The sequence below is a fragment of the Camelus dromedarius genome, chromosome 8 (assembly GCF_036321535.1).
Source record: "Camelus dromedarius isolate mCamDro1 chromosome 8, mCamDro1.pat, whole genome shotgun sequence".
NCBI classification, from domain to species: Eukaryota; Metazoa; Chordata; class Mammalia; order Artiodactyla; family Camelidae; genus Camelus; species Camelus dromedarius.
This window is the reverse complement of record NC_087443.1, coordinates 6,100,195-6,219,823: the sequence shown is the minus strand read 5'-3', so window position 1 is coordinate 6,219,823 and position 119,629 is coordinate 6,100,195. Positions and strand designations below refer to the sequence as shown.

The following is a 119,629-nucleotide window of genomic DNA, read 5'->3' as shown; positions in this document are numbered from 1 at the left end:
CCTCTGCCTGATGCACGGAGAGACCCAGTCGGGGAGAGAGGGTTGCTTTGTGGGGAAAGAGAGCAAGATAGCAAATTGGTCCAGGAGGTGGCAGGCAGCGCTGGCTTTGCTTGGAGGAGAGGGCACAGGGTGATCTTGAATCACGTTTTAAATCAGAGAATTGCGGAGTCCCGGAGTTGGAAAGGAGCTTGGTGAAGTCACAGTAGTCTGTGTTATGGGGACAGCTTTCTCACAGCCTGTCTCGTTTTGATTTAGAGCAGGGTCGGCACACTTTCCCTGTAAAGAACCAGATAGTAAGTCTTTCTGGCTTTGTGGGTCCTTTGATCTGTGCTGCAACTCCTCAGCTTTTGGATGGCGGAGCAAAAGCATCCACGATGCTACGTGAAGGAAAGAGCGTGGCCATGTGCGGGGCAGACTCCTCTTACAAAAGCAGGAGGGCGGGACCCCGTGCAGCCGGAGCTGGTGGCTCACCGGGGACGTCCCGCCTCCTCCAGGGCACGATGCCTCTGTCTCTGTTACTCCTGGCAGCTGGCCTTGGGAAACATTTGCAAAAACAGACATATTAATAAAAATTCCTTGCCCTTTCAAATCCTACATTAAGGTCTCACGTTTGAGAAGAAATGACGTTCGGTGGAGGCACTTTAATAGAAATATAACCACTGTGTGAAGCCTCTGATCTTCTAGGCATGTTCCCATGGTTTCTGTGCGATTCGCTCACTGGTCTAAGTTGGAGTTTGGAGTCAAGGGGGCTGGAGTTAATGGTGGAGTTAAAAGCCTCCGACGTGAGTCTTTATATGACCCCCAGTTCCCAGGGATGTTCACTTGGCTCCACACACTTTCTGTCCAGCGGACCCTGCATAGGCAGGGATGTAGAGACACTGGAGTTAAAGATACCTGGGCTGGACTCCCCGATGTGCCTGGGGTGGCCTTGGGCAGGGCCCCTCTGCCCCTGGTTCTGTGGTGCATCAGGACAATGGGGTGACCTTGAGGGCTGCAGTGGGATGCTGGAAACAAAGCAGCTGGAGGGGTCCACGTGCAGGGTCAGGAGCTGTAGCTGCCTCCTTCCCTCTCCGGTCTGCCCCCTGGCCTCCCGCCTCCCAGACCCCAGCTCTCAGGACCCCTCTTCTGAGCCTCTTTCACGGCCTCTAGTAAAGGCTTCCTGTATTTCTTGGACCACACACGTGAGGATTCGGGAATGATTCTCTACCAGAGATGGCGGCGCTGCCGGCGTCCTGTCTGACAGCTCTATTTCCCAGTGATTAAGGAGGACAGCCACAGGGACAGGTGCGACGACACCAGGGCCATCCATCTCTGGTGACACCTTGGTCAGGGAAGTGATCGCCAGCCCGGATTTCTCAGAATTTCCCCTTCAAACACCCCTGAGGCTGGGGGAAAGAACCTTGAAGTGGAATTCAACAAAATCTCAATGTCATGAAGGGTTTATGTGATGCTGGACTGTCTCCAGGCTCCAGGGATGTATGCGCTTATGCTGTGCCCGTTACAAACACCTCTCCAGGCAGGGGCCCTGTGCTGCCGTGTGGTCTCCCTGTGGATTTGATAAACCAGTCTTTTTATTTAAAGCCCTATTTTAGTTACTAGGTAATCAGAGACTGCATTATCATTTGTGACCAGAGCAGAAATGCCTGCGAGCGGGAAATACACTGAAAGGGTCTAGCTATCCCCTAGCTTCCTGGAGGTCACCCTGCACCCGTGTTCTCCAGGCCATCGTCCCAGCTCTGGGGACCAGGTGCCCCATCTTCCTCTCTCAGGCTCCCGGTCCGTCTGCCATAGGATCCCGGTGCAGTACGTTCCTGCAGCAAGGAACACCCTGCCCTCTTCCATTACTGGCTCTCCTGGCCACCCACCTCCCACCCGACCTCTGTGTACCAGTGAGTGGCACTCACGGCCTGGGCAGAGAGACTCTGCCCACCTAGGGGGAGAAATGTCAGCTTCTGCAGTAAGTGTGGGGCGGGTGTCCCACAATTCGCACCCTGCATCCGTGTGTACAGAAATGCAATTCCGTCTTTTCTAGTCCCTGCTTCCTCGTGGCCCGAAGCCAAAAAACCTGCACGGAGCACACAGCTATCCTGGCCCTCTGCAGGTGTTCGGTCCAATGCAGTAAGTTTCGGTCAGTTTCTCCATCACTCTCAAGGCCAAAGCCAAGTCGTCTCAGGGTCAGCACTGTCTGCAGGGTGTCTGCCACCTCCGCTCTCCCCCCGGTGGCACGTGGGCCTGTGGTCGGCCTGCCCTCCTGCGCAGCTGCCGACCTCCCCGGGTGCCCACGTCTGCTGGCCTGCGGGGGACGGGCCCCCTCCCTGGCCCCAGAGGGCTCTCACTCCCAGATGGGAATGAACTTGACGTTGTGGCTGTTGTCCCCCGGCAGTCTGCTTTATGGTGTACTCTCCGGTTACTCCTCCAAGCTTTGATCTTGATTTTAACAAATGTCATTTTGTGGGTTCTCAGAAAAATCCTTTGCTCTTGCTTGACGGCCCAGCTTTGCAAAGCCTCGCTGTAAACCTGAGAGTCTTGCCTGAAACTCAGAGGGGAGCAATGATGTCGTGGTCCCAGGTGGGCTCTGCCTCCCCTCCTGTGCCCCACTCCCCAGTCTGTGCTGGCACAGGAGGTTCAGTTGTGGTCCTGAGTGTCACTGCGTGTCCTCGAAGGTGAGAGCTAGGGCTCCCCCTCCCACCTCCCAAGCTCATCTCAGCAAACCTGGGGTCTGTCCTTCTCTGAAACACCCGTGTCCCCCACTGGGCTGTCCCCTCGTCCCCTCCAGACGCCCAGCTTCCCCTTGGTGGGAATGAGCCTCAGAAAGGCATCGCATCCTGGGGTGAGAGGTCATCTTCAGACACTCACCCAGACCACCCCCCTCACGCCCTCTGCCCAGTCTTGGGGCCTCAGTTGACGCAGAGGGATTCCAGCTTGGAGACACAAAGACTAGTCTCTCCAGTGAACTCTAGACCACTGTCCCTGAGGCCCAGGCTGACACCTGGTGAAACTGCCCTTGGACCTCTGAGAAGGAGCTCCACTCTTTAAAAATCCAGTGTTCCAAAAGGACGAAAGTTCCCTGGTTCCTTGTCCTGGCCCTCCAGCCCACTCTCCCTGCTGTTTGATCTCAGGGGCTGTAGGCAGCCACGATGTCCAGCAATTAGGGCGACCTGAACCCTGACGCGGCAGAGTGGGAGTTTACTCTGCATGCTTTAGGATGCAAAAGTTCTAATTTTTATTATTTTTTAATTGTATATTTTTGCTCCTCTTGCTCTGGAGCCCTCCGTCTAGTACTAAAAAGTTCAATTTAAATTTTGCTGTACGACACACTCTTTCATTTTCAAATCCTCTCTCTCTGAAAATCAGCAGTCACTGGGAAGTTTACCCGCCCTGTAAGGTCCATTTCTCCCACTCATGGCCTTCCTTTCTCTTGTTTCCAACAGCGGCAGAACAGGAGGAATCCTATGTACCCAGGGCATCGGCGGGACCTCCGGCCCTCTGGGGAAGGGCCACGGCTGTGTAAACTGTGCCTCAGTTTCTTTCTGGGGACCATTGCTGCTCCCCTCAGCTCAGCTGGAGTCCAGCATCTTCCCCTGATGAGGAGCCCCTCCGACACTCAGTGAGCCTCAGCCACCCTCTCCTCGCCAGTGAAAGCTGCTGTGTTTGGACCGCCTGGCGTCCGTCTTCTCAACTAGAGACTTTCCCCATGTCACAAGCCCCACTTCCCAGGGCTGGAAGCTGATCTCGTCCCCAGCTTTTCCCGGCAGCTCAGCCTCCGTGACTCTGCTCATCAGATGCTCGCGACCAGGAGAAGCAGGAGGGAAGGAACTCAGCGTGCGCATCGCGTGTGCAGAGCGGCGGGTGGAGACATCTGGCCCCTCTGGGCTGGGTGGCGAGCTTCTGGCGTGAGCTCAGCATGTCGACTGAGGAGCAAGGTCTTTGCTGGATGCAGTGACAACTCCATGTCGCTAAAGCAGCCTCCTGATGGGGTCGAGTACCCTGTCTGGCTATGCTCTTTCTGAGCCTGAGTCTCTGGCTCCCTTTGGAACTGTCAGCTCCCTAATATCCCTAAATAAATGGTTTTTCTGCTTAAACTAGCAAGTGTCATTTGCCTTTGGAAGCAGTCTGTGTGCCTGCCCCAGAAGGGCCAAGCTCCAAAGATCCTCCTTCACCTGGGGTTCTTTCCGCCCCGTCTGCAGACTCTAAGGACATCTGTTCAGTGAGAATCCTGCAGGGGAGAGTCTCTGGTTGTCAGTCACCACCCTACAGGTTAAGGTGGACCAAGGGTAGTTAACTAGCAACCCTGATGTTGCTTTGCTTGTGGTCGCCATTCACTTTCCTGGGGAAAAAAGTCCACACTTTCCACCAGATTCTTCAATGAGCTTGTTTCCCCTTGAATTAAAAACCATTTATCTCTAGCACCATGGATGGACCTAGAGATGATCATACTGAGTGAAGTAAGTCAGACAGAAAAAGACAAATATCATATGACATCCCCTATATGTGAAATCTGAAAAAATGACATAATGAACTTATTTACAAAACGGAAAGAGACTCACAGACATAGAAAAAAAAAAAAAAACTATGGTTACCAGGGGGGCAAAGGGGGAGGGATAAATTGGGAGTTCGGGATTAGCCGATACACACTACTGTATATAAAACAGATAAACCACAAGGTCCTACTGTGGAGCACAGGCAACTGTATTCAATATCTTGTAATGGCCTATAATGAAAAAGGATGTGTATGTGTATAACTGAACCACTATGCTGTACACCTGGAACTAACACAACATTGCAAATCAACTGTACGTTGGTAAAAAAAAATTCTCTCCAATGTGGGTTCCAGTTCTTACGTTTTTGTAATTTTTGAGATTCCATAACACAAAACGATAATCATAATTTAAAAAGATACTTTCTCCTCACATGCAGCCTATGATCAACAATATTAGTGATCGGGCATCTGTCACGTTTAATCACAGGGAACATGGACGACGTCATCGGTGCACACAAGCAGGGGTACAGTGACAAGAGGTGACTAATGTGAATGACGGCTGACAAATCATGTTCTTTGCTGCTGGAGGGCAAAGATCATGAAGCAGAAGGGCATGTAATTAAAAAAACTTTCATTATAGAGATAGACATAGATGATAGATTTCATGACAGAGATACTCCGAGCACACCTTGCTTGGGTTTATTAAAATAATTGATTTAATTAAAATCTCATTGGAGCTATCTCCTGCATCCACGGGTGCTTATTTGGTTATGTGACATAGATCTTATTTAATTCTCATCTTTTTTTGCAGTGAAGGTTTATGTGGAGCATTTGCTCATGTGTCTTCTCTTCTGTCACTTTCCATTTCCTCTTCTTGACACGCCATTGTCCGGTTCTCATAACTGATGTATCGCCCCGACTCTGGGAAGGCGGTGCCAGGCAGCAGACACGCTATGTTCGTGAGGATGAATGGCTCAGGAAAAGAACTATTTTTCTCCCTTGAGCTAATGGCTTTCATAAAATCTTATAGCAATCTTTATGGTCCAACTTTCAAAAGGAATTTATTAGCTTAGTTTCCTTTGAAAAGATCGTGTATAAAGTCACTGACTGTCAATCACAGCCATGAGGACATAAAGTAACATAATAATCGCTTATTTTTGATAGGGCTTTTCTACGTCGGAGCGCTGCGGCGTGAACTTCTCCAGCAACGAGCTCAGTTACTAGTTTATAAACGTTAATAATTTATAGATATAATCTCCTGTTTAATTTAGGTGATTTAAAAATGCACGAGCTGGGAGGGGTGTAAAACGGTATAGCCACTTTGGAAGCCAGTCTGGTAATTCCTCAAATGATTAAACAATGCTGATGAAAAATTAATCAGTAGATCTAAGAAAGAAATGGAAAAATTTATTTGAGCCAAACTGAGGCTAATAGCTTAGGAACAGCATCTCAGAACTGTTCCACCTTTAGGAGACCAGGTACAGTTATGTAAGTTTTTTAAAATAGAAGGTTGTACATTAAATAATGCATTATTGACAGTTTACACAGTGCAGATCTAAGCATCATTGTGGCCGCTTACAAGATCAAGGAGAAATGTTATCTTCTAAGGAGCTGTCTTGTTGGCGCTGGGAGAATGCAGCTGTTTGTGGCTGAGCGGATGTTCCTGATGATGGGGGCGGTTTGGTCCACACCTAGCGCAGACATAGCATGCGTGATCCAGGGAGAAAGGGCGCCAAAGGGCAGAGAAGAAATTTTTTTTACTTCATTTTTTGGGGGGAAGTAATTAGGTCTATTTATTATTTTTTTTAATTTAATGGTGGTACTGGGGACTGAACCCATGACCTCGTGCATGCTAAGCATGTGACACCCTACCACTGAGCTCTACCTTCCCCAATAAGAATTTTGCTATGTTTAAATTTTTCTTGTCTTGCCATAAAAGGTGAATTTTATTTCACAACAGTTACTGTATTCCATTCCTAAGCATATTCCCAAAAGAAATGAAAACACATGTCCACACAAAAACTTGTCCCTGAATGTGTACAGCGGCATTATTCACAGTAGGCTTCCACCAGAAGGTGGAAACAGCCCAAGTGTCTATCAGCTGATGGATCCATAAAAAAATGGGGCATATCCACACAGTGCAGCATTAGTCACAAAGAGGAATGAAATACATGCTATAATTTGAACAAACCATGGAAACATTAGGCTGACCAGAAGAGGCTGGTCACAGAAGTCCATGCGTCACATGCTAGAGGCTGAAATGCTTATGTGCCTCCCAAATTTGTAAGTCAAAACCTAACTTCCAATCTGCTGGTATCTGGAGGTGGGGCCTGTGGGAGGTAATCAGGCCCTGAGGACAGGGCCCTCATGAGTGGGGTCAGTGCCCTTAATAAAAGAGGCTCATGAAAGCTCCCCGGTCCCTTCACCATGTGGGGACACAGTGAAAAGATGGCCGTCTCTACGGACCAAGAAACAGGTCTTCACCCAACACCAGATCTGCTGGCACTTTGATCTTAGATGACCGAGCTTCCAGTACTGTAAGAAATAAATGTTTGCATAGTATTTAATATTGGGAGCTTAGTAAAAATAAAACATCGCAACTGACCTGTTTCATTTCATTGGACAATATTATGTAATCTTTCATATTGTTCATTTTCCTTTGGCAGCCAGGAACCAAAAGCCAATGGATAGAATGATTAATGGCAAGAATTATTTTATCTTGGCTATAGTACAATTACTATATTTGTTTTCCTAAAATTTAGATTTTTAATTATCCAAGCTGTATATGTACAAAATGTCCTTTTAATTAAAAAAAATATAGACAAAAGTAAAGATTCTCCTTAAAGCTTACGCTAATCCCAGGTGGCAACCAAAGTTCTCTCTTTAGTTACTGTTCTAGAATTTACCTCTTGGTGCATTTGTACCACTTTATTTTCTGAAATATGAGATCAAGTATTTTAAAAGCCAGTAAATGTTTCCAAATTGCCTTCAGGGAGAGTCCAACAATTTATACAGTAACATCCATCCATTCATTAATCCATTAAAAGATATAAATTAAAAAAAAAGAAAGAAATGTTTGTTGTTTAAGCCATGCAGCCTGGCAGTTTTGTCTCAGTAGCCCAGACAGACTAAGATATTATATGACTCCATTCATAGGAGAGTCCAGAATAGGAAAATTCATAGAGACAGAAAGTAAACTGGTGGTGGCTTAGGGCTGGGGGAGCGTGGGAGTGGGGTGTGGGGGCGGAGTGACAGCTAAAGGATGTGGGTTTTCTTTCTTTTTTAGTTTAATTTAATTTTTTTACTTTTTCCTTTCCAATTTTTAAAATTTTGTTTTTTATTGAAGTGTAGTTGATTTATAATGTTAGTTTCAGGTGTGCAGAAAAGCGATTGAGTTATACATACACGTACATACATACTTTTTTCAGATTCTTTTCTATTATATGTTATTACAAGGAATTGAATATAATTCCCTGTGCTCTACAGTAGTTCTTTGCTGTTTATCTATTTTATATATAGTAATGTGTTTCTGTTAATCCCAAACGCCTAAATGAGGTTTCTTTCTGATGCAATAAAAATGTACTAAAATTGATTAAGCACATGTGAATGTACTAAGTAAATATCATTAATTGCACGCTTGAAATTGGTGAATCTACGGTATGTGAATTACCTCATAAAGCTGTTTATTAAAAAAAAATGTGTGTGATCTGTGCTTCATTTTGCTTCTGACAGTGGTTCGCAAAATTGTCGTGCTGCAAATGTGACTTCAGTTTTAATAATAACAACAATAATAATATTAATAAGAAAGGATCTCCACACACGCCTCTTAGCTGTCAGCTACACACGCTGTTCTGTGCAGGTGACCTGTGGATGCCAGGGTCTCCTTCAGGTTACATAGACCAGTTGGGGGAAGGAGGCAGAACGGCATTTGCTAAGAGGAACTGAGGGCCTGGAAAATGGACTGGCAGGCTAAGAGCCCGGCGTGGAAAGGAGCAGGAACACGGGGTGGCCCAAGAGCAGGGAACAGGAATGTTCTGGCAGCCGGACTGCGAGGGGGCCCAGGGCGTGCTGCTCTGACGTGTGGATTATTTTGAGCTGAAAACAGTCAAGGCCCAAAAGACTCAGGAAGCACCTTTGAACTTCCCCCTTCACCACCTAAAAATTCAAGACAGGAGCCTGTCCCGGGAAGGAGCCCCACCATAGACAGCTCTGGTGAAGTCTTAGGAGTGGTGGGCAGGGAGGAGCCCAGCAAGGTCTTTTGACCAAAGTCCTCTCTGTGTCCCGCTGTCTCTGGCTGGCCCAGCAAATGTGTGTCCACCAAACATTAACCCTTGTTATCTTCGGTGGGTTGCCTCACTTCCCCTTGAAACCTCAGACCACCCCTTCCCTCCCCCACAACTTCCCTGAGTCCACAGTAACATTTACACCTCACCTGGCCTGGCTGCCTTTGGAATTCATCCTACTTATGTGGATTCCCTCATGTGCACGTGATATATTCGATTTTCTCCTGTTAATCTGCCCTGTGTCGTTTTAATTGCCAGACAAAAGAGGATGAATTCCTCTCCCTCGTAGTCAGAGGTGAAACGAAAGGGGGCCAGCTGTCCCCAGCATCTGCGCCTCTCTCCTTGGGACTCCAACCCCCTGTGGGCTGGCCCTCTGCCCCAGGAGGGCAGGGCTTCCAACTAACAGCCCTCCTAGACTCTACTTAAGAACCACAGGGGTCCAGGTGCCAAAAAGAGACAGAGACCCCCCCTCCCCAACTTCAGGAAATATATTCTCTAGGAAACTTTCAATCGTGTCCAGGTCAAACCTTGTGAGCCATCAGGAAACGGAGCTTCCAGACTTTGCACTTTGAACCCAAATTGCTGCTCCAAGAATTGCATTAGGTAGGATAGCAGCACATGGCTATTTAGTAAAAAAATTAAAAACCCAAAAAACAAACAAACAAAAAACCTGGGGTGGAAAAACCATCTAATTAAACCCTGAACACCTGAGTAACATTTATTCCTTGTTCCATCTTCATTTGTATCTGAGAACCATGTTCATGTCCCAGGTGTTTGGAGAATCCTGAGAAAACAAAAATGTTTGAAATAATTGTTCTGATCCAGACCAAAGGGACAAGTCGTCGATCAAAAAAACCTTGATCCAAAGAAAAGCTTTGTACTAAACATTCACATGTGAAGAAATGGACCTGTTTCACAAGCTTGGAAACTGAAAACTATTTTAGGAGTTGAGAATTACTAAACTACCTGTATTTTCTCAACTGTACCAAGACGTTTAAGACACATAGACTCTTTGGAATTAGTATATTAGTATCATCTTCCTGAGTCCTTAAAATTTATTTTTGAGTAGGGTGAGCACAGCTCAGTGGTGGAGTGTGTGCTTAGGATGCACAAGGTCCTGGGTTCAATCCCCAGTCCCTCCATCAAAAAGAAAAATTAAATACATCAATAAACCGAATTACCTCCCCTCAGCACCCCACAACCCCAAATTTTATTTTCTATTGGGGGAGTAGAGATTTATAATATTATATACATTTCCTGTGTACAACATTGTATTTCTACTTTGGTACCCACTATAGCGTGCTCATCACCAAAAATCAGTGTTCATCCATCACCACACAGCAGATCCCCTTTATCCATTTTACCTTCCCCCTGCCCTGCCCCTTCCCCTCCGATAACCACGACTGTGTTCTCTGTATTCACTTCCTTGTTTTTGGTTGGTTTGGCTTGTTCATCGTTTTTGTTGGTTTGTTTTTTATATTCCACACATGAGTGAAATCCTACAGTGTCTGTCTTTCTCCTTCTGACTTACTCAGCTTAGCACAATACCCTCAAGGTCCATCCATGTTCTTGCAAATGGCCAGATTTCATCCTTTTTATGCACCTGAGAAGTATTCCATTATGTATATATCTTACACTTTCTTTATCCATTTATCCATCGATGGGCACTGAGGTTGTAAATAATACCACGGTGAACATAGGAGTGTGTGTATCTTTTCCAATGAGTGTTTTCACAGTCTTTGGATAAATCCCCAGAAGAGAAATGGCTGGATTATATGGTAGTTTCATTCTTAATTTTTTGAGGAATCTCCATATTGTTTTTCATAGTAGCTGCACCAATTTACATTCCCACCAAGAGTGCTTCTTTTCACTACATCCTCACCTATGCTTGTTATTTCTTGCATTTTTCTTTTATTGAAGTGCAGTCATTTACAATGTGCCAGTCTCTGGTGTACAGGACAATGTCCCAGGCAGTTTCTTGCATTTTTGATAATAGCCATTCTAGCAGACATGAGGTGATCTCTCACTGTGGTTTTGATTTGCATTTCCTAATAATCAATGATGTTGAACATTTTTTTCATGTGCCCATTGACCATCTGCATGTCTTCTTTGGAAAAATGTCCATTCAGCTCCTCTGCCCAGGCTTTAATGAAGTTGTTTGTTTGCTTTATTGTTGAGTTGTATGAGTTCTTTATATATTTTGGATATTAACCTCTTATCAAATATATGACTTGCAAATATCTTCTCCCTTTTGATAGGCTGTCATTTCATTTTGTTGATGGTTTCCTTTGTTGTGCAGAAGTTTTTCAGTTTAATGCAGTCCCGTTTGCTTATCTTTGTTTTTGTTTCCCGTGTCTGAAGAGACATATACAAAAAGACATTGCTAAGACCAATGTCAAAGAATATACTGCCTATGTTTTCTTCTAGAAGTTTTATAGTTTCAAGACTTACACTCAAGTCTTTAATCCATTTTAAGTTGATTTTTGTGTTTAGTGTGAGATAGTTGTTTAGTTTTATTTATTTTTTTTTGCATTTGGCTGTCCAGTTTTCCCAACACAATTTGTTGAATAGACTATCCTTTCCCCTTTGTATGCTCTTCACTCTTCTGTCATAAATCAATTGTCCATATATGCGTGGGTTTATTTCTGGGCACTTTATTCTGTTCCATTGATCAATGTGTCTACTTTTCTGCCAGTACCATGCTGTTTTGATTACTATAGCTTTGTGGTATAATTTGAAATGAGGAAGTGTGGTATCTCAAACTTTGTCCTTTTTTTCTTAGGATTGCTTTCTCAGTTCTGGGTCTTTTGTGGCTCCATATACTCTTTAGGATTTTTTGTTTTATTTCTTTGAAAAATATCCTAGAGATTTTGATAGGGATTACATTGAATCTGTAGATTGCTTTAGGGAACATGGACATTATAACCATGCTAATTCTTCTAATCTATGATTATGGAATATCTTTCCATTTCTTTGTGTCTTCAGTTTCTTTCAACAGTGTCTTGTAGCTTGCAGTGTAGAGATCTTTCACCTCCTTGCTTAAATTTATTCCTGGGTGTTTTATTCTTGTTGTGATTGCAAACAGGATTGTTTTCTTAATGTCTCTTTCAACAGAAAGCTCATTGTTAGTGTGTAGAAATGCAACAGATTCTTGTGTGTTGAGTTTATACCCCAAAACTTCACCAAATTCATTTATTACTTCCAATAGTTTTTCTTTGTGGAATCTTTGCATCCCTGGGTGAAACCCTACTTGATCATAGCGTGCGATCCTTTTAATGTATTGTTGAATTCAGTTTGCTAATACTTCGTTGAAGATTTTTGCATCCAGTTCATCAGGAATATTGGCCTGTAATTTTACTTTTGTGTGGTGTCCTTGTCTGGATTTTCGTATTAAGGTAACGCTAGCCTTGTAAAATGAGTTTGGTGGAGTTCTCTCTTCTTTCATTTTTTGGAAGACTTCAAGAAGGATTGGTATTAATTCTTCTTTGAAGTTTGGTAGAATTTACCTGGGAAACCATCCAGTGCTGTGCTTTTGTTTTTTGGGAGGTTTCTGATGACTGACTCAATGTCTTACTAGTAATGGGCCTCGTCAGATTGTCTATTTCATCATGATCCAGTCTTGGAAGATTGTATGATTCTAAGAATTTGTCCATTTCTTCTAGGTTGTCCAATTTGTTTGTGTATAGCTGTTCATAATGTTCTCTTATAATTCTTTCTATTTCTGTGGTGTATGTTATTTCTCGTCTTTCATTTCTGATTCTAATCTTTCTTTATAATAAAGCGACAAGAACTTATTTTGATATAGAGATGCAATTTTCTGATTTCATCTGTCTATTTATCGCCTTCCTGAAAGTTTTATGTACTTTGGCCTTTTCATTTCAGGGAGAAAAGTTCCTTTCAATGTTTCTTGTCAGGCATCTCTGGTGTCAATGAATTCCCCCAAGCTTTTGTTTGTCTGGGAAAGTCTTTATTTCTTTTTAATATAATAATAATAATAATAACAATAACAACAACAACAACTTTGCTGGATAGAATATTCTTGGCTAACACTTTTCATCTCTCAGTATTTTGAGAATGTCCTTCTATTCCATCCTGGCCTATAAAATTTCTGCTGAGAAATCTGCTGACAGCCTAGTGGGGTTTCTTTTGCAGGGTTCCATCCTTTTTTCCCTGGCTGACTTTAAAATCCTTTGTCATTAACTTCTTACAATTTTAATATAGTGTGTCTTGGAGGAGGTCTTTTTGTGTTGAGGGTGTTAGGCGTTCCCTTAGCTTCATGAGCTTGTATATCCACTTCCTTTCCAGGTTTGTGATGTTTTCAGCTATTATTTCTTTAAATAATCTCTCTGCTCCCTTGTCCCTCTCCCCTCCTTCTGGGATATTCATTCCTCTTTCGCCCTTCCTAAAAGCTCTCATAGAATTCCTAATTCTTAAAAATGTCTTATTTCTTTTTTCTCTTCTGCTTGCATCATTTCTAGATTTCTATCTTTTAGCTAGCCACAACTCTCTTCCATATAGTCTGCACTATTTCCAGTGCTTTCTAAAGCATTCTCCACCGTGTTTACTGAGTTCTTCAGCTCCAAAGTTTCCATCTAGTTCTTTTTAGAGTTTCATGCTGTTTGGGAAAGCATTCCTTCTGTTCGTTAATTTTATTCCTGAGTCCACAGAACTGCCTTTCTGAATTTTTTCGTAGCTCATTGAGTTTCTTCGTGACAGCTAATTTGAATTTTCTATCGGTCAGATGACAATTTTGCATGACTTAAAGTTTGGCTTCTGGAGAATTGTCGTTTTCTTTTTGTGGTAAAATGATACTGTGGTTCTTCATGGTGCTTGGTGAGTTGTTCCTCTGCTGGTTCTTTTAAGTAGCAAACGCCTTTCTACTTGATTTTAATGATTCAATGTATTTAGCACTAGAAGCCTTTCTCTAGTTTTCCAGTAGGTGGCGCCATAGCACAAGTTTTTCGTTTCTCTTGTCTGGGCTGCCCCTAGCTGTGTTTGAGAGCGGGCACTTTCCAACTCCATCACCTCTGTTGGAGGTGTTGCCAGTGCCTTGTTACTGCTGCTTGAGCCTCCAGGGTCATTGGTGCCCTGCTGCTGCCAGTATCACTGGCATTACTGCCCGGGGCACTGAGATGGTGCGCTTCTCTGCTGAGTCTGGGACCTTCTGAGTCACAGGCTTGGCCAGTGCTGGGGGTGGGGTTGGGGTGGGCAAGGGGGGTTTTGAGGAGCCAGGGTTGCACAGGCATCTCTGCTGGGTCCTGTGTTGTCAGGTTCACAGGCTCCATCGCTGGGAGGCCAAAGTTGCATCACTGCCTCCCCTGCTGCTGGCAGCTTCTCTCGGGTTGCGGGCTCAGCCACCGCTGCTAGAAAACTGGGATTGCGAGCACCGCCCCCGCCATCCCCTGATGCCACGCCCTCTGTGTGCCAGTCCGCCCACCTTCAGATGTACAGATGTGTGGGACTCTCTGGCATTCTGGTGTGTGGGGCGGAGGCACCTTCGTTGAGCTGTGGATGGTTTACTAGTCATAGATTGAAGGGGAGAGACAAAGGGAGCATCTCACTCCGCCATGAGGCTGACATCCCCCTTTGCGTTTTGACACTCTTTTCCACATATTACGTTTCCCCTAAGTGTAGGTGAAGCATTTTTCTTTTCAATAGTAAAGTCAGGATCCTGGGAAAAAATTAAAAGCACACTCAGTGAGGCAACTGAGACGAATTTAATCATTCATTGAGTAAGATGTGGGCAGGAAAAAGCAATAGAGGAAGCAGTTCCCTGGCTTGGAGCAGCAGGATACATTTAGAACCTCCACATCTGAAGCTGCGAGGGAGGGGAGCCGGGCCAGAGCAGGGCGTAGGTAGAGAAGAGGGTGCATTCACCCTGAGGGAATCCTACAGGAAGGAGGGACTGCAGAGCTGGGGGGTGGGATAAATAAGATAATAACCTGCTAAGATTCCCCACTGGCAAGAACCAACTGGAAACCTGGGGCAAGGGAGGACTGTGTCTCCATCCTTGTAAATCAGCCTCCAAAGACAGAGCAGGCTGGACGAGCCTAGCAAGTCACTGAGAGGGACAACCACGTCAGCCGGCCCTGGACCCCGCTGCGGAACGGGCTGCAAGCCTCTGAAGTGGGGCTGGGCGTAGGGCGAGGACAAGGGGAACAGGAGTGACGCTGTCACTTTGTGTGACTTCTGTCCTAAGTCTTTTAAAACGACCATGAATTAATTTTAAAATGAAAAGGTAAAAATATTAAAATGACTTACAAATTATTTCATTTGACATAACCAATGACACCTGGGGTCTGTGACACCAGGTTGCCCGTGTGCTCCGCGGAGAGGAGGAGGAAGGAGACCCAGCGCCGGGGGCCCCCCGCGGTCCGCATCCGGAGGCCCCAGCCCCTCCCGCAGGGGCACGGGAGCCTTTCCTGAGGTCTTCGTCTCTCGTCTCTCGTTTCAGGAGGTGGCAGTGCGCCTCAGCAGGCACGCCGATTATTTTGAGCTGAAAACAGTCAAGGCCCAAAAGACTCAGGGAAGACCTTTGAACTTCCCCCTTTTACTGCATAAAAGAATTCAAGACAGGAGGTCTGTTCCAGGAAGGAGCCCTCAGACACCATAGACAGCTCTAGTGAAGGCGTGGTGGGCAGGGAGGAGCCCAGCAAGGTCTTTTGACCAAAGTCCTCTCTGTGTCCCACTGTCTCTGGCTGGCCCAGCAAACGTGTGTCCACCAAACATTAACCCTTGTTATCTTCTGTGGGTTGCCTCACTTCCCCTTAAAACCTCAGACCCCTCCCTCCCTCCCCTGAGTCCACAGTAACATATACACCTCACCTGGCCTGGCTGCCTTTGGAATTCATCCTACTTATGTGGATTCCCTCGTACGCATGTAATGTATTTTTTCCCCCTGTTAACCTGCCCCATATTACTTTAATTGCCACACAAAAGACGTAGGAGGGGAAAAGGGAGGGGATTTCCTCTCCCCCACACTGATGTAGTCAGAAGGCTTCCCTGGCTGACAGAAGTCTGGCTGAGAAACTCCGTTCTCTGGGTGGAATACTGCTTCCTCCTAAGACAGCTGCAGGTGAAGGGGTCCTGGGACACCTGACAAAGGCCAGCAGCGGGGGAGACTTCCTACCATGCCAGCCTCCCAGCATCTCTGTGGGGTCTGGTGGAGTGAATGCAATGAGAATCTCCTTTTTTTCTCCCTCTCACAATTTAGATTAGCAGGAGAAAACGTGTACGGAGCTATGTCCTTGGCTCAGTGACCCTTGATTTGAAATTTGGTAGAGGGCTCTTGGTTGGTTGATCCTTGCCCCATCAGAGTGGTCGCTGTCTTTCTTTGTCTCTGTTGTGTCATTTGTCAGAACAAGACATTCCGTGGGGTAGGATGCATGTGTAAGCACTATAAACCTGTTGCCCTGGCCGACCCCATTGACTGGTGGGTTTGCGGGTCTCAGCAGACTGGTGCCTGTGTAGACAGACGTTGCTGTGGGACATCATAAGCAGGCAAGTTGGGGGGTCCCTGGAGAATGAGAACCAGGCCTGGCTTTCTTAACATAAGAGAGGCCATTTGGCCAATGCCATGCTGGTCTAAGCCTGACCTCCATGCTTGACCTTGAATAGGTCTCAGTAATAATGACCTTGAGGGAAAAATGGGACGCAGGAACAGAGAAAAGGCAGTCAAACAGCAGTGCAGCGATAAGGCAGAGTCCTAGCTCCTCCTCAAGGGACATACATAACAGTCCGTCTTTGAGTTCTGCAGGAACTAAGGCCCCCACCCAGGTGGAGAACAAAAAGATAATGCTGACCCTCCTGACTGCAGTCAACTAAAGCTTGCACTCCGTCAGCCTTTGCCCCAATTCTATGCTGACTTCTCCGCTCCAGCCCTTCATGAATACGCTGTTCCTCAGTTTAAACTTCCCCACCTTTGATGTTTGGGGAGGCACTGCTTTGGGAGAGGTCCCCAGCGCTGTCTTCACTCGGTGAGAGTAAGAAATCCTTTCTTCTCCCGATCTTCGGCTTGGTTGTGTCTTTTGGCTCAACATCCACCAAGTGGCAAACCTTGTAACATTCTGGAAATCAGTCACCCCATTGGTGGCTGTAAGTCAAACATTTCACAGACAGTAGGACCCTTAGCACCTCAGTAAGCACCCAAGAAGGGTAAGTTGGTCATGGAAAAAACGGTTAGACTGACACTAGGTCACCCGCCAGCCTCGAGAAAGTTTCCATGCAACGAGTTAACCTGTAAAATATCACACGATACCTGACCCCCAGGCACGTCCCTCTTAGGCACTGGTGTGGCTCCGAGAAACCCAAGGCCTAGCAAAAGTTGTTAAAACTGGATGACGGTTTTGTTTTGTTTTGTTTTCCTGTCTTTTTCTATGTCCCAAAGAACTTGGCTTGTTGGCCAGTGAGTAAGCTCTCTGGTCTCTGCCATCCAGAAGGTGTGTTTACTGGGCTACGTCTAGTGGCCAGACTGGGGTTCTGAGACACAAAGCCACAAACAACACCCCCTTTCTGCAGGCAAGCCAGCTCTCAGAAATTGTCATAAGGGGTCCCAGTCCGTAAGGGGCCTTTGCTGTTTCAACCTTCATTGCTTGTCAGTGCTGGAAATGTCCCATTCCAGGAGCACCTGCCCAGTGCCATAAATTTGTGGGTTTGTAACTGGAGGTGCCCTACATTTTTGTGGAACACCAGAGCACAATTTTCACTATGCTGTTAGTGAGTAGAGACACCCCCAAATTGGAAAGCTCCCCCCAAAGAGTGGGTCCTTGCCGCCGGCTGTGAAAACATTTTCAGCAGAGGCAGAGGGATAATAAGAAAAAGCTGCTTCATTTCTCAAAAGAGGAAAAGGAAAGAAAGGTGTTCAAGCCAGGAAACAGTTCTCAAACGAGGAGCCATTGGCCAAGATGGCTGGTGGAGACAGCCCCCGCTGTCCAGCCACGTGGACTTTGATGGGAGGCTTCTGCCATCATGTCCTCCTTCCAGGTGTGCTGGAGCCAACTGCCTTTTCCCCCCATCCTTGTACAGGCTTTTGTGGTTGTTGTCATGGCGACTGTCAACTGTAATGGCACTGGTGGGCATGTCATTTAGCAGCTAATGCATCACAGTGAGCGTATAATGAGGCTCAAGGTCCAGTGGAAGTCAAATCCTCCGCCATCTTGGGCTCAGCTGGTTCTAACCAGTTCTTGTTTCTTCTCTTTGCAGCTGCCTCCTGAGGCTTGGATAAGAGTAATTGGTTTCTGGTTGAGGGAGGGGCAGGGGTATAATCCTGGGGGCAACAGCCTTGGTAACAAAAGGGAAAGTTGCTTTTAATCAGAATGCTGGCAATCTGGTGGACCCAGTGTCCCCCCCAAAAAGCTGCCTCCAAAGGTTCTGCTCAGCCATAAACAAGAGTCAGGGGTTGAGGGGCCTTAGTCCCTGCAAGGGAAATTAAAGATATTGTTATCTATGTCCCTTAAGGAGGAACCAGGACCGTACCCCAAGGCTGCACTACTGTTTCTTGTTCCTTCCTTCCCTGATTAGAAACTATTTGAATCTGCCCTTTGGAACTCAGGAAAGGTCAAGGAGGCTGAATGAAGCCTATTTCCTACAAACAAGAAATGGGGGGCAGAGGAAGGATTTGTACCAGGGGGGGCCCCACAGGGTACTGCTTGGTATCAATACCATACTTACCACCTATGCAATGAAGATCTTTACCTTTTTTAGAATATTCCTGGGAATAAACCTTCGGATCACGGGGGCTGCATCATCTGAGCCCACACCATGGACACCTCTTGCATCCATGGTAAAGATTGATTCTAAGCCTGGAAAGTTGCCTCTGGGTCTTTTCCATAAATAGACTTATTGGATAGAGTCGCTATTGGAACAAAAATACTGATGGAGATCCTACTCATCAATGGCCAGAAGATGAATCTTTTGAATTAGAAAAAAAGGTCTCTATTGGAAACAAATTTTAGAGAGCTCTCGTTCTGAGCGGCTGCCATATTGGTATTTATGGAAGGATCAAATTGCAAAGAAAACCCAAAGAAGTGTAAGATCTAGACTCAGGGAATCCTTAATAAAATCAAAGGACAAGTCAGACTTAAAAATTAAAAGCCGTATGTGATATAGAGATTCCCCTTTTCCTCTCTCCTATATGATCCTCTGTTCCCAACTCCCTGTTCCTAACCCTCCAGAAGGCCTTCTGAATCTCTGCACCCCTGTTCCCCCCATCTCAAAATCCTCAGCCAGTTCCCTTAGATCCCAAGACTCCAGCTTCTGCAGAAAACATCTAGCTGCCAATTGTAACTCCCTTTTTGCTAGGAGACTTACAGAGGAGACTGGGACTTGTTGACTGAAAAAAAAAATGCACAACCTAAAAATGGGAAATTATGTTTTATTTGGTGGACTTTCTGAGGACTTCAAGCCTGGGAGGCAGCCTGTCAGATGGCTCCGAGGAGCTGCTCTGAAGAGGTAAGGGAGGAGCCAGGACATATAGGAGGTTTTGCAACAAAAACCAGGTAGTTGGAACATCAAAAGATTATTGTTAATTAAAGAAAACCAGACATCTCAAGTTAAGGAATTTAGCGCTTTTCAGTGTACGGGAAGGTGCAAGGGTCTGGGCTCACTGAAATCATTCCTTTGAGATGGACCATAGCAATCTAGGGCCAGTGTCCTGTTCTCTTCCATCTTGAGTCCCTCGGGGGCACCACTGGGGATGACCGCAGTGGCTGAGGGCTTGGTGGTGGGCATCCTGTTTCTACCATGAGTTCCCTCAGGGCTCAGCATGCAGGCCAGCAGCAATGTGATGGTTCGATGGTTGCAGCATCCTTTGTTTACTGATATGGCAGACAATATTTTTCATTCACAAAATGAAATGCATACACACTCAGAAACAAACTCCAGTGTATCCCCGGGGCCCCACTTGTTAGAGGACTGTCTGTAAAAGAGACTAGAAAACACCTATGCCACAGGTGAGAGTGTAGACTGTAGCTTTAAGAGGTGGAGTTCAGCTCCTTGTTCTGTCACAAAGGTGGAATCCAAGGTGATGTCTCACCCTGTCTCTCACCGGCAAATGGGGGAGGTGGTCCCTGCCAGCTGGCAGAACAAGTCTGTTTTGTGGTCTCCAGGTAGAAGAGGGGCACAAAGTAGCTCAGTGGGAGGTCAGCCAAGATGAAGACTCTTCCAGTCCTGTCATGACAGCCCTCCAATGACCCCATCAAACCAGATGTCACAGCCCGCAGAGCCCGGGTGAAGCAGTGGTGGAAATTTATCTGTGACAACGAATGATCAGGTGAGTTGCCAAGTTCTCCAGAGGAAAAGTCAGACCTTCAGATGCCTCCCGCTTTCACACAATAAGCAAAGATGCCACTTTGGCTTGACTGTGTTTATCAACTTGTGACAAATAAGACAGCCTTTAAGGTTGTGAAATAAAATTCATATTTTATGGCAAGACAAGAAAAATTTAAACAGAAAAATTCTTCTCTGCCTTCTCTATCCCCTGATTGTGCATGGTGTATCTGCATTAAGTGTGGACCAAACCTGCTCAGCCACGATGAGCAGCGTTCTCCCAGCATCAATGAGACAATCCTTAAAAGATAACATTTCTTCTTGATCTTGTAAGGGGGTCACATGACCCACCAGGATGGCACAGATCTGGATTATGTAAATTGTCAATAATATGTCCTTTGATGTACAGTCCCCTGTCTCAAAAACTTATATAACTGTGTCTTGATTTCTAACAGGCAGAACAGTTCTCGGAGTTTCCTGAGATGCTCTTCCGGGTTATAATCCTCAAATTTGGCTTGAATGAAATTTTCTGTTTCTTTCTTAGGTTGACTGATTAAATTTTTTGTCAACAAGGTATAGGTAAATGCGTACATATCACTTAGTAAGAGAAACAGCCTCATGACCAAAGGTGATCACTGGGCATCAGTTCCTGCCAGTATTTGTCACAGACACTACCTTTCACAGACGTGTGCTTGGAAACAAGCAGTAAAAAGTTGAATTTGGGAGTTGATAGTAGTATTCAGCTGTTATCAAGCAGGACCCTATGGGACCTTCTGGAGACAGACCCCTCCCCCATATCCTCTGCTGTAGCTCTGCTCTGATAATAGTATCTGATACATATTTCTGGGGTTTTTCTGATGGTAAAACCACCACCAAATGGAAGGAATTAACTACTTGATGATCATAAGCACATAGCCCCCAGACCATCTTGTGCCTAAGGATTGATCATGTTGACCACCCTGTTAACTCAACATCAACCAATCAGAGACTTGTGCACGAGCTGATTGTACACCCTGGGCCACCCCTGCCTTACCTGGCCTTTTAAAATGCTTTGCTGAGATCCTTTGGGTAGTTCAAGGTTTTAGAGCAAGAGACACCCGTTCTCCTTGCTCGGCCCTGCAATAAAACTCTCTCTTCTCCAAACTCTGATGTTGTGCTTTGTCCAGCCTCACTGTGCGCTGGACACATGAACTTGCATCTGGTAACACTATCATTTCAATTGGAAGGAATTTTCACAAAAAGGGGCTGACTTTTAAAGTGGTGAACTAATTACTCATTTGAGCCCATTTGAGACCCTGGTGGCTTTAGGTGCCTCTCCCAAGTTGTGCCAAATCAGAGTTCTCCTCAACCAGGTCACCCAGAAAGGGTAGGCTGCCGCCTCTCCCCCAGCCCTACCTGCCCCACAACTTGCAGGGCACACTGGTTCTCGGACCTACCTGAGCAGGCACTGTTCTAGGTATGGGAATATTGCAAAGAAGAAAATCACCCCTCAGAGAGCTCACTGTGCATAACCCAGACAGAAATAATGCAATTTCGTGTGATGACAATTGTTGTAAAGAAGGTAAGGTTGCCCTGGGGAGAGGCGTGAGAGAGGTGTGGGCAGGGCTCCTCTGAGTGATCACACAAGGGCCCTGAAGGCTGCAATTCCAGCTGAGACAGGAGTGGTGAGGAGCCTCTGCTCAAGACGAGGAAGAAAGCAGGTAGGGGGTGGGAATAAGAATGAGGGTAGCAGGGTGTTTCTGTGTTCAGGGACAGTCAGGCCAGTGTGGCTGGAGCCCAGAGGGCAGGGAGGGGCACGGGGTGAGGCTTAGAGAGAGGCAGTAGCCCAGAGGCTGGGAGGTCATGGGAATGGCTGCCTTTGGGGAGTTTGACTCTGGGAGGGACTAGGCTGCGATTCACACAGAAGGAAGAGCTCACTGTGAACCGTGTGAATCACAGGTCCAAGGGGCAGCAGGGAGAGAAAGAGCCTAGTTAGGAGCCTGACGGACAGCTCAGGGAGCCACGCATGCATCAAACAAAGTTACAGGGCACTGTTGAGGACATTTAATTTAAAAAAAAAGCATTCTCCCAACCCAGAAATCCTCTTTACATAGTAGTTGGGAAAGCAAACACTTTTATTGTTATTTTTAAATTCTTATTTCTTTTATTGAAATAGTGTAGTTAATTTAATGTTAGTTTCATGTGTATAGCAAAGTGATTTAGTTACACATATACATACTGGTATATATGTATTTCAGATTGTTTTCCATTACAGCTCATTACAAGAAATTGAATAAAGTTCCCTATGCTATTTGGTAGGTCCTTGTTGTTTATCTATTTTATATATAGTAATGTATATCTATTAATCCCAATCTCCTAATATATCCATTCCCCTTCCCCACCCCACTGCCAGTAACCACAGTTTGTTTTCTATGTCTATGAGTCTATTTCTGGGCAAAAACTTTTATTATTGAAAAAGTGTTAAGCCATAGTGTGATGGGCATCACAGGCAATCCACTTGGCAGAAACAGCAAAGACAGAATGCAACCTTGCCCTTTTATACAGACAAGAGGATGCAGCCAATTATACGTATGTACTCCCAGTAAACAATGACTAGTCCTCAAGTAAGTGGGCTTGATAGCAACACTGGCCACCCAGAGTTCATCCCAGCTTTACCTGATAATTGGGGAACCATCTGTGTTGGCTACTTAATTGGCCTTACCCAGAGGAAAAACAAACTCCCACGTCTTTATGACAAGAGGTAGTTTTTCAGCTTGGAGCCAGGTGCCCATTGAACTGGGAGGAAGGGGCACTGTCTCCCTTAATGTTTATATTTCAAAAGGAATGGAAAGTATTTATAGTGTTGAGCTTTCTAAGGGAAATTCTCTGACCAGAAGGATAGGAGGGGAATCTGTTTCCCATTCTCAACAAGAAGATTTTTAGAATTATATTTGTCCCTACAGGGCTTATTATGTGTTGGAAAAAACCTGCCTCAGGCCCACAGGGAGCAGTTTCAGCCGAAGGCTATTTGGGCACCATCGGGCTGTTGCTGAGTGTGGATTAAAGTCCAGGGAGAGGCTGGGAAGTGGTGGTCAAAGGGCGGTGAGATCCCTGGAGGGTCAGTGATGGAGAAACTGCAGAAGCTGTGGGCTCTGCGTCTGGGGAGGATCAGGCTGCCTTCGCATTGCTGTTGCTGTGAGCCTGCACGAGGTGGCTGCGTGGGGACCTCCTTTCTTTTCTCTGGCGTACTGGCTGAAAACCACATCACCAGCTGACCTTTCCTGAGTAAGAGCAGCTCATGCTTGTACCACGCTCTCTGCAAGCTGAGCTCTGTTCCAAACCCTTGCATATGTTAACTGATTTAATCCTCACAACCACCCCAAGATAGGAGTTTTTCTACTGGAAGTTGCAGGGAATGTAAAAATGTGCCAGCTACGTTTCCTGACCTTCATTAAGGAATAGATGATGCAAGAGCAAAAATAATGCCTGTAATAATAATGCCAGTAAAGACCTATGGTGCAAATGGTACAGCCTTGTGCTGGGTACCCTGCTGGGGAGAATGAAAATGAAGACGTACATGTGAAATGCTTGGTAAGGATGTAAAGTACATCAAAGTGCTTTAGTAAGTGGCAGTATCTTATTATTGTTGCTAATATTTTACAGTTTATAGCTTCATGTGTATCAATATTACCTTTCCAGCTTGACCTAAGACCCTTAGCTAGAGAACTTCCTACATTACGTGTCTCTCAGTACTAGGTCAGTACCTTCCACAGAGCAGATGCCCAAGAATTACTCACAAAAGATGAGAATTATTGGTTCCTTATAAGTGTCGAGAACTTGCCATTTTCCCACTCAGGCACGGTGTCTTGTGAGGGGTAGAACTCTGAACTTTATAACTCTGAACTCTGAACTCTGAACTTTATTTATAAATAACTTATAAAGTTATTTCCTCCTCAGTTATTTACTTTGGGTTTCCATTTCTTCTTGAGCCCTATTGATTATCTGAATTTTCCTAGAGAATTGTACATGTTACCTAGGTTTTGACACTTCATGGGGTTCACAAAAAATTAATCACTCGATCTAAGAAAGAAAGAGAACATGAAAATATGCTCAATATCACTAATTATCAGAAAAATGCAAATCAAAACTACAGTGAGGTATCACCTCACACCGGTCAGAATGGCCATCATTCAAAAGTCCACAAACGACAAATGCTGGAGAGGCTGTGGAGAAAAGGGAACATTCCTTCACTGCTGGTGGGAATGCAGTTTGGTGAAGCCACTGTGGAAAACAGTATGGAGATTCCTCAAAAGACTAGGAATAGACTTACCATATGACCCAGGAATCTCACTCCTGGGCATATATCCAGAAGGAACCCTACTTCAAAATGACACCTGCACCCCAATGTTCATAGCAGCACTATTTACAATAGCCAAGACATGGGAACAGCCTAAATGTCCATCAACAGCTGACTGGATAAAGAAGAGGTGGTATATTTATACAATGGAATACTACTCGGCCATAAAAACTGACAACATAACGTCATTTGCAGCAACATGGATGCTCCTGGAGAATGTCATTCTAAGTGAAGTAAGCCAGAAAGAGAAAGAAAAATACCATATGAGATCGCTCACATGTGGAATCTAAAAAAAACAAAAACAAAAACAAACAGCATAAATACAAAACAGAAATAGACTCATAGACATAGAATACAAACTTGTTGCCAAGGGAGTGGGGGGGGGGTGGTGGGAAGGGATAGACTGGGACTTGAAAATTGTAGAATAGATAACCAAGATTATACTGTATAGCACAGGGAAATATATACAAGATCTTATGGTAGCTCACAGAGAAAAAAATGTGACAATGAATATATATATGTTCATGTATAACTGAAAAATTGTTTTCTACACTGGAATTTGACACAACATTGTAAAATGATAATGAATCAATAAAAAATGTTAAAAAAATAAAATAAAGTCTCCCCTCCAAAATAAAATAAATTAAAAAATTAAATTTTTAAAGAAGGGAAATTTTTTTTAATTTTAATTTTTTTATTTTTCAGTTTTATTATGCAGAATTCTTACAATTTGACTGCACATGTACATTATATTGCATGTAAATACATGTATACAATATACTGCACATTAAAAAATTTACATATATGTACTGTCCATTGTTTCTAGGAACATTTCAGAGCTTTAGCTTTTTAAACTTACATAGTTATCAAAGGAATAAAGCCAGCCACAAAATAAGAATTAACTCAAAAAGATACATACACCCTACTATTAACAGCAACATTATTTTTAATTGCCAAGATATGGAAGCATTTTTTTTTAAGATATGGAAGCATCCTAAGTGCACATCAATAAATGAATGGATAAAGAAGATGCAGCATATATATATGTGTGTGTGTGTGTGTGTGTGTGTGTGTGTGTGTGTGTGTGTGTGTGTGTATGTATCTATATCTATGTATCTATATCCATATACAAATATATGGAATGAAATGGAATACAATTCACCTATAAGAAAGAAGGATATTTTGCCATTTGTGGCCCTTCATTCACTTTTTTTTTCCACTTCAAAACCCAGAATTTTATAACTGGCATAAACATTTCCATTGCATCAAAAACAACAAAATATCTAGAAATAAACTTAACCAAGGAGGTTACCTATATTCTGAAAACTGTAAAACATTGATGAAGGAAATTGAAGATTATACAAAGAAATGGAAGGATACTTTGTGCTCTTGGATTGGAAGAATCAACGCTATCAAAATGGCCACACTTCCCAAAGCAATCCACAGATCCAGTGCAACCCCCATCAAAATACTTGCAACATTCTGCACAGAACTAGAACAAACAATTCCAAAATGTATATGGAACCACAAAAGATATTGAACAGCCAAAGCAATCTTTTGTAGGTCTGTCTTTTTTTTTTTTTTTCTCTCTCTTTCTCTTTCTTCTTTTTGTTCTCTTTACTTATGGTTTGATGACTAGAGAAGTTCCTTTAACCTTTGTTGTAAAGCTGGTTTGGTGGTGCTGAATTCTTTTAGCTTTTGTTTGTCTGTGAAGCTTTTGATTTCTCCATCAGGTCTGAATGAGAGCCTTGCTAGATAAGAGTATTCCTGGTTGTAAGTTTTTAAGAAAGGGAAAATTGTATTCAAGCTAAATTTGAGCATCTCAGAAAGCTCTGAGAACTGTTTTGCTGGTTAGAGATCACAGCACAGTTTTATAAGTTTTTTTTCTTTTTTGAATTGACCTATGATGCCGATTCACAATGCACAGTGCAGGGAGAGGAGGCTGAAAAGCAGAGAATTTTTTATATTTAAATTTTTCTTGTCATAAAATATGAATTTTATTTCACAAGGGTGTAATGCCATGTAGAGTATTCATTTTCAATTTTCTAATCTCCTCTGTAACTGTAGTCTGTTTTTATGTGCTTGGTAAATATGTGTTGAGAGTCAGTAGACAGTTTTAGGCTGCGATGGTGGAATGATTCAGTAAGCGCTGTTGGATATTTGCCTCGTGGGGGAAGACCTGGGATTCCCAATTTGGGTGCTTGATGTTATAAGGTGGTCTCTCTGCCCTGGCCTGGGGCGCTGCCAGATCGGGTTCAGGTAGGAAAAACAATTCCTGGCACAGAGAGACACTGATGTCTGGGGCAGGGAGCTGATGGGAGTCGTATTGTCCTCTTGCCTAGAAACTTTAGGAGGAGAGATAGTCCTTTCTGGGCATCAAGGTCCAATCTGGGCCCCAATGGTATGAGTTTAGGGCTCTCCAAGGCCCACTGTGGTGCCAATTTCATGCATTCTTGCCAGAAATTCCCACCATTCATCATTCATGGTGTAGACAGTGGAAGTGGTAACCTTGAGAAGCCACTGTTGACATGACCATCTGGAGACAGGGAGAAAGGAGGGCTTCCAAGTTCCTTATCCAAACTTCTTATTCCTTACTCACCTAGCCAGGTGTCTTCTTGGAAAACATTTTGAGATACAAGGGAATGGCCTGAGGTGGGAAGACAAACGCTGAGGAGACATGGTGGCTGGGTACCCTCAGGGAGGTCCTGTTGAGGGTCTGATGATCAGGGGCTCAGATTTGAGATGAATCTGAAAACAGGAGGAAGAATGGGGTGGCTGACCCTGGGGGAACGTGGACCGTTATGCATCTTCCAGTTTGAAGAACATACACAGGTGAGTCTTCATTGGACTATGGAGCAGGGAGGTTTGGAAAGGATGCTGGAAGGGACTCATTCACCCATCAGACCCTCTACTGCTGTTTAAAGATATATCACAGTGATGTAAGGGGTCGATCAAGCTAACTTTTTGTTTGTTTGTTTAATATTATAAGTGCAAACCAAATAGAGCTGTCTCCCGCCTTGGCAGGTAGTGTGGCATGAGGAATCCCGGCCTCCCTGCAGGGCTGGGGGTGGGGGACAGCCTTCCCTGCAGTCCCCCTGTGGCCGCCTGCCACCCACCGCACTCTGAATTCTCCGCTCCTTCCCGTTTGCACTAGGAAGGCACTAACTAATATTTCTCTTTCCAAACTTCTTAGCAGTGTTTCTCATAGAAGAGAAACTGATCATTAAATACATATTATTTTTGGAACCTCGTTTTCATAAGAGACAGCATCTCAGGCCCATGAGGACAGCATTTCAATCATCACAGCGCTGGGCTTCAGTGGGAAAGGGGTGACGGCATTTTTCCATTTCGACAGCTGCTCCTTATCTAAACTTATTAAATGGTGAGTGGAACCGTTCTCAGTAGACTTTTCCCAGCTGCACAAATGCCAAGGCAAACACGTGGAGTTCAGCCACCTCGCTTGTAGGAGGATAAGGACAGGAGAGTCTGAATGGAGAAACAGATTTGGAAATAGTACTTTCTGTCTCTGCTTTCACAGCGCCTCACTCTACTGACACACAAAGAGTTCCCCAGACCCGGCCAGGGCCATCCCTGAACTAGGGAGGCACCCTGACACAAACTGAGGATGCCCGAGAATGTGTCATATTTGAATAAGCATACTGTGTTCATGTTTCTATGACTGCTGATGAATTTTCTGGAATAAAATCCATGAAGTCAGTTCAATTCTTTAATCAATTTCTATGTAGCATGGTTAAATCATTTCCATTTTTCTAAAGTTAATTAATGAAGCATTGTCCATTTGACTTCTCAAAAGGAATTTTCATCAGGAAAAATTCTTTTCCATTTAGAGTTTATACTGAAGAGCTGATAAATCAATGAGCTTTTGTCCACATCAGACTTTCCTGATTAGAGCGTCTGCCATAGACAGTTTTCTCTCCTGGCCAGATCCAAAGTTTCCTTTTGTTTTCCTGTTTCTCCCCTTTGGTCAAAACCAACAGCCCAGTTTTAATTTAAGGTGATCTAAATTTTGCCAATAGTATTTTTTAAAATCAATTCTTAGTTGATGACAAAGTTTGTAATATGCTATTTTCTGGACAGGCTGTGGAGACTATTTCTACCGATCATATTCATTATGAAGTGAATAAAATAAGTTACCTAATGTGTGTGTGTTATTATATTCAGAATTACATGGATGGTCATTCCTTCAGGTAGGAATGAAATAATTAATTCACACATGATATAAGTGCTGTAAATACAGTACATGTTTCCAAAGCTAATTGGTAAATAAGAACCACGTACAAGTAAGCAGAGGTCTATCACCTCTGTCATTGGCAATCTGAATTAACAGGATAGATTCGGGCTCAGCAAGCTTTTTCTGTAAAGGGTCGGGATATGTAACTGAGCAGGACCCCGTGGGGCTTCCTGGAACAGACCCCACCCACGCCCCCCAGGTCCTCCACCTGTCGCTTGTCTGTACAAGTACTTTAGTCTCCTAGGCTTCCCTGAGTTCCAAAGAGTGCATTTCATCACAGAAGTGAGAAAATGCAGAAGAAAGAAAAATAGCCAAGCAAGGCAAAATAATTATAGTTTAGCTATTAAACAAAGTCAAAGACCTTTAATTCCTCCTCAAGGGCTGTAGATAATATTTGGAGCCATGTCCTTTGAGCTGTTTTGCAGACACTAAAACCCCCACCAGGTCGAAGAAGTTAACTGCATGCTGTCTACAAGCACAGAGACCCCAGATGGGTTGGAACCAGGAAGTTAATGATGTTGACTCTGATGACCTCACCACCAACCAGTCAGAAGACTGTCCACGAGCTGATCACACACCCCACAACCCCCCTCCCTCACTCTGTCTTTAAAAACTTTTCCCTGGAACCCATCAGGGAGTTCACGTCTTTTGAGCACTAGCTGCCTGGACTCCTTGTTGGCACCTGCAATAAACTCTGCACTTTCCTTCACCACCAGGTGGGGGCAGTAGATTGGTTTTACCACATGTGGGCAAGTAGACTGATGTTTGATACGGTAACAGTAATAAATATTTTAGGTTTTGCAGATCATATGTTCTCTCTTGCAAACACTCATCTCTGCTGCTGTAGCCTAAATGCAGCCATCAACTCTATGTACACTAACTAGCATGGCTGTGTTCCAATAAAACTTTATTTACACATGGCCCAGATTTGGCCCATGGGCTGTAGTTTGACCAGTCCCTGGAATAATGTTCATTCTATTTGTTTTTATAAAAGTACCCTTTACTTGCCAGGAAGGACCACAGACCACCATCCATAGGGAGCTCCTGGATTACAGATTAGTAATGGTTTCTCTCCATCCAGTCATTCAGGACCACAGCTGTTATTAAAAGACTGTACACCAACCATGCATGGGTCATCAGAGGCATACTCAGCTTTCTTAGAGGAGCTCAACACCCTGTGAACTTAAATTAAGAAACATAAAACCTCCTGGGAATGGGTAAAGGGAAGGGAACCATATTCCCTTGAAATGGAATATTGAAAATGGAGGCAGAATGATTGTCCAGACTCTTAGCACAGGGTTAATGTGGGAGGAACATATTATATAATAAAATAAAAACTAACAGCAAAGTAAGGTATGACACCAACCTTGTTATTCACTCAAAGTTCAGAGTCACTAACCTCTTCTGAGCATAGCAAATTAAGTCCTGAGCTTCACTGGGAAATTGCTACACTCTATTATACTTTGCATGCTCTTTGAAAATAAAGCCAACTAAAACAAATGTAAAAGGGGAAACTCATTACAAAGAGGCTGAACTTTGACAGGAAATATACTGTACTCAGTGGAACTGAGTTTTTGAAAATGCTCTTCTGGCCTCTGGGTGGGAATAAAGGGTGTATTATTTAGGGATGTTTTCAGCTGCACAGAACTGTTGAAAACACTGCTCACTGGGTTCAAACAAGTACAGGTCAAAGACAGGCAATTGTTGGTACTAGTTTAACAGCTGTGTGTGCCAATCCAAAGCCCAGGTTCCTCCCATCACTCCACTCTGTCATCTCAGCTTGTTGGCCTTTGGTCCTTATGTTTGTTGTCTCATAGTTGCAATATGGTTGCTGTGGCTCCAGACATTACATCAATTTTTGAGAGAAGAAGCAGGGGTAGAGTCTGAGCCACTGACTCTGCTAATGAAAGGAAAGCAAAAGCAAAAAAACTTCCAGAAGCCCTCAGTAGATTTCTGTTTATGTCCCATTGGCCAGAGCTCTCTTACTTGGCCATAATGGTTCCAGAGGAGACGAGGAAAGTGAGTATTTACTTTTCTCAATTTCCACTTGGATGTGGACAAAGGAGAAAGCTGTTAGGGGGAGAGGAGAGGTCACTATCCGACAGTGCTTGGCATAAAGCTTATTACCACTTTTCACAAGAACCTGGAACTGGATTCAGTAATTATATCAGCTAATGTTAAAACTGATAAACACAGTAACTGACTTCTAATTTCTGCAAGTATAATTGATGATCAAGAAAAGCCATCAATTTGGCTATAAATTCTGAAACATGCCGCAGTCACAAAATTTCCCAGAACTCATTATCCCAAATCACGATCTTCTCCAGTCCATGGTTTGCTGTGTCTTAGTTGGCAGCCACACCTCTGCCAGAAAGAGGTCTGCGGGCGCGGCCTGGGGCATCCTGCGAGGTCTAACAGGACTAAGAAGGGGAAACAGAAATGGAGGAAGTGGGACTATTTTGCTTACTTACCAGGAGTCTAAAGCCCATGTGTGTATGTAACTGCACTTTATTGGCAAGAAATGGATTTTCCCCAAAACAGCCCATTTTACAACCCGAGAGCCCCAAGGGTCTGTCCCGGCTCTCCTGATGTAGATGAGCAGCGATAAGGACTCAGGAGGGGTGAAAGGCATTCTTGTCATAAACAGAAAAACTTGGCTGTAGCACGGCGAGCTCCCCACCTCCACCCTGGTTCCAGTGAAGGATGAGTTAAGTAGTCACGTGCCCCACACCAGGCACGCTCATGGTGTAACAGTCTGGTCCAGGCAGAAACAAATCCAATGTGAAACAATGAGTTTTGTCCTAGATGCAAAAATGGAAACTCAGTTCCTGTGTTCACCGCTCATTCTTCCCTTCCCTCCTGCCGGCTGGTTCCAGGTCGGATTGCATCATGTGTATCAATAGAGCGACTCCCCCTTTTTCAGTCTGGCTCTGTTTCACTTTGCAGTAGGAGTCTGTGCATTTGCATGTGGCCCATGACTAGCTGGTTGGTCAGGAGCTGGGAAAGCAGGACTTCTAGTTCAGATCAAGCCTCAACTCACAACCACAGAATAGACGTGACTCCCAAACATTGCCAGCCAGAGGGGCACCTTCTGACCAATAAGTCACTGCAGCCCGGCTCTGCCGATGGCATCAATGGCTGGGTCCGTGGATCCGATGTCAAGCGAAGGCTTAGTCCACAGCCAGCATTCACTTTCATTCAACGGTCTTTATTTCACCAGGGATAAACTGTCCCCAGCTTCCACTGATGGAATGAAACCACAAGAAATAGCACCTATTGGAAAGAAAATTGTCCTAAATCTGACTGGGTCAAAAGTTGGTGGTTTGCTTGAGGGGCTGCTCCTTCTGTGGATAATTTACGTTCTTGATAAAATGTTCTAGCAAATTTCTGATTTATTTTATTGAGCTTAAAAGCCTTGAAAAAGCATAGAAAATCCACCCAGCTGATAGTTGCCCCTGAGCGTTGATTAAAGGATCTTGAACCAATCTTGCAGAAAGGCCAAGCAGACATTCTTTATTGTGTCCAACCTAACAGTGATGACTTCTTTATTTTTCCCTAGTAACAAACGTGTCGTTACCAAGAGAGAAATTTCTACTTCAGCTTAGAGCCTCTCTCTCCATGACAAACAAACTCTGACATGCATTGTGAGCCCTGAGAAACGGCTACAAATATACTAAAAGATGGACGATTGTGTGAGAGGAGCTCTCAGGGCTGAGGGGAGGGGAATCTCCAAGGGGAGTTACTCAGGGCACAGTTTACTGAAGCTCCTGGACCACACAGAGCGACCTGGGTCTAGGAAGTGGGTGGGCATGGCTGAAGCTGGAGGGAGGGGAGGAGAGCTTTGGATGGGAGGACCCAAAGGAGCAGCGGTCCAGCACAGGGAGGAGTTGGTCTGGGCATAAACTGGGGAATCCATGAGTTCCAAATAAGATGGATGGTAGGGGTCAGACCAGCAAGGCTTGGACCCAGTGAAAGCCTGGAGAGCAGAGGAAAGAATCAGGCAACACAGTATTTATTTCCCTCCAGTTCACAGAGAGAACCGGGGGAGAGGCCGGGAGCCAAACATCTGGGTCAGTCACCCAGGGCGGGAATGTGCTGTTTCCATAGAAACACAGGGGACGGATGTGTGGGTGGGAAAACATCAGTCTATATGCTTGGTCCACCAAACACACACACACACACAACCACACCAGAGATGCACAAACCACACCACACACCCCGCCACGCATATATACACAACCACACCATACACACCAACCACACTGTTACCGAGTCCAAACTCATTCTGCTCACCACACAACAGACCAATAAATCAGGAGACGAGGTATTGAGGCAAGGAATAACAACTTTATTTGGAAAGCCAGCAGACTGAGAAGATGGCAGACTAACATCCTGGGGAACCAACTTCCTCAAGTCAGAATTCAGGCTCCTTTTATACTGAGAAGGGGGAGGGGGTGTGGTTGGTTGTTGCAAACTTCTTGGTGTCAGAATCCTTTGTTCTTGCAGCTGTCCGCGTGGGTCAGGTCATGGTGTCCCCGTGAACCTCCAAAAAGACAAATTCATCTTTTGCTCTGCAACTTTTTATCTCTGTATGTATGGGAAAGTGTTATGCCCTTAAAGGTCAGAGCCTGGAGAATGGGCTGTCCTGTACATTTCAGGCTCTAGGCAACATTCTTTTACAAAAGGTGCAGAGCCGGCAGGACTCAGCCCAGGAAACAGAGCATAAGGATTAGAGCTAAAGGAACAGATCTAATATGGAGTCAGATTTGTTCTTCCCTATTACAACACCACATACACACACCACCACACACACCTACAACACACCACACACAAACCACACATACACACCATCACACACATATACACCACACATACCCACATCCCCCCAACCCCACCAGACACAAACCATGTGACACATACATATGCCACGCACACCACAGAACAACACCATACACATACATACACCACACACACACCCACCATACACACATAAACACACAGCACAAATATGTAATAGGGAAGACCAAATCTGACTCCATATTGGATCTGTTTTTTTTTTACTTTAACCTCTGTATTCTATTGCTTTTGCTACAAGTTAATCACTAAAGGGATGCTGCCTATAAGCTTAAATTATACATAATGGCCCGTCTCTGGGAACCCTGTCTCCCAGGTGATGAGCATTAAGCTAAACCACCTCTGTCCAGCTCACCGGAAACCTCCTGACCAGGGCCACCTGGGAGTGACTGCGGGAAGGAAGAAATGAACACGTCCCCTCTGGAGGCTGACCGGAACCAGGAGATGTTTGACTTGACTCCCTCCCCTTTTAGTATAAAGGAAGCCTGAATTCTAACTCACGTGAGATGGTTCTTTGGGACACTAGTCCACCATCTTCTTGGTCTTCTGGCTTTCTGAATAAAGTCACTATTCCTTGCCCCAACAACTTGTCTCTTGATTTATTGGCCTCTTGTGCAGTGAGCAGTATGAACTTGGACTTGGTAGCAGGAAGAGCTGGGGGCAGCTGGGTCCTCTGCATGGCTTTCCTTTCAGTAGGTCCTGTTGACTTTGAATTGTCCTCCCAGCTGGCCAGATAAGCCACAGGCAAGACGAAGGGCCTCAGGGGAAGAGAGTTCAGGCTGGGAAAGCATCAGGAGGCAGCATATGGATGGTGGAGAACCCCCTTCATTGCCCTGCAGAGGAAACACACTGCCAGGAAACTCATCGCTCACCATTAAAATTCTCCAGGGTTGTAGTCCAGTTTTCTCCTGTCAGCCCTTTAAAAGTCTGAAGACATGCTCAGTGGACTGTTCATTTATTTTTCATTTTTATTAAACATAATTTTTTGTGTGTAAGGGAAAACTGACTCATTGTGAAAGACAACACTTGGGGGAAAAATTGGAAAACCACAAAGTGGAAAATAAAGGTTCCCCATAATCCTATTTAATATTCCAAACTTTTACTAGTTCTGTATGGATTCTTCCCATCTCCCTTCAGTGTGAGTGTGCCTGTGCGTGTGTGTGTGTCTTTAAGAGTAGGGGGAGCGCTGACACAGATGGGGAGCTCCCACAGACACCCCTCCCTAAACACACACACCCAGCTTGTACTGCTGTGGCCCTGCCTGGACTCTGTGCCCTCACTGTTTGGGACACTGTCACTGCATACTGCATGGTCAGGCCACCCACGATGGCTGTTCTCCTGCTCTCCGTGCATCCCCTGCCTGACTGGTCCCTGCCTCACCTGTACCTCCTCACCTGACCGACCTTCCCTCTTCATCGTAAAGTCCAATCAGTAAATGCCTACACACTTGCCCCCGGCCCCAGCTAGTGCTTGTGTAACCGAGCAGGACCCTATAGGGCCCTCCTGGAACACACCCCCTTCGCCCCCAGGTCCTCCGCCTGTGTCTTGTCTGTGCAAGTACTTTAGTCACCTAGGCTTCCCCAAGTTCCAAAGAGTACATTTAATCAGAGAAGTGAGAAAATGCAGAAAGAAAGGAAAATAGTCAAGCAGGACAAAATAATAATTGTTTAGCCATTAAGCAAAGTCAAGGACCTTTAGTTCCTCCTCAAGTGCTCTAGGCAATATTCTGAGCCATGTCCTTTGAGCTGTTTTGCAGACACTGAAACCCCCACCTGGTGGAAGAAGTTAACCGTGTGCTGCCCACAAGCACAGAGACCCCAGACCGGTTGGAACCAGAAGCTTGGTGATGTTGACTCCCCATGACCTCACCACCAACCAGTCAGAAGACTGTCGACGAGCTGATCACACACCCCACAACCCGCCTCCCTCACCCTGTCTTAAAAAAGTTTTCCCTGGAAGCTATCAGGGAGCTCAGGTCCTTTAAGCACCAGCTGCCTGGACTCCTTGTTTGGCGCCTGCAATAAATGCTGCACTTTCCTTCACCACCACCTGGGGGCAGTAGAATGGCTTTACCACATGTGGGCAAGTGAAACCAAGTTTGGTTCAGTAGCAGCTTTTCTAATTTTTAGATAGGAAGTCTCCACTATGAAGTGATAGTTTTTCAAAGCGGGTGGTGAGAGTGTGCTCCTCTGTCAGTTTCCCTGGTAACCAGTGAGCCAGTTCCCTCTATCACTGGTAACCTCCCTCTTCCCCTGGTAGCGAAGAATGTTGCCATGTCTGCCACACAGTGAGGTGTCGCTGCAGGACCTCGCTTCAGACGTGTCAGATCCCCCATCCATCAAAGCTCTGATGTCTCTGTCACTGTCTCCAGGCTCTTTCTTCAGTCTGGAGGCCAGGCAAGTACAGGGCTTACAAGCCTGTGGGGTGCCGTGCAACACACCCCTTCTGGGTACTGTCTGTTCTGCCCAACCCTTTCCTGACTTGTAGGAGGACCCTTTCCTCTTCTCTGCCCACAGTCCCAGTCCTCCTTCCAGATCTGTTCTTTTCCCACAGCATTTATCACATTCCAGCGTGTGAAGTTATTGAATTAATATCTTTATTGTTGAGTCTTTCCCTCAGCCCCAGGCATAATGAAAGATCCCTGAGGACGAGGATCTTTCTTTTGTTAACCGATGTCCCCCCAGCGCCTAGAACAGGATTCAATATGTATTTATTAAGTGAATGAATGAAATGAACTCTGAGCCTTTGAAGAGCTGAAATACTCAAGCACTAGGCGTGTTACTGGAGATGACATTCTTGTCTCGATACAGAAAGAATTCAGAGATGAGACACGGAGGTCAAGATAGTAAAGTGAGCATTTATCAAGCAATAGTGCACTCTCAAGGGGCGAGTGGGCAGACTCAGGTGAGTAGCTGCACTGAGTTTCTTTAGCAAGTTGGTTATACAGAGTGTAAATATGAATGGGTGGAATATTCATTGGAGAGGGAGGGGTTTGGGGTCGTATTTCCTGATTTTCATCCCAGCTCCACCTTCCCAAGGGGAGGAGGGAATTCTGTCCTTATTTAGTCTGGGTCGGAAGCGTCGTGGTTTCAGTGCATTATGGGTACCTCTAATCTGCAAGGCTAATTTTATTGTAATGAGGGCATCATGAGCAAAAGGTTACATTCGGACACTGGAGATTCCTGCCTTTTCCCACCTTTCTTTGCCTGCCTCCAGCACACTTGTCACCCCAAAATATGTGGTTTCTTTTCAGCACAGAGGTTCCTGCTTTTCTCTGTCTGCTCAAGGACCCCTGTTCTTCACAAGATGTTTGGTTTCCTGCCACTTGCCCGGTGTCCCCCTTTCTCTGCTCATATCTAGCTACCTACCTGCTCTAGCAGGCACGCAGTCGGTCCCCAATAGGTGCTAGCTCCTCACCTCTCCCTTTTGTGTCCAGGTAGCCTGTTCATGCAATTGGACAACTAGCTGATCCTAGAGCCCCACCCGGGACCCAGACCTGCAGCATCCCAGGGGAGGGCGTAGCTCCCACACCACAGGAATCCCTCTCAGGCTCTGGCCATTGGATGTTCTCTCCAGGAGGGGCCCCCACTAAGCTATGTGCAGCCCCAGACGAGTAGTTTTTGAGGGGGGCCCTGTCTATACAAGTGAATTAATTTTAAAACTTATAGTGATTTTTTAAAATGAAGATTTAGACAAGAAGTATTGATGTCTTTGTTTATCATCAGTGAACATAAAGATTGCTTTTGGTGTCTCAGCACCATCTCTCCCTGTCCTTCATTGTCAAATGTGCCCTTTTCCTGGGGACTTGCATACCCACCACACCAGACGAGCCTGTTTGTGATGGAACAACACAGACACCCTACCTCTGTGTGTCTCTGATGTCGGGCGTTTAAAGCTGGTTGGTCATCACTCCTGAAGCTGCATCCACTGTGTCACCTGGGCATGCTGGCTTCCAGCGCTGCTCACCAAGATTGATTTGTTGATGGTGACCATGATGCAGTCTTACCTATAGGAAAGTCTGAATTACAGTGCTCTTCCTGGTCATGTTAAATGTACTGTCTGGGGTTTTTATAGCATAAGTACAGAACAACACGACTTCCAACCATGTCTTCTCTCAAACTCTGGGCCATGCGGGTAGGGTGGGTTCCTCCAGGGTAATCTCTTTCAGTATTGACCAAACCCTGCCTTCCACACGTGACACCAGCATGGAAGACCTGAGGGAAAAGAGGGTTTCATTGTCCCAGTGAATGTCCCACCCTCATCAACATGGTTGAAGACCGACCCCAAAGAGCAAAAGGTTACTGCGATGATTTGAGGGAAGAGAGGTCATCTATCAGAAGGACCCCTTCGCTAACCCAGCAGTGATTTTGGAAGTCCCTAGAAGAGACAAGACAGCCATCCCTGGAAGCTTGATCTTACTATTTAATACCAGTGCCAACCAGCAAGAGTGATCCAATGAGTAGACCGCCTTCCTACAACTGGGATACCCCATAGGTAAGAGGCCTGGGGCTACTCAGACATCTGGTCAACCCCTGATGCCACTTGGGGGATGAGTAGAGGGTGGGGATCAGTGCACTGAAGGGGAAAAACAGGAACCGGGGACCACACAGGTCATGGTCCTGCTGCCCTAGAGTGTGGCTTGCAGGATCCAAGGGGAGTACTATCAGGAGGCTCCCTTCTAAAAGGGGCCCCACGGTTCAGTTCTTCTGCTTCGGTTTACCCACGGCTATTGGGCCATTTTGAGATAATCCAGTGAAACCTAGTTACATGCATATTTGGAGTTTAGCATCCCTCCCTCAAATTCACTAGTTTAATAAAAACGTGTGCACTATAGTTTGTCTGGAGGGCAGATGTCCCCCTGCCTCTTGCTACTGTCATTTTTGTGAAACGTTTGCGGTCCCTTGGAGAGTTGGGCTGAGACCTACTATCAGAAACTAAACTTCAATTCTACATCCATGAGCACTATCTGCATTTTGTTTGTAATGCCCAAATCAGGTGCCCCGAGGGCAGGCGGGCTGCCAAATGGGAGAGCACCTTTCTCAGCCAAGACCTCCCCCCAGGCTGAGTGCATCGGGCTGTCAGTGCAGGGAAATCTGCAAGGCCAGGCGGGCTTACTGAGCAGGTAGATGATGGGATGGAGCTGAGGGCTAGAACGGTGCTCATGGTGACTCAGTGCAGCTGGATGGCCTTGTTGGAGGCGGGGAAGAGTGAGGGGAGGCCCCTCGCCTGGCAGGACAGAGAGCTGCATAGAGGAATAAGTCGTCTGCAAGAATCGTGGACTGTCAGACATGGGGGAGCCCTGGGGATGGTCCAGGTTGCCCCCTGGCAGCGCAGACCCTGGCCCCACCCGCACTGCTCCCGGGCCTACTCCCACTCACTCTCGAGGTCTTACCCTCTCTCTCCTTCCTCAGGGTCAGTCTTCCTGACCCTCAGGCTTCCTGTCACATCCTCAGCTTGCTCCCGACTCTTTTTCTTCCTAAGCTGTATCCCAGCTCCCAATTAGTCATTATTTATGCAGTTACCAATTAATCTGGACATCTTGCAGAACTGCAGCCTTCATGAGGGTGGGGATTGTGCCTGAGTTATCTCCAGCTGTCACCTCAGAGATGAATTCCATTCTTGGCATGTAGTAGGTTTTCAATAAATAGTTGTTGGACAAATGAACAAACGTGGTTAAGAAAGGATGGGGGCCAGGGTCAGACAAACTGAATTCACCATTTTCTTTCTGGGTGACATTTGGCAAACAGCTGAGCCTTTTTTAAATTTTCTTTTTTATTGAAATGTAGTTGATTTACAGTGTTAGTTTCAGGTGTACAGCAAAGCGATTCAATTATACATACACATACAAATTTTTTTTCTTTTCAGAGTCTTTTCCATAATATGTTGTTACAAGAAATTGAATATAGCTCCCTGGGCTATACAGTAGGTCGTTGTTGTTTATCTGTTTTATATGTAATAATGTCTATCTGTTAATCCCAAACTCCTAATTTATCCCTCCCTCACCCTTTTGCCTTTGGTAACCATAAGTTTATTTTCTATGTCTGTGAGTCTATTTTTGGTTTGTAAGTAAAATTTGTAGCACTTTTTTTAGATTCCACATGTAAGTGGTATCATATGCTATTTGTCTTTCTCTTTCTGGCTGACTTCACTTAATATGATCATCTCTAGGTCCATCCATGTTGCTGCAAATGGCATTATTTCATTATTTTTTATGGCTGAGTAGTATTCCATTGTATATAATATCATAACTTCTTATCCAGTCATCTGTTGGTAGACATACAGGTTACCTCCATGTCTTGGCTGTTGTAAATAGTGCTGCTATGAATACTGGGGTGCATGTGTCTTTTTGAATTCTAGTTTTCTCTGGATATATGCCCAAGAGTGGGATTGCTGGATCATATAGTAAGCTTATTTTTAGTTTTTTAAGGAACCTCCATACTGTTTTCCATAATGGCTCCACCAGTTTACATTCTCAGCCACAGTGTAAGAGGGTTCCTTTCTCTCCACACCCTTTTCAGCATTTACTGTTTGTGCACTTTTTAATGATGGTTATTCTGACTGGTGTGAGGTGATACCTCCTTATAGTTTTGACTTGCATTTCTCTAATAATAAAGACCTCTTTCAGGCCCTAACTCCTCACTTACCAAAACCCTCCCACTGGCTTCTGGAACACCATCTCCTGTTTCTTGCACTGATGCCCCCCACCCCGACTCCTTTCCCATCCCCCATCTCCGCAGGATTCCCTCTCCTCTCATTTTTGACCCTCCCTGGGTAACTTGTCTCTGCCCACAGGCCTTAAATTATTCAGTGATGTATTCGCCTCCCACATCCGTGTCCTCAGCCTGGATCTCCCTCCTGAGCAGCAGAACTGTATCCACAAGTACTCACCCCTGGGTCCAAAGGATGCCTCAAAGGGAACCCATCCAAACTCAGGCTCTGCGCAGCCCTTGCCCGGGACATTTGTCCTTCCCGTGTCCATCTCTGGGTTACCGGGGTCATCATTCTCCCATGAGCCTGAACTTGGACACATCATGCTGCGCCTTCTCCTGCTCCCTCCCGGCCCTCCCAGGGCAGCATTGCTTTATTACAGTAATTTTTTTTTTTAAAGCAGAAGTCAAGCATCCTGTCACTCTCCTGCTCAGATGGCTTCCATCTCTCCCTCTCGTGGCATCGACTCTGCCCTCCGAGTGTGGTGTTCAGACTCCAACCAGCATCTGTCCTTCCAGATCACTCGCTTCACATGGCCCAGACCTGGGATGGCAACCTGGGTGCATCTTGAGTGTCATCTCCAGTTCCTGGGGAGTTTGGCCTGAAGCTCTGTGTCCAGGGGACCCTCCCTGTCCCTGGGGTCAGGCACCTGCAGCAGCCGCAGTTTTGCTGCTGTCACGGGCCTCCCTTCCAGCGCCTGGGCCCACTGGTGTTCCCCAGAGGAGCCCCGCGCCCTCCCACCTGTGTCACTGTCATACCAGCCTTTACCTCTGAAAAGTCCCTCTTCAGTTTCAAAGTTCAACTTACTTATCCTGCAAGGTTTGACTCAAATAACGCTTCTCCCTGAAACCTTCCCCAGCTTTAATGGATTGATCTGTCTTGCAATCTGAAAGAATTTTGGGCGTACCTTCCCACCTGTCTCACTATGGTTGGTGTCTAAGTCTCCCCCAGATAAACCACAAGCCTCTAGAAGGTGCTTTTACTTGGTTATGTGTTCCTCCCCTTGCCAGTCAGAGGGCTTTGCACAGGGTGGGCGCCCAGTGGCTCTTTGGACAACCCCTGAGCTGCTCAAGGCTGTGGGGTCAGGCCACCCCCTGGGGTGAGCTGGGCTCTCCCCTTCCCACTGGGCCCACGAGCCCACACATCTTGGGGCCTCGCAGATGCACCCCCTCGAGGGGGCTGGGTCCCAAGGCTTGGGTGGCTGGCCGGCCGCCACACCTCGGGGCAGGCACATCACACACCCACGTGGGATGCTCCTGTGTCGGGTCAGAGCGGCTGCAGCTTGGGACAACATGAGTAAATGTGTAACCCGTCCATGTACCAGCCCGCGCTGTTCAACAGCAACCGTGTGCATCGATCACCCTGACTTCCTGGAAGGAGGCCCAGCATGACAGTGGCCTGGCGTCCTTCCCTCTGCCTGAGGCCCCCACCCCCACGGCCCGGCCAAATGATGTCACCCCCTCCCCCTGGCCTAGGCACAGGACGGTCTGGGAACCGCTCCATCCCCACCCCTCAGGCATAAATAGGGCCTCCGAGGCCTGGCGGGGGAAGAGGCCGCCCTTGTACCGGGGAGGAGAGCAGAAGGTAAGGGGCGCCCCTCTCCACTCGCACCCCTCCCCGGTGCTCTGCATGGAGGGTGACTTGCCTGCTTGGAGGAGGAAGCCGAGGGGCTGTGTGGGAAGGGAAATGCTGCTGGAAGTCTGTGGCTAAAGGACACCCAGGAGCCAGGGGCCAGTGGGGACCTGTGTCACAGAGGACATGACCACTGAAGACCCAGAGGCTGGGCCCCCTCCCCTCCGCCCACCCTGGGTCTCACCAAGGGAACTGCTCCCCTCGGCTGCAGGCCCGGTCCTCCACTCCCTCTGAGCAGGGCTGGGTGCTGGGGGCTGGTGCGGGAGCAGGGTCATTGCAGTCAAGAGTCCATAGGGTCCTCTTCTGGACAGAGAAACAGCAAGACTTGTGCAGGTAGCAGAGCTGAGGGGAGAGCCAGGCCCAGAGAGCCCGAGCTGCGTCCCCACAAGGCTCAGGAGAGGGGTGGTCCAGTCTCCCGCCCCTCTTTTGAGGTGGTGCTGTCTCTGGTCTGGGTCTGTGCACTCCAGCTCATCACTCTGTCTCCCTGAGCCTCAGTGTGCTCATCTGTAAAATGGGACTCATGGCAATGCCTGGCCTCCCTTGCTCAGGGACGATGCTGTAACTTAAGAGAGCTGATACAACAGGGAGGTGACTTCTCAACTGTAGGATCAACTAAAAAAGCAGATTCTTATTTTAGTTCAAGAGCAGTAGAGATTGATGTTTAAATATGTGGTCTGTCAAGTCAGTGGGGGTTCTCGGTTTGACTGCTAGTTCTGTCTCTTTCTAGCTGTGTGATCTTGAGCAAGGCCCTGAACCTCTCTGTTCCTTTGCAAAACAGCATTAATTAATTCATTTAGCCACGACTTACGGAGTATGTCCTATGTTCCAGGCACAGTTTGGGGAATGTGGGACAGATCAGTGAACAAAACAGAGCAAGAACCCCACTCTCGTGGCATTCCCGTGGGAGGAGGCGGGCAACAAATGCTAAACATAACAGACAAACAAGTAACCGGGTGGTAAGGTTCCCGGTGACTAGGGCTATGGGAAAGGTAAGAAGGGCAGGAGACAAGAGTTCAGGAGTGGCAGGGACAGTCACTGTGGGGAACTCTGGTGTCGATGAGGCCTGGGCAGGAGGACAAGGGTGGCTGTGATGGTTAGAGGACTTGGTACACGAAAGTGCTGGAATGGTGTCTGCAATTATCAGCCTTATACACGCGTCAGCTGCTGTCCTAGCCTTAAGCACAGAGCTGGGATGAGCAGGGGTGCCTAGAAGGAGCGGCTGGTGAAGGGGGAGGCCAGAGAGGGGCAGGTGGGGGAGAGAACCCAGGGAGGGGGCGTCAGGCTGGACCTCGCCGCGTGCTGACTTAGAGCCGGACCATGACTGAGAGCAAATGACGGCCTCTGCCTTGAAAACCACCTGACTGGTGCCCAGGCCTGCAGGAAGCCGGGATGGGCTGTGGTCACCTGCTCGGCCCCAGCCCAGGACCATCAGGCCTGGCACTCGGCCCCACGGGCTTCCCAGACGCCTGAACTTGATCCGGCCTTTTACATCCTTTCACACGGGACGCGAACTGGCCACTTTGGTCTGTCTGACAGGAAGGCCTGTAAGGAGGGGAGAAGCTTCTGTTTCCTTTTTCCATGTCACATGGCTTCTCCTGAGAGCGGTGGATTGGGTCAAATGCCCTGGAAGGAAGGGAGGTGGGGGGCTGATGTCAAAGTTCAGAGGTCAAAGTTCCTCTAGCAGTTTGGTGACTAGAGCAGAGCAAACACGCAGCGCGTGGGAGCCGAGTGCCCCACGCTCCGAGCCGCGGCAGTTACGGCGCCTGGGAGAGGGGAGCAAACCGACCGGGCGCGCGTGGGTCTGCAGGAAAGAGCTAGGCACTGGTGACGTGCTGCGGAGGCCGGGGCCAGCTCTCGAGGGCAGGGCTCGGTGAGGAGGGGCGTGGGGGGGCTGAGAAGTAACCTGGTGGCACAGTACACCCCTGCACGGAGAGCGAGGGACACGCACGCATTGTTGGTACCGAATGAACCCAACACAGTGAACACATCCTCTCAATGAGAACCATCGGATAATAGAATGAATAGGCAGAGCTAGCCTGGGAGCCTTCTCTGCCGGGGTCTCAGTCTAGACCGTGTGCTCTCGGCCAGAGGAGAGGCTGGAGCAGAATCGCAGGGCTCTAGAGAGAGAAAGGTGCTGGAGATCTTCCCGCCCACCGCGGGTGACCCGTGTTGAGGGCAGAGGTTCTAAACCATGGCGCCACATCCGAGTCTCCGGATGTGACCAATGAAATCAGGCCGGTGGCGAGTGGGGCTGGGCAGGGATGATTTAGAGCTCTCCAGGGGTTCCCCAGGCCTGGGGGCTGAGACAGGTGGGAGATGCCTGGGCTGGCCCCTGCTAAGTGCGTGGTACTCAAGCCCAGCTGCTTGTTAGGACCATGGGGAGTCTAAAAGCCCTTCCCAGGCCCCCCCAGGGCCACTTAACTAGCATTTCTGGGAGTGAGATCCAGATCCTCAAAATTTCTTAATCTCCCCAGGTGGGTCCAGTGAGCACTGGGCTTGAGAATAACCTGTGAAAATAAAAGGAGGCTGGAACTGGATCTCTGTTACATCCTTGCCGTACGGCCTTGGGAACATTCTTTTCCATCTCAGAACTCCCCTCTCCGTGTCTGCGATTCCTCCCTTGCCTGCCTGTGTAGCGGTTAGATCGGGTAATCCAAGGGAAAGGGCTTGTGTGAGCTGCCACACAGCACACAGATATGGCACCTCCATTCTTAAGTTTTGCACCTCATCTGAGAAGGAGGGGAGCGTTTGTTTCCCCAGGTGCTGTTACAACAGCTGAATTTTTCATGCCAGGCCGATTTCTAACTCGGGGGAATCCGCTGTGTGTGTTAATCCCGTATTCCAAACTGGTTTACCCTCTGGGGTGGGAGGCCCACAGAGACCGGCTGTCTGCCCCACATTTTGCTCTCCGGGGAAAACTTAAGAGTCATGAGCATGTGCGTGCATATTAGTCTGCCCGGCTGCTACCACCAGTGCCAAAGCCTGGGGTCTTAACAACAGAAATCTATTTTCTCATGATTTTGGAGGAAGGAAGTCCAAGATCAAGGTGTCGGCAGGTCGGCAGGGCTGGCTTCCCCTTCGGCTTTCAGATGGCCGTCTTGTCCTTGCGTCTTCACATGGCTTCCCTCTGTCTGTGTCCTAACCTCCTGTTCTTATAAAGACACCAGTCAGATTGGATTAGGGTCCACCCTGATGACCTCATTTAACCTGAATTACCTCTTTAAAGACTCTGTCGCCACATACAGTCACATTTTGAGGTACGAGGTTTAGGACTTTGTTGATGGGAATTATCAATAATCAGTCTACAAGAGGCTAAAAAAGAGTTTTATTTGAGGCAAACTGAGGACTGCAGCCCAGAAGCACTTGAGTTGTATTCTGCTAGACCACAAAATAGAGGAGGCTTATAAAGGCAAAACCCACAAAATTACATAAGTTGTTTGTCAAGAATTAGGACTGGAGCTGGCAGGACATGAGGATGTTTGTCAAGCAAGGACTGGTTGGAGTCCAAAACGGCTGCATAGTAACAAGGGGAGACCTTCAGACCAACAGGCTGCAGCTGGCCGCTGCTCGCAGATACGGTTTTGAGAAGGGCTGGTGGTGTCCTTGAGGGTGACACCGTTTAGAAAATTCAAGTTTTCTGTGATGCAGGCCACCCAGCTCCATTTTGGATGCCTGAATCCAAGTTACTTCATTTTGATTTTCAAATGCATTCTTTGCTTCAATGGTTAAAGCAGATGGACCATGCATACTTGACAGGCCATGAGACGGATCGTTCTAGTTAGCAGAGAGTTCAGACCAAATTGTGTGTAAGCCAGAATGACCTCCCCAGACCTCAATATGTGAAACGTTCTTCCATCAGCTTCAACATACGGATTTTTAAAATTCTGCATAAATATCATGACACTTTATTACTCAAAGTGTTCCTTTAAAAATATGTTAAACAGTTTCCATATTACTCTTTCATTAAATAAGTAATTATTGACTAAAGCATCATAACACTGATTAACACAAGGAAAAAATGGTATCAGACATTCACGTAATTCTCAAGAAAAGTGCTTGCAATATTTTGTGGAAACACTTGTTTACATCTTACTTGACATAATGATCCATCTCATATTTTTCTTTAAAAGCTGCAAATGTCTTGAGGGGAGGGTATATAGCTCAGTGGTAGAGGGCATGCTTAGCATGCACGAGGTCCTGGGTTCAATCCCCAGTCCCTCCATTAAAATGAATAAATAAATAAAAACCTAATTACCTCCCGCAAAATAAAATAAAAAATATAAGAAAATAAATAAATAAAATCTACAAATGTCTCCATATTTAGACATTCCCACCACTATAAAAATTAAACAAAAAAAGGCCAAAGCCAACCCTCAGAGAAAGCACCACCACAGCACAACGCATCTGATACCAGGCATTTTGCACCTGGATTGTATTTGGAGCAATTTTCCACAGAGCTTTGAAACCATTTCTTCTCTTTGAAATTTGTAGACGTGGATGGGCTTCTCCTGTGCTCACTGGCTGCAGGAAATATTGCTGGAGGGCACTTAATAATTCCCTTTCACCCTTCCCAAAATATTTCAGGGTACCCAGAAGCGAGCGCCCCGTCCTCGATGGCTCCCGCTGGCCTGAGCCTGGGGGCCGCCGTCCTTTGCCTCGTGGCCTGGGCTGGCCTGGCCGCCGGGGACCGGGTGTACATACACCCCTTCCACCTCCTCGTCTACAGCAAGAGCAGCTGTGACCAGCTGAAGAGACCAAGTGTGGAGGCCCCCGCAGACCCAACCTTCACGCCCGCCCCGATTCAGGCCAAGACGTCCCCCGTGGATGAGGAGGCTCTCTGGGAACAGCTGGTCCGAGCCACCGAGCAGCTGGAGGCCGAAGACCGGCTGAGGGCCGCCAAGGTGGGGATGCTCCTGAACTTCATGGGCTTCCACATGTACAAGACGCTGAGCGAGGCGCGGAGCGCGGCCAGCGAGGCGGTGCTCTCCCCAGTGACTCTCTTTGGCACCCTGACCTCTTTCTATCTGGGAGCCTTGGACCCCACGGCCAGCCAGCTACAGGCGTTCCTGGGCGTCCCTGGGGACGATCAGAGCTGCACCTCCCGGCTGGATGGTCACAAGGTCCTGTCCGCCCTGCAGACCATCCAGGGCCTTCTGGTCGCCCAGGGCGGGGCCAGCAGCCGGGCCAGGCTGCTCCTGTCCACGGTGGTCGGCCTGTTCACGGACCCCGGGCTGCACCTGAAGCAGCCCTTTGTGCAAGGCCTGGCTCCCTTTGCCCAGGTCACCCTCCCACGCTCGCTAGATTTGTCCACGGACCCAGATCTCGCCGCTGAGAAGATCAACAGGTTCATGCAGGCGGTGACGGGGTGGAAGATGGGCAAGCCCCTGACTGGGGTCAGCCCCGACAGCACCCTGCTCTTCAATGCCTACGTCCACTTCCAAGGTAAGGCCAGTCCCCGGCCGGTGCAGAAGGCGGCGGTTCCTGTCTCTACGGACGTCTCAACTGAGCTGAGCAGGGCTGGGCCTGGAGGCGGGCAGGGTGGCAGACGCTGGGAAAAACCTAGGGCCACCCTCATGGGAGATGGAAGTGGCTGCCCCCCGGGCTCCCTGGATGAGCACTGGCTGAGCGTCTGTCCCCCCCTGCTGCCCTACTACGTGCAGCCACTACATTGCCTCCTTTTACTTTCATCACTTAATCCCCTCTTGATGCAGTGAGGTGTGACTGCCTCTGTTCACCAGTGAGGAAACAGAGACTCAGAGAAACAAATCTAGTGCTCCAGACAGCACAGCCACTAGCGGGGGTCCTGGGATCCAAACCCAGTCTCCTGGCCCCGAGGCCCAGCCCCACGCTCAGAAGGGGAGGGTTCCTGTCTCTTGAGAAGATCACTGTCCCATGCAAAAATAACTAATCTGTGTACCTGAATCACTTTCGTGTCGGGAGGGGTAATTACCAAAAAGAATCCCTATTATACAGGTTATTCATTCCTTCAACAAGTAATCGTTGAAGGTTTATTACCTGCAAGACTTTAAGTGATGTCCCAGAGGGGATGAGGAGGAAGGGCGCACAGGCCCCGACCCCAGGTGGGTGACCAGGGAGACAGACGGATCCCACAGACCAATGCCTCAGCCACAACCCTGCAGGTCAAGGTGCTCTGTGAGCTGCCTCAGGGCTCAGAGCACCCTCGAGAGGTGTCACCGGGGAGAGGACAGGAGGGAGGCCTGTTGGATGACTCAAGTCTGCAAAGGTCAGTGAGGAACCAGAGCAGGAGCCGCTTTGCTCAGCTGGATCTCAGCGTCCGGCAGGGCCGGGGAGATGGGTGGGGACTAGATGATGAGACTTTGTGATGAGGGGGAGGCTGGAGTTCTGGGTGGCGAGGAGCTGAGCGGACAGGCGGGGAGGTCGAGGTCGTCCCCGGCCTGCGCTGTGGGCACAGGAGGCGGGGGGAGTGGTTGGAAGGTTCTGCAATTGTCTGGCAAACTCTCCCTGAACACGCCCTGACACAGTGGCTCTGCTAATGGACAGGTGGGCGGGAGAGGCTGCGTTCGAGGTGCTATCCAGACAGGGGCACAGAGCAACAAGTAAGCAGGCGGTCAAAAGACAGAATTGTGGAGGCAGAGAGAGTCTGAATAAAGCACAGCCATTTTCTTACTCTGATGATACCCTGGAAGTCTGAAAAACCGCGAAGACAGAGGCTCCAGCCTTCCTCTGGGAGCAGGAGGAAGGTGATGGCTCTGGGATGTGCCGGTCCCAGCACCGACAGGTCGGGGCAGCAGAGTCCAGGTGGGGGACACGCAGCTGGATGTGGCCACACCCCCGGAGGACGGAAGGGGACTGTGGGCTCAGTCCACTGTCCCTAAGAAGAGTCCAGGGTGGAGAGCTCACTGAGAAAGTCCTGCCCCCAAAAGGCAACGCCAGAGAGCCACTGACGCCAGAAACTGGCCTCACTTCAGATGACAGAGCTGGACAGGAAGGGCAGAGCGGAGGGCTGCAGCCAGCCTTCGCTGGAGAGGTGTCCGTGACCTCTGGATGAGGACGGGGCACTGTGCTCTTCAGACGAGCAGAGAGGAGAGGGCAGCCGCCCTCATTTCTTTTTGGACGAATCATCTTTTTTTGTTTTAGTTTGTTGGTGGAAAACAAATTTAGTCCTTATTCCCCTGTAAACTAACAAGTCTCCTGCCAAGCCTGGGTTCCCTGGGGGTAGGGGGTGGTCCGAGGACAGACCTGGCAGCCTCTCGCTCGCAGCCTTCACGGGAGCTGACCTTGTCCATACTCACAGCGCTCCGAGGACAGAGGACTTCCCCCAGCCACCCGCTTCTCACAAGGGCCCGGCTGCCTCCCACCCGGAGGCCAGTCCTTCCAGCTCCCTGGCCCCTCTCTCCTCGGGTACCTCTGATTCAGTAAGAAGGGAGCCTGGACTTGTTGAAGTCACCTCTGCTTAGACCCCAAGTGCCAGGTGCCCGTGGGCCCCTCTGTGATGGGCTCATCCTCAGCTTCACCTTATTCTCCCAGAAATAATCACACGATGGGCCTTTCGGGGTGACTGGAGGACGGCTGGGCGGGGACGTGGGGTGCCTGGCCGGATGGAGACTTGGCTGCTGCTATGCAGAGAGCCCAAGCGACAGTGCCTTCAGCGGCCTGCTCACTTCTTCCGCAACGGCTGAGCCAGCGCCAGGCCACAGCCCGGCCAGCGAGGAGGGAGGGCACAGGGAGGGCTCGCGCCTCGGCTCAAGGCCCAGCGCGCAGGCGGCACACAGCGCGCCTGCTCACAGCCACCGGCCACCCTGGGGCGTCTGTCTGACCCCAGCAGCGAGGGGTACTGAGAAATGTGGAACTACGCTGGGTGATGCCATAATGGGGGAGATGTCATTGGACAGTGGACATCGGATGTGTCCAAACCTGTAAGATGCACATCGCCAAGAAGGAGCCCTAACGTAACGTAAACTACGGACTCTGGGTAGTGATGACGTGTCAGTGTGGGTTCCTCCATGCTCACAAATGTACCGTCTAGCGGGCGTGTCACTAGTGGGCAAGGCTGTGTGTTGGCGGCCGGGGAGGGGGAGGTGGGGGTGGGGTGTGGGGGAGGTGGGGGAGGGGATATATGGGAAATCTCTGCACCTTCCTCTTAATTTTGCTGTGAACCTAAAACTGCTCTAAAAAAATTAAGTACTATTATTTGTTTAAGTGAGTCTGGCAGGCCTCTGGCTTTGGGCCCGGAAGCTCTGGGTTTGAGTGTACCTGGCCAGTTACTAGGGGGCTTGGATCCCTGAGCTGGTTTCCTTTGTGAGCCTTCAGTAAGGTGACAGGGGTAAAGTCTCAGGTGGGAGTGGGTCCCACATCTTCAACACCGGCAGCTGGTGGATTTTGCAGGAGGAAGACTTGATGGTCAGGGTCCTGGGGCGTAGGGAGGCGGGCAGGGGTGGTGCCTTGCTGGTGGGGGGGGTCTGCCCCCTAGGCCGGGCTCCCCCAGCCCTGTCCCCTCCCTGACTCTTCCCTTCCTGTCTCCTGCCTCGCCTCCAGGAAAGATGAAGGGGTTCTCGCTGCAGCCTGGGCTCCAGGAGTTCTGGGTGGACAACACCACCTCTGTGTCAGTCCCCATGCTCTCGGGCACCGGCACCTTCCACCACTGGACCGACGCCCAGAACAACTTCTCTGTGACCCGCGTGCCCCTCAGCGCCAACACCTGCTTGCTGCTCATCCGGCCGCACTGCGCCTCCGACCTGCGGAAGGTCGAGGCCCTCGCCTTCCAGCACGACTTCCTGACCTGGATGAAGAACCTCTCTCCCCGGTACGGCTCCTGGGAGACTGCCTGGACCTTCCCGGGTGGCATCCCTTGGGGAGCGGGGAGCCGCGAGGCCTGTCCTGCCCCAGGGGCGGAGGGGGCGTGGGTGGGCACGTGTGCAGCCTGGGCCCAGCAAGTGGCGCCCGTGAGCATCCGCCCACCAGCTCTCCCTTCACCCACGGACCCAGCTTCTGACTGGTCGTCTCTCTCTGGGTTCAGGAGAGGGGAGGGGAGGAGGAGGAATGCTTGTTCTTATGCTTATATTTATCCACAGGGTTTGGGACCCCCTGAGAGGGGACCTTCTGCCTTGAATGATTGGCTGCATCCCAGCAGCTTCCTGGGGACAGACCTCCTAAGAGCCTTAGGACCCCTGGGGGAGGGGCTTCCTTGGGGTGATGCCCTTGACTCCAGAGCTTCCCCCCTCATTAGCTGCCGGGGTCATCTGCTCGTCTTCCTTCCTTCCTTCCTATTTTATTTTATTTTATTTTATTTATTTATTTATTTATTTATTTATTTATTTATTTATTTATTTATTTATTTATTTAAAATTCTGTTTTTTTTATTTTTAAATTTTATTTATTTTGGGGGGTTAATTTGGTTATTTACTTATTTATTTAATGGAGGGACGGGATTGAACACAAGACCACGTGCATGCTAAGCACAGGCTCTAACTCTAAGCTGTACCCTCCGTCCCCTCCCTCCTGAGGATGTTGTTTTAAGATTATCCAGTGAGTATACCTTCAATGCCAACAGCCTGGAAAAGGAGTAGAAAAAAAATGACAACTGGTCATAGTCAGTCTCCAGAGAGCGCTGCTGTTAAATGCCGTACATCCCTCCCTGAGTATTTCAAAGAAAATGAAGGGTTTTTTAATTGTACTTGTAGCTGAAAATTTTCCCAAGACACCCTAGCTGGGTGACAGTGGCCAATGTCCCCTCCTTCAGGGACGTGTGCCACCTGGCTTCCCTTGTCTTCCAAGAGCCCTGGGTGTGGCCTGGGCCTCAAAGCGCGAGCCACCTTGGACATTCCTAACTGTGCGTCACCTCCCCAGGGCCATCCGCCTGACCATGCCTCAGCTGACACTTCAGGGGTCCTACGACCTGCAGGACCTGCTCGCCCAGACCAAGCTGCCCACCCTGCTGGGCGCCGAGGCGAACCTGGGCCAAATCAGCGATGCCAACCCCAGAGTCGGCAAGGTACCAGGCGGCCCGGGTCTGTATGTCTCTGACGTGGGCTCTGTGTGTTCATGGAGTGGGAGGCTCGGCTGGGAGGGACACAGAGGAGGCTTTGGTTGTTGGGGGAGAGGGTGGAGAGGAGAGCATGGCCAGGTAGGTGGGCGCCTGGGGTGGGAGGGAAGTGACTGGAGCTTTCTGGGGCTTTCTGGGGACAGATGGAGAGAAGCGCAGCCCGCCCAGCACGTGCTGTGTGGCTCTGCCCAGCTGGGGCTGGCCTCGGGGGTCCTCCCCACATCCCGCAGCAGGGTCAGGACTAGGCTGGGAGAGTGAGTGCCCCTAGGCCGGCTGCCGGCCCGGTCACGCAGCTCCTGGCTTCAGGGAGACACTTGGCAGCAGACCGACTGTCCCAGGGCCACATGGGACAATGCGCCTCTGAACTGAGAAGTGCCTGGACGCTGGGGGGAAGGGCGGCTCACAGCCCTGGCCTCAGAGCTCTCTGTGCTAAGTTATTGGAACAAAGCAAGCACTGGTGGCTGGGGCCCAGGCGCCAAGGATGTGCCGGGGGCAGCAGGTGACAGGGGAGCGGATGGGTTCAAGGGACACTTGAGGAGGAACAGCCATGTCCGGGGTGGGGGGCTGGAAAAGGCCTTCAGGACTGACCCCGAGGCGTGCTGCTTTGCAGGTGCTGAACAGCATTCTTTTTGAACTAAAAGCCGATGAGGGAGAGCTGCCCACGGAGTCCGCCCTGCCGCAGGCTGGGCCCGAGGTCTTGGAGGTGACCCTGAACAGCCCGTTCCTGTTGGCCGTCTTGGAGCACGAGTCGGCCGCCCTGCACTTCCTGGGCCGTGTGGCCAACCCGCTAAGCACCGCGTGAGGCCTGCCGCCAGGGCCACCAGGGTCACCACCCCAGCTCCGTCCCCTTCCACTGAGTCTGCCTGGAGCCAGAGAACAGAGATCCTCTCTGGGACCCAGTGCTGTTACAATGAGGAGCGGCCTCAGTCCTCAGGCTTCTGGGGGAAGGATGTTTAGCTGCTCCCGAGAGGGCTTGAACACACCTGTTTGTTTGTGAAGCCCCCAATGATTCCCTTTCTCATGGAGAAATTGGGTTTTAAAATGAAAACTTCCATTTGTTATTGCCCCAGGCTCACCTTTAGCTCGCTGAGTGTGACAGGTGGCCTGCACGGGGTTCCACAATGCTGTCCTTTCTCTCGGTTGCTCAGTGTTTCTTTCCCCTGAGACTTGTGGTTTTTGAAAAACACATAACGAAAGTGTCTGAATGTACATTAGATGTAATCCCACTGCTGATTATCCCTGTGTTATTAATAAATGTCTTGCAACCATTAGCAAAAAAGAAAAGTTCTTTGACTCAAGCAGCGGCGGGATAAACCTATGCGAGTTCGCTGACAGACCGTACCGACAAGAGGGCTTTCTAGGACGGGGAGCTGTGCTTTGGGCAGAGGCTCCCTGGAAGGCGCAGGCCGCCCTTAATCCAGTCTGGAGGAGTCCCGGGTGATGGTGACCGGCTGCTCGGACCCCGCCGGGAAGGATGGGGGTGGGGAGGGCAGCCTGCACCTCTTCCTTCCGGAACACCAGCTGACTACTGCTCACGCTGGGCCCGGGAGCAGAGGATGGAGAAAGAGATCTTTGCAAATGAACATCTGCACATCCCTATCTGGCTGCTGAGTGCCTGCTTGTCCCCGTGGGTCGGAGGGGTGGGACTAGACCCCCACCTTCTAAATCTCGGGCAGAGCCTGAAAGGGAGGTGGGCCCCCGCTGGCACGCCCTGCTTGCCCATAACCAAGAAGTGCTCGAAAGCATCCTCTCCGTAAATATTGAAAGGACTAAGCAGGCTTGTAGTACGGCCACCACTCACATGGGCCAGGGAGCACGGGAGGACAGGGGAGGGAGCTGGGAGTCATCAAGGGGTGGGAGTGGGGCAGCATCTGCGCTCTGCTTGCACGAAGCTGCCCCTTCAGCCCTGGGGCTGGACCATTGCAGCTGCACTCCAAGGGGCCGGGCTCCTCTGGAGGGAGGAGAATGGGGGTGGTCTGCTCCTCTGACTGAGGCCTGCAGCAACAGCGTCCTTCACATCTCGGCTTCTCCTCCTACGCCCAAGTGCCTCCTCTGTAGTCGGAACACCTCTCCCTAGTTTTGACGTCAAGGGAGATGTCTGGTCCTTCCCACCTCTGGGGGTGTGGCCAGGCCTGAAGAGGCTGCTGGTCTGCGGTGCCAGGCACACGACAGGCAGCGTGGCAGGTCCTTAGAGGCGTGGGTTCCAGAGATGGGCGGGCGGGGCAGGCAGCCCAGCTACAGCACCCACTGCTGTGTGACCCGGACCCAGTGACGCTGCTTCTCTGGGCCTCCCGCTCTTATTTGTAAAATGGGAAACACTTGAATGAATAAGCAAATAATAACCACCTCTTGTCGATGGTACTTAACTCATAGAAGGATCATGACCTCCACGCTGTCTGAGTCCTGTTCCAGAAAGGCACAGCAGGAGTGGGGGTGTTTGTGGGCAACTGAGGCAAACTAAATGATGGAATCCAAAGATATGCAGGCCCTAGTCCCTAGAACCTGTGAACGTGACCTGACATGGCAGAGGGGGCTTCGCAGATGTGATTAAAGGTCCCGACATGCGGGGATGATCCCGGATTATCTGGGGAGGCCTGCAGTGCAGCCACACGTATCCTTGTAAGAGGACGGGACAGGGAGGCTGGCAGACTAAAGGGGTGAGAGGGGATGTGATGTTGGAAACTGGGCGAAAAGGTGATGCGACGTGACGTGGGGTCACGGGGCAAGGAATGGGGAAGCTGGAAAGGCAAGGGACAGTTTCCTCCCCTCGAGCCTCCAGAGGGGCACGGGCCTGGAGCAGATGAGACGTGCAGACCCGCAGGCCCCACCCAGACCTCCTGAGTCAGGATCTGGATTTTTACCGGATGCCCGGGCACCACACTAGTTTAGGAGGCACTGCTTTGAGTGGTGCTCAGAACCTCCCCTCCAAGAACAGGCTCCCACCACCAGTCAGGCCCCACCATTCGGATTTAGGATCTCAAGGAGGTCTGATCTTCAAATCAGAGCTGTCCCCGTGGCACTTCCTTCTGTAACTCCCAAAACAACTGCAAACGGAAAACGGTTTTCATTTTTGAAATACATGCTGACGCTAGGACTCAGAGCTGCTTTTTCCAAAAATATCCCCCCAGAACACGCCTTCCTTCATGTGACAAATATCTGAGAGGCCCACCGAGTGCCCGGCTCTGTGCTGGGTGCGGGGATGCGGCAGGGAGCCTGCGGACCGTCCTGGATCTTAACTGGGGTGTTGACGTCACCTGGATGGACCTGAGGCAGCACTGACATGGCAGCTGAAGGAAAGGGAGTGTTCGCATTTTAAATCTTATTTTAAGAAGCAATGGGCAGGAGATGAACGGCTTTGCTGGTCTCTGCTCCGGAGCTCTTTCTACATGGGAAGCTGGGTAGCAGCTTGCGAATTACTTAACAGAGAAGTATTAGTTGTAGGGGTTTGTTGCTCTTAAGCATTTCTGCACCAAAGGCTACGTCTTCCCGGCGTCGCAAGGTGCTCACCCAGTCACCTTGGTCTTGACTCAGCCAACTAGTTACCTTTCCTCTGAGATCCTGACGGGGCAGGAACCCCGGGGCGTGGATGGATGAGGGATGTGTCTCAGGGCCCATCAGAGCCCAAATCTTCTATTGACATTAGAAAATGGAAACATTTTTGTTTGCTACTGGTTTGGCAGCAGAGCCCAACCTGAACAGACACGAGGCTGTCACCAGAGGTATCAGACCCCGGGGCAGCCCTTTCCACAGGCAGGCTGTGCGACCGAGGTTCCCAGGTGGGCAGCTCCACGCCGTGGTTCTAGGGAGCTGCAAGGAGTTATGGGCAAAGATCTGCAATGGGAGACTGACGTGTGTATCTGAAGAAGCTCCAAAATCCGTCTCCTGCTCTTCCTCCTGGGCACGCAGCCAGGCTAGTTTCCAGCCCCTTGTGGCTGAGCGCTGGACCCCAGGCACCGTCAGACCGCCCTGGGGAGAAGTAACGTCTCTTGTGCTTGAGACCCCTTTTTGCTTCTGTATGTTACCAGGTAAAAAATGATGATAGTTCAACTGTAATGAAGTGCTACCTCATCTCTAAACCTTCCTCAGTTATGATTCTCTAAAGCAAAGCCGATTAATAAAACGCTAAACAAAGGAGTCGTTTCAGGAAGCCAGAGATAGGCGTTCTGGAACATTTTGCTTCTTATTTAAAGATTCTTATTTCTTAAGCCGAGAAACAGACATGGTGAGGTCAGGGATGTTGCTATCGTGAAACAAGCCTGGAAATGTGGTGTGACTGAGGTGAGGCCAGGCCTGGGGCTTGAGAGGTGCCAAAGGAATCAATGACCCAGGTTCCAGTCCCGGATTATTAACATTGTTCCCGTGCTCATATTAGGAGAGGGAATTACCTAGTGGTGAATAAACTGGGGTCTGGACCCATCTTGCCTGGGTCTCAATTCCGTTTATTAGTTCTCTCAACTCCTTTAAGTTTCTGTCTCTGCTCCCTCATTCTGCAAATTGGGAGTAACACTGATGGAACTGGAGGGGCTAACAAAACTGCATCCCTCTCCAGCACGATTTGAGAAAGGCAGAGCAGCTGGAGAGATGGGGACAGTACTGGAGTCTGTTGCTGACCCAGGCTGGGCTGGACAGAGCAGCTCGGCCACCTGACGCCGTAGCAGGTTGTGCCGGGTGAACCTGGCGGGGCCGGGCCCTAGCTCCCCAGGGCATCCTCCCGGGGTGGAGCGAGGTCAGTGCCAGCCTCCAGGGGACCCATGTGATGCGGAAGGGGCGGCAACACAGCGTGAGCAGGGCGCCCCGTCACACTGAGCCGTGGGCACCCGAGGACCTCTTCCCTCAGCTTCCTCAAATCCTAGGTGTGTAGGCAGCTTGGAGACAGCACACCTGCAGTCACCCCATTGCTGAACGTGGAGACCTGCAGGCAGCAAGACAGGTGAGCTCTGTCCTGCCCTGCGGATGCCAGCTCATCCCCGAGGGTTCCAGCTCATTCCGAGGGCCCCAGTTCATCCCTGAGGGCCCCAACTCGTCACCAAGGGTCCCAGCTCACCCCTGAGGGCCCCAAATCATCCTTGAGGGTCCCAGCTTAGCCCAGCTCTCTCCCCACCAATATCCACCTGTCCTCCCCACCAGCCCCTGCTGCCCACGGGTCCAGCACCACACCAGGCATCACCAGCCTAGACTGGGGAGCCAGCTCCCACAGCCAAGCGGGCTCAAACCTTTAGGATAAATCCTTTCCACTGGCTCATTGTTCTGTTCTTCTGACCCAGCTTCCTAATACTATGCAGAGTTAAGACACTCATCTGACCAGGACAGGGCCTTCCTTACTAAGACCAGAGCACACGCTCTCCCCAGGGAGTGTACAGGCCAGGGCGCCACTCTCTGGAGGCTGGTCGCCTGGACAGAGTGTAAGCTGCAGCAAGACGAGGAGGTGGGAAGCACCTGGCTCCTCCCCCCACCTCCCAGGCGGCTCGCTGCTCTCACGGGGCCCCTTCCTCCCGCTCTCACTTCTCTGGCTCTGCTCTCTGATTCCTGCTAACCCCCAGGCCCGTGTGCTCCGGACTCCCCAGCACTTACTCTCCTCTCTCTCTCTCAAGCTAACCCGTGAGCAGAGATGGAGACACAGAGAGATGTAAAGCTGGAGGGACGCACACCTGCTCTCACATCGCTGCCAGGTCGGTATGTCAATCAGCCAACCAAGCACACGCTTTTAGCCCCGCTTTCAAATATTCCCAACTCTTCCTCCTCCCCCGTGGGCAGGAGCAGCCGGCCAGGAGGGGTGCTGCTGACTGCGGGTCACCGTCCCGGGGCCAGAACTCCCGCACACCTGCAGGACAGGGACAGGCCCTTCCGGGTGACAAGGAGGGAGTGCGGCATCCCTGGGCAAGACTTGGGGGCAGGATTTAACTTGTGCTGGATTCGCAGACAAGAGGTACACGTGCTTTTGGTGGATGCGTCTTTTACTCAGGAAATAAATCCCCCCTGCTGGTTGGAGCTCCCGATGGAGGCCTGGGGGGTGAGTGTGATCAGAAGCAGTGTTCCTGAACACCCCGTGGGAGAATGGCAGGCCACCCCCGGCCTCAAAAAAGCCGTAAGTGGACAGTTATTCTCATCCTGGAGAAGGGCGTGCGCACACGATACGGTCACCCCGCTGCCGCCGGATCGGGGAGACGGTGTTCCCTGTTCATACGTATATATTTACTTTGATCGTAGTTTAGAAACCAGCGCTTCCACGCTAAGATTTATGATAAAAATAAAATAATTTGCTCTGTGAACTATCGTCGAAAGTTTTAAATGTCATAAAAAAGGTCTTCCATACAACGGAAAAAGGCTTTTGTGTTCTTTTTGGGTGAACGAAGACCCAAACAGGCCAAGGGAGGCTGCGCGGCGGGGCCCAGGGAAGCACCTCTTTGCCGGAGGCCTGTGACGGCGCAGAGCCGCCGCCTCCCCGAGGGCTCCAGGCCCAGCTTCCTTCTCCCCCGGCTCCTCCAAGATGCTTAAGGCTGCTCGGCCACCGTCGCCTGGTCCTTGGCAGCAGCGACAAGCTCTGCGAGGGCTGGAAAGCTTCTCAAGTCCTCCGTTCGCAGGCCCATGTTTTGTATCTGCAGGGGCCCCGAGAATGAATCAAGTTACTGTGATGTAAGCTCAACGGGGGAAAAAGACCTTTACAGAAAAGAAAGCAAAACACCCACCCTCGCCTCCCCATTGACTAAGCCAGAAAAAGGCAGTTCACTAAAGACCGCAGGATACTGTTTCCTTTCAAGTAAATGAAGTAAAAAAACTTGACTTGTTGTAAAACTTTACTTTCGGGGGGCGGGGGGGCCAGCCCAAGAAGCCAGTGCCAATTTACCTCAGTTCATTCAATCAGACTCTCACCAGGATGACAGCTCCTTCTGTGGACTAGAAAAGGCAATTCGCACTAGAAGAATTAAAGTGAAGGGCTTTTCTTAAGAGGAGAATTTTCAAAAAAAGGACTGGCCTGAGCTCTTAATTTCTTAACATGTCATCAGCAACTGTTTCTTAGAAACTGATGAACTGGAAAACCCTCTGGCACCGCAACGACTGCGGGTTACTCCAGAGGCCCGGCACGCCGTGTTCTTCCCACTTCGGTGTGTAACAACAAAAAACAACGTGTGCGCATGCCCGGGGACAGGAGGGTCCGGGAAACCCAGACCGGCGTTGGGAGCCCACAGCGAGCCGCGCTGGCCAGGGCCGGGTTGGCCCCGCCCCTTCCTTCCCCTCCCCGTTCCACTTAGTTTCTCTCCACGTGTCTATGATCAACTTTCCTGCCTGTAAAAAGCCTTCAAGTTTCTCTTGTGAAATAAACAAGGCCAGAATGTTTCTCTAAAGTCACCCGAAAGTAGGAAAAGTTGGATTTTCAGGGATGAGCCTGAATGGTAAACAAGAGCTGAGCTGCCAGAAAACCGAACACCTTCTGACGGGGGCGTTGCGGTGTCACTTCTTTTTCTCCAGCTCCAGGGCCCTCCCTGAGGATCTCCTGCTACAGGAAATCCGAGCAGGTTGGAGAGCAGCTTCTGAACATCCAAACACTTCGTGATACTCGCGAGGATGGAAGGCCCTGCTGTGACCCACACCTGCCCTTACAGAATGGTACGTGCAGGCATGTTCACCATACGCCGTGACTCCAAAATCTGTGTTTTATAGAAAACCTACAGAACCCAGGTAAGGAAGCAAAGAGGCTGGGCTCAGATGGTTCCTCAGGCACCACACTGAGAAGCCAACGGGCTGGTTCTAGCTGCTCTAAGTCACACTAACAAGCATCTCAAAAGACCCTCGTTTGGCACCAATGACGTATCAGGCACTTTCTAGAGAGTGGACCAAAGGACCCCGTCTCTGGGGGCTCACGCTCCAGCGGGCCTTGTGAATGCCAGGTGGATGTCAGTCACTCCAGCGGTCAATTCGCTAGACTCGAACAGCCCATCTTTAGTGCTCTGTCTTTTCTTTCTCATCATTGCGAGGTGCACATCCTTCCCCTTCAGGTATTCTGGGCTCCTAGCCCTCTCTCCTCGCACCCAGGGAGCGGGCGCCCCAGCCCCTCCCAGCACCTCTGGGCTCAGTGAACCGCCAGGGTCCGTGGGGTTACCTGCTCTCCCAGGTACCCCACATCCAAGGCCAGCTGCAGCCTGATTTTATCGTCGTCGCTCATGCCACCGCCCGCAGGCCCGGTGGGGTTGGTGGGGGCGCTTCTCCTGGCCTGTTTCAGCCTCTTCAGGCTCTCCTCCATCTTCCTCACAGAGCTCAGGACGTCCGACACGGTCTCGTAGTACCTTGAGCAAGAGACACACAGACGGGGGAAGAGAAGTGTGGGTGCAGCAGCAAACGCACTGACTGGCTTTGTGGACTGAAAAAGGGATTTTTAAGATAAAAATTCATTTCTGATTGAAAAAAAAAATCAGTCATGGTAAATACCGTTTCTTAAGATTGAAAGAAAAACAGGGTCTTGACTGGCACTGTATCCCCTCAGAACTGAAGAACTATGTACATGAATTTCGTTTAAACTTTCAGTCCTGAACACTAAGAGGAAATCACGTATCATATATACTGCGGCTCATCCCCCAAATGCAAGCAGCAAATTCACCTACGATCACTTCCAGGAACAGTTCATCTTTTACAAAATTTTAAATAGAACTAATTGCCCTTAAAATATTCTCAATATAATTTCCAAATTATATTTCAAATGTTATATTTCAGATGTTTAAAAGCTGGTTACTGGGCCTTTAGAACACATCTGCCCACAGAAACAGCAGTATAATTCATTGTTATGTTCTAAATTAACTCACAAATGCTACTTAACTCATTAGTAATTGAAAGAAACAAAAGGCTACAGTAAAATTAATAAATAAATAAAATCCAACAACCAAGTCAAATAATTTTTGACATAACTCGATGCTGGATTTGGGGGAAGCAGACTGAATTACAAACGAAGAGACACTGAACCGCGGTGACTCTGAAGAGCTCCACTAGACTCGTTAGTTTTCAGATGTTAGACTGATCCTACACTTCACAAAGTTTTCTCTTCCTTGATGACACTGGTCTCACCAACCCAAGTCCGCTGATGACCTGGCCTGAGCCGAGACATCGTGGACTGATGGAGCGAGGGCAGAGAGGGCCCGAGAGGAGGACACGCGCCTGGGCCCGCGAAACGTGCCCGCCCGCAGCGGCATCAGGACAGTCAGGGGCAGTGGACCCCGGCTGCAGTCTGACGTTCTCACCACCTTACTCACAGGCGACCTGTGCCGGTCCTAGCGATCTCTGCCTTAGGGCTTTTCTAAGGAAGTCCAACAGTCCACTTTTAAGTTACTTACTTATGAGTGCTTTCAGAGAGTGCACCTTCCAACCACTGCTGAATGATGGCTTGTTTGAGCTTATCCTTGTGTCCACTCTGGAGCTGGTGGAACGGCTTCAGAGCACTGTCCACGTAAGAGGATGCTGAGGTTGGCACCTCCTGGAATGATGGTGGTTGGGGTTAAGGATGAACAGGAAAAAAAAAAAAGAGTAAGTTACTCAAACCTCAAGTTCAAAAGGACATGACCGATGTACCAATTTGAGACACACATGACCTCCATCCCTGCCCCGAAGTAACACTGGTGTAGTCTAGAGAAAGACCCCTGCGGACCAAGAGGGAGCGGAGGGCGAGGGGGAACGACGCCCGACGAGCTGGGCTCGGGTGCCTGGCGTGCTGCGCCCCGAGCCTCCTGGCCACACCACTCGCCCGGCCGGCTCGTTAATTACGGGCCCAACTCTGCGTGTGTGTGGGGAGGGGGTGGTGGGGCTGGGTTTTGAGACGGTGTATTTCTGACGTGCTCCCACCAGTGACCAACTGCTCTGGTCAACAGACCATTCACCACTGGAGAAGCGAGGATCTAGGGCAAGTCACTGGCTTTTCTCAGCTCTGGCTTCCTTGTCGGTAAGTCAGGACACTGGCACCCACACCCAAGTGCGAGTGCTCGGTAAATATATTGCACCACCCTGCTGAAGAGAGAGGGCCAGGTGGTAGACCGCTAAAGGAAAAAGCAATGACTGCGGCAAAATAAAATAGGTCTGCCTCCCATTCAGGACAGAAAGAAAACCAGGAGGTAAGGTACTCTTGCTAGAAGTGGTCATTCCACTGCAGCAACATGGGTGGACCTGGAGATCGTCATTCTAAGTGAAGGAAGCCAGAAAGAGAAAGAAAAATACCGTATGATATCACTCATACGTGGAATCTTTAAAAAAAAAAAAAGACAAATGAACTTATTTACAAAACAGAAACAGACTCACAGACATAGAAAACAAACTTATGGTTACCAGGGGAGGAAGAGGGAGGGAAGGGATGAACTGGGAGATCTGCAGGTACTAACCACTATATATAAAATAGATAAACAACAAGTTCATACTGCAGAGCACAGGGAACTATATTCCATATCTTGTAGTAACTTACGATGAAAAAGGCTATGAAAATGAATATACGGATATTCATGGATGACTGGAGCATTGTGCTGCACACCAGAAACTGACACTGTAACTGACTATACTTCAATAAAAAATATATATACAAAAGAAAGACAGATCATGCTAATACTGCAAATAAATAGATCAGAAAATTAAAAATACATACACACAAAGAAAAAGCAAATTTAAGGAATGCATATGCTGCAAAATGATAGTGTGAAGGTTTAATTAACGTGAGGGTTAACCTTATGAATGTGTGTGAGGCATAAGGAAATGGGAACAGGAGGAAAAAAAAAAAGTGGTTATTCTACTGTGGGTCCCAGGTTTTAAAGGGAAACGGAGAACAGCCGCGGAGGAGATGCGCTCAGTCTCAGCGCAGCCCTCATTCTCCTGCCTCCAGGGCACGGGGCCGGGTGGGAAGAGTGACAGGACCGAGACCGGCCCCAGGGCGTGCACCACAAAGGGGTCCCTGCCGCAGGCATGTCTGCGGGAACTCCAGGGATGCGCCAACAGCACGGCGCCTTAGGAGATTTTCATGGTTTCTGAGGATAATTTTAGTGGTAAGCTGCCCAAGATCCACCTATACAGCTGGGAGAAAAGAACCCTGGAAGGAAAATAAGTGAGATCCAGCAAGAAGGAAATGAGCACAAGTTATGAAAAGGAGCGCTCAACAGGGACACCTGACACACTGGTGAAAACAGCCCCCGATCACTGCGCTATGAAGTGGGGACGCAGGGGGATTTGACTCTGACCACCAGCGTGGGCTTAAGTTCTCATCTGATAAATGCCTTTAATGTTTCTTAATGTAGGTTTTCAAACCAGTAAAAGACAGGAGAAAGCAGGTACTTCAATGACAATACGAAAGAAACAAGGTAAATTCAAATTTTTTCAAATATAAGATATGAAGACCGAAAGAACGGCAGGACTTGGAAATACTCTATTACATGATGCTTCCTTTGAAAATATGATCTTTCCTCAAGGGCAGAAGAATCCAGAAGACGTCCATACTGTCCAAGTCTCACGACCTGAGTTATGTTTGCCCCAGGCACGTGGACGTCCACCGAGGAGCGTCCTCCTCACAAATGCGGCGTCTCTGAATGAGACCAATTCTCTCCCTGCGGGCCTACGTCTGTCCCTCGCTCAACCGTTCCCTCCCCTTTGGCTTTTCTAATACATGTATTTCCCCACCTCAAAATTCTTTTCCAGTGCTATATGGAAGAAATTTGTTTTTTTAATCTATTTTTATATATAGTGGTTAACTATATTCAGTGTCCTGTAATGATCTTTAATGAAGAATATGAAAATGAACATATGTGTATGCATGACTGGGACACGGTGCTGTACACCAGAGATTGACACACTGTAACTAACTGTGCTTCAATTAAAAAAAACTCTCTTCCATGAATGGCACTGACCTTGTTGGTTCTTCGGTAAAGCCTGGGAACCTCCAGGGCACTTTTCAGGTAACTGAAGCAAGACTCACTCAAGTCCTGGATGATCCTGCTACTCAAGGCAGGCAGGCAGGCGGACAGAGCCAGCTGGGAGTCCTCCAGGGCTGCTACTGAGACGTAAAGGCACGGTCAGTCACTCCGCTCAGGCCCAGGCGGGAATTCTGTTTTAAACGCTGTCACGGCATTTAGAGAGTGCACTACAGTAAATCACATCAAATCACTAGAACTCAACAAAATGTCTCATTCAGGGAAGCTATAATCACAGAACAGAATACAGAACCAACCAAGGATTTCCAACTAGAGAGGAAAATGGTTAGTTAAGATATAGCCTCAAGTCTCTAAAATTCTATTTTAAATTATTTCTCATTCAAAGAGTTGCTGAATCTAATGATTCATTTTTACCTGAGATAGAAGAAAAATTCTTAAAGCCAATCATTTCAAGTTTTGGCTTGATTGTTTCCAAGAGTTCTGGAAGCTGAAATAAACAAGCACTTTATATATTCAGTTACCTTTTAAAAATCAAAGAGGCGATTCTATTTGCATCTACAAACTCTGAAATATTAATGAATGATGAAAACAGGACTTTCAGTAATTTTCATCAGAAGCGAACAAAAATTCTTAATTAATACTTTCACTATGAAAGACTGCAACAACGTGGGTTGAAATAGCATTTTCATGGCTACTAACAGACCCACAGAACATGCAAAATCATTTTCTACTCTGTAGCTCTTCCCAGTACCAAAAAAATTCATGATAAAGACGTTTTTGCTCAGAACACAGAATATTTGTCCAAGCACCGCCAAATATTTAAACCTGAGAAAAGCAGAATTATAAGTCACAGCACTGAAACACATCCGTCCCACAAAGCCCCGTCAGCGGTAAAAGTAAGCGCGCGGGACGTACACGGAGAGAACAGGAGCACGCTTTAACAGCACAGCCCTTTCAAGTGTAGCTGAAGGTTAAAACGCCACCGTGAAACACTGGGCGAGTGAGTTTGAAATAATTCAGATCCAACCCGCTAAAGATCATGCCTGCACAGAAAAAGCTGAGCTAATGGGAAGAAGAGCAGAGCCCAGCTTGCTTCAGCCTGAACACCCCTCCCGGGAGGGGAGCAGAGCCCCGGGGCTCACACAGCACTAGGCAAGGCGGGAGAGCAAGGAGGAGGGAGCACGCCTGTCGGGGAAGCTGCAGAAACCCCTGGAAGGGAAGGGAGAGGACCAGATGCTCTCTCTCGGGGTACCCAGGGGCCCACAATTCTAAGCCCCACGAGGCCAGATGGCATCATTCTTATCTTTGCATGTAACTCCTTCCAGCGAAAACACCGAGCCCCGCTCTCGGAGTTCTGCAGGGCCGCGGCTCACCTGCCCCTGAAGCCTGTCCAGGTCCGCCACCACGTACACAAGCTGAGTGCTGGAAACGGAGGCGACGGGCTTCGCTTCTGAAGGGCCACTTCCTTGGTCCTCACTAGTTCCTTGGGTAACGGAAGGGTCTTTGCTGCCAGTGACCAAAGGCTTTTTAATATCCTTGGCACTTTCATTAGAGATGGGCCTGAGCAAAAGCTGGAGAAGGATTTCAATGATTAAATACGTTTCCATAAGCAAAATACACAAGTGTTTATGAGTCAACAACTCACCATCAAAGGCCAGCTGCCTGCAAAGTCTTCAGCGAGAGTTTACTCAGGAGAGACCACCACCTTCCCTCCCCCTAGACAGGTGTCAAAACCAGAGAAACAGGACCAACTGCAATCCCCGGTGCCCTAACCCTCCTTGTCTGAAGTTAACAGGCAAAAATAAGACAGGCCCCTAAACCACAGGGAAATTAATACCTGGAACATCACAGGTTTTAAAAAATTAATTTAAAAATTTTTTTAATTAAAAAAATCACTGTTAAATTTGAATTAGAAAATAAATTAACTACTGAAGGTAAATAATTTACTGTATTTACTTAATAAAAGTATTATTATTATAAGCATCAACAGTCAGAATCCAAACTTCATGATGCTTCACATAATACATGTAACAAAAGTGCTCTGTGCACAAGGGATGGCTACAGGGGAAAAGGGCGTCAGGAAGAGAAGGGAACATCACACTGAAAGCAAAGAAACGTATTAGAGACGTGAGAACTACTGGCTGGCATCTCGCTCAGGCGATGGAGCAGGCCCGGCTGACTGAGAAGCGTGCCAGCCCCACGTGTCCCGGGACCTGCATGATGGTCTGCAGGAGCGGCCTGATGGAGCAGGTAGTTTGCGGGGACCCCCCTGAGCAGAGGGAGGCCAGGCGGGGGAGGAAAGGGACTCTGGAAAACTGCCACCTGCCAGGCTCCCCAGTTATCACTTTGTCGGTCAATGATTCTGTCCTTACTCCTCATGGCAGCGACGTGTAGAAGCTGTTTCCCTCTTTAAAAGATGAAGAACCCGAGACCCGGCTGCTTTCCCTAAGACCACAAGGCTGAAGGGCGGAGCGCCAAGGTCTCTCTGACTTGAAAGCCCGCTTTCCACTGACACGTGTGTTCCTGTCCACGGATGTGCCTTCTCCAGTCGTCTCTCCCTGGACTTCTGCTCACACCTCTCTGCTCTCACACTCATCACTCCGCCGGGGCCAGGGCACACGTCTGTCACCAGCTGTCCATGCCACGGGGCATCTCTGAGACGAGATACTGGGGGTGCTGGGTGCCCTGCACTGGGCGGTACGAACCCTCCTGTGGCTTTACGTACAGTATCTAAGAAACCATCACAGGCGTGTGGACACTTACTGCATTCAACTACTTGTAAAGGGAAAAATAATGATATTCTGAAATGAAGGGAAGGCTAATTAATTTTATTTCCTTTTCATCTCGACGATTGTATGATTTTTTAAACTTCCCAATCCTAAACATTAGAATATGTGCATTTTTACTTCTAATCATTTTCATTAAAATGAGCGTCTCTGTTTCAGTTTGGAGGCACCGCACAAAGATTCTGATGTTGAGAAGGGAGAAGGAGGCTGTCAGTGTGGTGCTTTTCAATAAGACGAGGTACCGAACATGTGACAACAGATCCCCAAAGGCCACACGTGCAAGAGTGAAAAGGAAATCCAGAAACGGACTCTGTACAAACTGGGGAAGTCGGCCGATTGCCCCATTAACCTCTCAAGAAATACGCCCTTAAACATCCTGGCCCAGTTAGTTTAACGTATCTGATCTGCTCCGGTCTTGGGAGGGGCGAGCGCCCGCCAGCCCTACCTCCTTGACAAACACGGAGTACCGGGCCAGGATCTGCAGCGTCAGCCTCCACAGACGGTGCGCCAGCGGCGGCAGGAACATCTTGTCCGACCAGCACCTCTGGAGGCTGCTCCACGTGCTGTGAGAAGCCAAAAGGCAGAAGGAACTGCCAGCTGGAAAGAAAACACACAGTTAAGGAGGCCCGGCCACTGAAGGGCTAACACCTAACTCTGTCAGCGTCTAATCCGAGTGTGCAGCCGCAACACCCCGAGGCACCCGGCGAGGTCAGCAAGGCTTCAGCAGCCGAAGCGTGATGACCAAGAGGCCACAGACCATGTTTGCATATCTCTCCGGCAATGCGGTTTTCTAAGTTTACAAGATTCCCCCTTCCAGGAATTTGATAAATACTAAACAGCACTCGGAGATGATCAGCTAATAGGTGCTTTATACCAAATCCACAAACTTAGGCTGGAGTGGCCGTCATATGTGCAAGGGTGTAAACTTGGTTTGGAATCTGTCCTGTCTTCTCTGTCCCTGCCTGAATATGCTATATATTTAAATACAGGAAGTCAATTACACGTGACCACTTTTGGCAAAGACAGATGAAAACTAACTTTGAGGCCAAAAGAGGGCAGTGTAGATTGAAGCTAGCCACACACGCGGGAGCAGACACTCCAGGGCGGCTGCCTAGAGACCCCTGTGGCTACAGAACAGCCACATACTGTGTGTGTGGCCACGAGGAACGATGAACACATGACACAAGACGATTGAGGCTGTGAGGATGCTGACGTGTCTGGAGGGTGTACACTGACCCGGGCCACCTGCCCAATGTCCAAGGGCTGGGGCCAAGGGCTCTGGAGGCCAGGGGCAGGAGCCCCAGCTGTGAGCCTGCCCCCAGGAGCGAAGGGCCATCTGATCCTTGACCTGAGCCTGAGAGGGAGGGCAGCGTGGCCACTTTGCTGTAGAAAGGGGCTGCTCACTTAAGCACAACAGGGGTTACACTCCCTTGACAGGTGATATTCAGGAATGAAAATGAGGTCTCCTTCCTGTGATCTTAAAGCATCCTTTTTGTCATTTTTATAAACCAAGAAGCTCTATAAACCTCTTTTTTAAAAATAAATATGCCTTTGTTTTTTTTGGGGGGGGTAGTAATTAGGTTTATTTATTTATTTGCTTTTTAGTGGAGGTACTGGGGATTGAACCCAGGACCTCGTGCATGCTAAGCATATGCTCTACCACTGAGCTGTACCTGCCCTCATCTATAAATCTCTTTTAAAACAAGAAGTTAAACCCTGTCTTTAGAGTCTACCTTGCTGGATGCTAGGAAATGTGCAAGAGCCCTCAGGGCACTAAGGTCCAGAAGCCCTGGGGAGCCTGACTCACTCACTCAGTGATACCTGTCACCTGTCACTTTGAGGAAGTTACCTGGCGCATCTTCCAGGACATCTGTAAGTGCTGCTTCCAAGGAGCCCGCTATTTCCCTAAATCTGAGATAAAAACAAGAGCGGAAGTCAGTGTCCCTCTGCTGCAAGGCGCCTCTCCCCACCCCACCCCACTCCTGTGGGACAGGACCCTCCTCCGCTGGCTTGTGGGTGGGTAAAGCCACCATCCGCTCTCAGAGATGCCCCACCCACTCGGGGTGCTTATTCTCCACACTTCTTTTGTTTTTAAACTAAGCAGGAGATAAACTTTTCTTCATTAATCCACCGGGAAGCCATTTCTGGCAAGTCTCGCCAGGCTCTAATCATGTGGGCCGTCAGACTTCAAGGCCGTCAGACTGCGGTCCCTCCAACCTTCCTACCTCAGTACTATCGGGGGAAAGTCAACGTCCCCAAACGAAGAAGTGGGGCAACTGTATTCTGTGTCTTTGTTTGCAGCCTGAGGAAAATCACTGAAAGGAGCCAGTCAAGACTAGAATGAGGCATTGCTTGGTGCTCTCCGAATTTCTGCCCACCCCCGCTGTCATGGCAACCAGCCCTGCCGGCCCCGCAGCCACGGATCTGCTTCCTGGACGAGCTGCCTTTTCTCTCTGTGGGCCAGTCTGTCACCCACATCTTCCCGACAGACTGTGGTGCTCAGAACTGAAGCGGACACATCTGTATGACTCTGGGACGTCAAACTGCGTGTACGCGTGTGCGTGCGTGTGTGCATAACTAGCTGCGTGCGCAGCACCCTCCGTGCCAGCTGTACAGCCCTCCCCTCCTCAGACTTTCCTTACAAAACCCACTCTCTTATTGTCGCCTGCTAGTTCCCAAGAGCAATAAATTCTGACCCGTGCTTAACATCGACTTACCTAAGTAATAATTCTGGGCTTTTTGATGGTACATATATCCTTTTTTTTAAAAATTAAATTAAATTTACTTATTATTTATTTTTGGTGGGAGGAGGTAATTAGGCTTATTTATTTATTCTTAAGAGGCGGCAGTGGGGATTGAACCCAGAACCTCATGCATGCTGAGCATGCGTGCTGCCACTTGAGCTATACCCTCCCCGCCCCATATGTGCTTTTTAAAAGCAGTTTGGAGACCGAGCGCTTCAGGAAATGGTGGGAAGAGCCAGAGGAGCAGCACCGCAGAGACAGCAGCCCAGCCCTTCACAGAGGCTCGAGCGCCGAGGGCGGCAGGCTCTGAATCACCCGGTCCCCGCAGCTGCCCTTTGCCACAGGGCAGAGAGGAGCTCCCTGACGGCCTGGTGAAGCTTGCGAAAGGCTGGTCTCCCCAGGCTGAGGGACATGCACAGAGGGAACAAGGGACAGGCAGAAGAAAAGGGGGCAGAGGAGAGCGCCCCGGAGACCTCACGGGAACGGCGGTGAAGGAGGCGGGGACCCCGAGCACGGGGAGGAGGGGAGAGGGGGCTCCCTGCGGCGGGGAGAGCATGCCAGCGCCTGCCTGCAGCCTCAGACCCCCGACCCCACTTCCCCTCCACTCTACACAAAACACAGGAAGTCGCCTCCAACATGGCCAGAGCCTGACAACGAACACAGCACGGCTTATAACAGAGAAACCTGGGAGCAACTCCGCGCCCTGAGGAAGGGGAAGGCTCTGTAGGTGCGTGGCCTGTTCACCCTGGAAGCAGCCTGGGCAGGGGTCCGCTCAAAGCTCTAAAGCACCAGGGCAGTTCAGCAGCAAGTAAAGGCAGGAGCAAAGAGACACGTCTGCGTACGACGAGTCTGAAACCAGACCAACGAGGAAGTACAAGAAACGACCGCAGCCGACACCGGACGGGGGCGCATTTCACACAGCCGTCCCAGCTCCGCGCGACTCAGCGCAAGGGCCATGGGGGTAAGACCGGCTGGGTCGCGGGGCATCACGGTGCCTCCCCAGCCAGAAGCCCAGCACTAGCCCCTGGCGGCTTCGCTGGGCAGTTGCTCCCAGGATTGAAGTGATGGGTTCTATCTGTTCTTGGAAAATAAAAAGTGTGGGAGGCTGCTTTGGTGGGGCCTGCAGAGTTGTGCTGCAGTTTCACATGTCTGTGGGATGTCATTCTACTCTTGACAGGATATTTGTAAGAAAGGCAACCCCTACACAAAGGTTTCTAAATTCGAGTCTGGGGAAGGCCTCGACACACACCACCCCACGCACACCCCTGCTTCGTGCACACGCAGACCTGAGGGAGCGGGGGGGGGGGGGGCATGTGACCACCATATCACCTCCGCACCGTACAGGAGGGGACAGACCATGTGCAGCACGTACTGAATGTCACATACATGGGGCATACATGTGAATGTTCTAGAAGTATGTAACATTCTCAAAAGATATCAATTAAAAAAGACCTCTTTGCCTTCGGCATTTAAGGGGCTAAATCCACAGTACCCAGGTAGCCACTGATTCACCACCATTTGAGATTGCTTGGGGCACATCTGCATTTATTCCTTCCCTATGAGAAACAAAGTCCTAACCCGACTTTCTAGTCCTCCTGGAAGGACAAGTGGACGCAGACACAGCAGGGTATCGGAGACAGTGCGGGGTGCACACGTGTTCAGGCCTGGTGCCGGGTGGGGAGTCCGGCCCTTTTCCCCGAAGAGGATGGAACAGAGTCAGACCCAGGAGCGCCAACCCGCTATGCGAGTGCAACGTTAACACTGCTCCTGGAACCACGGCCAACCGTCACCACCCCGCTGGCGGTCACGCTGACTAAATGACCCTGACGTGAGTCAGATCACAATACCACTCTGACCCTAGCCGTGTTTGCAGAGTGTTCTGTCATGCCTCAGGGTAATCACTCCAACACCTGATAAAAATCAACAGAACAGGCCTCTAAAGCACTGCCGGAATTTATTTTTTTCAGTGGAAAAACAAAAGTACTGAAAACAAGCTCCACGCTTCATAACTCAAACAACTTCTGCAAATTTTAAAGATTTTAAATAAAACTGTTTACAAAGAAAACTTAACCAAATCTCCCTGAATGCTTAAGGCTAAAATCTGGTGAAAGCAAAAAAGTCTTTCAGGGTCTCGACAGAGTTTAAGGCTCAATAACCAGCCCCGAGAGAACCTGTAATGGGGGGGGGGGTCATGGGATCTGGAGGAAACAGCTAGAAAACAGAAGTCTGTGCCATGAGGGGGTTAGATGTCTGCAGCAACCTAACGCCGAGCCTGGACTACAGAAGACACGGGACAGTTTAAACACCGTTTCTCCACTGTAGTCTCGTACGATAAAGTGATGCTTCACCATTTTAAAGTTCTGCTCATGAAGCAACAGGGCTTCTGGCCCTGACTTAATCTTGATTATCATGTAACAATTATTTCCCACCCCGTCCATGAGTATCTCAGATACACAAATCCTTAATTTCCTACTAAAAGACAACCTACATGATAATGTAACCTTGAAAAATTAAGCACAAAACCCAGTTTTGTATGTGAAAGGGCATCTCACTACCGTTCTTACAGCCATGGTTTCATTATTGAAAGATGATTACATACCTTCTCAATCATGGCAAGCAACTATAATCAAGGTATCTAATGCTTACTGTATTCCCTCTCTGTAATTTTCCCTCAGAACTCTGGGGAAAGACTGCATCGTAATTAATGAAAGCATCCAGCAATTTACACAAAAAAAAACCTACAGTGCTTTAAAGAACATTTAAATGCCATTCCATGGAGGAACTGACTATGATCTCACACAAGAGAATCTGCAAAGTGGCTGTTATCATCTCTTTTTCTAGAGGAATGTATGTTGTGAAGAATTTATCCTAAATCTCCCCAAGCAGTTTAGAGAACCACCTACTGACAGAGGTGATAGCATTATGACACCTGGAAGAAAAGTGTCACTGTTTTCCAGAATGAGAGGGAAAAATGTCACAAAGATCATAAGGGGAGCCAAGATAATACCTGGAATGCTTATAAATGGACAGAGGGGTAAAGCGACAAAGAAGACTTTCAGGCTATGCTGTACCCTCCTCCCTCCGAGGGGAAGACTACCACGGGCAGGCCACGCAGCAGAGAGGGCGTGCGTCTGCTCTTTGATCAGGTGAGCAGAGAGGAGGGTGGGGAGAAACGGCTGCTGTGACTCCAGCTCCATCCGGCTCTTCACGACACATGAGACACAGCACACGGGTGTGCGGCTGGGCCTGGTCGAGCTCAATGAGTCCAGGGTTCTCAGCTCTCTCGTGACCAAAGAGTAAAACTTCTCTTTTTGTCACCCGAGCCAGAACTCTGGCGATCATGACACTCCTTGTGCATTTCTACTTTAAATTTTGCTTCCCAAGGAAGAATACGATAACCACGGAGAAGGGGCTGTTAACTGCAGCAACATCCTTAACCGGTATTCAAACTCTACCTCAGACGGGCGGAGGTGTGGGGAGTAAGTTACTGACCTTATTTGAAAATAAACAGGCAGGTTCCACTTATTAGTGAAGCTGTGGTAGGCGGGATGCGCTCTTAATCTTTTCACGCTGGCCTGTGATCCACATTGCCGTTCAAACGCTCTTACAAAATCCATACTTACGGTATATTTCTACAATAAGAACAAACAGGTGGAATTTTCATTGTAAGTGAAATAACCAGGATTGGGAGCTTATACTGAAAACTGTAATCAAGATAAAGGTCAACACACAGAACCAGTTTCTAGAGCTGATAAGGACCTCATGGGATCTTCCTTCCAAGGCCCCCACTTACAGATCAAGTCATGTCCAAAGTGGTTCCAAGACACACTCAGGTCTCGGGGGGCAAGCCTGTCAGGAAACCCAGACACTTAAGTCCGGTGCTTTTTATCAAGTGACAGCTCTCCTCCGTCTTCTGGGGCGCCCCCAGCCCAGTCCATCGGAATCGGAGGACACGGCAGATCAAGCGGTAAAATTTCCACTGTCTCTCCAGAAGCAGCAGAAGATTTTACAAAGAAAGACTCAAACCATATGAGCACGTACATCACTTTATAGGTGAGACAGCGTGAGGACTGATGGGGGACCGAACGCCACCAGTAAGAGCAGCAGCCAGCCGTGCCTAACATTATCACCCACACACCGTGCTTCGAACTGTATTATCTAATTTAGCCCAGGAAATTACCCTACCCGGTAACTACTGTTACTATCATCCCCATTTTGCAGATGACGCTTCCTCTTGTTTAGGCTCAGAGAGCATTTTCCCGAAGACAAAGCTAGGAAGCAGAACCCTCACCGTCAGCAGCGCAAACCTGCAGCTGCGTGCTCCTCTGCGGGGGGGGGGGGGGGGGGGGGGGGGGGCTATTCCCCAAGAACACTGCAGGACTTTCCACGCGCTTCTCATTCAACAGGGGCTCAATTCTGGGTCACCAAACCATTCAGCTGACTGTGCTCATGTGCTCAGATGGGAATTCTGGTGCAGTTACCACTACTGCAGGTGTTACATTTCTTTCAATTGGTTTCAAGCAACATTTACTGAATTCCCGAGTGTGATCTAGATGTGGAGTTGAGACAAAGAAAGGTATTACTCATCCCTTTGTGGGATAAACTATACCTCTGCATATAATGGATGTTAAAGGAATAAAAAAATATTTCCCTCTTCACAAAAGCATGTCATCTTAAAGCTGCAAGCTGAAAGCACGTCTTGCAAGAAATGTACCCACAAGCATTGTGTATTGGTTAGAATTCTAAAGTCAACATTCCGTCAGAAAGCTTCATTTCTGCGCTGAGAAATCTCCCGAGGCTAACATGATCAACAGGACTCTCTAAAGGGAGACGTAAAGAGTCTAAACTGCTGACACTTAGGGCCACTGTTGCATTCTGTGTAAGGTACCCATTTAAAAACCCTACTTTTTTAAAGTCACAAAAATCACCGTCACACAATTTGTTGAAAATATGACTCAATCATATGTAAAACAGGATGATTAACCACGAGAACAGAGAAGAGGTACTTCTGGGATAACAAAGCTCCAAATTTGCTGTTGTGTTTGTGTTGAAGTCTACCAGGCCCCAGGCTCACCACACTCACCTTGTGCCTCTCGATGCTTAAAACCTAATAAGCAAACTGACCAAGCAGAATTAGAAAAAGAAGCAAATAGAACTTCTAGAAATGAAAATAATGGTAATTAGAATTGGAAACAACGTACAGGTGAAAAAGAGTTTAGACACAACTGGAGAAGGAATCAGTGAACTAGAAGAAAGGCCCCGAGAAATTATCCACAATGCAGCACAGAGACAGTTGAAAAATTAAACAGTTAATTTTGGAAACACAGAGGATAAAGTGAGGAACTCTATTAAGAGTTCTGGAAGAAAATAGCAGAAGAACGAGAGAGGAGCACAACTGAAGGGCTGATAAATAAAAATGACAAAAAACTGATTGAAAAAACACCAATCCTCAGATTCAGGAAACCCAGCAAATCCCAAATACAATAAATAAAACGCCCACACTAGATACACCATAACGGAACGGCACATCACAGTCACAGAGAGACTTTACAAGGAGCCAGAGGAAAAAGGTGTCATGACTAAAAAGAAACAACGGCAATGACTGACTTCATAACGGAAGTCAAGAGACAGCGTTCCAAGTGCAGAGGATTCTAGCTGCAGCCAAACTTCCTCTTTCAGACACAAAAGCAATAAAGTTATTTTCAGACAAATACAAACTGAGGGTTAATTATAAAAAATGAAGTTTACTATCAACAGACCCTGACTAAAAAGTCTTCTAATAGACGAATCTCAGGAGGAAGGAAAATGATCCAAGAAAGAAGGTCTAACATCCAAGAAGAAACAGCAAGCAAAGGAAATGATAAACACGGAGGGTACTTCTGAGGATGATGACCCTGCGAGACAATAAAAATAACACCCAGTTTTGGGGATAAAAAAGTCAAACCAGAAACGAGACCCTGGGAACGATAATACACGCTACGGAATGGGGCCAGCATGAAAGCGCGCCAAGCCCCCTGTGCTACTGGGATCTTACACGAAGAAACAAAGGGCAGAACTTCCAAATTAGTGGGCGGACAAACACAGAATAAATGAGGAAAACAAATCCCTCGAAGTCCAAAATACAAAGATGGTGGAAAAGGAGAGTAAAAAAGGAAGGGATAAAGGAAAAGAGGGAAGAGAAGTGGGACAAACAGGAAGCGTAAAAAAGGACCCAGAAATCAGTAACCATGACCATTCTAAGTTTAATAAATCCCCTAATTAAGAGACAAAGACTGTCTTGTAGAATAAAAAAATCGAAAATCAAAAGCCAAAAATCAAAAGTCAGGGCAGGCGGAGGAGGAGAGACACCAAGAGGCTGAGGCACATGGGCGCCGAGCAGGACAGCAGGCGGCGGCCTCGGGCCACCCGCCCGGCGCCTTCGTTCTTCACCCGGGCACCCGGTCTTTTAAAAATGGTACAATGGAACACAAATGCATGAACTTACTTTTGAAATATTAACCATGAAGTCTTTTAAATGATCATCTGATTTTTAAAAAATAAATACTAAGGCCTCTTAATCTTTTAAATTACACAGGACATTTACATACTACATTTTAAGACCCAATCAGTACGTCTTATTTTCCTTCAACATTGTGCAGTTGAGATCTAGAAACTTAATTTCTCATGGAAAAGAACTGCAAAGAGACTTGTTTTTAACGGTCCTTGGGATCTTGTTTTAAAAGTTAAAAAATAACATACATTTCTAAGTCATAATTACGTCTAGACTTAATTTTACTTTACATTCATTCTAAAAATATCCTTAGTCCCCAAAGTATCAGAGACTATGACTTGGGTAAAACAACATGTGGATTTTAAGGTGCTCACTCACTCAGCAACTCAAAATTTGGTTTTTAATAAACCACAGAACCAAGACAGTGCAGAAGAGAACACGATTATTCTAAAGCCTCCGGTTAACATCTTTAAGAATCAAGATGATGGAGGAAAAGGTACCTGGTGAAATGCATCAGGATTCCCAGGATTAAAAAGTGATGGCAATTTTTCTTCTAATCCTCGTACTATTTCTGGCCAGACGGAATTCACCAAAAAATCATATCCGGGAACAGTATTGCCTTTTTCACTGTGAGAGAAGAGAAAAATTTCAGTCAAATATACCAGAATCTTCTATTTACAAAGAGCAAAATTCCACTGTGGTGCTTTTATTAAAATAAAAGTTCCTCAGCCTAAAATTTATTTCAACCTTTATTTTGTCAATTAATTTGTTGCTAAACTCTAACATCTATTTCACTCTTTGATTTCAGTCTCACCTTGAACCTGACACACCCTCTGTGTCCTGACCCCTACATCTATCACATACTAGCCAAGCTAGTGTCAAGAATAGTACAAAACTACTACACCGACCTGCCTCAGCACTCTCTTCTGTGCTGAAATGGGTTTACACTCTATCTCGGAAAAGAAGCAGTCTAACACCACAAGAAAAGCAATCTCCGTATTCAACCTTAACATCACTCAACTCTGAAGCACTGTATCTACTGAGACGATCATGTGGTTTGTGTCCTTTCTCCTGTTGATGGGGTGTATCACACTGACTGATTCGTGTATGTTGAAGCACGCTTGTGTCCCTGGGATGAACCCAACTTGATGAAGACTGTAAACCATGCTAATCTACCAATTACTAACGGCTTTGCAATGAAGCTATCGCTGAGATTATTTTCAGTTCTAAAATTCTAAGACTATTTCATATAAAAGCTCAATCACAAATCTTGATACAAAAAACTGATAACATTAATTTTGCGTGTGTGTGTGTGTGTGTGTTTTATTTTGTGTTTTTTAGTGAAGGGGCTGGACTTTGGATTTCTAATTCACAAACTCAGAGGAGAGACAACACTGAGATAACCCACGCGCTCAGGAGCCAGAGTACCTGAGGTCAAATCTCAGGTCATTCCACTCCTCTGGGTTTTGCTTTCTTCATTCTTAAAACAGAGATGATAACAATACCCTCCTCACAGGATCATTACATGGATTAGTGTTTGTAAAGCACTCAGGACGGCGCCTCACATGGAGTAAGGGCTACGTTATTAACGGTTAAGTCACAAGAACATAAATATAAAAGGCAACTTCCTTAAGTTGCTCTTGAACTCTGAAGACCTGTTAATATCTTCTGGGCAACACGATCTCACTATCTATCCACTCTGACTGCTGTATTACTGAGTAATATGCTCTATTTTAAGATAATTCTCTTTAAAAAATGGTCATCAATTCAACATACGGTTTTATTTTAGCAAAACTGGGAGTTGTGTAGCTGAGCCGGGCCAGTCAAATGGGCATTTAACATTTCTGGTAAGTATTAAAAATACACAGTAAAAAGTTTTCAAAATTTTCCTGCTTAGCAAAAACCATTAAGATGGACAGCTTATTAAAGAAGCTATGCTTTATTATCTCGAAAGAGCTATCAAATAATCTTAGGTATCGATGAGAAATTACTGAGGCTGGAGGAGGGCAAGGAAGATGCTTACTTCCCACATACCCAACCCCACAGACTGTATCATATACTTTTAATCATAATAAGAACCAGCTCTATTAAGGTATCAGAAGAGAAAAAGAACAAAACTGAGGATTTTACACAAGAGACGTACGTGACATAAGCAACACTGAATGACAAGACACTTCTTTCCCAGAGTAAATACCTAATTTAAGCCCCAAAGAGAACATTTAAATCTGCAAGATTAACAATTAGAAGAGCCGATCCATATTCCTTGGAAGGCAAGTCCTGGACGCGCTGGGGCTGCGAGATAGAAAGGGCCCCTGAAGGCAGAAGCTGAGCGAGGGGAGGCAGGGACAGCATGGCGACGGCGACCCACCAAGGCACAAGCTAGAGTCCTCAAACTCCTGAGGCTTCCGCAAGAACTCTGCCACACTGGGCACTGTGGGCAAGAACGTGTGAGGCTCTGAAACTTGTCATTTCAGGACCGCAGCCTCATCAAATCTAATGACTGGCTGTTTCACAACTGTGGCTCCTTTAATTTTGCCTCGTGACTTCTACTGAATTCTTACCCAAGTCCAAATCCAACTAAATCTTCACGGTGCCTAAACAAAAGAGGCAAGAATGGGCTTCACTTGAAATCGGGGAGTGGAAATAGAGAGGACTTCACAGGTCAAACAGCGTATTTATCCCCCAGACTTTTTTTTTCTTTTCGAAGGACGAAAATTCAAGATCAAATGCAATGCTTACTCTATGAAGACAGAGACCTGAAAATAGGTTAATTCTGTCGTTATGCAAACACTGGGTAGCTGCTGTCTTCGGGACACTGTGCCAGGATGGGAGGTGTGGGCCGGACAGGAGGGGAGTGCACAGCTAAGATGGAAGTTGGCCCTCGACAGAAGTCAGAGCCACATGCAGTGGAAGGCAGAGAACAGGGTTCATGCTCAACGTTAGGATAAAGGATGGTCTCCTGAAGGAAGTGGCATCTGAGCTGGGGCTTCACGTGGAGTGACAAGTCAACAGAAAGACAGAGGGAATGGGAAAGGCAGGGGCTCTGAGGCAAAACAGAGAAGTCATGGTGTGAGCTGGGGCAGCAGGTGCAACCGTGAGCTGGAGACCAGTGGCAGAAGGGCGGGTTCTACAGACAGGAGACGCACGCCGGAGAGCCACCCGGGCCACAGCATCAACGGCCTTGCACGCCGCGTCCAGAAGCCTGGATCTTCCTCAGGGACCAGTGAGAAGCCACTGAAGACCTGGGAAGAAGGTACTCTGAGTCTCAGAATCCAGGGACAGCTGGGGGACAGACTGAGGAGGGAGAGGGTGGGGGCAGGGAGATCAGGCAGGGAGACTCTGTTCTCCTGGACAAAAGATGGTAAAAGCCCAGACTGGGACAGTGGCAACGGTGAATGGCAAGGGGATATTCGTGCAACAGAACTAAAAAGTCTGGAAATCAGATAAAAGGAGACAAAAGTGAAGATGACTTTAATCACATTAGCATAGAATTTGCTAAATTAAACTGAATTGATACTGATAAACAGATTATGACATTAGAATAATGGAAGGAAACCAGTTTTTACTTAAGACCTGACTTAGGAAAAAGTACAGAGACGGGAAAAGCACTGGTCCTGGACTCAAGAGAGACGTGACCTTCACCTCACACACCAGTCGCAGCATCCTTCCCTGTAAGATGAAGCTAGTGACCCCCAGTCACCCCACAGCTCCGTGCTGGCAATTAAACAGGAAAGGACTTGCAACCCAGGCCCTATAAGTTGGCAATAATCACTGGCGTGCGAGGAGTCACCGGGGGCGGTCCCTGCTTCCCCCCGACCTGACGAGTGACCTACCTTGAGATGGCGCCTCCTGTGACCTCTCGAAGAAGGCGGCAGTGGTGGGGGACAAACTCCAGGAGCCTGCTGTACATGAGCTGAAGGACACCTGGATGAGTGTCAGCAATCTGCTCTATGATCACCTGTTAAAAGGAATATCCTTTTTAAAAATACATCTGAAAGAGACATATGAATTATATGCTACAGAGAGAAGAATAAAGAAAATCTTAAAAATAGGCTTCCTCATTTCCCCCCCACCCTCCCAGATTGACACGTTTTCTAACAGCAATAGTCACACTCAGAACTAGCTCCGAGGATGAGGGTGCACGGCTCTGCTGTGGGGGCGCACAGGCTGGGTGACGGACTGGTCTGAAGCTGAAAGCCAGGCACAGTCATCTGCTTCCCTTCTGAGCTGGAAAGGGAAGTAAGACGACGACTCCCCACGACACTGGCCCCTCACCACCTTGACCTTGGTCTTTTCTTCTACCATCATTCAGATCAGGGGAAGGTCTGAGACAGAGGAAGATGGAAGAAAACACATTTTACTGTGGCATTTCATCTTCTGTGTTAAGGTTGAGAGTCAAGGGGTGAACAGTAAGATAAGCTATGAATTTACATGAAATTAAAATGTGGCCATGGTTTGTTTACTGAATAAATAAACCATGTGCCACTGAAATGCCAAATGCATCTTTAATTTAGCACGTTAGGTTCAGTTCAGTGAAAAACAAAGGCATAAATTAGTAACCATTTTCACTTACTGAGAAAGAAATAATATAGGTGCTTTGTCTTTTTCACCTGTATAGAGACAGCTAACAAATACAGCAGGATACAGAGGGAAGTGACAGACCACTTGCTTCTAAGCAATCCTAATGAAGTGGACAGGATTGTTGAAATTAGGCCTTAAGTCTCATTTTTTATCAATGAGATTCAGTTTTTCCCATTCAGAACGGAAGACCTTCATCCCAAAGTCAAGGTAAGCAGGACTCTGCGCTTCCCATACTGAGGGGTGACTGAACAAAGTCCGCCAACACCGAGGACGGGCCTGTGACTTCTATCAGTTTGAAGCAGACAAAGTTGCCATTTTTGTGTGTCGGAAAATGCTGAGTACTGACAACTTCACACAGTACAATCTACATTCTGGCTGCTCAAAAGCATGCTTATTTCCAAATTTTAACTGCATCCTAGGAGGTGAAGGACAGTGGACACTCAATTCTGGATTTAAGGTATTACTCTGCCAATTTGCCTCTAAAAGTCCTTCACCTTTGAACATCCTCTCCCTCCTACCATCCTGGCCCGCAAACTCCTGAGTATCTTCCAGACCTCGGCCACACCTCTTCTGCGGATGCCCCTCCGTGCTCACGGCTCTCACACGCTCCTCCCCCGGGCACTTGTGTGCAGCGCTGTCACCTGCCTAACCGTCCTGTTCCACCCACTGGACCAGTGGTTCAGAAATGTGTTCTACAAGCTTCATTGACGTATAATTTACATACCATAAAACTGACCTAAAAATGTTTTGACACAGACCTTCTCCCTAGGCAAGACCCTCGCCCCACGAAATGAAGACGACCCCTGGGCTACAGCATCGCAAGGCAACACACGAGAGGGTGCCCGACTCCTGGCACGCCGGCTGTCACCACCAGAGACCAACCCTTCCTCACAACTGACACTGCAGTGACTAGGAGAATCTTTACAGAGAATCTGCAGAGGTCTTTCCCCTGATATATCCCCTCACACGCGGGGAGGCCGCCAAGACAGAGGAGATGCTCCAGGAACGTCTGCTGGATGAAGGCGCTGGGGGCACAGACCTCGTCCATATACGGTTTCACCAGGACTTGACCGACCAGGGCCTCGGCGTCCCGTGTCTTGTCAATCGTGGCGTAGGTCCGCAAGCAGTGCCGGATGATGTCGACGTTGGAGGTCTGCAGCCCTTCCAGCAGGAGGCCCTCCAGGGACTGCTGCAACATGGCCGTAATGCCAGCGATGCGCTGCAAGAGGAACAGGCAAGAAAGCTCCATGCAGAACTATTTCTCAAGATTCCAATTTATCCGTAACAAATTTCTTATTCCAACAGGAGATAATCTGTGTGAAATTAAAATAGCTGCATTTTCTGGAGAGTAACAATGACTCTCTCCTCCTCCCCATAATCTCTTTATAATTAAATCCTTACCATATCAAAGGAGGACTTAGACAGAATTGCAGAATGAGAAAGTAAGTTATTTTCCTCTTAAGCTGCAGAGTAAATCTGAAAAACACCATGAAAGTGAAGTCCACTCGAGAGCTCTGGATAAATTAACTACATCAGGTGGTGTCAAGTTACACGAAATCCAGAATTAATTTTACTCTTACAATTCAGAGAATAGGCCTGTGTCTTCACACAAAATCTACAACGTGTGACACTTAGGAAGCAGACACCCCAAAAACACAAACTGAAAGAAAAAATTCAAAGCTAGCTTCAAAACCCTGCGGCTCGGGGAGGAGAGTCCAGCTCAGTGGTAGAGCGCGTGCTTAGCATGCACGAGGTCCTGGGTTCAATCCCCGGTATCTCCACTAAAAATAATAACTGAATAAGCACAATTACCTTCCCCCAAATAAAAATGAATGAATAAATAAAAAATCCTGTAGCTCAACAATTATCGGGGCACTACAGGCAGACCCTGGAGATACTGAGGGGTGATTCCCGACCCCCGCAACCAAATATCTCAGTAAAGCGAGTCACAGGCATTTTTTGGTGCATGTGTAAGTCACGTTACACTACACTGAAGTATGTTAAAGTGTGCAACAGCACCGTGTCTGAAAAACAAGGTATATACCTTAATTACCTTAAATAAAAGATACTTTATTGCTAAAAAATGCTAACCATCATCTGAGCCTTCAGTTGAGCTGCAATTAAGTATTTCGCTGGTGCAGGATTGGGAATATTGTGAAAATTACCAAAGCGGGACACAGAGACAGGAAGCGAGCAAACGCTGCTGGGAAAACGCTGGCAGGCAGAGAGACGTGCTTGATGCCGGGCTGCCGCCAACCTTCACTTTGGAGAAACGTGCAACGTCTCTGAAGTGCAATAAAAGCCAAGGGCAATAAAACGAGGTCTGCCTGTTCTAGGTAAAACCAAAACTATTTAGCAAATTCCTGAATACCGAACTGTGAAAGTCGGAAACGGCGCTTACCGGCCTCACTTTGTCCAGGAGAGGCATGCCTTTGCTTTGGACAGCGTGAAACTGCAGCTGGTTAAATTCGGTGGCAATTCTCTCCAAAATCTGTCCGGTCAAAAGGGGGCTAGTGGAGATAATTACAGAATATAATTCCTAACGGTTTTTAATTTCCAAGAGGACACATTGCACGATGAGCAACGGCGACGTTCCAGCACCCAGTGTATTGTAACTTCCTTCAGCCAATGTTTTTCTGTGGCCCCCGTGTTACAAGGCAGAAGCTAAAGCATCCTCTGTGCCATTGGTCTGCACAAGCCACATGCCCAGGATGTTCTAGGACAGCAGAGAACTAGTTAAGGAGATGCCACCAATGCCGCCTGGCCTTGGCCACAGGGTCCAGACAAGAAGCAGGAGCTGGACCAGCTCAGTGTGGGTGCAATTACGTGTTTCCACCACCTCCTCCAGGCTCTGCCGTTCGTGACCTTCTTCTTCTTTAACCATCCTTCTCTCTCTCTCGCCCCATCTGCTACTTACACCTGAACCCTCCTCCACTGCTCTACCTGTCTCATCCTCCCTCCTTCTAAGATGTCTCTAGTACTTTTAAAAGTACCGACTACTGTTGTCTCCCCAATAAAATAAAACTGGCCTTCTAACAGCAACAAATCAAGTCAGCCAGAGGAGCTTACTTTACGTTTACGTTTCCCGTATCGCTGAAGGGTGGTCTACCCGTATGCTCCTAGTGACAGGACATTCGCTGTGAAAAGGTCTAATACATGCACCCCCCAAAAAACACATTATAAAACAGTATCACTCAAAAGGAAGCTGACCAGCGAAGAAGAGAAATATAAAGGCGCTGAAGCGTCTGCTGGGCTTTTCCGAGGCATCCTCCTATCTGATGGTCACCAACTAGTTCGTGAGGAAAACCACCCACATCACAGGAAGTGAATGCATCCACGCCAGGCCTGCCGGCCCTCCGTCTGCGGTTCACGGGGGAGCAGTTCCCCGGCAGGACCAACCCCAAGGTTAACCCCTGACTCCTCTCTGAGTCATCCAGCGTGGATCTATTACGTATAAACCATCTAAATGCTTCCTGGCCTAACAAGCATGATATATTTATCATTCACTCGCACTGCCCTGGTTTTCCCTTCTCTTACAGCCCAAAGTTACTGATCTGAATTTTTAAAAATCCTCCAAGGTGACTTTGAGCAAGCAGCAGCATCATGTCCATTAAAGATGGAACATCACAAAGGAGAAGTATTGTAGAAAAAGACACGAGTGAGGCATTTCTATCAAAAGGACAGAGTCGGAATGGACGAAAATGAAAATAAAACCAGGAGGCAGGGATGCTGAGTGAGAAGAAGCTGGCAGAAGCTGCTGAGGCCACAGGGACGCGGAGCAGATCACAAGACACTGCGCCACTGGGCAGGTCAGAGGGACGCCACAGAGAAGCCAACAAGGAGGGTCAGGGCGGGAGCACGAGGGCAGACGGCAGGTGCTGACCACTTATTTGCACATCCTAGTCATGAGTGGAAGCAGAGACCCGGGACAGGAGAATCATTTCATTTCTGGATGCCTAGTTTCTTCATCAATACCACAAGAGACACGGGGCGCACACACTGTCCTTGAGGCCCCTTCCAAATCTAACAATTTGATTCCTACAATGAAGAAATCCAACATGCCTCTACCGTATGACCAAGACACTGAACTAGAGGGACGCTCAATTTGCTCTGGCTGGTTCTGCAGCAGAATATCCAATAAAACACACGGAAAAACGGCATGGCTGTCACGTGACCATAAGAAAAGCTCATGTCAGACTCAAGTTAGATGTGTCTGAGGGCCTGAGACGTGCCAGGTACTGGCTGACTGTATCTCAGCGACCGTCGGACCGCCCTGCTCATGGTGTGAGTGGCCTCACAGTACAGACGGCACAGAGGGCTGAAGCGCCGTGACACGGGCTGCCTGGTGGTACACACGGTGCGCGGCTGCGCTCCGTCCTCTGTGCCTCGGCGCTCCCCGTGGTGGGGGGGGTTCTACTCAACTCATTTTCTGCGTCACTCACCCACCCGGCTGATCCCCAGTTCAGACCAGGAAGGCAGTAAGACAGCTGCAGTGGAACAGATGCAGCGGTCCTCTTTTCCTAATTTCGCAAGGTTTTTCCTGTTTATAAATTGTAACTCAATGTGTCCTGTACTGTTTCTTAATGATACAAAGCTAGTGCAGACACACGAATGGCAGTACTCTGGGCCTGTTGAAATAAATCTAAGAAACGTGGATGCTATTCCACACCTCAAAGATCAACAAGGATTTCGCCAGGGCTTTCACAAGGCAATTCCAAGGATAAACATCTTCCCCTGAAAGCACACTCCTCTGATTCCCTGTGAGGTGATGTGCTGGAACTATAACCACCTACAACCTAATCACATATGTATAATATATACTATATAACATACAGTATATAAAATTATATATACTATATTATATATTATATATAATATAAAACCTTTATGTTATATATATATTAAAAATACATATTGCCTATAACCACCAAGGTTTTATAAGGATATATTATAAACTTTACCATTTCATGCCCTCTGCTTTTCTTGAGACTACATTCAAAAACACTAAGCCACAAACTTGGATTTTCTAATTTTTTGGAGAAGAGTTTTAACTCAAAAAAAAAAAAAAATAGCCTGGTTGTGAAGTATTAACCTACAGGATATTTAGTTTAAAAATAAAAACAAAAAAAAAACTTACCTGCTTGCTTCTAGTGCAGATGTTTCTTTAGAATTTTGAGAATTTAAGATTTTTTCAATTTTCTCAACTGATCGAATAACCTGTATAAGCCTCAACACACACATCTATAAAAATAAAAATTAAGCAAGAAAAAAAAAGTTATCATGATGTTTAATCTTAATGATCTTATTTCCCCATTTCAATGCAGGAAAATACAAAACCAAAAGTCAAGTTAGACTATTTAGAGCACACCACATTTTGAGTATTTCTACATAACACTGAACTCCCAAGAATGCAGATCTTAATTTTAGCTTTCTAGAACAAGCATATCGATAATCTATTGCAAGTTTATAGTTTAAATAAAAAAAAAAAAACAACTGGACTTTTTGCATTCTCATTCCCTGCACTTTTTCCCATTCTAAATGAATCTCTCCGTGGGCACTACGTTTATTTTCTTATGACCCTTTTTTTCATGTTTTAATTTTAGTTTCTGACCATCTTTATGGTCAAGCTACATGAATGTGACACACCTGTATGCCCAAGTGTCAATTCACTGAAGACAGTATTGTCCTATAAACACTATCAAAGAGGTTGAGGAACATTATAAAAACTCTCAACCTTAAAAGAACAAAAAGATACAAAGTCATTCATTAACAAATGGTTACAGAACACCTACTGTGAGCCAGAAGTGGGGACATGAGTGAATAAAACGGGCAAAAATTCCCTGTTCTCCCGAAGCTTACGCTCTTTTCTAGAAAGACACTAAATCCTTAAAATCTTTGGACAAAAGCTGAGATTTAAAGGAGAATTAAACAGAAGGTTGCTAAAAAGAGGCTTCTCTCTCTTGAGATTTTGAAAAACATGCTAATAAACAGACGTAGAAAATACTGAATAGAGCACCAGGCTGGAATCAGAAGTCTCGAACTCTAACCCCAACTCTGCCGTTGTATCGTTGAAGTCAGAAAATAAAACTAAAACAAGGGCCCACTGGGAAGCAAAGGCAGCGTGCGTGGAGGCACAGTCAACAGGTGGAAACAAAAGGAGAAATAAACGTGGCAGGATGAGGAGCAACATACGACTTTTCCTAAAACCGTCAGCCCGCAGTCGGACTCTGGCAGCGCTGGCCTTGGAAAGCCCACTTACTCCCTGATCTCTGAAATGTGAGTCTCTTCTTTACAGGGGAGCTGAGAAATGAATTACATGCCTTCTAAACTGTAAAGTGCTTCACTGATGCCAGTTATTACTGTTTCTTGTTCTGGAAAAAAGTGAGGAATGTTCATTCTGGTACCATTTGGGTGTCTCTAAAATTCTGTCTTCTTATTTCAAATAGATAGCATGACATTAAAGCATCAATACATACATGCAAAAGAGCTTTGAAAAACGCCAGTGTCACAGTACTGCAAAGCGTGAGAAGACACGCGGTGAGGGCGTTTAGCTGGCACGTAGCATAAGAAATCTACAGCTTCCTTCAACACCTGTAATGCTACCATGAATAACCTTCCATTAATTAAAATACCCCCTTATTAACAGGACCCTAATCAGACCAGGAGTGAGGACCTGGGCTGCAGCTCCCGCTCGGCTCCCCACGCTTCCTCTCTGCAAAGGTACCAGGAGGAGAAAATCAGACCACGCGTATACAAGTTCCGTGACCCCAAGGACACTCAAGTATACCTTTTTTTTCCTAATGTCCTCTTGTTTAGACATTCGTTCATCTACTGCCCGAATTCCTTCACTGACAGATGACCTAAGACTCTTGAAAAGAATAAAGAAATATATTACAGAAGCCGTTTTGTGACATGATGAAACTTAGACATTTAATTAAATTCCAAAGAACTTAACTACCTACAGCCCAGTGTTGTGCAGATATTGACAAAAATACAAAATATCAGACAAAACTGCTATCACGCTTTGGGGGCAAAATGACAAATAAAGCCAAGGTCACACAGGATGAACAGCCTACAGAATAACAACACAAACACAGTCAATGTCATAGGCAGTCAGAGTAGAAGAAGAATCATCTGAATCAAAGTACAGGAGAGTTTGGCAAGAGGACAGGACTTGAGTTTGACAGTGAAAATCTGTGTAAGCTGACAAGGGTGGAGAAGAGGTTATCAGAACACAAGACGGGGAAGATAGAACTGAGTAGACACACTCAGGGTGGGTGAAGCATGCACCCGGGTGCACTGCAGGCTTCCTTTTGGAGAGAAGTAGAAACAAACAAATGGGGTCAATTTAGGAGGACATGAGACTAGATCCCATGCACTTTGGAGAACGAGACAATGTTTAGGCGCTGATGGACCATGATGAGATGCTGGTTTGGGGATACTAGGAATCAAGAAGAAACAGAATGGCCAGGAAAAGGCAGGGGTTACAGGTGGAGAAACATGTTCAGAAGCTAATAAATTGGGTCAAGTAGGAGGAATTAGAGTTGAAACGGAGACAACAGAAATGATTAGAATAAATTAGATAAATCACAAAAATTTTGTAGCAAGGTGAATCCATTCATTTAATAAACATACATGTCAACTACTGTGGTAGCCTATGAGGGTACAATGACAGATTAAGACGGAAACAGTCTTCTCCCTCAACAATCTTAGAATCTCACAGCGGCTTCCTGAGTTGAGATCAAAAAGGAAGGTGAGGTCTGTGGCTGATGAGGAAGGTGGCTACAGAGGCAGCTGCAGGAAAAGGGAGGGGACGTGGTGCTGGCAGGGCAGGACGGGCGGTTCAGAGAGAGCTCAGGGAGAAGACAGGAAGGTTAATAAAGGCTGAGGAAATGCCCCAGCTCCAAGGCAGGGGGAGGAAGAGCACCGAAAAGAAGAAAGAGCCTCGCAGAGGCTGGCGGGGGTCCAACAGGGGAGGGCAAACCCCACCTCTCTTCCATTCCCAGGGAAAGTCCTTTAACAAGCTTTCATAAAGTTCAAACAAGACATAAACATTCAAAAATATCTGCTAGCTCAAGGCACGGCTCAAGACGTCTCTCTTCCATGGAGTCCTTCCTATTGCCACCCCACCCTCCGCCTCGGGCTCCTCGGCACCGACAACCCCATTCTCCTGCTCCAACCAGGCTGGCCTCTCTCCTTAGTCTCTGCGGAGAGCCTCGGGGCGCCAGGCGCTGGCTCGGGGGCAGGGCGCACAAGGCCACTCAGGCTGGCGTGGTCCAGCAGTGACACAGCAGGAAATGGTGCACCAAGTCCAGGACGCTGCGTGAGAACCAAGGGAGGATGGAGGTCGGGGCACCCGACAGGCTCGGGGCTGAGCGGGGACAGGGCAGCTTTCTGCCGGGGGTGATGCCAAAACCCCCCTCCATCGTCCCTGTTCTCATGGCTGAGAGCATTTTCTCAGAGAAATCAGGTATCACAGGACATTTATATCACCCTTCAGTTACATCAGGGGTTAAACAGCTTTCATGGACTGGTCTAGGAACCTAACCACATGTAAAATATTGTCTAGGGAAATATTTGTAAAATCACAGATTTTTAAACATAAGTCAGTTTTAATTTGGGGACCACTTACGGGTGAGGAGGTATCAACAAGGTGAATTTTGAAACACCCTTCTTCTCCCCTGACATTTTAAAGCTATCTACTCTGAGAATCCGTCACTTTTAAACCAAACATGTTTTTTAGGTTGCAATATCACATGAAAAAAACAGAACCATTTACAACGCTTTTGCAGGCGAGTACTGTAATCATGGATCATTCAAAACAACAGAAACAAAAAACAAGCTGGCCGATTAAGGAACTCCTCCTGGAGAAGGCAAGCAGGACTGGTCTGCCTTGCGGTAGACTGTTTACTATTATCTGAGGACTTACCAGAACCTCTTCTCGTAACTGTCCCAGAGGCACAGAAAGCTGGTTGAGGGCCTTATCCATGCCAACCTGAAGGCAAAATCATGTTGGTGTGAACACATCAGCCAGGAGCAACACCTGCTTACTGACTGAAGCAGTGCCGGACAGGTTATTCTTTCTGCACAACCGTCTACTGGTAATAACCAGACAAACAACAGAAATGCTATTTCGCCATAAACATTGCTCACGGAATATGAAAAATCTATTGACATACATGAAACTATAAAAATGAGGGAAGTCATAACAATTCAAAGCTTCCTTACACACAATTTGCCTTTGGATGAAATTTTAAATGAATTCAGAACATTTGGGGAAAAACAGCGATCTCTGTACTTATGATATTCAACCAGCTGATGTGAAAGCTAGTGGGCTATGGCCTCTCCTGAGCATTATTATAGCCCTTGAGAAAAATCCAAATTAAATAGAATGAAAATAAACTTTTCAGAGTTTCTAATCCTCCTGGAACACTTTTCCTGGGGGTGTATTTCCCAAGAGCAAACATGGCTCATTAACTTTGGTGCTTCTTGCAATTCCTGTGGAGGTGACTACCTCCTATTACTTCTTTGGACAAATAGATTTAAAAACAGAATAAAATATGAACAAGGCGGCTCTTACAAGCATTAAAACTCAGCATCTCTAAAGGACGTTTCCAAGTAACTGATCTGCTCCTTACAAACCATTCCTACATTTTTCTAAAACCAGGCCACCTAAAGATGAACAGCGGCCAGCGGTTCCTCGGCCTATCTCTGACCGGCATACGTACCTGAAAGCAAATTAAACATTTCCTTAAGAGTAACTGATATTTGCTCTTGCAAATTCACCTAAACCAGAGAGATTTCAGGGCAACCACTCAGCAACTGACAGAAACAACCACTCTCGATATTATTATCCTTTACTTTTCACTACTTCTTAATAACTAATTCAAAACATAAACTAGAGTGGTAGTTCTTTTATTAATAAGATTAGTCATCTCTTCAAGTTTCTTGTGGGAAAAAAAACCAAGGTTTCTAAAAACACTCGGCACTTTAAAGAACAAACACTAGTGAGAAAGACTGTGCGCAGGGCGCGTGCCAACGCACCGCCCGGCAGGAAGCGCGGAGTTCGCCGTTACCAGGTTGGTTGAGAGGTTGACAAAATCGGCGTAGTCCCTGTTGATGAGCTCGACCATGGCCGTCTTCAGCAGCTTGTAGTACAGCTCCAGGTCGGCCCTCAGCTCTTCCAGCTGGACCCGCTTCCGGCAGTCGGACACAAAGTGATCCACATCGAAATCTTCCTGGAGATAAAACCGGCAAAGAAAAGTTACTGCCACGATACCACGTTTCACATAAAAAAAATAAAGTGAAAGAAAGAATAAGAGAGACACACCATCCTTATTCGAAAGGCTGCACTGCTGTAGGGACCCAGTACACACGGTGCAGAAAGGTGTTGCTCACTATAAAGGTGCCAAGGGGGAGGCCGACCAAGAGCTTTCTTTCCTTTGCCTAAATTCTACCAAGGGATTTGATTTTTTTTTTAAATTACACACTTTAAATGGGTGCATCAACAATGTTCAATGTTAAAACTTTCAACCAACAAAGACATACAGCTGTCCCTCAGGATCTGGGGGGGGAATGGTTCCAGGACCCCCAAGGATACCAAAATCTGGAAATGCCCAAGTCACTTACATAAAATGGTGTAGTATTTGCATACAAACCACACACACCCTCCTGTACACTTTAAATCATCTCTAGATTACTTGTAATACCTAATACAATGCAAATGCTATGTAAATAATTGTAAATACAATGTAAATTCTATGTAAATAGTTGTCAACGCAGCAAATTCATGTTTTGCTTTTTGAAACATTCTGGAATTTTTTTCCAAATATTTTTGATCCCTGGTTGGTTGAATCTGAAGATGTGGAACCCAAGGGTGGGGGGGGGAGGTAGACTATAATTATATAAAAGGCAAAGAGCAAAAATATCATTCACAGTCTGATGCTATACAGATAAGCCCTATTAATGTTTTTTTCTTTTCTCACTACTTAACATTGCGATTCACAGCCTTCCAGAATTTTTTGGTCCTTCTCTTTAAAATATAAATCATTTAAAAAATTGAGACAGAACTGAATACAGCATTGCACTGGTTTTAGGTGTACAACATAATGATCTCATATTTGTATCTATTACAAAATGGTCACCACAGTAAGTTTTAGTTGACACTCGTCACACACAGGGTTACAAATTTTCTTTCCTTGCTATGAGAACTTTTAAGATTAACTTTCTTAAACTTTCAAATATACAATACAGTATTATTAACTATAGTCACCATGCTGTACATTACACCTCCAAGACTCATTTATCTAATTAACTAGAACTTTGTACCATTTGACCCCCTTCACCCACTTCGTCCACTCCCCACCCCCTCCTCTGGCAACCAGCAGTCTGTTCTCTGTACCTATGAGTCCACGTTTGTTGTTTTGTTTTTTAGATTCCACATATAAGTGAGACCAAAATTCTCCTTCTCTAACTTATTTCACTTAGCATTAATGTCTTCAAGGTCCATCCATACTGTCACAGATGGCGGACTCCTTTTTCATGGCTGAGTAACAGTCCAGCATGTGTGAGGTGCGGGTCAGTTTCTCTATCCATTCATCCGCTGACAGACACTAGGTTGCATCCATGCCTTAACTGTCATGAACAGCACTGCTGTGAACACCGGGGACCCATGAGTGCAAGCCTCACTGGCCACCAGAGCCAGGTGATCCAGAGGTGTCCCCGGGCAGCAGCTGTAAAATCAGGGCACCCGACAAGTATACACGTTCCTTTCCAGGAGGCGCTGAAGAGCTGGAGCGAGGCAGATCGCCAAGGCGGCACCTGCCCGGCTCCAAGCCCCGGACGTGAGTTAAATGAGAAGCCTGCCCCTCAGGCTGATGCTTTAAGATAAACCAATTGGCCTCTTTCACAGAAAGTCTGGGCCCTTTTCAGTCGCTGCCTCTGTGCTGGGCCCTGGGGTGGGAGAGGCCACACAAGCCTGGAAGGACCGCTTCTCAGGTCACTACAGCCACGTGGGTCTCGTGGGTGCAAGCCCAGTCGGCTTTCAAAGCTGGGTGTTGAGGGGGTTCATCTCTCAGGTGCAAGGCTCAAAACTAGGGGGGCCAGGTGTGGGGTTCAGACCCTCATTCCTCGGGGAGAAGCTTGGGGATGGGAGTTCCCTCCTGATTTGGGGTCACCGTGTTGGGGGTGGGGTTTATGGCAAGACCGGGTCTCAGCCGCTCCCTACACGCTTTGATGGGGTTTCTCTCTGGTTGGCCAGCTGTGTAGGAGTTGCTCTGCTGGCTCTGAGGTTTCTTCCCAGAGGAAACTATTCCACACGTAGCTGCAGATTGTGTGCGTCCGTGGGAGGAAGGGAGTTTAGGATCCTCCTTTGTCTCCATCTTGAACCAAACCCCAGACCTTTTTCTGTGTACACACACACACACAATCCTAATAAATCTTTCCCTGTATAAAAATATAACTTCACGGTCTTTCATAATACATATAAATTTGTACTGACATTTTGTATGGAGGCTGAGTATTCTATTGAACAGATGTTCAGAATCTTTCATAACCAAATTCCAAGTACTGGTCTCACAGGACTGCTATGCTCTGTTTCAGCTTTATAACATTCTGGCGCCCCTGGCTGGCAGACATGCGTAGAGCCAGCAGGTGACTGTCTACTGCACCTAACTGAGCTGTTTAGTCATCAAGAATCAGATGTGATGATTCCCAAACTTGTTAAAGCCACTGGTACTTATCAAAATAACAGAATTTTATTACACATCATATAAACCAACAAAATATGAGTACAAAAAGATAACTTTTCATGAAAGCTAAGGCAGATGCTTTGGAAAGACTTGATACTGAGAAATTGGTAAGAAAATTTTTATTCAATTATATATGGGGGAGGGGACCAGGAACCGGGCAGGGCAGATGGAAGGCGCTCATACAGATCTCAATGGGTTCTACGCCAGATGCTTTGCAGACGCCTTAGGGTCCTCATTCAACTGAAAGGACGACACAGAAATCTAACAGCAGACAAATTCTCAGAGAGAAGAGCTTGGCATCGCATCAGCGGAGAATAAATGTGCACAGGGATGTTTCAAAATACTTTTCTAACTGACTTTCTTAAGTAATCAGCCCAATATCTGCTCTGCTAGTATCAGAGAAGGGAATTGCTTATCAAATCGTAATTTCACAGCCACCTACTGAAAAAGCATCTGCTTGTTCACCTGGGGCCAGAATTAGCCTGGATTATGCTTCTTGAGAGTACCTAAGATAACACCCTCTGCCCACAGCTGCACAGCACAGCACAGAAAGAACAGGGGGCAGACTCAGCTCCACAGCCCGGCCTTGCTACTAGCCAGCTGTACAATGTGAGAACAGCAGAGATTTGCTGCCTCAGTTACATATTCTCTGAAGTTCTGAGCCTCAGGTGGATCTGACCTTCCGGATGACATTTTAAATTGTGTAAGTCAGCCCTAACGAACAAATGCTATTAGGTGACATTAGTACTCAATTTGCCACTTATACATTTGTTCTTGGATCAATAAATGTCACACAGCACAGGCTAAGTTACTTAGAAAGTCTGTGAATACTGTGACAACAAACAACGCCCAACTCACAGGGGCATATAATGACCGACACACTTCATTTACCAGAAATAGTTTTACCTTTTACTGGAGATTTACTAAACACTTAAAAAGAAAGAACTTAAAACCCACACATTTATAGTCCGTTGATTTTTCTTTTTTTTTTTTTTTTACAAAGGTGCTGAGACCATTCAATGGGGAAAGAATAGTCTTTTCAACAACTGATGTTAGGACGAGAGGATATCTACGTACAAGAGAATGACTCTGGACACCAGCCTTGTACCATATGCAAAAATCTAACTCAAGATGGATCAAAGGCTTAAATATCAGAGCTAAAACTATAAAACTCTTAGAAGAAAACAAAGGTGAAAATCTGTATGACCTTGGATTAGGCAACGGTTTCTTAGAAATGATACAGAAAGTATCAAACTAATAGATAAATTGAACTTGATCAAAATAAAAACTTGTGTGTGTAAAGGGCACTATCAAAAAATGAAAAGACAATCCAATAGAATGGGAGAAAATACCTGCAGATCATGTATCTGACAAAGGTCTACTACCTAGAATATATTAAAAACCTCTTACAACTCAACAATAAAAGGACAAATAACCCAACTAAAAAACAAGCAAAAGTGTACACTGGAAATTAACACAACGTTGTAAGTCGACTATACTTCAATAAAAAAACAAAAAAGAAAAGAATTGAGCAAAGGTTCTGAACAGTTATTTCTCCAAAGAAGACACACAAGTGGCCAAGAAGCAAGCCCACCCATCATTTCTGCCAAGGATCTAAAACTTCTAAGATGTCTCTTTCAAGGAAACGCAAATTGCAAATAGCCTTTATCTCCAGGTCTCACCTAGAAAATCAACAACACTTAACACACAGCAGCTGTTCTCTGTACTCTTCTCCTCTGTGTGAAGTGGTCCCATTTATTTGCATGAAAACGGTAGGGCATGTTGCCGCCATTCCAGCCACCTCCCCAGTCTGCTCTCTCCTTACAGCTAAGTCCAACCTTAAAACTTATTTTGAGATCTCTGTTTTCTGAAGCTGCTTTTCCCAAAGGCATTCTGCCAGCTCTGAGCAAGAAAGATGGTGGGGCCAGCAGGTCAGAAAGAATGCAGGTGTTGAGCCTGAAGGAAGCTCTGAAGAAGTCCAAAGTCGGACAAGTCGTGTGTTCTCTATTCTGAGACCCTTGACATCAGAAGTCAGAATGAGGCCCCTGCTAGTGCCTTTTCTTTTCCCTATGCTCCTCTACTCCTGTTCTTTCTTTCTATTCTCCCTTCAGGGCAGCTCTCAGCCAGGGGGGCAGAACAAAGGGTTCCTGGATCAGTGAGTTCACTCTGTACTCCCTTTCAGACATTCTTTTCAAGTTACATCTTTTATTACAGGTTTAGCAGAACCATCACTACAAGAACAAGAGTACAATATTCCTGGGTCTAGGTAGCCCCCCATATTAAAAGTGACAGGGTCACACTGGAGAGGATCCAGATGAAAATACTTTAAAAGCCAGAGATGTGATCTGAATGCAAATATCAGAAAGAGATAGACTAATTAACCTAAAAAAGAAAAAAACCTATTATGTCTTGAAGTCATCAAAAGAGAACAGTAAGAGAGTTTTAAATTCACTTGCTTAAATTTTAGGTGTCTTCTGAGCCAAAACTTTTAACTTTTTAACACTGAAAACAGCCAATAAGTGGTATCAAAAATCCAAGTCCTTAGAAATAAAACATAAATCTATTTTCTGATGGCTTAAGTACAGACCCAGAGGGCTACACCCAATAGGTATGCAGAGTTTCTCCTGGCTCTGATTCAAATCTTGGACATTTTCAAGGCTGTGCCTCTTGAACTTTGATTATCCATAAAATACTTTCAGTTTACATTTCTATTCTGTTTATGTAAGTTTGTGTACTAGCTACCTGCAAACCAACTTCAAGTTCACCTTACTGAAGAGAAGTAGGGCAGCTTTAGAAAAGCAGAATGCTTTGCTTTGTTTGACTGCAACAAAATCATGGAGACTATTCTAGCTTTTAAATACCCCATTCAGAAGCTTTAGGTGAATGCTAAGGGAAAACTTTCGATTACGCGCCTTTTCCCATCCCACCTGATCCCCAGGTAGGTACGTGGGCTCAGAGCTTTGGTCAATACAGACGTACTGAGCTTTTAGGTGCAAGGCACTGGTTAACAAGATTCCGTCTGGCAAGGGGGCTGCACTGCATGGTAACGAGGTCGGGTAATAACAGGGGCTTTTACATTTAGCTCAAAACCACTTGCCCAGAACCTGCAGGCCCTTTCACTCACTATACACGAATTCACAGAAGTGCTTTCTCTGGGTTGCCCCTGCCAAACCTGGGGCCAAGAGACTCCCTGGGAAGTGCGGCGAGGCTCCGCCGAGGGCCGGCCCGGGGCGTGCGCGGGCCGGACGCGGCCGGAGCGCCCGAGGAGGGGCACCGGGGAAAAGGAGGGCAGGCCACCCGCGGCCCGGCTCGGGGAGCGGAGCCCCGGCGCGCACCTTCATGAACTCGTCCTTGTCGAAGCAGAGCGTGTCCGGCCCCTTGGGCAGGTTCATCCTACTTTTCTCCATCCCGCCGGCCGCCGCCTCTCAGCGCCGAGACACGAACCAGGCGACGAAACAGGAGCCTAAGCGCATAGACGCGGTGGCCGCAGCCACGGCCAGTTTCCACGGCACAGAAGGCGCCGCTTCCGCCAACATGGCAGCGTCCGCGCCGCAGCCAATCAGCGAAGGCGTCGAGGGCCGTCCTCCGCCCGCCGCCACAAAGAGAGGCGCCGGACAGCTGCCACTGCCGCCCTGCAGGTGGTGCTGCCATCGTGCGGCGGAGGACGGCGCTGCAGCTCGCGCCCTCTCCGGCCGGGCGGTCAGGGTCCCAGGGAGGCGGGGCAGAGCGTGAAGAGCACAGGCGGGAGGGGTCTGGGGCTCCCTCCCCACCCACCCTTCCGCTGGGAAAAATCTGCCTGCACCGCCCTTCCAGCGCCTTCTCCCCGAGATTGCTCCGCAGAGAGAACGTGCATGGCCGTGTGGCAGCCCTTCGGTTCTTAAGCGGGTGGTCCAATGTGGAGCGCGCCCGGGGTGCTCCTCTGGTCCCGGTGCGTGGCCGCCGCTGCTGCCCCGCGCTGAGGCTTCTGCGGGGACTTGGCCTTGGTACCCGCGGACCAGCAGAGCGCCCCCTCCCTGGGCTCAGTTCTAGGAAACTATAGGGAAGAAGGTGGTCAGCCAGGCAACCTGAGCCCCTGTTCAACTTTGGGCTCAGTTCCAGGTGGGCCGTCTGAGCACAACTTTGGGTCTTCAAGGTTCTTAAAAGAGCGTCTCACGACCTGCCAAGTCAGAACCCAGACAAGTACGTGTGCAGACATACTTGTTTTGAATTCAAACCAGGAATGGGCAAATTTTTGTGCTTGTGGCCAGTATTGGTGCGCTCACCACCCCCACTCTAATATCTCAGACTTTCTTCCTCCTCCTGCCCTCCTCCCCCGTCTGTCCCAATTTTATTTTGACATTTTCTTTTCCTTTTCCTTGCTCTTTCGCCCATTGTCCCTCCCTTTAGCTGTGCAGACTATGGTCAAATGATGGTTCGTTTCTCTTTTTTTCTCCTTGAGACTCCGACAACTCAAAGCACAAACCTCAGGTGACTTTCTTCATCTTTCCTTCCTGCAGTGTTGCCTTTATAAACCAGGTCTAAGTGCCTCCCCGAAGCGATGTTTTCTCCTTGGAGATAATATTAACCCCGAACAGCCCTTAAAAAGAAGTTAGACATCATCTGATATTTGTCTTTCTCTGTCTACTTCACTTAATATCATCATCTCTAGGTCCATCTATGTTGCTGCAAATGGCATTATTTCATTCTTTTTTTATGGCTGAGTAATACGATGTGCCTTACATGTAGAATCTTAAAAAAATGTATAGACAGGTTTTATTTACAAACCAGCAATAGATTCATGGACATAGAAAACAAACTGGGGTTACCAGGCGGAAAGGGGAGGGGAGGGATAGATTAGGAGTCTGAGATGAATAGGTGCACAGTATTATATATAAAATAGATAAAGAACAAGGACCTACTGTATAGCACAGGGAACCATATTCAATTTCTAGTAATGAGCTGTAATGGAAAAGAATCTGAAAAATGCATATGTGTGTGTGTGTTTGTATGTATATAAATCTCTGCTGTACATCTGAAGCTAACGTTGAAATCAACCATGCTTCAATAAAAAATAAGAATTTTTTAAAAAAGGAGTTGGACAGAAGAAGGTAACACCTTCAAATGAGACTCTTGCATTCCCGTTACTCCAAATAAGAAACTGGTCACATTTTTAAAATGTGGGTATAAAATCGGAAACAATATATTCACTAGTATTGGTCCTGATAAGCCTTGTCAAAGGCAGTATTCCCAGCTAATGTCTGGAGAAGCTGGTGGGTAGGATGAGAGCTGGAATCTGTCTAGAAAATCAAAATAAGTTGCAATTATGAAAAGTACATCCTGTTTTTGTTTTTTTAAAAATCTGGAGTCTGACAGCCTCATGATTGGTTTTTGGTTTGTTTACTCTTATTATGAAAATTTTCAAACGCGCACAAGTCTGGAGAGCATGAGGGAACCCCTCAGGTACTCGTCACCCGCTTCAACATCATCTGTTTCATCTCCTCTCCTGTGCCTGCACCACCACCACCCCGTTTTTTTGCCTGCAATGTATTTTAAGACAAATTCCAAACACCGTACCATTTCCTGTTCCCCAAAGGCCTAGGTTTAACACATCACAGAAAAAGAAGAAGAAAGAGAAGACATTTCCTTGCACATCCGCAAAGCCATCATCACACCTAACAGAATTACCAGTTCTAATAACCAATCTGCACTGGCTCTCAGAGGTGACACTTAGCCCAAGGCCCCATTGTTACTGAGTGATGAGTGAAAACCCAGGTCGCGCAGCCTGCAAAGCCCACACTCTTAACCAAGGCACCCAGAGAGGCGACAAGGATGCTGGGCAGACCAAGTGAAAATGCCTGGGAAACCCTGGCTTCTCTAGAAGTCTAGATGAATTAGAACTTGAACGCTTTCCTTCCTCCATTCTAATTCCCTTCTGAAATTGTTCCCAGGCCTTTAGGAAAGAAATGTACCTAAGTTCGTACAGCCTGCTGTGCTAAATCTTGGGGATGCTGAAGGGATTCGGTGGCAAAGGAGAATGAGGGTCCCTGATGCCTGCTCTCCTCCTGAGAGACAGCAGGGAGGCAGCCAAGACTCCACAGAGCGGGCTGCCACTTGGAGCCACAGGCTGTGGCAGTGGTGCCCTCCACCAAAGGTAGAAGCAGCAGGAGTGACCTCAGATGTTAGCAGAGCAGCCTGGAGAAGACAAAGGGAAGATGGAGAGTAAGCCTGCCCCTGCCCGGAGGACACTGCTCCTCTCAGAGCTGATATTCAGTTGCTACACACCGTTTCACTCATGCAAAATTTGGTGCACAGCCTCTGTCCAGGCCCTGCTTCATGCCCCTCTGCTGCCCTGACCCCTTCCCAAAATTCCTACGGTGATCCTGGGAGCCTGCCAGTAGAGGGTTAATGTCTGGCTCAGCAGGGGTCCTCTGGCCAGCTTCCGACTGGTTAATTGTGCCATTAAATATTTGTCTCTTGTTAAATATTTGAATATCATCTTTAGTAATGGTACCTATTTCATACGAAATAGGGCTGAAAGATTAAATTTAAAAAGTAGATATATACAGCAGTTAGAAGATGAAAAGGAATATATATGTATAACTGAATCACCATGCTGTACACTGGAAATTAACACAACCTTGTAAACCGACTATACTTCAATAGGAAAAAAAGCAAATGTGAATATTAAATCAATCATCAAACACATACACACACAAAGTAGATATTAAGTTCCTGATCAGTGCAAGACGTAATAAGCAGTCAGTACATCCTAATTTCCTTCCCTCATTCTCTGATCTGTCCTTTCCTTAAGCGTGAGTCTTCAATTTGACACATTTTTCTATCTTCAAGTCTCTCTAATATTCCCAAATCTCACGCTTCTGCCCTTTGTCTCATAAAGCTTGTGTCTCCTACTCCATTTCTGAGTAAATGCTCCCCCCCTTGACTCTGAATCTCTGGAAATTTCTCAGTTCCCTATTTCCAGTGGCGTCGTGACACGTCCCCATTTTTCCTTCCCACTCTTCCCTATTTATAGTTGTCACATTTTTTGGCAGGCTCACCACAGAACACTCAAAAATCACAAAGAGAAATATTGTGCTCCGATTCTTGTCTGTAGACATGCAACTGAATTTTGTCCACTGGAAGACAACTGACCCCCCTCCTTCCTTTGGAAGGATCCAGTTTTGCATCTATTTGCATCTATAAAAGAAAACTCATTTCAGCATCACTGTTTATCTATCTGCTTTTTGGATTCTTCCTTGAAGTGGTGGTGATATCTTACTGATTTCCTTGTTTATTCCTGAATTAAGTAAAACCTTTACAAGCGTTTTTTTTCCTATTTGTACAAAAGTCATAATACTACCTTTTAAAAAAATTATCCCCTGGCAGCGTTTCAAATAGTAAACCGTGTTAGGATTCTAGTAAATGAAAGTGCAGAGGAATCAAATCAGGGTAAATTTCAAAATTAACTTCTGTGTGGCCAGCACTTTGCCAGAGGCAGGGAATGAATGAGGCTCACCACCTGGCACCTGGCACCTGGCACCTGGCCCTGGAGAGCTGTGACGCACTCAGTCATTGTCAAGCATGACAGATGATGTGACTTTCCCATCAGTGCTCGTCCTCAGGGCTCGGTTAACCTTTCTCTCCTGTGCTACCCTCTCCTGGAGGGATCTCAACTATGCCCTTGGTTTCAGCTCCCATTGCCTCTTCATTTCCCCACCACGTCCATGTCACCCACCCTGACGTATCCTCTTGCACTTGGATGTCCCACTGGTGCCTCAAACTCAGCATGTTCAAAACTTCATTCGTCATCTTGTCTGAAAGACCTGCTCAGCCTCCTTCCTTTTGTTTCTTGACAAATGGCCCCACCAAAGGTCGGCTGCCTATTCCAGACACCCGGGAATCAATCACACCTGAGCCTGCCTGCTGGACCACAACCTCAAACGGGGCTGACTGTCTCCCCAGTGTGTTTGCTCTCCCTCTAATGGAAATGAGCATTTCCCACCTTCACGACTTGCCTCCACACTCCCCGGCCCTACCTCTTCCAAGCAACATCCCCTCACTCTCAGCTCACGCCCAGTGTCACCCTTGGAGAAAAATAAAAGCAAATTACGCAGGACTTCCCTTATCCCCCCACCATCAGGTAATCTGTACCTGCATCTGTGTCCATTTTTATTTGTTTTTTGTTAACATTTACTCAACATGTATTAATTAAGTACCTACTATGTGCCAGACACTGCCCTGGGTGTTGGTAACTCAGTGGTTTATAGTACAGAAAAGTCCATCATCATGGGATCTACATTGTAACTGGAGAAATGTACAGTGAACAACAACAAAAAAGAGAACATTTGCTAAAAATAAAGCAAGATGACAGAGAAGGGCAGTAAGAGCTGATTACAGGGGAGTGTGTGTCCCAGCTGTCACCCAGGCCCCTCCTTGTGTTTGGGATTCATTCCTTCCAGCCCTTTCAAGGCTTCCGTTTCCAGAGTTAACATCAATGTCTCCTTTCTAATGGACTATTCCCATCAGCATACAAACAAGCTTCCATCTTTAAAAACAAACAAAAAAAGTTACTTTGGCCCCTACATCTTCCTATTGCAACCTCTGCATTTCTTTCCCCACCTTGTTCACAGTATAACTTCTAAAATGTTCGTCTCTACCTGCGGTTGCCCAGCTGGTGTGTACCATCCCCTTGGAAACTCTCTGAAGAATCCTTGCGCACGGACCATCCTAAGGGAGTCCGTCTCCAGATCCCCGACTCTGTGCCTGTCCTTCACTGAAGCTGACACGCCCAAGGATGAGCCTGGCATCACAGTCCTCCTCCCTTCACTTCCTCACAGAGCAGCAAACTCCCGTCCTTCCAGATCTTCTTCCAGTGTGCGCCTTGGGGTGACACCAAAGGCGAAACCTTGGTTCCACGCCAGGGAACCTTCAGTGGTGCGTCGTGGTGCCGTCTGCCTTGACGGCTTCCTCTCCTTGTTAAAGCTGAAGCTTAGCATTAGAGAAAGGGTGTTTGTTAAGTCACACTGAGTCAAAAAAAAAAAAGAAAAAGAAAAAGAAAGAAAAGGATATTTGTGAGGGGATGGTAGAGCATGTTTGAGGTCCTGGTTTCAAGTCCCAGGACCTCTATTAAAAGAAATAATAAAATAAATAAACCTAATTACCACTACCACCCGCCGCCGAAAAAAAAGAGAGAAAGGGTGTTTGGGCTGATGCTGAAATGCTCTGAAATCAGAAAAGCAAAATCAGTTTGGGTCTGTGACACTGACTCTTCTAAATTCAACTATATTGTTTGGAGGGGCTACCAGATATTTCCAGATACAATAGGAACAAACACAAATCAGCATTTTAATTGATTTCTTTCAGATTCAGTGTGCTTTAGTAAATAATATAATAGGAAACGAGACTGTCAGTATTTTTTAGAACATCAAATAGTCACAGGAAAATTTTATTCCATTAAGTCAATCCTTTTCTATTTCATTTTCCAAAAATATTTAATATTTCAAACTCTAGTTAATAAAAATGTATATAAACTTGTGATGAAAAGTGTAGGATGAATAATCTCAGGTGTCAACCTAAAAATGCGTCGGATGGTACACAGATGCTGTTAGGGGTACGTGAACAAAAGGCGTCAACTACTAGCAAACACTGACAGGTGCTCAGGGACCCCAGGTCCTCACAATCCCTTCTCTCCTTAGCACACTCCTGTCACATGCTTTCTTTGCCTACTATTCTGGACCTATGTTCTCAGCCTCCTTTTCTAGCTGGTCTCTACATTCTTAAATACCCTAGAGCTTCGTCCTGGCTCTTCTCTTGTGGCCATGTTCTCTCCAGATCAGGGATTCACAACCCCGGTGTTAGAGCAGGCAGATAGCTAGATATGAGCCAGGAAAAGGGGACACGGGCCAAATGTTAAGAATTGGGCAAAAAACAGGGGCGTGGGGTCAAATGCAGGAAACCATACATCACGTAAGCACCAGTGGTCCCTGGGCAGAGAAAGAAAGCAGGCAACTCTGGGCTGATAAATGGTCACATATTTTGGGGTGACAAGTGCCCTGGAGGTGGACAAAGACAGATGGGAAAAGGCAGGAATCTCCAGTGTCCAAATGTAACCTTTTGCTCATGATGCCCTCATTACAATAAAATTAGCCTTGCAGATTAGAAGTACCCATCATGCCTTGATGCCAAGATGCTTCCAATCCAGATTAAGTAAGGACAAAAATCCTTCCTCTAGGGAAGGTAGAGTTGGGATGGAAATCGGGGAACACGACCCCAAACCCTTCCCTCCCCAATGAATATTCTTCCCTTCCATTTTTACACCCTATGTAACCAACTTGCCAAAGAAACTCAGGGCAGCCGCTCACCTGGCCCTGCCCGCTCTCCCCTCGAGCGTGTACTGTCCACCCCTTAATAAATCCTCGCTTTGCTGTCTTAGCCTCCGCGTCCTGACTCTGAATTCTTTCTGTGATCGGACGAGAACTAGTCACCAGGAACCTGGGCACTGTTGATGCTGAGGCTGGACATTCCCGGTTGCAGGGCACCCTGTGCCCGGTAAGATGCTTGTCAGCATCCCTGGTCTGCACTCGCTAGATGCCAGGAGCATCTTTTCCTCCAGTTGTGACAACCAAAAGTGTCTCTGGATGGTGTCCAATGTGCCCTGGAAATGACCCCCACCCACTCAGTTTAAGACCCACCACTCTAGAGGATTCCATCCAGTGTCACTGATTTAAGTACATTCTAAAAAATGAAGGCTCTGAAGCTCATACCTCCAATCCTAACCTTTCTTGGACCTGAGACTCATATTTCCAACTGCCCACAGCATTACTCCTTATGACTATGTAACAGGTGTTTTATTATCTTCTAACCTGCTCCCTCTTCAACGGGTGCCTCTCCCAGCCTCCGCCATCTTCGTGAATGGCATCCCCACCTGCCTAGCAGCCAAAGCCTCCGCTCCAGGATGAGTTCTGCCTTTCCCTTACCCCCATATCCAATCCACCAGCAAATCCCACTGATGTTACCACTGAACAGAACTCAGACTTGGTCTCTGCTCCTCATAGCCATTGCTCCCATTTGAATCCAAATTCTGAATTTTTTTTCCAACTCAGATACCGCAAACAGGCTTTGGACCTGCTGCTACACTTACACAGATGTTTCACAAGGTTTCTAAGAACCACCACGTGGCCAAATCCGGTGATTAATTCTCAGATCTCAAAGGACTCAGCCTGTCCATCCTAAATGACACAGCCATCCCTTTATTTTCCTTTAGGTATTATATTTTATTCACCCAGCTTCTGACTCACCTTTTGTTCCACCCTTGTCATTGGTCATGCCTTTCAGTCTTCTTTGCTGGTCAACCTGGAACTTCCTGACCTTTGAAGACTGGTGTGCCCAGAACTCTGGTCTGCAGGTTTAGTTTTCCGTTGTGCTAAAGAACAAAATTCAACGGAGTCAATTTTAGAGATTGTATCAGCTTTATTCAACAATTCATAAGCTGGACAGCATCCAACCACGTAGACAGGAAGACACCCCGAGGAGCTGTACAAAGTGAGCCTCCTATAGGCAGAAGGGAGCAGAACAAGGAAGTTACACGAGGCAAAAGCACTGATTGGGTACCACAAGGTTATTTTGCTTTAGAGGATGGCAGGTCACCTAACTAGCACTGATCAGGGGGGTCCTGTCTGACTGGTTAAAGATTCCATTTCTGGAAGAGGAGAAATTATAATGAAGACTCGAGTTGGTGACATGGGGCTTAGCATAAGCAACTCCATTTTGGCCGCATTGTTCTGTTTTTAACAGTTACTTCATAGCAAATAGCAAGCTTAGCAGCTTTAAACAGCAGACATTTATTATCTCATAATTTCTGTATGCCAGGAGTCAAGGCTTAACTGGGTCCTCAGCTCAGGGTCTTACTCAAGACAGAAATGCAGGTGTCTACTGGACTGTGTTCTCATTCGAAAGCTCAACTGGGGAAGAGTCTGCTTCCAAACTTGCTCAGGTTGTTGGCAGAAATCATGTCCTTGGACCTGTGTGCCATGGGGGGAAGCTTCCTTCCGGTTGTTACCTGGAGACCACGTCAGCTCCCCGAGGTTGCCCACAGTTCCCGGCCACACGACTCTCTCCGTGGGTGCTTTGAAACATGACTCTTTGCTTCTTCCAGTCTGGCAAGAGGGCCTCTCACTTCAGTCAGCAAAAACAGTCTATGGAATGCAATGTGATGCACTGTAATCTCAGAAGTGACAGCCCCTGACCCTGCCCAGTTCTACTGGTTAGGAGCACGTCCTAGGTCCTGTCCACACTCAGAGGACATAACACAAGGGGACAGATATCACAGGGCTGTCTTAAAATTCTGCCTACCACACCTTCTCTGGTGTCTAAGTGTACTAATTTGCTTATTGTCTGGTTCCCCTACTAAAATGGGAGCTTCATGGCGGGGCAGCAAGTTTCTCTTTTTCTTCTTTAACAACTCCATCTCCAGGCTCTAGAAGAGCACCTGGTGCAGACTAGCCACTCCATAAATACTGAAGAATAGCTTGTTTCTATTTCTGCCTTCCTTCCTTTCGTTCTCTCCTCAGCAGCCACAGTGATCTTTGGAAAATGTGAAACGAACCTCATCGCCACCTTCCATTCACCTGGGGTGAAACCTTCCAGAGCTTTTCTTTCCCTTTTTATTCCCTCCCCAAGGGACACAGGAGGGAGCTTCCCAGCCAGGCTGTGCCGGGTGAAGACTCCCAGGGCAGCCTTGATGTGATCGGAGCAACAGAAAGACCTGGCCCCTCTTGTCTGGACTCTGCTTCCATGTGGGGCATTTTATTTGAAGCCCTGGCTGCGAGAATGTATTAAAAATAAAGGCTTTCATCTTCTGGCAGAAGATGTGGTGATGTTGAGCACACCCATCTCTTCGGGGCAGCCCTGGAACTTTCTGGTTCCCCCGCAGGCCCTCCGAGCCCTCCCTCCTGGTCACATTGACTGGCAGCACTTTTTTTCCCCCCTTTTCAGTTTTTTTTAGAATTATTACAATTTGACTGCACATGTACATTATATTGCATGTAAATACATATATACAGTATACTGCACTTTTTTTTAGTTTACATATGTGTACTGATCGTTGTTTCTAAGAACAGATTAGAACTTTAGCTTTTTAAACTTACATAGTCATCAAAGGAATAAAGCCAACCGCAAAATAAGAATCAACAGAATGCAGTAACCCAATCATAAAGGACGGTCAGATGCACTCACACATATTCAAGAAATCCATCATCTAAGTTATCGATAATAAGTTGTTTGTTTGTACCCTTGTTTTCCTAATGTTATTTTTTTTTTTAGATTCCACATATAAGCGATATCACATGGCATTTTTCTTTCTCTTTCCAGCCCACTTCACTTAGAATGACAATCTCCAGGTCCATCCATGTTGCTGCAAATGGCATTATTTCATTCTTTTTTATGGCTGAGTAGTATTCCATTGTATATATGTACCACATCTTCTTTATCTAGTCATCTGTTGATGAACATTTTGGACATTTGGGTTGTTTCCATGTCTCGGCTGTTGTAAATAGCAGCATTCATTTACACTATGTGTCTCCCCTCCCTCCCCTCAGGTATCTGAGTTGTGATCCTAAAGTGATGACAACACCCGTGAGGGACCCTATTCAGACCGCTTCCCTGAGCTCCAGACCCCTGTATCCAACTGCTGCTCCCTTGCAGGTCTGTGTGGCTATCACACAGGTGACGGATTCAAACTTCTACCACATTTGTTGTCTGCTCCAGTCTGTCCCATGTCCTGTGTCCCAAATTCAGTGAAAGGCACCACCAGCCCAGGTGGCCCAAGTCATTTCCCCATTTTCCATCTATCCCGTCAAATCCATCGTCAAGTTCTGTGTTTCTCTCTACCACCCACCTGTCCTGTCTGTCTACCTGCCACCTCCATGTCCCCGCCCCAGGGCAGTTCAAACAGAAGCACGCTTAGGTCACTGCGGCAGCTTCCCAACTGCTCTGACTGCCTGTTTCCAGTTCTGCCTCCACGTGACCAAGTTCACACCCTGCATCCACAACACACCAGTCCGGTCACATCACGTTTCTGCTTAAGATCCTGCAGCATCTCCCACGTATCCTTTGGATCGAGTCCAAACTCCTCCTACACTGAGCACTTACTGTATGTCACACACCATCACTGAGCTGGGGAAAGTGGAGGTCAATGTATCATTTATTTTAAACACTGAAGACTCAAGATAATAAAAAACATAAAGAGTAATCCCAGGTATATAAACATAAAATTAAATGGAATGATTCAGGAACTGACTGGGCACTTGAGGGGAAGCAGATGTAAAGGGCAGGTATGGGGGGCATTTGTGGGTGTTCTGGAAGGAATTTCCGCCTCCATGCAAAGGCTCTGGTTCTGTATATTACTGCGCCTCCCTGACTTCCAAAAAGCAGGGCCTGGGAGTGAGCCAGGTCAGTAACAGGGGCACATAAAGTGATGCCAGGCTCTGTCCAGGATTCCGGATGCAGGTCAGAGTGTAGACGTTGCCCACGTGACATGGAGCTGGAAGAGGTGGGAGTTAGTTTTAGGAATTTGGAGATGCTGGCAAGCTTTGGCTTTCAAAGATGGGAACATCCATTTACATTTTAATTCATTAAAAAGAAACATATTCGATTTCTTGTAATAACAAAATGGAAAAGAATCTGAAAAGAAACAAAAGTATATGTATATATATGTATAAGTGAATTGCTTTGCTGTACACTGAAACTAATATTGTAAATCAAATACACTTCAATTTAAAAAAATCAGCAAGTATCCCCCGTGATTTGATTTTCTTGTAGAACCTGGGCCCCCACGTCACCTTCTCAGGTGAATGAGCCCACCTCCTCCCCGCCGAGATCACTGGGGTTTGCTGGGAGCACGCGGGGAAAGCTGTGGAACCAGAACAGGGTCTCCCAAACGACGGGGAAGAAAAACCCTGCTTGTTCTAAGACTGACTTTGAGTAACGGGGATTGTCTTTTTCATAAACAACATCAATATATTCTCAGTCTGGCCTGAAATTACATTCCATGTGGACTTCAATCCCTACAGCCGAGCCATAAGTCCCCGGAAGGCGAGCAGGTACCACTGAAATCAAAGAAGTCATTGCGCATCTGAGTCTCAAAGTTGGGTTTTTAAAAAATCCACAGCTAGAAAAAATTTCTTCCTTTTAACTTCTAAGAGCCAGGCTTGGCGGACACTGTGGTAGCGCTTTTTTCCTAGTGTGCAAGAATGCTCTTTCCACCATTAAAGTTGAACCAAGAGGCTTAGTGCCTGGATGGAGGAGGAGATGGGAGCTGAGGGCTGGCTCCACGCAGCCTGTATGTGGGATGCAGAAGATGCCGGGGTCCCCCACTCCTGGTGGGGAGCAGAAGGGAGACCAAGAGGAATGGGCTGGGATGAGAAGGTCACAGCGCCCTGGGACTTCATGACAGAAGGCAGACTCAGGCAGTGGGAGCTCAAGACACACACTCAGGTCAGTCCCCAAGCCAGTGTTCCGCAGCAAAGACCAGCAATTCCCAGGATGCAACATGAATCCAAGAGCCTTTGATTCTACCACCCTCAAGTTCCAACCCACCCTACCCTCAGACCCAACATGGGGAGGAAGTGGCTGGGGGTGAAGGGAAAGAGGGAGCCTTTACCCAAAAAACACTGCGCCATGCAAACGAGTGTTTACCCCGCCTGGTGAGGGAGCTGCATTTTGGATTGTTTGAAGGAATTTGTAAAGGATTTCTTTCTTTCTCCCTTTCTTTCTTTCTCCCTTTCTTTCTTTCTCCCTTTCTTTCTTTCTCTCTTTCTTTCTTTCTTTCTTTCTTTCTTTCTTTCTTTCTTTCTTTCTTTCTTTCTTTCTTTCTTTCTTTCTTTCTTTCTTTCTTTCTTTCTTTCTTTCTTTCTCCCTTTCTTTCTTTCTTTCTTTCTCCCTTTCTTTCTTTCTTTCTTTCTTTCTCTCTCTCTCTCTCTTTCTTTCTTTCTTTCTTTCTTTCTTTCTTTCTTTCTTTCTTTCTTTCTTTCTTTCTTTCTTTCTTTCTTTCTTTCTTTCTTTCTTTCTTTCAATTTTAGGTTGGAAGCAGCTAGAGCATGTTTAAAGACAAAGGGTTAGCGGCTGGCGGAGGGGGTGACCTTGCAGCACAGGAAAGGGGGACTTGCTGACGGGTAAGATCACGAGGAGACAGTAAGGGGTGGTTCTAGTTACCTGGTGCTGTGTAACAGGGGGCCCCAGATTTAATGGCTTAAAATACAAGTGTGTGTTTTTTTTTTTTCTTGTGAATCTGCAGCCCGCGCTCAGTTCGCTGGGGGCAGTCTGTCTCTCCATCAGCGTGAGCTGGGGCCGGGCCAACCGCTGCCTGTCTCGCTCACGTGTCTGGTGTCCACACTGTCGCCGGGCCCCCACGCAGGACTGGGCTGTAGACCCTCCAAAGGGCCATCACCGCCCCTCCCCCGCTCGCTGACGCTTCACAGTGTCCTGGCTGGATGCCAAGGGCAAGGGGTCTAAGAAGGTAAGTGGGAGTCACCTCACTTGACTGTGACTCAGCCTTGGCCATCACCAGATTCAAGGAGAAGGGCCACAGATTCATAAGGTCGCCGTCCTGTTCTAAGGAGAGCATGTAGGATGGGGCTATGCAGGTGCCGTGATGTTTGGAAAGTGCAATCTGTCCAGAGAGGCTCTGCACAGCTCGCCATTTGTGAGCTCAGGGTGTCCATCAGCCGGAAGCACTTCTCTTACCTGTGCTGTGACCCCTGAGAGAGAGTGATGGCAGGGGCGGTGGGGAGCAGGGGCATCCATTTGTGAGGGGACACAAAAGGGTGACTGGGAGGATGGAACTGGAGGAGGCATATGACCAGGGCCCAACCTGCATTCTGGGGGACCACCGGGGAGTTCTACCTGAGAAGGTCTGGGGTGCAGGGAGGGACTAAAGCAAACCATCCAAGCCTCCCATTGAGAAGTTGAACAGAACTCCTGTAATTAGTATCCGCTGTCAGGAGGGGGCCAGACGCTGAAAGACACAAGGCAAGGACGTTCAGCTGAAGCCACGAGGCAGCTGGGCTGTGAATAAGCAAAAGCCATGAGGCAGAGAGAGATCTGGAGCCGAGACGGAAGGCGATGCAGAGTCCAGACCGGAGGAGGGGGTGTCAGCACAGCTGAATCCCGGCAAGGACAGAGCGTTAGAGCCGGGTGGGGGCCTCCCACTGAGGGTGACCCCAAGCTGACTCATCCCCAGAACCACGTCTCCATCTGTCTGAGAGCCTGCCCGAGTGGCAGCCGCCGCCCAGACAGCTCCTCGAGTTCTCCAGGTCTTTCTACCATACACCTGGCCTTTCTTCGACCTGAGACAGCTGGCCTGGCCCAGAATCCCAAAAGTCATTTTGGGGGAATTTATTTGTTTACCAAAGATGTGCACACCCCCCAAAGCCCTGCAGACGTCAGTACATACACACACGCTGAAATGAACACTGTTTGGGCAAACCTTGAGAAGTCATGGCTCAGACAACTTGTCAGTTTGCTCCATGTGTTCAGCGCCTAATATTTCTAGAAAGATGTTGTGGTAAGGATGCTGGTTTAGGGCACCCTCTCCAATCATCTCACCCCACCTGATGCTCCCTGCAGACAAAAGGAGGGTGTAATTTGTGAGCTGATAAGCTGAAGGGCTCAGACCAGAGTGCACGGGGGCTGCATGACCCCATGCCCTGTCCCTCCTTGACAAGATTTAACTAAACCAAATTCTTTTACAGGCCCCTGAAACTGCCCACCAGTTTGGCATTTCTGGTCATCTGCCCTCCCAAAGGACAAAGTGTCCGATGTCAGAGCACAGGGGACAGGAATTGTCTTGTCAGTTCCTACCCTGAGTGGCCTTGGAAACTTCTGGAACCCATCTCTTCATCCTGGTTAGACTTCCTGTCATGTGGCTCCGAAGGAACATCTCTGACATGGGTCCTGTGACCCACGTGTTGCTTTGTAAAATGCCACATGTTTCACAAGCTAGAAAGTGATCCGTTGATGTGCAAGCTTGGGGCTGATGCTTCTTACCTCGAAAAGCCACGTGCTCTGACTGCCACCATCGGTTGGTTCAGCTTTCTACAGTTTCCAAAGCACTTACAAGTTTTTTCCTGTTATTTAGCTTCTGAAAAACAACACTGTCAGTCAATGTTACAGCTAGTTTGAAAGAAAAAGATTTTATTAGAGACTATTGGGGGCCTTAAAGAATCTCCAGGGAGGTCAGAGTCAGGTTTGGGGGCTGTGTCACAACCAGAGCCGGGCTCCCCCTGGCCGGGGCTGCCCAGGGGAGATGCTGCAGTGAAACCCCAATGGGGGCCCTGGAAAGAATCTCGGCCACAGCTGGTGGGACAGCTCCATGCGGCTGCCTCCATTCTTCTTAGAAACAGACCCCATGTGGTGCCGGCCTCTTCTCCCTCCAAAGCCTCATGTGGGTGTCTCTCATGGGCCCCTCTTAGGTCACATCACATCGTAAGGTCAGTTGAAGGGTGGAGTGAGAAAATGTGTTTCTTTATATGCATCACTGGAACATTGTGCTGAACACCAGAAATTGACACATTGTAACTGATGGTACTTCAATAAAAAAAAAAAAAAGAAGAATATACGTTTCTCATTCTGCTTTGGAGAGGAAAGGTAGAGTGGGGGCAACTCCTCAGCTATAGGAAGGGTGTCACAAATTATGACAAACGTGATGATCACAAGATCACCAGGCGTAGGGTCTTAATGTCTTCAAATGGCCATTATTGGGTGCCTAATGATTATGGGGAATCAGTGTCGACTCACGGGAGATCTGAGGAGGGAGCGCCTTTCAGACTGCCCTCCTTGACAACACTGGTGTACTCATCCCGGAATGAGTTCTGGGAAAGAACTGACCAGCTCGACTGCGATGCAGTTTCTCAGTTGATTATGTCATAGCCCGTTTGAAGTGGAGCTCAGAGCTCTGTACCCAGTGGGTGGCTGCATAATTGTTTTAGTTCATTTGCTGAACATAATTGTCTTTCCTCACGTCTGCCCTGCTCCTTTGATGTATGCTTTGCAACGGGGCCCCTATTGGATTATGTGATTAGTGCTTCCCACAGTGCGCAGGGCTGGGGTGTTACATCGGTGAGCTGGGGACACGTCTCATATCATGTCTCAGGGACTTAGGCTGTTTCTTCTGACACCTGGGGGCTAAGTTAACTGCAGGGTTGTTTGATAACTTTCTTTAAGCTAATTATGCTTGTCACAGGCTAAAGGGGAGCTGGAGAGAAGCGAGGAAAACAGAGGGCACAGAACAGGTGGGATCCACTGCGTTCAATGACCACCCCACCTACCCCCACCCCCACCACCAACCTGGTAATTCACTGTTATTATGTTTAAACATAGACCTCCCAAGACAGATGAAAGACAGGCTTTTGGCAACAAGTCAGAGGGAAGACACACTCTTGGGAAGAGCAGCTACCCTATGGGTCCTTTGTAAATCTTAGCTGTCCTTCTTCCAGAAATCTTAGAGTGTTTCATAGCCCCTACTCCTCCACCCTTGTCATGGTTATTCCCAAATCCAGGAAAAAGAAATAACATTCGACACATGTGCTCTTAGAGATCAGGGAAGGTGCCAATGAATCATCCTTCTTCTGGGTTCCAACCCAGGCTGATAACAGCTACAAGCCAAATTCAGCTCAGTGTGCCAGGTTTTTAAGGCTAGATGCATCACCATGGCTGAGATTCAAGACCAAAAGAGGACCCCATACTTCCTGCCTCCAAATTCCTTGCACCCAAGGCAGTCTCTCTGGCCCCACCCACTTTTGCTTACCCCAAGGACACGAGGATTTTGTCCTCCATTCCCTTTTAGAAGAATAAAGTTTTAGTTCTTATGTTTCCATCTATGGTCCATTTCAAGTTAATTTTTGGCTATGTTATAAAGTAAAGGTGATGATTCGTTTTCCCACACACATACTCAGTGAGAGAAATGCTTTCCAGCCAGTCCCAGAGAAGCGCCAGCCTGCATCTCTCCTGATGTATTTCCAGCAATGGTCCAGCACTGCTTTTCTCCTGAAGGGACACGCGGTAAAGGATCCGAGTAACTGAAAAAAAACCCTCAAAAGTAGCGACATCCTCTACTGGATTCCTAATCAGTTTTAACTGTAATTCATGCATTTTATTCCCCCATCCCTTTTCAAGTTACCTTCTTTGGATCAAATCAATTCACTTGTTTAAATCAAACTTGCAGGAAAAAAAAAAGGAAAAACAAGACAACAAATTAAACCACTTAACAAGAGTTTTATTAAGTACTGATCTTTTGTTCTGAATCCCAGGGCCCGATAAAACCCCTATTTTTGTGAGCAAAAATAGACCAGGCTCCCCTTTCCCATTCTATGCAGTGCCGAACATAGAAGCCATGTTCAAATAAACCCTAGAACTTAGATGTCGCAGAACAATCATGAGTTTGATGCACTGTTGGAAATGGGGTGTCTGACTTAGCCTTGGCATCTTTGACCTGTCACAGTTGACTTGTACATTCTTGTACAGCGGTACATTATTGCTGTGTTCATTACTGTGCATTATTTAAGTGTTCTGAAATCCTTGAAATGATTGGAAGGAGATAAACTGTTAATTACTTTCAGGCCTTGATAAGTCCATCCTAATCGTTTTTAAGTGTACAGTATTATTAAGGAAATTCATATTATTGTTACAACCATCACCACTATCCATCCACAGACCTCTTTTTTTCCTTGTGTTTTTCATTTTTTGAATTGAAGTATATAGTTGATTTACAATGTTTCAGGTGTACAGCAAAGTGATTCAATGAATCCCAAACTCCTAATTTATCCCTCTCCCCACCCCAACTTTCCCCTTTGGTTTCCATAAATTTGTTTTCTATGTGAGACTATTTCTGTTTTGTAAATAAGTTCATTTGTATCTTTTTTTTTTCAGATTCCACATATAAGTGATATCATATGAACACAGAGTTCTTTTTTTTTTAAAACACTTTTTGGGGTTTTTTGGGGGGGGTAGTAAATTAGGTTTATTTCTTTGTTTAATTGGAGGTACTGGGGAATGAACCCAGGACCTCGTGCATGCTAAGCATATGCTCTACCACTGAGCTACACCCTTCTCCCAGAACTCTTTTTTTTTTTTTAACATCCCGAACAGACTCTCCAAAACCACTAAGTAATAACTGCCTATTCTCTCCTCCCCAGGCAACTAGTAACTTCTATTCCACTTTCTGTCTGTATGAATTTCCCTATCCTGAGTACCTCCTGTGAGTGTAATCATGCAATATCTGACCTTTTGTGTTGGTCTTGTTTCACTATAGCGTAACGTCTTCAAGTTTCGTCCATGTTGTAGCACGCAACAGAATTCCCTTCCTTTTTAAAGCTGAATAATATTCCATTGTACGTACCACATTTTGTCCATCCATTATTAAAAATGAGACAACAGGTCCAACATGATGTCACATATGCGAAACCCACATCACCAAATTGAGACAACGTCATTACAGTTTTAGTCTTTCCCAGGATTAGAATCTTAAACTAGTCAACCAGGAATCATCTGATCAGCACTAGTCAAGTTAGGTAATCTGTCTGCTAGACCCCTGCTACCCCGAAAAGGAAAGTGACTATCACAACCAATTCACTTTTTGCTGGTGTAACTTCCTTGTTCCTGCTCCCTTCTGCCTAAAAATGTCTCTCATTTTGTGAAATGAAACAGGAAAACGAAGTGAAACAGCTTCACAGAGCTCCTTCCTATTTGCTAGATTGGATGCTGCAGAAGTCATGAATTGTTGAATAAAGCCAATACGGTCTTTAAAATTCAACTCAGTTGAAATTTTTTATTTCCTATTGAGGCCATTCGGGTGGTTTTCACCTTTTGGCTATTGTGAATAATGCTGCTATGAATATGAATATATAAGTATCTTTTCAAGTCCTCACTTTCAATTTTGGGAGATATGTAACCAGAGGTGGAATTGCTGGATTGTAATTCTATTTTTAAGTTTTTGAGGAATTGCACACTGTTTTCCATAGTGGCTACACGTTTTACGTTCCTACCATCAGTGCATACAGATGTCAGTTTCTCCACATCCTCACCAACATTTGTTATTTCCACTTTTGTTTTATTTTTCTAGTAACCGTCTTGGTGGGTGTAAGGTGGTATCTCATTGTGATTTTAATATTTTCATGTGCTTATTGGCCATTTTTATATCTTCTGAAAATTGTCTGTTCAAGTCTTGCCAATTTTTTTTTTGATTGAAGTATAGTCAGTTTACAATGTTGTGTCAATTTCTGGTACACAGCATCATGTTTCAGCCAAACATATATATACATATATTTGTTTTCATATTCTTTTTCATTATAGGTTACTATAGGATATTGCATATAGTTCCCTGTGCTCTACAGTAGAAACTTGTTTATCTATGTTATATATAGTAGTTAGTATCTGCAAATCTCGAACTCCCAATTTGTCCCTTCCCACTCCTTTTGTCACTAGTGACCATAAATTTGTTCTCTATGTCTGTGAGTTTGTTTCTGTTTTGTAAATAAATTCATTTGTGTCTTAAAGTCTTGCCAATTTTTAAATTGGATTGTTTTTTGGTTCTTGTCAAGCTGTAGGAGTTCTTTATATATTCTGGATATTAATCCCTTATCAGACATATGATTTACAAATATTTGACAGATGTTTTATAGGAAATAAAAACAAAATGCTTTGAAATATAAGACCATCCAACTAACTCCTGTACGCATATCTTTTCCATTGAAGTCCAATATATTTTTATTTTTATTTTATTTCTTAATTAAAATATTTAAAAATTTTTTTAACTTACTATTATTTTTTTTAGCAGGGGAGGTAATTCAGTTTATTTATTTAACAGAGATACTGAGGATTGAACCCAGGACCTTGTGCATGCAAAGCTCACACTCTACCACTGAGCTATCCTCTCACCCCCAATGTATTTTTAGAAAGAAATAAAGACCAGCCACTAAAGGACTGGATTTTACTGTCTATATTTACCTCTTTTCTTGGAGCATTTTTCCCAGAATTTCCCCTCTCTTCTTATCTAAAAAGGTTCAAGACTGAGCAAAACTCTCTGTTCCACGACCATAATTTATCTTCCTGACCTACCACACCGAAACTAGAGATGATGATAATAAGAAAAATAATACTACGCTAGTAACAGCTTCAGTTTCCCGAGCACACACAATTTATCCAGGCACCAGGTTCACCCTCAACCCTGGGAAGCACAGATATTTTTATCCTCATTTTACAGATGGGAAAAATGAGGCTCAGAAATGATACGCCTTTTGCCCAAGTACCAGGTCGTAAGTGAAGAAGCCAGCATTCCATCTGACTTGGAACTGCTCTCAAGCTCTGAGCAGGATTCTCACCCTGGTGCCCAGAGGGAGGAAGACAGTATTAAGCAGCAACTGTCCACCCCGAGGAGGGCTCTCTGTTGGTCTATCCAACAGGGAGGACACTTACCATGACCTTGGTCCACGGTGCCAAGACAAACAATAATGGCCAAGGCTAACGAGGCAGAGAGCCCAGCCCTTTACATCTGTTATCTGGTTCAGTCTTCTAAATGACCTTATGAGGGAGTTCCTAATACTGTGTCCTTAAACTCGTGAGGAAACTAAGTTGATTGAGTTAGATCATTAGCTAAGAAGCACAAGGGAGACATATGCCCAGACTGACTGATGTCCAAGTTCACACTGAGAGTCATGGGGCTGAGTGGGCTCAGGTTGGGGGCGGTAGGGTCTGGCCCCTCCGGAGCTTGGTCTGTAGGTGCGAGGCAGGAAGGAGGCCCACAGACCCGGTCAGTTATATCTAATACCAGTGCAGCAGGGGCCTGACACTGCATCGCTGTCATTTCCCCGAGGCTCTCGGATCTGCCAGTCCTGGTCCAGCCTCCCCAGGAACAGATGGTGGGGTTCTTAGATGCTTCCCCTTAAGCAGAACTGTGGCAGGCACATCGACACCGAGGCCAGATGCAGACGCTGAGTTTTGCTAACCTTGTTGCCAGGACACTGAGCTAATTGGCACCAGACGGTCAGGTGTTATTCCAAGAAGAGGACAGCACCCCTTCTCAGAACCCCTGCCTCCTCGCTGCCTGTAAGAGGAGGCGTGAGAGCAAAGGGCGGATGTGGGCCTCTTCCTGAGACCTGACAGCCAAGGTGAGTTTCTGCCTGAAGTACAAGAGTGAATAAATTCTGTTACTTTGAATATTTATTTTGTTCTTTGTGATGAAATGGGCCCTGAACTATTGGCTCCCCAACATCATGGCCTCATGACTTCCTGCCCACCGTTCAAGGAACTGGCAGAATTTTTCCTTTATATGCTGAGTGCCCGATACGAAGGTCTCTCCCCAGCCTGCTGTCTGAAATAGCAAACAGAGACTCCATCAGCAGAATGGAGTTAATCCATTTTATCCATTTTGCTGCCATGTGATGATACCTGGAACCGTGTGTGCACAAGCAGAGATGCTAGAGGAAAACTTTTCTATTATTCTACCTACTCAGAGAAGGTCTCAGCCTTGTTTGTTATTGCACAGAAAAACTGTCTCTCTGTATTTTATTCCCAGGGTTTATGTTTTTAGACCCAAACCTGGGGTTCTTCAGTCTTTCCTTTCTGCTTCCTCTTTTACTTGCTCGTCAGTCTGAGTTAGAGCTCTGTCTTCTTAGTCACCTGAAGAATTAGGATCTTTTCATCTTTGTTCTCCAGGCTTACCCATAAGCACTCATGTACTAATTCATTCTTTAATGCATTCATTCAACAGCTATTACCGAACATCTTCTATTGACTGGATCCAAAGTTGGACCCAGGGACAGGGTACTGAAGGGGACGCAGCCTTTGCCCTCAAGAACCTCACAAGCCGTTGAGGGAGACGAGCCTGTAAGTAATGATAAGACAGGAGATGTCAAGTGGGTGTATGGATAGAGCACGGAAAGAGCAGAGAGGTCCTGACTCTTGACAGGTGTCAGTGGGAGCCTGGCTGAGAGAGGTGATATGTAGGTCAAATTTCAAAAGAGAAGCAAGCTGAGGTTCACTTCACGACACCCAACTGCCTCTCAAATAAGGTTAAGAATTGAAAATGCTCCATCCGATTCGGATATTTGAGATACTGATGCCCTTAACAAGAGAGGGAGGAGTGGGACCGAGTGGAAGAGCTATGGAAGCGATGATCCCAGGGAACTATTCATGACCACTGACTGGGAAGAGAAGGAGAAAGGAGGGGGGTGGGAGCAGCTACAGATACATGAGACAAGGTTGAGGGTCCCTTTATTAAGTTGGGAGGGGAGAGTATTTTATAGGCTGAAGCGAAGGAGGCAGCAGAGGGGAGCGAGTCACAGAGTAACCTCCTCTCCAGGGAATGCTCGTTCAGTTTCTACACGATTGCTTACCTACGCTCCATCCCTTCTTCTTGATCTTGTGGTTTCTCTTAAATGATTCTATCATTTCCTCTTATTACCCTTTTTTACCACTAACTTCAAAATTATTATATTCTTTATGCTTTGCCACTGTCTTCTCAGTACCAATATCAGCACATGAAAATCTCATGTCTGCATTACAGTCAGTCAAGCTATGTTCAAATCAAAGTGCCCTACGAGGTGTGAGCTCCTTATTCACGTATGTAATTCAGCAGCCTCAAGGAACGAAGCACCAGTGGACCTGGAGAGTCTTTGGGAGCCTGCCAGCCAGCAACACAGAGCCAGCCTCCACCCTGAGAAGAGCTTGGACTGGAGGCTTCAAGGAGACCCCAGATGTGAAACATGGCCCACGCACTATCCGCGAGGGTCTTATAATATGCATCTTGCATGGCTTGGGGATGTTTCCTGGTAAAACAGGGTTATGGGAGACCCTTTCAACCTTGAAGAATTGAGAGATGTGAGTCCAATTAGTTGCATAACAGAACGTCATCTGAAAACAGAAAACTGTTATGCCCTTCTGCCAGCATGATTGAGGGGAGGGTCTCTGGAAATTAACTCCACTTTTTGTCAAGATCATTCATCTGCAACTCAATCTTTTTTTACTTAATATATCTTGAAAAGCATAAAAATCTGGTACACGTTTTAATATCCTGAGTAATATTCTGAATATATTAATAATTTGTTTAATCTACTGAATAGTATTCTGAACAGCTAATAATCTGAACATGTTGTAATTGATGTATCCAGTCCAACATTCGTGAATCATTAAGTGGTTTCCCAGTATTTGGTGGTGATAGTGGTGGTTGTTATTTTAAAACAGTGCTGAAATGAACACCCTTGTGCAAGGACCCTTTTGAACACATGCAAATATGTGTGCACAATGGAGTCCTTCATGCCTGCTTTTTACCATTATTCTACTATTATTTAGGACTGCGGGGAAATTACTGGTGCCCTTGGAGCCTTCTTGTCATTTCTGTGCGGCCTTGACTTCCGTGTGCTTTTCTCCTAATGGCCTGCACCTGTGGCCTTCTTGGGGCTCCAGCCTGTAAGCCGCCTTACCACACCAGCAGAGAGCTGAGATGGCCTGAGATTTGGTGTCCTCTGGGGGAGGTTTTAGTGTTGCTGCCACATGACAGGCCATTAAAGCCGGAGATGAGGTGTTGGGGCGA

At 47.1% G+C, this 119,629-nt stretch overlaps 2 protein-coding genes across 3 annotated transcripts; one reads left to right on the top strand and one right to left on the bottom strand.

The window, feature by feature from the left end:
- Positions 1–41,685: 41,685 nt before the first annotated feature.
- On the top strand, positions 41,686–53,112 carry AGT (angiotensinogen). The gene is made up of 5 exons (XM_010997954.3): positions 41,686–41,762; positions 46,395–47,252; positions 50,328–50,595; positions 51,639–51,783; positions 52,445–53,112. Exons 2-5 carry the CDS (start codon positions 46,424–46,426, stop codon positions 52,634–52,636), a joined length of 1,434 nt encoding a protein of 477 aa, XP_010996256.1. The 5' UTR covers positions 41,686–41,762; positions 46,395–46,423; the 3' UTR covers positions 52,637–53,112.
- A 4,658-nt stretch (positions 53,113–57,770) lies between these two features.
- COG2 (component of oligomeric golgi complex 2) lies at positions 57,771–96,604 on the bottom strand. Of its 2 annotated transcripts, none has more exons than XM_031460856.2 (18): positions 96,405–96,604; positions 90,397–90,558; positions 89,250–89,315; positions 87,108–87,188; positions 85,458–85,561; positions 82,722–82,830; positions 81,360–81,539; positions 79,573–79,697; positions 76,240–76,366; positions 72,742–72,881; positions 68,355–68,416; positions 66,951–67,102; positions 65,093–65,290; positions 64,134–64,206; positions 63,696–63,841; positions 61,155–61,294; positions 59,933–60,116; positions 57,771–58,430 (listed from the first exon to the last, which is right to left on the bottom strand). In XM_031460856.2, exons 1-18 carry the CDS (start codon positions 96,474–96,476, stop codon positions 58,326–58,328), a joined length of 2,226 nt encoding a protein of 741 aa, XP_031316716.1. In that variant the 5' UTR covers positions 96,477–96,604; the 3' UTR covers positions 57,771–58,325. The 2 variants fall into 2 exon arrangements, with proteins under 2 accessions (XP_031316716.1, XP_031316717.1); XM_031460857.2 differs by having other exon boundaries at positions 63,696–63,838.
- Positions 96,605–119,629: the final 23,025 nt, after the last annotated feature.

Coding starts and splice junctions, on each gene's coding strand:
- AGT (XM_010997954.3), top strand. CDS start 46,424: ATGGCTCCCGCTGGCCTGAGCCTGGGGGCCGCCGTCCTTTGCCTCGTG. Junction 47,253..50,327: donor TGCCTACGTCCACTTCCAAG/GTAAGGCCAGTC, acceptor CCTCGCCTCCAG/GAAAGATGAAGGGGTTCTCG. Junction 51,784..52,444: donor CCAACCCCAGAGTCGGCAAG/GTACCAGGCGGC, acceptor GCTGCTTTGCAG/GTGCTGAACAGCATTCTTTT.
- COG2 (XM_031460856.2), bottom strand. CDS start 96,476: ATGGAGAAAAGTAGGATGAACCTGCCCAAGGGGCCGGACACGCTCTGC. Junction 89,316..90,396: donor TCAACCTCTCAACCAACCTG/GTAACGGCGAAC, acceptor TTTTGCCTTCAG/GTTGGCATGGATAAGGCCCT. Junction 63,842..64,133: donor GAATTTTTCTTCTATCTCAG/GTAAAAATGAAT, acceptor TTTACGTCTCAG/TAGCAGCCCTGGAGGACTCC.